Genomic DNA, 144,179 nt, shown 5'->3' with positions numbered 1-144,179 from the left:
AAACTTCAGTCACCCAAGTTGGTATCTGTGTTTGAGTGCGTGTGTGTGTCTGTCTGTCTGTCTGTGTTTGGAGAGACTGTGAACAGAGGCTGTGGATACTCCTTGAATTCTGAACTTCCAGGAGTCAAACTCAGAATGCAAATAGATTTGGATTACAAGCGATACTTTCATTTTCCTATAACCAGTGCCACAGTCAACACCACATGGAGATCTCAGGGTTGAGAATAAGTTAGCAGATCAGGATCCCTGGAGCCAAGGGTTTCTCAAGAGTGGCACTAATGACATTTTGGACCAGATGATTACTTGCTGAGGGGTGCCGTCCTGTGCATTGTGAGATGATTAGTAGCATCCCTGGACTCTACCCAATCTCCAGACATGCTACAGGTCTCCCAGGGATGGGGCAGGGCAGGACAACATCACCCTCAGTTAAGAAACATCGCCGTAGACAAAGGGAACAGAGTGGAGAGAGAGGCAGTGGTAGCCACGAAGACACAATCACAGATAGTGAGTAAATAGGTCTGCAGAGTTTAAATCAAATTTTTCTTTTTTTTTTTATTTTATTTTTAAACTTTACATAATTGTATTAGTTTTGCCAAATATCAAAATCAATCCACCAAATTTTTCTTTGAATTTTCCTTTATGAGATAGTGATAACCAGAAATATCTTCATAATCCTGATCCTGAACTCTTGAAAATCTTAATTATCTATGAGTCAGCTAGCCATGCTTATTTTACAAACTAAATAGATATAAATAATTTATTTATTTTAAAAGAATTTTGAACAACCAGATTTGAAGAGATAACAAGCACTCATCAAATCCTCCTTTCTGACATATTGCAATTAACTAAGATTGTGTCAACTTATAACAAATCTCAACCTTGTTTTTGTGTTCCCTAAGGACTAGACTCTTTCTGGAAGGTATTGCTTTTATTCCTTGATTAGACAAGCCTATATTGAACGATTACACTGTGTTCCTATATGGTACTCAATAGGAAACAGAGTTTTTGAACTTCAGGATACACAGTGAAAAAGACAGTTGTATAAGTATTCTACTTCTGATTAGCTCATAATTTGGGAAGAAATAGCATGGGCTGTGCGTATGTGTGTGCACTGAGTCACTTCAGGCTTGTCTGACTCTTTGTGACTCCATGGACTGTAGCCCACTAGGCTCCTCTGTCCATGGGATTCTCCAGGCAAGAATACTGGAGTGGGTTGCCATTTCCTACCCCAGGGGATCTTTCCAACCCAGGGATCGAACCCATGTCTCCTGCAGCTCCTGCACTGCAGGCAGATTCTTTACAGTTGAGCCACCTGGGAAGCCCACAGAATGGGATGCTGACTCTCTTTCCTGAATCCTAAAGATAACAAAGAAATGACAGGGAAGTTGATGGACCCTAGATACTAATCCAAAATCTATGAAAAACTCCTGACTAGACAGAATGGCTGGCCTGATATGATGTGTGTCTGCCTGTCTGTCTGTCTTTGGGAGTGAGGGATAATGAGAGAATGCAAATCAAAACCACAATGAGGTACCATTTCACGCCAGTCAGAATGGCTGCGATCCAAAAGTCTGCAAGCAATAAATGCTGGAGAGGGTATGGAGAAAAGGGAACTCTCTTACACTGTTGGTGGGAATGCAAACTAGTCCAGCCACTATGGAGAACAGTGTGGAGATTCCTTAAAAAACTGGAAATAGAACTGCCTTATGATCCAGCAATCCCACTGCTGGGCATACACACTGAGGAAACCAGAAGGGAAAGAGACACATGTACCCCAATGTTCATCGCAGCGCTGTTTATAATAGCCAGGACATGGAAGCAACCTAGATGCCCATCAGCAGGTGAATGGATAAGAAAGCTGTGGTACATATACACAATGGAGTATTACTCAGCCATTAAAAAGAATACATTTGAATCAGTTCTAATGAGGTGGATGAAACTGGAGCCTATTATACAGAGTGAAGTAAGCCAGAAAGAAAAACACCAATACAGTATACTAATGCATATATGGAATTTAGAAAGATGGTAATGACAATCCTGTATGCAAGACAGCAAAAGAGACACAGATGTATAGAACAGTCTTTTGGACTCTGTGGGAGAGGGAGAGGGGGATGATTTGGGAGAATGGCATTAAAACATGTATAATATCATATAAGAAACTAATCGCCAGTCCAGGAAGCTCGGGGCTGGTGCACTGGGATGACCCAGAGGGATGGGATGGGGAGGGAGGTGGGAAGGCAGGGGGGAAGAGAGAAATCAAAATCTAGAGCAAAAATGGGTTGTGTGCAAAAAGATTTCTTCCTCTCTGCAGACAGACATTCCCTAACAAAGTAGCTAATACCTTCATGAAAAGAGGCATTTTAAAAAATAGATCATAAAACATTTACAGAATACAAACATTTTAAAAGAACAAAAAAACTGAACAACCTACATTATTTGAGCAATACTAATGAACCAATCAGAATAACAATTCAAAATAAGCATGATAAATATTCCCAAATATATAAAGGAAGATGCTGAGGAAAGCAAACAGGTACAAGAAAATTGACATTCAATTCAGTCACTCAGTTGTGTCCAGCTCTTTGTGACCCCATGGACTGCAGCACACCAGGCTTCCCTGTCCATCATCAACTGCCAGAGCTTACTCAAACTCATGTCCACGAGTCAGTGATGCCATTCAACCATCTCATCCTCTGTTATCCCCTTCTCCTCCTGCCTTCAATCCTGCCCAGCATCAGAGTCTTTCAAATCAATCAGCTCTTCACAACAGGCCAAAGTATTGGAGCTTCAGCTTCAGCATCAGTCCTTCCAATGAATATTAAGGACTGGTTTCCTTGAGGATTGACTTGTTTGATCTCCATGCAGTGCAAGGGACTCTCAAGAGTCTTTTCCAACACCACAGTTTAAAAGCATCAATTCTTCGGCACTCAGCTTTCTTTACAGTCCAATTCTCACATCCATACATGACTATTGGAAAAACTATAGCTTTGACTGGATGGACCTTTGTTGGCAAAGGAATGTCTCTGCTTTTTAATATGCTGTCTAGGTTGGTCATAGCTTTTCTTACCAAAAGCAAGTGTCTTTTAATTTCATGGCTGCAGTCACCACCTGGAGTGATTTTAGAGCCTAAAAAAATAAAGTCTCTCACTGTTTCCATTGTTTCCCCATCTATTTGCCATGAAGTGATGGGACTGTATGCTATGATCTTAGTTTTCTGAATGTTGAGTTTTAAGTCAACTTTTTAATTCTCCTCTTTCACTTTCAAGAGGCTCTTTAGTTCTTCTTCATTTTCTGCCATAAGTGTGGTGTCATCTGCGTATAGGAGGCTATTATTTCTCCCTGCAATCTTGATTCCATATTGTGCTTCAACCAACCCAGCATTTCACATGATATATTTTGCATATAAGTTAAATAAGCAGGGTGACAATATACAGCTTTGACGTACTCCTTTCCCAATTTGGGACCAGTCTGTTGTTCCATGTCCAGTTCTAACTGTTGCTTTTTGACCTACATACAGATTTCTCAAGAGCCAGGTCAGATGGCCTGGTATTCCCATCTCTTTAAGAATTTTCCACAGTTTCTTATGATCCACACAGTCAAACGCTTTGCCGTATTCAATAAAGCAGAAGTAAATGACTTTCTGGAACTCTCTTGCTTTTTTGATGATCTGACAGATGTTGGCAATTTGATCCCAGTTCCTCTGCCTTTTCTAAATCCAGTTTGAACATCTGGACGTTCACAGTTCACATACTTCTGAAGCCTGGCTTGGAGGGTTTTGAGCATTACTTTGCTAACGTGTGAGATTAGTGCAATTGTGCGGTAGTTTGAACATTCTTTGGCATTGTTTGGGATTGGAATGAAAACTGACCTTTCCTAGTTCTGTGGCCACTGCTGAGTTTTCCAAATTTTCTGGCATATTGAGTACAGCACTTTCACAGCATCATCTTTTAGGATTTGAAATAGCTCAACTGGAATCCCATCACCTCCACTAGCTTTGTTCATAAAGATGCCTCCTAAGGCCCACTTGACTTCACATTCCAGGAGGTCTGACTCCATGAGTGATCACACCATCATGATTATCTGGGTCGTGAAGACTTTTTTTGTATAGTTCTTCTGTGTATTCTATCCACCTCTTCTTAGTTTCTTCTGCTTCTGTTAGGTCCCTACCATTTCTGTCCTTTATTGTGCCCATCTTTGCATGAAATGTTCCCTTGGTGTCTCTAATTTTCTTGAAGAGATCTCTAGTCTTTCCCATTCTATTATTTTCCTCTGTTTCTTTGCATTGATCACTGAGGAAGGCTTTATTACCTCTCTTTGCTATTCTTTGGAACTCTGCATTCAAATGGGTATATCTTTCCTTTTCTCCTTTGCTTTTTGCTTCTCTTCTTTTCACAGCTATTTGTTAGGCCTCCTCAGACAACCATTTTGCCTTTTTTCATTTCTTTTTCTTGGGATGGTCTTGATCACCGCCTCCTGTACAATGTCATGAACCTCCGTCCATAGTTCTTCAGGCACTCTGTCTATCAGATCTAATCCCTTGAATCTATTTGTCACTTCCACTGTATAATCGTAAGGGATTTGATTTAGGTCATACTTGAATGGTCTAGTGGTTTTTCCCTACTTTCTTCTAATTAAAGGACATTAGGAAAACCATAATAGTTGAAATTAAAGTTCAACAGATTGGTTGAATCACAGAATGTATACAGACAATGAATTAACTGGGAAACTTGACTATCAGGATGAAGAACTCTACTCAAGGGCATCTAGATCATTTTTAAGAATTAGCTGCAGAAGGATAGAAAAAACAAAGGGGAAAATACTTTAATTACAAATTAGAATTTGATAGAGTGACAAAAAATAGTTTAAAATGTTGTACTAATTACAGTCAGATATAGTAAGATAAAATTATAGCTGGAGATTTTAACACACACCCACTTAAAATCTAATAGAATAGTTGGCAAAAATTTTTAAGAAACAATACTTGTGGCATTTAAAAGTAACCATAGACTATTGTCTTGAAAATATATAGCATTTCAGCCTAGCAAGAATACGGAAGAAAACTCAAAGGGAAAATAATGAAAGAGCTAAATATGTAATATTCACAAGAGAAACCTAAAAAGCTATAAGTAATGAAGAGATGCCACAGCACACCAGTGATCAGAGAAATTGCAATGTATTATCTTTCTTCACATTTCTTTCTAAAGCAATAGATTAAGGATATATACAACAATCTGGATAGACATTAAAGTCTAAACACACAGTGATAATGTAGGAAGATATATTTTAATACACTGTGAAATACATGAATTTAAAAATGTATAAACCAAATGACACTGTATAATCTCCTAAGGAAATAAATTCACCAGAATAACTGTGTTTGGTAGAAATTACCAGTAAGTAAAGAACTAGGATAGAGAATGGAATAATAAAGTGAAATAAAAGGAGAGGACTCAATGATCTGTGGTGACCAAAACGGAAAGAAAATCTAAAAAGGAGAGGATGTGACCATATATACAAAGTATGTGTATGTATAAGCGACTGACTTTGCTGTGCAGCAGAAGCTGACACATAAGCGGACTGTAAGGCAACTGCACTCCAATAACAATTAATTTCAAAGAGTAGAGGGCTGTTACATAGGCCAATGATGATTATACCCCCATGAATGAATGAATATGACTTAATCGACACTATGAACCAGATAAAAATAAATCATACTGTCTTGCAAAGACAAATTAGCACACACACACAAAAAAAAAACTAGTTGTGTGGGAAGCAGTGGTAAATGCTTCCTAGAGGCAAAGACAACTAAACTGAGTCTTTCAAGGAGCTTCACCTCCTGTATGATTACAGGAGGTAAAGAATGCAGGGAGGATGTGATTTCAAGGTTAAGAAACCGCATACTCAAAGACACAGTCAAGCAAGAGATCATTATGTTCAGAGAACAGCAAGTAGTCTGGTGGCTATAGATTGTAAGATTTGGTGGATGAGGGATGAGAGCTGGAGAGATAGGAGATGCATGGGTGGCTTAAGGTAAGTAATAGATCGGGTCCAAATTGTGAAAACCCTCATATGTCCTAGGAAACCATTGGAAACCTACAGCGCTGGGAATAAGGGATAGATTGACCCTTGGTTGCTCATGAAAGCTACATGAAAAATTTCCAAGCTGTCACAAACTAGCCAAGCTGTCAAGATTCCTGAACTAGAGAGTAGTAAAGCAGTTAGCTAAAATGAGGCTCCCGTGAAGAATGCCCCTGTCACTCTGTCTGGGGTGGCATCTGCCGTAACTGGAGACTGGCAAGTCAACAGACCCTTTGATCGTCAAATGATTTATGTCAGCCGTCGAGTGTTGAAGTGGCAGCCACACATCTGTCATCAGGACAATGTTGTATAAAAGCGATTTCAATTGCCTCTGGATTATAAATAAAAGAGCAGCGTGTCACAGAGATAAAGTATGCAATCACTGCTAATTTGCAGATTGTGTTGTGAAGGACAAAGTAAACCCCCAATGGGCCGGGGGTGAGGGTAGGAAGTTAATTCACTGATAGGAGGTGTAGGCAGGAGTGTTTTAATAACAAATGGCAACATTCGCTCCATGACAAGAGCCTTGATTCAGAAAAATGTCAAGCTGATGTATTCGTTTTCTGTCCTGTATTTAATCAACTGTAGAAGGTATTGATGGAAGATTCAGGCTAGAAAAAAAAAAGGACTTATGAATGTCAAATGTTAAAAGAAAGACTCACGTTTTAGGTCATCTCTGCCAATTTGCTATGCATATTAGCCACAATTAATGTCTCCATAACTGCATTTTACTTGCCTCTCTCTGACATTTCCCTCCCCTTCATCGCCTACTGCTTCTTTCCTCATGGAAACCCTTATCTTCCTCTGCCTCACTGCCTCTCTCTCCTGACACTGCAGAATGAATCTTCCCAAAGCAGCCTTCAGATAATTCAAGTCCCTTGCCCAGAAACTCCTCTAGGATAACCACTGGTATTGATGGAAAATTCAGGCTGGAAAAAAAACGGACTTGTCAATGTCAAATGTTAAAAGATTCACATTTGAGGTCATCTCTTCCAATTTTCTATGCATAATATCCACAATTAATGTTGCCATATCTACTTTTTGCTTGCCTACAGAATCCAGTTCCCCCTCCTTTTCTTGAGGTCCGTGATACCCACTCACTGATTTAATTCATTCTATATTTGCTGAACACCTACCATTGTTCTGGACATGTAGGACATATTAGTGAACAAACCTGATCAGTACCCCTGCCCTTCTAGAATTTACATTCTGTGAGAACCACAACCTAACATTTCAAACCAATTTCCCATCAGACTTCTCAGAAAACACAAACTGGGTTACTCATAACCGAATATCATAAACCCCAAACATTTTTCCAACTTTTTACCTTTGCTTAATCTTTTATTATGTATTCAATAAATACTTTTCTATGAAATGTGTCTTTGATGTCCATAAATAATCCTTCTAATTCCTTGAGCTCTCTTTTCCTCAACCTTTACTTCCAATATTCCTTCCTCCTCTTAATCCTCCTACACTGCTGGTAGGAATACAAACTGGTGCAGCCAATGTGGAAAACAGTATGGAGGTTCCTCAAAAAGTTAAGGTTGCCATATGATCCAGCAATCCCAGTCTGGGCATATATCCAGACAAAACTGTAAGTCAAAAAGATGCATGCACCCCAGTGTTCACAGCAGCATTATTTACAACAGCCAAGATGTGGAAGCAACTTAAATATCCATCGACAGATGAATGGATGAGGACAATGTGGTACATATATACAATGGAATATTACTGAGCCATAAAAAAGAATGAAATAATGCCATTTGCAGCAACATGGATGAATGTAGAGATTATCATATCAAGTGAATTAAGAAAGACAAATTTCATATGATATTATTTATATGTGGAATCTAAGATGATACAAATGAATTTATCTGTGAAACATAAACAGTGTCTCAAACATACAGAACAGACCTCTGGTTGCCAAGAGGGGTGGGAAGTTAGGGGAAGGATGGATTGGGAGTTTGGGATTAGCAGATACAAACTATTCTAAATAGAAAGGATAAACAAGGTCCTACTCGATAGCTCAGGGAACTATATTCAATATCCTGTAATAAACCATAAGGGGAAAGAAAAAAATTTTTCTTAAAGTAGTAACAGACAAAGAAAATATGGAGCAAAAAAAAAAAAAAATCCTGTCCTCCTCTCCACCTCAGTTACCATCTCCCATGGTCATTTATTTGACTTCTCAAAACAGTACCCCTCTCAACTCTACATGTTGTGCCCTTGATGGCCACCTTCTAATTTTCCAGCTCTCCTCTCTAGTGATCCAGCTTCAATAACTCTTTGACATCAACACTACTAATACATTCTTTTTTATTGTCAGTCCTCACCATCATGTCCTCACTGAACTCCTCATTCAGATTTAAGAACACATTAACACATTTTTATATCACACCCTCATGTCTCCATCTCCTCACATGTATATTTCTGTCACTTTATCCCCAAGACCCAGAACAGTAACCAAAATAATAGCCACAACTAATCTTTTGAATATTCATAATGTGCTAGGCTGGGTTGTAAATGCTTTCATGTGTGAATATGTATTTAATTTTCACAATGACTTTACGATAGATTCCTTATTTCTCACCTATTTTACCAATGAGAAAACTACCATTTTTCAAGTTTCAAATCTTTTAATGGTTTCCCTAGAGATTATAACAAGAGGCCATGAAAAATTAAGTAAACTGCCCAAGTTCACACATGGTGCATGTGGCAGAACAAGAATTCAAAATTTAAACACAGAAATCCTAGTTCCAGTCCCATTTAGTTAACTACTACACTATCATGAAACATTATAAGTGCTCAATACATATAGAGAATGCGTGAATGAATGGTTCCCCCAGGTCTAAGTCATGCATTCTCTCTGTTTTCTGAAACCCTTTCAATCAGTCATGCCCCACGTTGACTGTTATGTTCTTCAGGGAGACTTACTTAGTAAGCCCTCCCCTCCCCCAATTCATAATGGAAAAAAATTTTAACAGCTGGATCATAAATATTACTTCATTTGAACCTGGAAAAACATCATATGAGGTGGATATTAGGTTTATTTCTAGATAACAACAACAGTAATGGTAGCAGCAAGCATTTTTGCATATCCACCATATTCTAGCATTAAGTTAATCCTAACTTAATTAAGAGCTCTGTATCTACTGACCCATTTAATACTCATAAATTTAAGACTCATAAATGTCTCCTAATATTCTTATTTGATAAGCATTATTAAAGTTGGCTTAAAGCTCAACATTCAGAAAACGAAGATCATGGCATCTGGTCCCACCACTTCATGGGAAATAGATGGGGAAACAGTAGAAACAGTGTCAGACTTTATTTTTCTGGGCTCCAAAATCACTACAGATGGTGACTGCAGCCATGAAATTAAAAGACACTTACTCCTTGGAAGGAAAGTTATGACCAACCTAGATAGCATATTCAAAAGCAGAGACATTACTTTGCCAACAAAGGTTCATCTAGTCAAGGCTATGGTTTTTCCTGTGGTCATGTATGGATGTGAGAGTTGGACTGTGAAGTAGGCTGAACGCCGAAGAATTGATGCTTTTGAACTGTGGTGTTGGAGAAGACTCTTGAGAGTCCCTTAGACTGCAAGGAGATCCAACCAGTCCATTCTGAAGGAGATCAGCCCTGGGATTTCTTTGGAAGGAATGATGCTAAAGCTGAAACTCCAGTACTTTGGCCACCTCATGCGAAGAGTTGACTCATTGGAAAAGACTCTGATGCTGGGAGGGATTGGGGGCAGGAGGAGAAGGGGACGACAGAGGATGAGATGGCTGGATGGCATCACTGACTCGATGGATGTGAGTCTGAGTGAACTCTGGGATTTGGTGATGGACAGGGAGGCCTGGCGTGCTGCAATTCATGGGGTCGCAAAGAGTCAGACACGACTGAGCGACTGATCTGATCTGATCTGATTATTGTTATCCCCATTTTATACACAATAAAACTAACAGTATCTTCAGAACATGTTGATAAAGAAGTCCAAATAAAATTATAGCTGAATGTGTGGTTAGTATAATTCAATCCCAATGCAATAGCAAGCCATATCCATTTGTGGACAGTCTTACCCACTCATAGCATTTGTGTTAGTAAGTAGCAATATCTTTTGTCCACATCACAATCTTCCTTTGACTTCCACATAACTGGAGCAGGGTTGGCACCAAAACCATTATGAGAAAAAAAGTTATCCAAACTCCTTAAATGTAATTTGATTCTGGATCCAGCCCACACCCCAGACTACTGGCTTATATATGACAAGGTCACAACTCAAAGACCAAAAATCATGATCAAAGATTGACCCAGAGAAGGCCCATCCTGCCTCTTGGGGGATGGCACTGACAAATACCTTAGTGACTTTGGGAATGGACCTCAACTCTTCCAATAATTCTTGGCTCCTGTAACTTGGTTTACTAGACAGTGGACATGAAGTCAGAAACCTAGAAGTAAAATTCTGGCTCTATTGTTTGTCCTCAGACAAATTCAACAGCATCATTCTTCTCTTCATCTGAAAAACATGAGACAAATTGTGTCTATCCCATAGAGTTACGGTCAGGACTATTTGAGCTGATACAGCAGCACTCTATAAACTAGGAAACGCTGTCACCATTTAAGAGATTACTTGATACTGACGTCAAAATTCTACTCCACAGAAAAAACCACCTAGCCACTAATCCACCGAAAAATCCAACCAAAAAAAATTCTCAGTGAACCAAATCTGGAACAATGTGGCAACAAAATAAACAATGATGGTACTGGATTATAAGCCAAAAAATAAATATCCATAAGTTGATACTGACATAAATTATTAAATAAAAAATGGGGAGGAGGAACAAACCTACCTTAAAGAAGAATTACCAAAAAATAAATAAATAAAGGGAAAGAGGACAATAAAAATTACCAATGGAATACCACGGCAATCATTGTTACAAGATCCTCTGATGAGGCTTCCCCTGACCATCACCAACTCCCAGCGCTTGCTCAAACTCATGTCCATTAAGCAGGTGATGCCATCCAATCATCTCATCATCTGTTGACCCCTTTTCTTCCCACCTTCAATCTTTCCAGCATCAGGGACTTTTCCAATGAGTCAGTTATTCACATCAGGTGGCCAAAGTATTGGAGTTTCAGATTCAACATCAGTCCTTCCAACAAATACTCAGGTCTGATTTCCTTAAGGATTTACTGGTTGGATCTACTTTCAGTCCAAGGAACTTTCAGGAGTCTTCTCCAGCACCACAGTTCAAAAGCATCAATTCTTTGGTGCTCAGCTTTCTTTACAGTCCAACTCTCACATCCATACATGACTACTGGAAGAAGTATAGTTTTGACTAGACGAACCTTTGTTGGCAAAGTAATGCCTCTGCTTTTTAATATGCTGTCTAGGTTGGTTATAGCTTTTCTTCTCAGGAGCAAGCATCTTTTAATGTCATGGCTGCAGTCACCATCTGCTGTGATTTTGGAGCCAAATAAAATAAATTCTGTCACTGTTTCCACTGTTTCCTCATCTATTTGCCATGAAGTGATGGGACCAGATGCCATGATCTTAGGTTTTTGAATGTTGAATTTTAAGCCAACTTTTTCACTCTCCTCTTTCACTTTTATCTAGAGGCTCTCAAGTTCTTCTTCGCTTTCTGCCATAAGGGTGGTATCATCTGCATATCTGAGATTATCAATATTTCTCCCGGCAATCTTGATTCCAGCTTGTGCTTCATCCAGCCCAGCATTTCTCATGATGTACTCTGCACATAGGTTAAATAAGCAGGGTGACAATATACAACCTTGACATAGTCCTTTCCCAATTTGGAACCAGTCGGTTTTTCCATGTCCAGTTCTAACTGTTGCTTCTTGACCAGCATACAGATTTCTCAGGAGGCAGGTCAGGTGGTCTGGAATTCCCATCTCTTTAAGAATTTTCCACAGTTTGTTGTGATCCACACAATCAAAGGCTTTGGCGTAATCAGTAAACAAATGTTTTTCTGGAACTCTCTTGCTTTTTCAATGATCCAATAGATGTTGGAAATTTGCTCTCCAGTTTCTTTGCCTTTTCTAAGTCCAGCTTGAACATCTGCAACTTCATGGTTCATGTACTGTTGAAGCCTGGCTTGGGGGATTTTGAGCATTACTTTGCTAGCGTGTGAAATTAGTGCAATTGTGCTGTAGTGTGAACATTCTTTGGCATTGCCTTACTTTGGGATTGGCTTAAAAACTGACATTTTCCAGTCCTATGGCCACTGCTGAGTTTTCCAAATTTGTTGGCATATTGAGTGCAGCACTTCCAAAGCATCATCTTTTAGGATTTGAAATAGCTCAAATGGAATTTCATCACCTCCACTAGCTTTGTTCATAGTGATGCTTCCTAAGGCCCAGACTTCACATTCCAGGATGTCTGGCTCTAGGTGAGTGATCACACCATTATGGATATCTGGGTCATGAAGATCTTTTTTCTATAGTTCTGTGTATTCTTGCCACCTCATCTTAATATCTTTTGCTTCTGTTAGGACCATACCATTTTTGTCCTTTATTGTCCTCATCTTTGCATGAAATGTTTCCTTGGTGTCTCTAATTTTCTTGAAGAGATCCCTAGTCTTTCCCATTCTATTATTTTCCTCTATTTCTTTGCACTGATCACAGAGGAAGGCTTTCTTGTCTCTCCTTGTTATTTCTTGGAACTCTGCATTCAAATGGGTATATCTTTCCTTTTCTCCTTTGCCTTTCGCATCTCTTCTCTCAGCTATTTGTAAGGCCTCTTCAGACAACCATTTCGCCTTTTTGCACTTCTTTTTCTTGGGGTGGTCTCAATCACTGCCTTCTGTACAATGTCATGAACCTCAGTCCATAGTTCTTCGGGCACTCTATCAGATCTAATCCCTTGCATTTATTTGTCACTTCCATTGTATAATCATAATCATAATGGATTTGACTTGGGTCACCCCTGAATGGAGTTAAGTCTGAATTTGGCAATAAGGAGTTCATGATCTGAGCCACAGTCAGTTCCCGGTCTTGTATTTGCTGACTGTATAGAGCTTCTCCATCTTTGGCTGCAAAGAATATAATCCATCTCATTTTGGTATTGACCCCCTGGTGACGTCCATGTGTAGACTATCCTCTTGTGTTGTTGGAAGAGGTGTTTGCTATGACCAATGTGTTCTCTTGGTGAAACTCTGTTAGCCTTTGACCTGCTTTGTTTTGTACTCCAAGGCCAAATCTGCCTGTTACCCCAGGTAGCTCTTGACTTCCTACTTTTGCATTCCAGTCCCCTATAATGAAAAGGACATCTTTGGGGGGTGTTCGTTCCAGAAGGTTTTGTAGATCTTCATAGAACCATTCAACTTCAGCTTCTTCAGCATTACTGGTCGGGGCATAGACTTAGATTACTGTGATATTCAATGGTTTGCTTTGGAAATAACAGAGATCCTTCTGCCATTTTTGAGATTGCATCCAAGTACTGCATTTCAGACTCTCTTGTTGACTATGATGGCTACTCCATTTCTTCTAAGGGATTCTTGCCCACAGTAGTAGATATAATGGTCATCTGAGTTAAATTCACCCATTCCAGTCCATTTTAGTTCATTGATTCCTAAAATGTCAATGTTCACTCTTGCCCTTTCCTGTTTAGCCACTTCTAATTTGCCTTGATTAAAGGACTTAACATTCCAGGTTCCTATGCAATATTGCTCTTTATACCATTGGACTTTACTTCCATCACCAGTCACATGCATAACTGGGTATTCACTGCTTTGGCTCCATCTCTTCATTCTTTCTGGAGTTATTTCTCCTCTGATCTCCAGTAGCATATTGGGCACCTACTGACCTGGGAGTTCATCTTTCAATGTCCTATCTTTTTGCCTTTTCATGCTGTTCATGGCATTCTCAAGGCAAGAATACTGAAATGGTTTGCCATTCCCTTCTCCAGTGGACCACGTTTTGTCAGAACTTTCCACCATGACCTGTCCATCTTGGGTGGCCCTATATGGCATGGCTCATAGTTTCATTGAGTTAGATAAGGTTGTGGTCCATGTGATCAGGTTGGTTAGTTTTCTGTAATTATGGTGTTCATTCTGTCTGCCCTCTGATGGAGAAGGATAAGAGGCTTATGGAAGTTTCCTGATGGGAAAGACTGACTGAGGGGGAAACTGGGTCTTGTTCTGATGGGCGAGGCCATGCTCAGTAAATCTTTATTCCCATTTTTCTGTTGATGGGTGGGGCTGTGTTCTCTCCCCTGTTGTTTGACTTGAGGCCAAACTATGGTGGAGGTAATGAAGATAATGGTGACCTCCTTCAAAAGGTTCCGTGCAAACACTGCCACACTCAGTGCCCCCGACCCTGCAGCAGGCCACTGTCAACCCACGCCTCCACTGGAGACTCCTGGATGCTCACAGGCAAGTCTGGGTCAGTCTCTTGTGGGGTCACCGCTCCTTTCTCATAGGTCCTGGTGCACACAAGATTCTTTTGTGCCCTCCAAGGGTCTGTTTCCCTAGTCCTGTTTAAGTTCTGGAGGCCTATGGTGGGGTTAACAGCGACCTCCTCCAAGAGGGCTTATGCCATACCCAGGTCTGCTATAGGCAGACCTGCATCAGGCAATTGCTGACCCGTACCTTTGCAGGAGACACTCACACAGTTCTGGCTCAGTCTCTGTGGGGTCTCTGGGTCCTGGTGCACACAAGGTTTGTTTGAGCCCTCTGAGAATTACTGGCAGGTAAGGGGTTTGATTCTAAATGCAATTTTGCCCCCCCCCCCCACCATCTTGCCGGGGCCTCTCCTTTGCCCTTGGACATGGGGTATCTTTTTTTGGTGGAATCCAACATTCTCCAGTTGACGGTTGTTCAGCAGTGAGTTGTAGTTTTAGAGTTCTCACAGGAGAAGATGAGCACACATCCTTCTACTCCACCATTTTTCAGGTTAGGCTGACACATATGGTTAGTTCTGTGCTTTTGTCAGAGTGTATCAGTCATATAGGCACTTTGAATCAGTGGGCTTTTAACTTTATAGATTTCTTTTGGGTATTTGGAATTTATATAAATGGAATAATATAGTATGAACTCTTTTGTGTTCAGTTTTGTTTATGCCACATTAAGTATGTGAAATTCATGCATGTTTTTGTTGTAGTAATAGTTTATTTATTCTAATTGCTATATAGTATATCATTGAGAAAATATACCACAATTTAAAGTCATTCTACTGTTGATATACATGAGTTATTTCCAGCTTTTGGCTGGTACAAAAATTGCTTTGAACACTCCTAGTCAGGTCTTTTGATGACCATATGCATACATTTTTGTTGGGTAGATATGGAAGAATGATATTTCTATTTCTACCTTCTGAAAATAGATACTAAGAACATTAACCCTCAACTTTCTTTTCTATTATATGCATTTAAAGGCACTACTTCCTCTCAACCCATGGCTTTAGCTGCTGTCTACAAGTTTGGATATGTTTTATTTTTATTATCATTCAGTTCAGAATATCATCTTCTTTTATTATTTCTTCGACCACAGTTTATTTTGAAAAATATTTCTTGATTTCTACTATATTTTCTAGATTTTTTTATTTCTAGCTTTCATTTCTGTAGAGGGAAAACATACTCTATTTAATTTCAATCTTTAAAAATATGTTAATTGTTTTATAGTTCAGTAAAAGGCCAATTTTGTTAAAGTTCTATGGGTAGTAAATATATATATACTTTTCAGTGTGATATATGTCAACTAAGTCATATTTATTCAAATGTACTTCAAATCTTCTCTATCTGAAGAAATCATTTTTGTCTGTCTGCTCTATCAATTACAGAAGAATTTGAATCTCTCTCCATATGACTATTAATTTTTTTTCTTTTAAATTTGCTGGATTTTTCTTTAAATACTCTACACTTATTTCATTGGGTGCTGACTCATACTGTAAAGAATCTGCCTGCAATTCACCTAGAGAAGCCATAGAGAGAGAGAGAGAGAGAGAGAGAGCGAGAGCGAGAGAGAGAGAGAGCGAGCGAGCGAGCGAGCACAAAGGATTTTTAGGGCAGTGGAAATATTCTGTATGATACTATAATGATGGATAGATATGTCATTCTACATTTTTAAGCCCATAGATGTACACCACCAAGAGTGAGCTCCAAGGTAACTTACGGACTTTTAGGTTCATCCTTCATAAAAATAATGTACCATTCTACTGAGTGATGTTGTCTAATGAGGGTGCACGTGTTGGGGGACAGAATCTATGAGGAAAATATCTGTACCTTCCTCTCAGCTTTGCTGTGAACCTAAAACTGCTAAAAATTAATATCTAAAAAAATACATGTATTTGGCTTCTTTAGGTCTTAACAAGCTCCTAGACAAAGCAAACTTTCCTAGGGAAAAGTGGTCCCGAATAGTAAATGATTAGTCCAAATTACCCATTCTGCCATTACTGGGAACTGCAATCATAAATTGCTTTTTATCACCCAATATATTATCTCAAATATATTCTCATATCAATAGCCCAAAGTTAATTGAACTAATGCACCTTCATTGCACACTTACATTGTTTCCTAATTTTTATTATTCTAAACCCTCTAAAATAATAATAATAATTAAAATATATGTGATTAAAAGGATCCATACATTATGCTAAGTGATTTATCTCTATTTTTTCTATTTATTCAAAACAACCTTATCCTACAGATGAAGTACTGAGATTCAGGAGAGGTAAACATACACTAGAAGGTTATAGGGTCAGATTTTTAGTTACCACTGGCTGAGGGACTTGCTGGAGGGAAAGGGAGGGCCCTGACAGCCAGAACACACATTGGTCATACAGTACCTGATTAAGGGGTAATTGCCACACAGAATACAGCAGAAAGAGATCCTCTAAGAAAGGGTCTAAGTCTAAATAAATGAAATTTTAAGATCAGATATCAATCTAGATATAGATGTTGGTATAGATACAGAAGAACCTAAGAAACAGCTAGAGCTAGTAATAAATGGTATCAACTGACACAGATATAAATGTATAGACCAATCTCTTGCAAAAGTTACACCAAATTCTCTGTCCTAGCAGTGTATATAGTGGCGATTTCAACATCTTCTTTCATCAGTTGAATTACCTTCCCTTTTTTTTTCAGTAGGAGTCTTAGTGTTTTCACACATCCTCATATATACAGTACCTTCCTTGAAGAAATAAAAACTGCTTTTTCACATAAATTGGCCTTTATAAGGAAGCCAACTGGCAGGAGTGATGATGGAAATGAAGACGCCTAGGAAATGGATGGATCTCAGCCAGAACATAGAAGTTTGAGATAAATCAAATAGCAGATGGCCTCATTTAATGGCAAATAAAAGCGCATGAGGTTGGGGGAGGGGGAGATTATTCGTCACCAAGGGAGGAGGATAATGAGTTCTATCCTTGAAAACAGGAAAGTGATGGACTGAGTGGGGAGGGGATACCACGTCATCCAAAAATGGAGAAAGGCAGGGCGTCCAGAAGGAAGTAGAGCTAATCCAGTCCCATGTTAAAGATTAGGAATAACATTAGCTCAGTAATTTAACATTCCTTCAACTTTTTAGCAGCTTGAAGGACAAGTGTTTAACCACTACAAAGAAACAGAAAAAAGAGAAAGGCATTGTCCAAAAGACAACGGGAATCGTATCTTCCTCTTCCAAGGGATGAGAAGAGGAAATATATTTATTAAAGTGTGTATTTAAAATGATTAAATTGTATTCCATATAAAGTATCCCTCAATAAACCTCATTTATAAGATAAAAACTTCAGGGCTTCCCTGGTGACTCACTGGTAAAGAATCTGCCTGCCAGTGCAGGAGACACAGGTTCAATCCCTGATCCTGGAAGATTCCACATGCTGTGGAGCAACTGAGTCCAAGCGGCACCACTGTTGAGCCTGTGCTCCAGAGCCCACGAGTGCAACTACTGAGCCCTGAAGCCTGTGGACCTTAGAGCCTCTGCTCCGCAGCAAGCTAAGCCACCACGAGAAGCCGGCACGCTGCAACCAGAGAGTAGCCCCCACTCGGCGCAACTGGAGAAAAGCCCGTGCAGCAACCAAGACCCAGAGCAGCCAAAAATAATCTTACAAAAATTAAAAATTAAAATAAAACTACAAATTTTTTTAAATGTATGCAAAAAAATTAAAACTTCTGTAGCTTCATATCTGATCCAGAGTGAAACCCAAAATTCTTCAATTGTCTTCAAGGTTCTAGAAGATCCTGTACCAGCCCCTGTCTTTTACCCTGTCTGGTAATTCTCTGCTTCAGCACCCCCCACACTGCATTCCTGCCATGCCAGCTGTCTCCCTAGTTCTTGAACACTTCACACACCTCCCCATGAGAGGGTAACAGGCAGGAAGGCCAGGGGTCTCCAAACAGAGGAAATAGGCTGCAAGTGTCAGACATTTTTCTCTCTCTTAAGGGGCAGGAGGAAACAAACTAGCGATATTTTTCTCCTTCTCTATACAAATTTAAAAGGAGGTTTCTCTTAAAATACTGTGTTGCCATAATGACACCTGGTTTCACCTTAAGTTAACTATTCTCAAACCTTGAGTTAACCAATGCATTTTTCTTATGGAAATGTTTGTCTTAAGCTATGTTAATGTACTATGCATTTACCCCAGACTCTGTCTTCAAGTCTGTTCCACCTAATGGCTCAGAACCTACTTGACAAACCAGTATGTTATACTCAGACATTGTTCCCCTAATCTATGTAAACAAAACTATTTGTATGGTAATCTGCCCTTCTACAAGATTCAAGTCAATCGTTTTATGGCCCAGGATGAATCATCTGGTGCCTAGATTATCCCAAAATACATCTTATGGATGAGGGGCCTGGTGCCATTCTGAGTTTTAAGACATTCCTTTCTTTCATTAACAGACTGCTGCTGCTGCTGCTGCTGCTGCTGCTGCTAAGTCACTTCAGTCGTGTCTGACTCTGTGCGACCCCATAGACAGCAGCCCACCAGGCTTCCCCGTCCCTGGGATTCTCCAGGCAAGAACACTGGAGTGCGGTGCCATTGCCTTCTCCGACTGCTAGTGACTATATAACATCCAGCTGAAGACTAGCAGGGGGGGTACTCTTTCTGCCCCCTTCTGATGCCTATGTCAGAAGCTTTCTCTATCTTCTTTATACTCTAATAAAACTTTATTACACAAAAGCTCTGAGCGATCAAGCCTCATCACTGGCCCCGGATTGAATTCTTCTCCTCCGGAGGCCAAGAATCCCAGCACCTTTTCGTTAAGCAACAACCTTTCACCCACTCAGGGCCTCTTCAGCTATTTTCTTCCCTCCAACATCCAAAGACTCACTTTTCCCCTACTGAGGCCTTTACTTACCTGTTACCTGCACAGTGAGGCCTCCCCGGGTTACCATGTAAAATTACCTTCTCCCTATCCTGCTCCCCAGAACACTTCCCGTTTTCTGTACCAATTTCCTCCTTCAATCTTGTTATTCATATACTATTATATTTTTATTATCTTGTTTTGGTCTACATTTCCTTCCAGAATGTAGGTTTTTAACATAGTTTTTTTTTTTTTTTTTTTTTCTGTTTTATTCAACATCCCTGGTGCCTGGAGCAATACCTGGCTCATAGTAGGCAACAAATATGCATTTCCTAAATAAATGAAATTAACATTCTTCTTTATTTTTTTCTCCAGAACTTCCCATCAGTTTCTTAAAAATTCAAGATGCATGAACCACTCCTTAATCTTGAGTCAAGATTCTCTCCACAAGACATCAGAATGCCTTGTCTGGATCCCTGCTAAAGGGTCAGCAGTTACTCAGAGAAGATCTTCCAGAAAGCAGAGCAAAAGGTCCTAAGTGTAAATTCAGAGGTCATTTTCAGTGTCTCCTGTCCTCAACTTTGAGCTTCACTGTTGGCTCAGACAGTAAAGAATCCACCTGCAATGCAGGGGACTTGGGTTCAATGCCTGGATTGGAAAGATCCCCTGGAGAAGGGAATAGCTACACACTCCAGTTTTCTTGCCTGGAGAATCCCATGGACAGAGGAGCCTGATGGGCTACAGTCCATAGGGTTGCAAAGAGTCAGACATGACAGAGTGACTAACACATACACACACACACGTCCTTAACTTTGGATCCTACTGATCGTGTCTCAGCTCTCACACTTGGTACTTGGCCTTTGAATAGGCCTAAAGTAGGTTCACTTTCTCAGCAGCAACCTCCCTCAATCCAATGACTGCCTGCCTGCTGAACCTTTGTACTCCTGCCTCTGGATGCTTCTCCCTATCATCTGACGAGGGCAACATTGACCAGCCCAGAAAAAACACCTGGTGTAAGCCCTTCTTATCCCTCATGTAACATACTGAAGGATCCCTTTATGACAATCCACAGCTCCAAAAGGATGCCACTTTTTGTTAGAATACATATATAGATGTGCTATACATTGATATAGATATGCAAAATGTTGCATAGTACTAAGATATATTAGTGATTTATTACAGCAGGGGCATGTATGTTTGAGAGGGCATAAGACGTGACTACCAATGCATACAGAGGTTTGGGGGGACAGCAACGAAAATGGTCTAAACTTAGGTTGTGGAAATGGCTGAATGACCCTAAATATATTATACTAAAAATCACTTTAAATGGATGAATTTTATGGTAGGTGAATGATATCTCAATAAAAAATGTTAATTTTTTACTCACTGAATAAAAGTGAATGTTAATTCACGTTGTTGTTTGGTCAGTCATGTCTGGCTCTTTGCGATACCATGGACTGTTCCTGTGTCTCCTGCATCTCTTGGATTAGCAGGCAAATTCTTTACCCCTGAGCCACCAGGGAAGCCCCTTGTCTCCTTGAATATCCATCAACTACTATTCTGATCTTTAGCTCCAAAGTACTTCTTCATTCATTCAGAAAATAGTTAGCAAGGGCCTGTTTCCCATCAGATACCGTGCTAGGTACTAGGCATATAAAGAGAACAAAGAAGCATGACTCTCACTACTACTTCTTACAATTTCTTAAGCAATAGATTGGGCATAAAGAGAATGAATGGGTTTCTGAGAGGCAGTATACAGAGGGCTATGTGTAAGCCAACAGTGGTCACTGGTGTAGTTACCATGGTGGTTATCATGGTGGTTACTCAATGAACCCAGAAAAAATGCCGGCTGTTTTTCTTCTCTCTTCAGTTCTTGGCACCTCCATACAGACACCTGGAAGTTGTTTCTGCTGCCAGAGAGCTGACATGGCCCACTGCGTGTCCAGAAAATACCCCCAGGCATAGTCTTTTCTATGGCTGACACATTACCTCCTGGCATCCCCCAACACCTTAGATTTTTCCATGCAAAAGCTCATTATTTAAGAAGAATAATGCTTTCAGAGGATAATTCTTTTAAGTTCAGTTCAGTTCTATTGCTCAGTCGTGTCTGACTCTTTGCAACCCTATGGACCACAGCATGCCAGGCTTTCCTGTCCATCACCAACTCCCAGAGCTTGCTCAAACTCATGTCCATCCGGTCAGTGATGCCATCCAACTGTCTCATCCTCTGTCATCCCCTTCTCCTCCTGCCTTTAATCTTTTCCAGCCTGAGGGTCTTTTCCAATGAGTCAGTTCTTCACATCAGGTGGCCAAAGTATTTGGAGTTTCAAAAATTACCTCAAAAAATCAAGCTCAGGGAATTCTCTGGCGGGCCAGTGGTTAGAACTCCACACTCACCACAGAGGGCACGGGTTGATCCCTGGTTGGGGAAAAAAGATCCCGCAAGCCATACAGCACAGTCACAAAAAAAAAAAAAAAAAAAAATCAAGCTCAAAATATCCTACATTGTTGCACCAACCAAATCCCCACGACTTGGCATGAGCGATTTCCTCCTGGCACTCTGCTTCAAAACAGCATTGACTTCCTGCTTCTGTGCTGAAAATATATGTTCTCAACAGAACGCTCATCAAACAGAATCTTTTGCTTCAAAGAGGATTAAAAGGCCAGGGAATTCAGGAATTGAGTTCTTCCAGAACAAATGCTACACTTCTGAGATTTGAAGCAGTTTTCAAACATGGGCATCAAGGTGCCCTTAAGTGATTTTCTTCCACTCCAGTTTGGGAGGGAAATCAGAATGAAGTCTCGTGTTGCCTCTCCAGCTGTGGTCAGCTGTGTGCCCTTAGTTGCGAACCTTTATAGCTGAGGTTTGAAACATTTTTTGTTTATTTCTTCTGTATTGGCTTCTTCTCAGCTGGAGCAAATTAATGAAGAGAGGCTTGACAAAACCCTCAAGAAATTAAACACAGTTCAACTAAGCCACCCTTGCAGTCTGATTTACCCAAAAAGAGTACATGATTGTTTAGAGATTAAAGTAAGTTAAAAGAGCCAGCTATATCATAGCAGGAAAACACCTGGAACCGAGGTTAAAAGACCTGTGCTTGAGCCTGACCTGGGCAAAGCACTCTGGGCCTTAGGGAAAGGGTGGAGTAATCTGTAACACACTTGCAGATGGAAGCCTTTAACCTGAAGGTACCTTAATAATCAAAAATGCTTTGCTATTATTTCATGCTAATTTTCCAGCATTCCCATTACATACACAGAGCATCAATAAATATTCTCTTTTAAAGTTAAGCTCCTGGATCACAAAGTAAAGATAACCCCCTTTTGTGAGCTCCAAACTTGCCTCAGGCTCCTCTTCTACCCTGGTTAATCCAGCATCTTTCCCCACCCCTACCCACCCACCCCACCACCTCCTCTCTTCCACACCTCCAGTGCCCCTGTTTGTTCTCATGCTGGTCCCCCTGCCAGCAATGCCTCCCGTCTTCCTTGTCACCTATCTTGCCCCCATTGATGCCTTCAAGTCCAAAATAGAGCATGCCCTATCCATGATACCTTTTCTATCCTCTCCAATAGATACCATTCTCTTTTTCTAACTCATTTTGACAAAAATATCACACCCACACACACACACACGCATATCTTCGCAGGTCGCCTTCTGTTTGTGTCAGGTCCTTCAACCTCAGGAGACTAGGCTGCTCCTTGGAAGGCGTGGTGGGCAAGTTTGGGGAGGTCAGCTGGGATGAGATTGAACTCCAGGCCTCTCTAAGGGTCTTGGAAAGATTAGAAGATTTTAAGCAGAAGAGTGGCATGTCAGGGCCTTGTACAGGGAGATCTTCCATGGCTGTCCTCTGTGTTCCCAGACCACCATGATGATGTCTGTTGACCTCAAAAACCCCAATAAATTGTAATTATCTTTATTGTGTTCTACTGGACTCGGTTCCTGGAGGACAAAGACTAGGATTCTCATCCTGTTATCCTCAGTAGTGGTTGTGATTTCAAGACACAGAGCTGACAAGTCATAAACGTTGAACAAATCAACAAATCAGTGATTGTGTGACATTGTACACTCCCAAAATACAGAAAACTGCAAAAGCAGGCAAAGGCAGAAAGTCCCAGATATTCATATCCTGACCAAGATCATTCATGCCCAAGTCAGGACTGGGCCTTCATCCAAGGTAAGAAATCTTGCTGAAACCAGTGACTTGGAAGCACATGAGAGCTGGTATCTGTCAAGCTAAGTTTATGAACTCAGTCATGCCCTTGATTTTGAAGGAGGAGCCATAGTGCTGAAGTGAGCTTGGCCAACTTGTTATGTGGCAGAAAAATCACTGGGCTTATTATCAGAAACCCTCAGTTCACTTATGATCCTGTCTCGTCAGTCAGTCAGTCAGTCAGTCAGTTTAGTCGCTCAGTTATGTCCAACTCTTTGCGACCCCATGAATCACAGCACGCCAGGCCTCCCTGTCCATCACCAACTCCCGGAGTTCACTCAAACTCATGTCCATCAAGTCAGTGATGCCATCAAGCCATCTCATCCTCTGTCGTCCCCTTCTCCTCCTGCCCCCAATCTCTCCCAGCATCAGGGTCTTTTCCAATGAGTCAACTCTTTGCATGAGGTGGCCAAAGTATTGGAGTTTCCACTTCAGCATCAGTCCTTCCAATGAACACCCAGGACTGAATTCCTTTAGGATGGACTGGTTGGATCTCCTTGCAGTCCAAGGGACTCTCAAGAGTCTTCAACATCCAGTTCAAAAGCACCAATTCTTTGGCGCTCAGCTTTCTTCACAGTCCAACTCTCACATCCATACATGACCACTGGAAAAACTATAGCCTTGACTAGACAGACCTTGTTGGCAAAGTAATATCTCTGCTTTTCAATATGCTATCTAGGTTAGTCATAACTTTCCTTCCAAGGAGTGTCTTTTAATTTCATGGCTGCAATCACCATCTGCAGTGATTGTGGAGCCCCCAAAAAATAAAGTCAGCCACTGTTTCCACTGTTTCCCCATCTATTTCCCATGCAGTGATGGGACCAGATGTCATGATCTTACTTTTCTGAATGTTGAGCTTTAAGCCAACTTTTTCACTCTCCTCTTTCACGTTCATCAAGTATTAGCATGTAAATGAAGCTTAGCATTTCTGTGAATAAATTTCATCCTCTTTAAATGGAGAGAGTAATCATTACTGTCTTACACAACTGACATGAAGTTTAAATGAGATATGTATACAAAGTGCCTGGTACAGTGGCTGACTTCAAATGGAAACTATAATTATTACGATTATGTGAGAGTTCCAGTCACAATAAAAACTTTCCATATGTTTGTTTTAAAGGAGTTTGACTCCTCTCAAGCTTAACCCATATTAGAGACTCATCTTGATGATTGGTGCTCAGTGTACACTGTGCAAGACAAACATAGAGGATGGACGATTTCAAAAACTGGATGCTGCTTTCACCCGTGCTGGCCCCAGTTACGGAGCAATGACTACAGCCAGACACACTGCTTTCAATCTTCACCACAATGGGAGAAGGTAGATGATATTATCCCCATGTTACAAATGAGGAAAGTAATGTTCCAAAAAGTTAAGTAATGTGCCCAAAGTCACACAGAAGTGGAAAAACAAAGATCTGAAAGTGTTCTGTTGGCTCCCAAACCCATGTGCTTTCTATTCATGCTGCTTCTTCACTGAGCTTTGTTCTACAGTTCAGAGGGCAAAAAGTATATTTCATATACATCATGTCTTTTGACTTGACCCAATTCCCTATGAAATAACCAAATAAAGAAACTGAGACTCAGGACATTTAAGGTGCCTGTGCAAGGTCACAAAATCAGTAAACAGCTGCCCAAGAACTCAAACTCCTATCTTGCGACTCTTATCTGTTGCACATTAATACAATGGAGTAACTGCTATTTGGCCAGATTGAAGATATAGAAATAATGAGAGAACTGCTTCTTCTTGAACCTAGTGTTATAAATTTACATAAGACTTTCTCCTGGTGGAGCAGTTAAGCTACACTTCTGTGAGAAAAAGATTATAATACATTACATGTAAATTTCTTCCCAACTTCCTCCTACTATCAGAAGAAATTAACCAATATATGCAAAGCCATGCATTTACCAAAGAGTCCACCTGAGACTGAAGGAATTTGCTCCTAGATCATGAAGCCGTAATACTTTTAAAGTGGTTTCTATTTATGCAGAAGATGGGACTTCTCTAAAAACTACAGAGTTTTGGATGAAAATGAAAACGTGTTAAACACGGTGTTAGTGATCCTTGTTATATTAAATGAATTGAAAACAATCTAATATTCAAACACAGCATCTATTCCATTTGGTTGACAAGTTGATCAAGTATTTATTAAGCTGCCTCTTCATCTCTGGGACACAGAGGTGATTAATACACAGCTTCACCCTCAAGGAGCTTCTGATGCAATAAGTGAACCTGAACTATAAACAAATGGATATAATAAATTATGTTTTATTAGCCTCCATTATCATACTAGAAAGATGAACATGGTGCATGGAACAGCCAGTTATATGTGAAGATACAAATAGACTCTGCAAATAAGTGACACTTGGAATGGGATAGGTATTACCAGGGGAACAAGGGAATACGAGTGGCTGTCCTGGAAACTTCAAATCATGTCACAGAACTCGTGTTTAGGGGACAAGAGAAGAGATGTGGTAAGACTTAGAATGCAGACCCAGTAAGAGCCTAAACTACAGCAGGAGCAGTGAAGATGAACAGACGATACCTCACAGATGTCAAGGATGTAGAATCTTAGGCCTGTCTTTATATATGAAGGGTAAAACAGAATGCTTTCTGCTTTGGTGGATGTCAATAGCGGAGATGCAGAATAGAGGAGGAGCATATATATGGGAAAAGATACCAAGTTCTCTCTTTGACAATTTTCTGGAGAGTCTATGTAACATCCACATGGAGATGGGAAATAAGTAGGCACTCAGCTAAATGAGACAGGATCTCAAAAGAAGATGAGATCATGAAGATAAAGTAAGTGTCAATCATATTTGGGTGGATGACAAAAATCACATGAATGAATGGTTTTGTCCAGAGAGGACAGGCAGAGTAAGAAGAGAAAAAGAGCTAAGGACAGAGTGTTAGGTGCCAACATATAAGGTTTGGTTTAATGGTGAGAAAGATGAAAACAAACCCCAGGAGAAAAGGAAAAGGATAAATCATAAAAGGAAAAAGAAACCGACAGATGCAACATCACTAATTATTAGAGAAGTACAAATCAAAATTTCAGTGTGGTATCACCTCACACCAGTCAGCATGGCCATCATAAAAAGTCTACAAATAATAAATGCTGGAGACGATGTGGAGAAAAGGGAACACCCCTACACTCTTAGTGAGAATGTAAACAGGTGCCGTCACTATGGAGAAAAGTATGGAAGTTCCGTAAGAAACTAGATTGCCATATGATCCAGCAATCCCACTCCTGAGCATATATTCAGAGAAGACAAAAACTCTAATTCAAAAAGATACATTCACCCCAATGTTCACAACTGTACAAAAACCAAGACATGGAACAACCTAAATGCTCATTGACAAATGAATGGATAAAGAAGATCTGATACATATATACAATGCAATATTACTCAGCCATAGAAAAGAATGAAATAATTCCATTGGCAGCCATGTAGATGGACTTAGACATTATCATACTAAGTGAATAAGTCAGACAGAAAGACAAATAGCATATGATATCCCCTACATGTGGCGTCTAAAAATATTATACAAATGAACTTATTTACAAAATAGAAGTAAACTCACAAACGAAACAAATTTATGGTTACCAAAGAAGAAAGGAGTGGGGAGGGATAAATTAGGAATTTGAGATTAAAAGATACACACTACGTTATATAAAACAGATAAGCAAGGACCTACTGTATAGCACAGGAAACTATATTCAGTATCTGGTAATAAACTAGCACAGAAAAGAATCTGGAAAAAAATATATACACACTTTGCTGTACACCTGAAACTAACACAACATTGTTTAAAAAAAAACAAAAGAGAAAGTGATTTCTTTTTTTTTTAATCTGCATTCTGAAATTTTATTTTTTTTAATTTTATTTTATTTAACTTTACAATATTGTATTGGTTTTGCCATATATCAAAATGAATCTGCCACAGGTATACATGTGTTCCCCATCCTGAACCTCCCTCCTCCCTCCTCCCTCCCCATACTATCCCTCTGGGTCGTCCCAGTGCACCAGCCCCAAGCATCCAGTATCGTGCATCGAACCTGGACTGGCGACTCGTTTCATATATGATATTATACATATTTCAAAGTAATTTCTTAAAAGTCAATGGAAGACAAAGAATAAGAAGGGAGCAGTCAGCAGGTCCAATGTCACAGCAAGCTCAAGGAAGAAAACAGCGAGCGAGAGAGGGCAAGTCTTCTGCAGAAGAGAATTAAAACTAGCATTTAACAGACAGACAGAAGATAAGGAAGATATACATCACTACAAGAATGAAGGGATGATGAGATGATGAGAATGCAAGAAATAGAAGAGACCCAAATTCATGATGTGTCTTCAGTATTTAATGGGTATGAGCGTTATGAAGAGTCCAAAAATCTCCTCTCCAAAGTTTCTAGCTTGTGTGACACAATTTATCTAAACAAAGAACACAGAAGGAGTGAGTCTGGTAACAAAAAAACCTGAGCTAAGTTTCGGAAGCTTTGTGTTTTAAGTGTCGCTGGTACATCCAGCGCAGATTCTATGGAAATAAAAGGAGAAAAAGGCATTAATTCTGTTGAAAAGAAAGTGAGTGGCTAGAAAGATGCCCCAGTGGCCTAAGGGAACACACAAAGAACTGAAGTCATGAAGAGGAAAATACCAAAAGAAAATGCAAAGGAAAGAGGGAATGCAGAGCCGCAGAGATTACCGTAGTTTAACATTTCAGGAGTTGAAGGGGTACCCACAAAAACTACAATATGACTTTGGTTGTGAAACAGTGGGAATATGGAGAAAATTATTGGAATCCATGAGGTCAGGGTTGGGAAGATCCCCCGGAGAAGGGAACGGCTACCCACTCCAGTATTCTTGCCTGGAGAATTCCATGGACAGAGGAGCCTGGCGGGCTACAGCTCATGGGGTCACAAAGAATCAGACACAACTGAGAGACTTTCACTCACTCATGAGGTAAGTAGTTGGGCCATAGAGAAGGCTGAGCACTGAAGAATTGATGCTTTTGAATTATAGTGGTGGAGAAGACTCTTGAGAGTCTTATGGGCTGCAAGGATCAAAGCAGTCAATCCTAAAGGAAATAAACCCTGAATATGCATTGAAAGGACTGATGCTGAATCTTCAGTACTTTGGCCACGATATGAAGAGCCGGCTCATTGGAAAAGACCCCGATGCTGGAAAAGACTAAAGGAAGAAGCAGAAGGGGGCGACAGAGAATGAGACGGTTGGATAGCATCACTGACTCAATGGACATGAGTTTGAGCAGACTCCAGCAGATGGTTAAGGACCAGGAAAGCCTGACACGCTGCAGTCCATGGGGACACAGTCAGACATGACTGAGCGACTGAACAGCAACAAGTGAGGTCAGGAAGATTTGAGGCTAATACAGTTCATCCACTTGGGTATGAAAATTATCTAAAATGAAAACAGGAGCTGAAAGAGAAATGGAAAAATAATGGCCAGGAGTAAAAAAGTCCTTGATGAATAGGAAGAAGTGACTAAGAGGTCAGGAAACGAGAACCATCCAGAACTACAAGAGTGACATAACGACCAGCATGACCCTTACACACAGAGCTGTTCTATAAAAGGCAACAAACAGAACAAGAGTTTGTGCATCGTAGTGAGAAAAGAGAGGAACGTTGACAACCACCAGAAACTTTCAGGCACATGATGGAAGATAACAGATAGGTCTCCCTAAGGAGGCTGCAGAAAAAAGTGTATCCATGCTGAAAGGCCAGAGTTCCAGAAAGAGTTTGAGAGTGAAGATCCCACGGAAAGAACAGGGAGGTAGACCCAGAAGGGAGTAAGCACTGTACAGAGGAAGATGGCAATATTTTTAGAAAGTAGGCTGAAGATAGAGGCTCTTGTCTTTTACTCACACGTCTCTAGGATAGGATGACAATAGCCTTCAAATGGGCAAGGGATGTTGGGGACTGATGAGGTTGGTGGTCTTCATTTTACACGAAGTACTCTTTGCAGCACTGTTTAGGTCCTCCTGAAAGGAGTCTGTAGTGACAAAGAGTACATGTTCTCTGGTCCCTGCCTCTGAGGAGCCCATGGAGAAGGAAGAAAGACAGCCTCAGAAGGCATACCTACTCTCACAGGGCTGCTCCTGCTATGGAGTCACTGTTGTGTCCAACTCTTTTTGCAACCCTGTGGACTGTAGCCTTCCAGGCTCCTCTGTCTATGGGATTTCCCTGGCAAGGATACTGGAGTGGATTGCCATTCGCTTCTCCAGGGGATCTTCCTGACTCAGGCATCAAACCAGGGTCTCCTGCACTGCAGGTGGATTCATTACCACTGAGCTACCAGGGTAGGATGATGTAATTGCTCTGATAGATTCAAGAATTCTGTCCTCATCTGGTATCTCCTACCATGCTTCAGCACATGGAAATGTTGCCAGTCATAGCTTTCACCGTCCTCCCTTTTTAAAAGATCAAGTTCATGTGTGTGAGCAGTGAGGTAGGTAGCAGGGAAGATGGAGCATCAGGTGACAGTAGCAAGTGACTGGTCATAAAATACAGTTGCTATCACACCGCAGACATTCACCATCCTGGATGTGAAGTCATCGAGAGTGACAGCAGGAAATGGGACAGGGATGCAAATCACGATCAGGTGCCAAAGCCCTTAGGACCTGAAGTGTGAGAAATTCCGGTTCATTTCCCTTCCTTTGAAAGGAGAAATGGCACTTTTTGAGGGTCACTTTCACAGTAGGGGAGAGGAGGTGGCAGCAGCCAAAACAGATTCAAAGGCTCAGTTTCCTTATTGGAAAAATTATAAATTATATATCACAGGGTTGTTTTGAGGATTTGATAATATGTATAAAAATTCTTGCCTTTCTTAACATGATGCCAAACGTGTTGCAGATTCTTGAACCTGATGAGGCAGAACATGTATTTTTATGTAACTCTTCTCTTTCAGTTCAGTTCAGTCACTCAGTTGTGTCCAACTCTTTGTGACCCCATGAACTGCAGCACGCCAGGCCTCCCTGTCCATCACCAACTCCCGGAGTTCACCCAAACTCACGTCCATCGAGTCGGTGGTGCCATCCAGCCATCTCATCCTCTGTCATCCCCTTCTCCTCCTGCCCAAAATCCCTCCCAGCATCAGAGTCTTTTCCAATGAGTCAACTCTTTGCATGAGGTGGCCAAAGTACTGGAGTTTAAGCTTTAGCATCATTCCTTCCAAAGAAATCCCAGGGCTGATCTCCTTCAGAATGGACTGGTTGGATCTCCTTGCAGTCCAAGGAACTCTCAAGAGTCTTCTCCAACACCACAGTTCAAAAGCAACGATTCTTCCGCACTCAACTTTCTTCACAGCCCAACTCTCACATCCATACATAACCACAGGAAAAACCATAGCCTTGAATAGACGGACCTTTGTTGGCAAAGTAATGTCTCTGCTTTTGAATATGCTATCTAGGTTGGTCATAACTTTCCTTCTAAGGAGTAAGCATCTTTTAACTTCATGGCTGCAATCACCATCTGCAGTGATTTTGGAGCCCAGAAAAATAAAGTCTGACACTGTTTCCACTGTTTCCTTATCTATTTCCCATGAAGTGATGGAACTAGATGCCATGATCTTTGTTTTCTTAATGTTGAGCTTTAAGCCAACTTTTTCACTCTCCTCTTTCACTTTCATCAAGAATAGTTCATTTAAGTCCTACAGATGGGGTAGGATCCAAGGACTTGAAATGGTTTTGGTGGAGCTTGATAATCTACAAATCACTGCCCGTTTAGTTGACTTAACCATTCCCAATTTATCCTTATCTCTCTTTCTATTAACTCTAAATCTTTAGTTCTTTCTAGCTAACATTTGTATCATTCATTCCCCAAATTAATACATAAATGCTAACATGTATAACATAATCCATATGTATATATTAAAATATATGTGCCTGTCATGGTAGGAAATTATTTTTCCTTCTGTAACCCCAAACTCATTTTTTTGCTTGTTTTCAATTTCCTTTGTTCATTGGATTTTTAAACCAGTTTACCGATGTGTCATCATCATTCTAGAAAGTAAAAGCTTTAAAAAAAAAAAAAACAACTTTTTCTTACATGAGAATTAAACTTGCATCAGAAGTTTTGTGAAGTTTTTGTGATCTTTGAAGTTTTTTCAAAGGGATCATATAACTGCATAATTCAATGTTTATCACATGGCTGGACCTCAATATTATTATAAATATAATTACTTTTCCTCTTGAGATAGAGGCAGCATAAAGACAGAAGATACAGTATGAGTTTTGACCTCTAAAAAAACATGAGGTAAAATCAGGGCTCTGTCTCATCAACCACATGACCCTAGCCAAGTTATTCAACATCTCTAAGCCTTCTTCATATGGTCATTATGCAAATAAAATGAGACATCTGGAAATAGTCTGGAACAGTGCATGACACATTTAGTTGCTCAATAAAGCTGTTTTTTAAACAACTACACAGATTTCTAATGCATTTTTTTAGAGATTTTTATTCTTCATTTGAACCCTAAAGAAAGCAATTTAATCTTTATGATTAGGAGACACTGGCATTTCTGAGCTGTCACATTTCCAATGTCAAAGAAATTAGAGCCTTCTCAAGGTTTACATTTGTTTGGGGACTTCTGCCATTTCTCAATTCATTTCCCAAAACAAAGGAAACAAAACAAAAAAAATAAACAAATTGGATCTAATTAAACTTAAAAGCTTTGGCACAGCAACACAAGCCATCAACGAAATAAAAAGACAATCTACTGAATGGGAAACGAAATTTGCAAATGACGTGAACAATAAGGAGTTAATATCCAACATATGTAAGCAACTCATACATCTCAACACCAAAAAAGAAAATTTAAAAAGGGCAGAACTGAATAGACTTTTTTCCAAAAAGGAAGTGCAGATGGCCAAAAGGCACATGAAAAGATGCTTAATATCACTAACCATCATGAAAATGAAAATCAGAACCACAATGAGTTATCACCTCACACCTGTTAGAGTGACTGTTGTCAAAAAGAACACAAACAACAAACGTTGGCAAGAATGTGCAGAAAATGGAATGTTGGTGGGAATGTAAGTTGGTGCAGCCACTGTAGAAAACAGTAAGGAAATTTCTCAAAAAACTAAAAATAGAACTATCATGACTCAGCATTTCTACTCCTAGGTATATATACAAAAACACACTAATTTTAAGAGATATATACACCCCAGTGTTCATAGCAGCATTATTTATAAGTGCCAAAGTATGGAAGCAACTCTAAGTGTCCATCAACAGATGAATGAATAAAGATGTGGTACATATACACGATGGAATACCATTCAACTACAAAAACGAAGGAAATTCTGCCTTAGTAAATGGATGAACCAGGCACTACACAAAGTGAAATAAGTCAGAGAAAGATAAATATTATTTAATTTCACTTATATGTGGAATCTAAAAATACAATAAATGTGAATAAAACAAAAAGGATCACAGATAAAGGAACAATACAGTAGTGACCAGCAGGGAGAGGGAAGCAAGGAGCAGCAATGTAGAGGTGGGGTGTGGGGACTGGGGTGGGGTGTGGGGACTGGGGTGGGGAGGGGGGTGCAGGGGGTTACACAATCATATGAAACCATGGGTGTGAAACTTTTGAAAATTATAAAGTACTATAGAAATTAAAAGACGCTTACTCCTTGGAAGGAAAGTTATGACCAACCTAGATAGCATGTTCAAAAGCAGAGACGTTACTTTGCCAACAAAGGTCCATCTAGTCAAGGCTATGGTTTTTCCTGTGGTCATGTATGGATGTGAGAGTTGGACTGTGAAGAAGGCTGAGCGCCGAAGAACTGATGCTTTTGAACTGTGGTGTTGGAGAAGACTCTTGAGAGTCCCTTGGACTGCAAGGAGATCCAACCAGTCCATTCTGAAGGAGATCAGCCCTGGGATTTCTTTGGAAGGAATGATGCTAAAGCTGAAACTCCAGTACTTTGGCCACCTCATGCGAAGAGTTGACTCATTGGAAAAGACTCTGATGCTGGGAGGGATTGGGGGCAGGAGGAGAAGGGGATGACAGAGGATGAGATGGCTGGATGGCATCACTGACTCGATGGACGTGTCTGAGTGAACTCCGGGAGTTGGTGATGGACAGGGAGGCCTAGCATGCTGTGATTCATGGGGTCGCAAAGAGTCAGGCATGATGAGCGACTGAACTGATCTGAACTATAGAATTTTAAGAGCCTTTTTATCAATCCTCCCGCTTGGCCCCTTTTAATCAATACTAATTCCTTACATAAGTATAGTGATTTTCATGTCTACAAAATGCTTTCAAACCATTCACGTTATAATATTCACAAAATATCCACTCAGTTGAATCATTATCATCTTCAGTCTATAGATGAGGAACTGAGGATCAGAAATGAATTCCTCAAAGCTAAACAGCTGCTAAGTGTCAGAGCGGAGATCTGAATCTGGTCTTTCTAGCTCCAAGGCCTATACTCTGATCACACAAGGAGTTAGAGTGACAGAGCCCAAATTAAAATTCTGTCTCCACATTCTAATTTCACAGATTGTTCTACTAGATCATAGCTGCCTCTCACATCAGTTAACAGTATTTTCAGAGGGCAAACTTTCCCTGTGTAACACCACTGAAATTAACAATTAATCTAAGGCATGGGCAATCTAAGGCATGGACTGTATGTAGCCTGGTGGGCCACATACAGTCCATAGTGTCACAAATAATTGGACATGACTGAGCACACATGCACACACACATAAAGTCACAGAAGGTCAAAAATGGAAGAGCCCATAAAAATCATCTAGTTCAATCTTAGGCCAAGAATTCCAACTCAAGAATGTTTGGTGACTTGTTCAAAATCATCCTTATTAATATCAAGTCACAGTCAATCATGGGTCTCTGACTCCTCTCCAACAGCCCTTGCAATCACTCTATACTGAGCTCTCAGAAAAAGACAAGAATGACATCAAATTTCTTTTCTTTACTAAACTACTTGTTTGCTTAGCATTCCTGAGAGAATTCTGTCTTCTATTAATTCAAAATTAGATTGTTAGTAGGGAAACCAGAAACTTCATTTAAATTTGTTGAGTATTCTCTTTAAGAACTGTTCAATATGCAAAGGAGTACTGCTCATTCAAATGTATCACTTTATTCTGTAAGTCCAGATTTAAGTAAATACCCGTTTTAATTAAAAGGAGAAAAATGAGAGCAATTCTCTGTCATTCCTGAGGTTTAAAAGTATGTGCCTGAAGCAAATTTCACTTCAGAAGTGAAATCTAGAGTACTTTGTCTTGATGCTGCAAGTAATGGAAAATTTTCCCAATTATTCTGCCATCACAAATGTGTTAACGAGACACATTTGACACTGTCATGATATATGATTACAATAGAACTATTAATACATCAGAATCTGTTACAACATTCCCAGATCAGCATTTATTTTATTTTTACCTTTCTATCAAAGCAATAGACCATTAACATAAAAATTCATTCTTTTCCACCTGCATCTGTGAAACACTAGTTTATAGAATTGTCCTTTCTTGTAAAGTTATTTTCTTGTGCTTGCAGAAAGCTTCTGGGACCTGACCTATACCATCCCTCTTCCTTTTGGGGAATTTAAACTTTAGAATTGCTTTAACACAAAACTAAAAGTTACAACTTATAAGTGTATTACTTGCCTAGGAGCTAGGATATATGAAGAAAAGTGTCAGCTTTCAATTCAGATACATAGAGGGTTAAGTCCTCACATACAAACTATATGACCTTGAATTAGCCTAATTTCCACACTTTCAGACTGTAAATAATAAAACTTATCTTAGATATAAATTGCAATTATGGAAGGAGATAAGGTTTATAAAGAAATTAATGTAATATTTACTACACATTCATAGCATGTGTGCTGTGATCAGTCGCTTCAGTCATGTCTGACTCTCTGCAAACCCCTGGACTGTAGCCCACCAGGCTCCTCTGTCCATGGGATTCTCCAGGCAAGAATACTGGAGTGGGTTTCCATGCCCTCCTCCGGGGGATCTTCTGGACCCAGGGATGGAACCTGCATCTCCTGTGTCTCCTGCATTGCAAGCAGATTCTTTACCACGGAGCCACCAGGAAAGCCTTCAAGAAATTTGAAATAAACTAATGGTAATGAAAAACTAACATAACAAAGAAAAGGGCCACTAAATTGGAAACATGGCATCCAGACTATGCTGTCAGATTGTATTACCTTTTCCTAAGTTTGAGGTAAATCATCCAAAAGAAGGGAGCAAATAACTGGGGATGTTGTCCCTATTCTTTAACTGCTCACTCAGTAGTGACTTAATGAGCATCTCCTAAGTCTAGACACTGCAAAACCCAGAAACTAGAGGAGTGAGTTCTAAAACACTGTCCTCATGAAGTTAAGTACATAGTAAGTAGAAAAAAATGAGGAACAGCAAAGTAAACATGAAGATATCTAGGTGGGCTTCTGTCAATAAGAGACACTGATAAGGATTTGAATGTGTCTGTTATTTTCAAGGTAAGAATCTTTTCTGCAGGCAGTTTTGCCATACAACTAATTGACAGTAAGACAATTTTGCCATAAAAGATTTACTGATGAAAATAAAAGAGGAACTAAATAGGACATGATGAAGCATGAAAAATAACAGAATTTTAAACTAAAAGATGAGGAATGCTGCTCTTTCTTTTAGTGTAAGTAGTATATATAACAGACAAAATATATCTGGATATTTAAATTTTCCCTCACATTCCCAGTCATTGTATGCTAAGTCACTTCAGTCGTGTCCGACTCTTTGTGATCCAAAGACAGTAGCCTGCCAGGCTCCGCTGTCCTTGAGATTCTCCAGGCAAGGATACTGGAGTGTGTTGCCATGCCCTCCTCCAGGGGATCCAACTCAGGGATTGAACCCACATCTCTTATGTCTCCTGCACTGGGTTCTTTATCGCTAGCACCTATTTCACTAAATCATCTAAGTCCAATTCTGTCCCAAATACCAAAATTCTGTCTACATCATGTTCTCTGCTTGTTTAGTCACTAAGTCCAACTCTTTGTTACCCCATGGACTATAGCCTGCCAGGCTCCTCTGTCCATAGGATTTCCCAGGCAGTAATACTGGAGTAGGTTACCACTTCCTTCTCCAGTGTTCTATGCTAGCAAATACCAAAAAAAATTGTACCATTTTTAAGAAACTTATATTCATTAGGAATCATGTAACCATTTCTTCTGGGGGGAGGTTGGAGAATCAAGAAGGACCTTGATTCTTTTGCCTCCAACTTCTAATACTGCATGATAAATTTGGTAAAGACAGCTTTAAAGAAAAGTTGTTGTATCTAAATTATCTAAAGAATCAATAATTAGGGTTCTCGAAGACTGTTGTGAATTACTAGCTGCCTGTTTCATATTTGCATAACTTGGCACATTTTGAGTTCTGATGTGCCAGAGGGATGATGGTACTGACCAAAGGATTTTGCAAACTGATTTCTTATCATTTTCTAGTAGAGTCTGCAGTCTGGCTTTACACCTTCTTATTTCACACTTTCAGTAAGTTTTCTTATCATCACATTTTCTATCAAGTCGATATATATAGATGAAACCAAACTGTCAACCAGTTGTTTTATCTTCAAAGGCAAAATTGCCTTGAGACCAATTAGTTGTGCAGCAAAACTGCTTACAGCGAAGATTCTATGGTGAGAGAATCTAGAACCAGATTTGGATACAAGTAGTTTATTTGGTATGTGATCACAGGAAACAAGGAGAGAGAGGGGGAAGGGAGAAAAGCCAATAAAGAATGCCTTAAACAATACTGTATTGTAAAGAAATGCAAATCAAAACTACCATGAGGTATCACCTCACACTAGTCAGAATGGCCATCATCCAAGAAAATCTGTAAACAATAAATGCTGGTGATGATGTAAAGAAAAGGGAACCCTCCTACACTGTTGGTGGGAATGTAAACTGATACAATCATTATGAAGAACAGTATAAAGATTCCTGAAAAAAACAAAATGAAGCTACCATATGGCCCAGCAATCCCACTACTGGTCATAAATCCTGAGAAAGCCCTAATTCCAAAAGACACATGTACCCCAAAGTTCATAGCAGCACTGTTAACAATAGCAAGGATATGGAAGCAACCTAAATGTCCATCAACGGATGAATGGATCAAGAAGATGTGGTACCTACATCCAATGGAATATTGCTGCTAAGTCACTTCAGTCGTATCCGACTCTGTGCGACCCCATAGACGGCAGCCCACCAGGCTCCCCCGTCCCTGGGATTTTCCAGGCAAGAACACTGGAGTGGGTTGCCATTTCCTTCTCCAATGCATGAAAGTGAAAAGTGAAAGTGAAGTCACTCAGTCCTGTCCGACTCTTAGTGACCCCATGGACTGCAGCCCACCAGGCTCCTCCATCCATGGGATTTTCCAGGCAGGAGTACTGGAGTCGGGTGCCATTGCCTTCTCCGAATGGAATATTACTCAGCCATAAAAAGAAGCAAAACTGGGTCATTTGTAGTGATGTGGATGGATCTAGAGTCTGTCACACAGACTGAAGTAAGTCAGAAAAACAAATATCATATATTAACATATATATGCATAATCTAGAAAAATGGTACAGATGAACCTATTTCCAGGACAATAATGGAGACATAAATGTAAAACAACAGACATGTGGACAGAGAGCGGGGAGGCGAAGGGGCAGGTGGGATGAATTGGGTGTAGCACTGACATATGTACACTTCCATGTGCAAAATAAATAACTAGTAGGAAGCTGCTGTGTAGCACAGGGAGCTCAGCTCGGTGTTGTGTGGTGACCCAAAGGGATGGGATGGTGGAGGATGGGTGGGAGGCTGACGAGGGAGGGGATATATGTATACTTAAAGCTAATTCACCTTGTTGTATAGCAGAAACTATTTATAACACAATATTGTAAACAAATTACACTGCAATAAAAATACTGTATTGTATACTTGAAATTTGCAAAGAGCAGATCTTAAGCGTTTTCAACATATAACACACACACACACACAAAACGGTATGAGGTGATGAAAGTATTAACAAGCTTGATTGTGATAATCATTTCACAAATCATCACGTCATACATTTTAAATATATACAAGTTTTATTTGTCAGTTATATTTCAGTAAAGTGGGAGGGGTTTGTTCAACCTCTTCCCACCTCCAAATAAATGCCTCCAAATGTGTATCTCCACGTGAGGGACTGGGGAACCTCAGAGAGGCAGTGTAGCACATACCTTGCATTGCTCCACCAAAAGGAGAGACAGCTAGGGTACATATCCACCAAATTCTGCTCCTAGCTGGTTGAGGGTTGCTCCTTCAGACAGTAACTCTAGTACTTTCAGCCCACCCCACCTACAAGCCAAGCAAACTCTTGTGGCCTGAGAAAACCTTCTTGCAGAGATACAAATAGAGGGAACAAGCTCTCTGCATGTACAGGAAACTGTCCACCAAGGCTGCAGAAGACGTCTGGGGTAGACTGAGAGGATGCAAATGGGGTCCAACAGCATTTCCTATAGATGGCCTGCCAGTGAAAACAGAGCAGTCAACTCGTCCTTTCTGAGCAGGAGAAGTTGGATAAAAGATACAAACACAGTAAGGAAGTGAGCCACACAAACATCCAGGTACAGAGCACTCCAAGCAAATGGAAAACAAATTAAAAGACCCTGAGACAAAAGTAAACTTAGCAGGTTCAAGAAAGCTTGGATGGCTGGAATAAAATGAGCAAGAGAAGAGTGCCCAGAGGTGAGGGTAAGCAATGATTCTCCAAGAGCCAGATCACACCTTGGAAGGGAGAGAGAGCTTGCACTTTATTCTAGATGAGATGGAAATCCATGGGAGACACAATAGGCCAAAGTGAGATATAAAGTAACTTACATTTTAAGGGTAAATTCTGGTTTCTACTTGGAAAATGGACTAGAGAGAGGTAAGAGTATAAGGAGGGAGACCTGTTAAGAGGTTAACATACTGCTAAGTCACTTCAGTCATGTCCGACTCTGTGCGACCCCATAGACGGCAGCCCACCAGGCTCCCCCATCCCTGGGATTCTCCAGGCAAGAACACTGGAGTGGGTTGCCATTTCCTTCTCCAATGCATGAAAGTGAAAAGTGAAAGTGAAGTCACTCAGTCGTGTACGACTCTTCGCAACCCCATGGACTGCAGCCTACCAGGCTCCTCCGTCCATAGGATTTTCCAGGCAAGAGTACTGGAGTGGGGTGCCATTTTCACAAAGAAGAGTTTAGAATTAGTGGAAACAGTGAAAAGAGAACAGATCTGAGATACGTGTCATACAGGATAGCCAATAGATCTTTCTAATAAGAGTCAGAGTTCTATGACTGAAAAGTAGTCATAGAATTGAAAGTCAAAATAAGAATTTTTTGGTTGTTGAGAAACTGAAAAACTCCCATATTTGATGGAAGACCTATAGCTGCCTGTATCACACACTGTTGGGAAAAACAAGGAAGAAAAAAAGTCACAATTTTGCATCACAAATGCAAAGGGAGACAGCCATCTCTCCATATTAGTGGCAAAGACAAGAAAGGTTGTCTTAAAACTAAACCACCAGAATGTGAAACTTAAAAAGATGTTTGGAAAGAGTAACAGGGAAACTTTCATTACCATATGTAAAATAGACAGCCAACAGGAATTTGCTGTGTGGCTCAGGAAACTCAAACAGGGGCTCTGTATCAACCTAGAGAGGTGGGATGGGAAGGGAGATGGGAGGGAGGTTCAAAAGGGAGGGGATGTATGTATACCTATGGCTGATTCATGTTGAGGCTTAATATAAAACAACCGAATTCTGTAAAGCAATTGTCCTTCAATAAAAAAATAAAGAGAAAAAAAAAAGTAATGGACAGAAAACAAAACAGACCATGAAGGATTGATTCCCAGTAAGTACCTAGGAAGAAATAGGATGGTAGGAACAAATAGGATGGAAGTAATCTGCCCTGGAAGAGAGGAGCATGTTTCAGTGACAGTATTAGAACTGCTAGTCCATGGCGACAACAAAACGTAGTTTTATTAAAACTTTGCCAGTTTTATTACTGTCTGTGTATCCTTATTATGTACGCCTTTTTTGCCTGTACCAGGGGTGAACTGCTCACACCTATCCTCTGTGGTAGCCACTGCCAGCTCATTCCAGAAAATGGAAGTGTGTAATGCAATGATAATAACAGCTAACCTTTATTAAATGCTAACTAGGTGCCAGAGGCTCTAAGTGTTTTACATTTTTATAAACAATATCTAATACACTATTCAATTAATTCTTATAATAACACTAAGCAGTAGATCCTGTATTCTCATTTCATACATGAGAAATCTACAGTTAGGAGAGCTTAAGAAACTGGACCAAATTCACACAATTGCCAAATGGCAGGGCCAGGGATACAAACCCAGGTCTGAGCAACTCCAAAACACGAGATTTAAACCAACATTTCTCTGAGAATGATACAGCCTGTTTTAACATTCACAGACTGAAAATCGTTTCAGCTTTCCACAAGCGAGCCCAATGACTTGGTTACACTGAATGCTGTTGAGGCAGCAATTGAATCACTGGTCCCGTGCCTGAGACTGCATCACTGTGTTCATGACTAAGCCTGGTCTCAGCCAGCGACCCCATCTCAAGGACAGGATGGTCAGCTTCGCTCATGGTTAATGAGTAAGTCGTGTGAAGTAACACCAACTTTTGCTTCTTTGTGGGGGCAAAAAAAAAAAAAAAAGGACTCTCAAAGAAGACAACAGCTTGTTATTGTCAAATGTTAAAAGGAGCTGAAAATACCCAAGTAAGTAATAGTTTACCAGAAAAGGAAAATTTTGAGTAGCTTAAAGCATGTATTGGGTTGGCCAAAAAGTTCGTTCAGGTTTTTCCATAAGATGTTGCAGAAATACCCAAATGAATCTTTTGGCCAACCCAATACCACACTGCACCTAGCAGTCTTCACATCTAGGGTGGGAATAATTGCAGCCAGCCCTCTGAAATTGAGAGACATAAAGGAAATCGTCAAAGGCTAAGGAACTGTTAAGTAGCTAAAACAATTGCTCAAAGTTCCAGAAACTATCCAGGGCCACTGTATGTTAACAGAGCTACAGCCTGGCAGCAGGCTGCTTTCTACATCTATGAGTAAAACACCTCAGGCAGGGGTTAGCCCCGCAGAGGGCTCTGGGTCTCTCTCACACCTCCTCCACACCGTCAGTCGATTAGCTGAGTGCAGCTGAAGTCTACCAGTGTGGCTCAGTGGTAAAGAATCCACCTGCCTGTGTAGGAGATGCAGGTTAGATCCCTGATACGGGAAGATCCCCTGTAGGAGGAAACAGCAACCCACTCCAGTGTTCTTGCCTGGGAAATCCCACGGACAGAGGAACCCGGCGGGCTATGGTCCAAGGGGTTGCAAGAGTCGGACACGACAGAGTGACAAAGAGCAGCAACAAAAATATACATCACTCACACGCCCGTGCAGCCAGCCAGAGGGGTGCTGAGAGCCTGGTTAAGGTCTCAAGCTGAAGCTGAACCCCCTACCTAAACATTACCAGAGGTTTATATTGGAGAATTGGGTACTCGTACAGCTAATGACAAAGCGGCACTTTGCTTCCCAACCTGCTGGAGTCCCCAGTGTATACAGCCCTCTTGGGAGCCTCACAGAAGCAACTACTAGCAACTCAGGATTTCCAGCATAATGCCATCAACATCCACCCCAAATGATGAAGCCAAAGTGGCAGGCTGTTTTCCAAGTTACTACCAAATGCCATATGTGAGTTAGTGATAATTACTACTTAGGATAACACCAACAGAAACAATGATAATTACACGGTAAGGCAACCGTGTTATCGCTCCCACACCTGGAATACAATACCTGTCATCACAGTGGCAACAAGAGGGATTAGGTTTCCCTCTGCTCCAAAGCTCTCATGGTGAGGTTTTCATCTACTAGATAACAGGGTTCCCTGTCATTTTAATAATACAGCTTGATGGGTTGTAAGCGTTACGAAAGAAGATGCTGGGCATTTTTATATCATCCTTCGATTTTAAAAAGGTTACAGTTGTTTTCTTTTTATTTTCTGAAGAGCAAACATAAGGAAACACAAAAATGATGACACAAGGGGATCCTTTCTGTCTAATCTCAGGCCTTGGGCAGACTGGTAGTGCACTCGGGCTCTGGATTTCAGGAAAAGTGACAGCTGTTCAATGTGTCGGACTCTTTGAGACCCCATGGACTGTAGCCCGTCAGGCTCCTCTGTCCACAGAATTCTCTAGACAAGAATACTGCAGTAGGTTGCCATTCCCTTCTCCAGGAGATCTTCCCCACCCAGGGATTGAACCCAGGTCTCCCACAATGCAGGCAGATTCTTTACCATCTGAGCCACCTTCAGTGAAATCTGCACTCCATCACCTGCCAGCTGAAAGACCCCGACAGAGAGCTAGCGGCCCTTGTCACCTCATGGCCCCAAGTCTTCTTCCTCAGTTATAAAGGAGACACAACAATAACTACTTTCCAAAATTGCTGTGAAGAGTGAGATTACGCTTCATATTGAAAAGCCTGACACAGAGTGGGCACTCACAGAATATCAGGTTACTGTTACAACAGCTTTGCTCTAGATCTTAAGGGAGACCCCCATTTCTCCTTTTCCTTGGCACAATTTTTTCTTGTGTTAGTCACGGAGTCGTGTTCAACTTCCTGTGACCCCACCAGGCTCCTCTGTTCATGGAATTCTCCAGGCAAGAATACTAGGGAGGGTAGTCATTTACTTCTCCAGGGGACCTTCTCAACTCAGGCATTGAACCTGCATTTCTTATGTCTCCTGCATTGGCAGGTAGGTTCTTTTCTTTACCACTAGGACCACCTGGGAAGCCCTAGTATTTTCTTAAATTTGTATCAAATCTAAACACCCAAGAAGGTCCATCTGTGGGTTGAGGAGAAAGAGGACTAGAAGTTTGCTTTGTCTGCTCTTTAAAAAGTCCTTTGATCTGCCTCAGCAGTCATGAAAGGATTCCTCATGGTTCTGCATAGTTCATCTCAGCCCACCAGGAGGAACATGTGTACTGCAACTTGGAACCAAACTTGAGCTAATAATTACAAACACCCCCATTACCAAGCGTTCACTTGCCCCATGCAGCACCCCATAGCCCTGAGCAAGGGATCTGGGATCTCAAGCAACTGACATCCTAAATCACCATCCTACTGTTAACAGATGGCAGGTAGTTAGGTATGAGCAGAGAAAAGGGGGCAGGGAATCAGGCATCTTGTAAATAGCCTGAATCCAGGGGCAAAGAAAAACAGGACTCTCCAGATGGACAGGAAATCACACATTTTGGAAGATTAGTGTCCTGGAGACAGACAAAGAAAGGTGAGGAAAGGTGGAAATCTCCTGCATCCAAAGGCAACCCATTGTCCATTCTGTTCTCATTACAATAAAATTACCCTTGCAGATAAGAAGTTCTCATCATGCACCAAAGCCTTGACACTTCTGATGTAACCTGAAAAAGGACAAGAATCCCTCTTCCTCCCCTCAGAAGATGAATCTGGAATGAAAATCAGGCACTACAACCCCCAAAACTCCTCCAGCTCCAGTGAACATTCCACTGCTTCATTGTATGCCCCTCATAACCAGCATTCCTGGTGGCTCAGACAGCAAAGAATCTACCTGCAATTCCGAAGACCTGGGTTTGATCCGTGGGTTGGGAAGATCCCCTGGAGGAGGGAATGGCTACCCACTACCCACTCCAGTATTCCTGCCTGGAGAATCCCATGGACAGAGGAGCCTGATAGGCTACAGTCCACGGGGTTGCAAAGAGTCAGGTATGACTGAGCAACTAACCCTTTCCTTTCCTTTTCATAACCAGCTTATCAAAGAAACCCAGGGCAGCAGTTCCTCACCTGTTTACCAGCTCTCCCTCTAAAAGCATGTTCTTGCTCCATCTCCCTTTCCTTTCTTAACCTCCTTTCCTCATTTCTGAATTCTTTCCACGATGTGGCAAGAACCTTAAATTCACTGAGAACACTACCAACATAATGCCTTCATTTATACGAAGTTACAAGACTGACAGTTAAACATTAGGATACTCCTTTCATAGGGAGAAGGAATCTGAGACTCAGAAAAGTCCTTACACACCAAAGGCCACATCGTCAAGAAGCTGAGATTCAACCCAGGTCTTCTGTCTACAGTCCCAAGTCCTTCCTTTGCTGCTTGTCCACACGAGATTCACAGCACTGAGGACGATTCATTGACCAAGTCAAAGGGACTAGGTAATCTTCAATAAAAGCAAAGACACCATTCCCTAAAAAAGCCACTCAAATTCATCATGTTTGTTTCTAATGGTCATCAAGCAAAAAAGTTTAAGTACAGCAGATTTAGGGCTCCCCTGGTGGCTCAGTGGTAAAGAATCCACTTGCCAATGCAGGAGACATGGATTTGACTCCTGGTCCAGGAGGATCCCCTGGAAAAGGAAATGGCAACCCACTCCAGTATTCTTGCCTGGAAAAGCCCATGGACAGAGCCTGGTGGGCTATACAATCCATGGGGTTGCAAAAGAGTTGGACACAGCTTGGTGACCATACCTCAACAACAAAGCAGGTTTTTAACACCCTTGAGCTAAAACATAGAAACAGCATTTAGCTCAAATAGTTACATCTATATTGGTTCTAGGAAGTCTATTTATGAGCCAGATCACAGCAGCAGGGCGTGGTGACCGAAGCAGCATAATTGGCCTCCTGTTCCCTTTTCATGGGTTTCCACTTCCCCGTCATCCAGCCTGAGCCCATGTCTCCTCCTCCCCAGAGAAGAGAATGATGAGCATTTCAACAAAGACCTTTCATATTTTTGTTATTTCTCCAGGCATTTTCTGTCGCTTTTATTAATATATATTATGCACCACTAGAATCAGCAACTCCATAGGTCACAGATACTGTCAAGGGAATGCAATGTTTGCTCAAAAGTGGACCAGATTTATCAGGCTAACAGGTGTAGATGGAATTATACAATTCTGGAAATGTCCTTAGGTACAGTCTGAACGGTTTTAAAAAGTGATACCATTTTCATTTCCTAATCCTTTCCTGAGCCTCTCTCCTCCAAAGCCAGCTCCCTGACACCCTGCTGACCCCCTGGTCGAAGGGGCCACCCTCTTTCAGATAGAGAATTTTCCTGCTCCTTTGTCTTATCTGCAGTCAGGCCTCCCACAGTTTTCCTGCCCATAATAAATGCCTAATAAATGTATGTGAAAAAAAATATGGATGTGAATAAACATAGTGGAGGGAAATCAGGTTGGTGAGTGTGTATCTGGCAAATTTGCTAAAATTTGCTAAGACATATGTAGGCAGTTTTTAACAGACCCCTGGGCAAGGCTCAAGAATACAAAACTGAGGAAATGACGAAAAGCTCCCGACATTGATCTGCGGGTTCACAGATGGTAGAAGTTAGAGGGCAGGAATGGTGACAACGAGGTGTAAACAAGCATGACAGTGTAGTAAATGCGATACAGAATGATCTGTACGACGCCACAGGATTACAAAGAAGCACGTTACACTCCCTGGGGAGGCCAAGAGAGCCTTCACAGTGGAAGCGAACTGGGTTCAAAAGACTGCATAATATTTTTAAGGCAAACAAGGAGAGGCAAAGACCCTCTAGGCACATGGTACTCCATATGCAAAGAAGGAGTGGTCCTTAGAAAGAAGAGTTCGCTGTATTTCAGTGAGACTTGAGCGTGAGGCATGAGGGAAAGGGAAAGACAGAAGAGAAATAGGTAGGGAGCGGTTCCTGAGAGAGCTTGTATTGGGCTGGCTAAAAAGTTCATTCGGGTTTTCCACTGGCCGTGATGGGAAAACCCAAACAACCTTTTTGGCCAACCCAATATATCATCTAGAAGTTCGAACATAATGCAGAGTCCTTGAAAGGGTTCAAAGGTGCTCACCAATTGCTAGTGTGTAGAATCTGTGTACACACATTGGGGTGTGGTACCCGATCTCCCTCAGAAGATAAAGTAGTTCCTAGAAGGGCAATGGGTGAAGACACGAGGAAGTGCCATGGATTAGCCTAGTTCATGAAGCTCAGAGGGGAGCCTGTCCTTGGAGGCATGGAATAGGTCTGCAGTCAGACCCCGGAAATGCGCTACAAAGAGGACCAGAGCACTGAGACCCTAGCTGTCATGGAGAGAAGCAGCCTAGGAGAACGGGAACGGAGGACACCAGGGAGCAAGGATCAAAGGAACACATTAGTCTTCACCCTTCAAAAGCCTATCTTCAAGGTCCCTCAGCCAAGGCTTCCAAGAACATGACTCAAAAGAGGGCGCTGCTATTCACCAGCTGGCAACTGCATATAAAACAAGAAAAGGACGTCAGAAACTAGAAGGGACCATTGTAGGTCATGTCCAGGATCTCTGCAGCATAGTTCATATCCAGATCTTAAGAAGTCTGAATTTGTTTTGTAATTCATATCTCAGGTCAAAGGTTACTTCCTCACTGACCCCTCAACATTTAAAACAGCCCCTACTCATCCTCAAGTCCCTTTCTGGGGATTTGCCATCATCTTCATGGTGAGAAATGAAAATATCAAGAAATGAAATATTTCCTGCCATACCAGTAAACAAGGATGTCACAATCATCAGTGATTACAGCCTTCCAACGTGAGCTGGTGAGCCCTGAGGAAGCTCAGGATGTGAAAACACAGGGTACTGGCCCCAGAAGGCTGAGGTTCATATCAAGGGTAAGATTTCAATAAAACCAGACTCTTGCATCTTCCCATACATAGAAAAGCACTAAATTTCTTATCTAACTTGATATATCTGGTTTCCTGGATTAAAAGTAATCTATTGATGTTCCCAACTACCTGCCCTTTGTTGCAAAACTCATATCTATCCTACCTCCTCACCTTGCCTCCTTGGAGCAGTTTCCCAGAGCTATCTGAAGCACTGTCTCCAAGGCTGCAGTCCTTATTCTGCCCAAGTAAAACTTAACTCCCAATTCTCACGCTGTGCAAACTTTTTTCAACACTAGCACTCACCAGTATCTGAAGTTATTTATTTTATTTATGCCTATCTATTTCTGTCTCTCCTCACTAGAATAGTGACCACATCTGTATACTAATCCCAGGACTAAGAAAAGTTTATGGCATGTGAAAAGTACTCAAAGAATATGGAATTAATTAAGAGTTCAGAAGCACCTTCACCATGCAGGGCTACTTCTGATGAAGCAAAATGACAGACAAGCAGTTGATAATGTCAAATTTGCCTTCTATTTGCAGGAAAATTACTTTTACTCAATCTTCTCAAGCTGAAGATAAGACAGCATCTACTTTTACAGCCTCTGCTGATTTTAATACTAAGCAGCAAGTGAAATAAACATCAGAGGAGGAAAACTGCAGCTTTGATTATTTGTTGGAACTGTCAGGGCACTGGACTATCAAAAGATGTTTAGCCAAGTTCATTCATTCACTGGGCTTCCCTGGTGGCTCAGTGGTAAAGAATCCACCTGCCCATGCAGGACACATAGGTTTGATCCCTGAGTCAGGAAGATTCCTTGGAGAAGGAAATAACAACCCACTCCAGCATTATTGCCTAGGAAATCCCATGGAGAGGGGAGCCTGATGGACTTCACAGTTCATGGGGTCACAAAACAGCTGGCTTGGCAACCAAACAACAATAACAACAAATTCATTCACTAACATCAAGAACGATGAGCACCTAGAATATGCTAGCCTCCAGGACATACATAGAACAAAGCATGAGTAAATAAATCCTGTTGGTAGTGGTGCTTAGTTGTTACGTCGTGTCCAACTCTTTTGTGACCCCATGGATTGTGTAGCCTGTCAGGCTCCTCTGTCCATGGGATTTCTTCCCAGGCAAGAATACTGGAGTGGGCTTCCCTGGTGGTCCAGTGGTTAAGAATCCGCTTGCCAATGCAGGGGACATGGGTTCGACCCCTGGTCCTGGAAGACACCATATGCCTGTGCACCACAAGTCCTGAGCCTGCACGCCTAGAGCCCATGCTCTACAGCAAAGAGAAGCCACCATAATGAGAGGCACGTGCACCACAACCAGAGAAAGCCCAGGACAAAGACCCAGCACAGCCAAAAATTAAAAAAAAAAAAAAAAAAAGAGCCCTGGAGTGGGTTGCCATTTCCTTCCCCAGGGACTCTTCCTGACCCAGGGATCGAACTCTTATCTCCTGCACTGGCAGGCAGATTCTTTACCACTGAGCTATCTGGGAGGCTCAAACGACTACTACTCGATAACCAAATGTGACAAATGCCAAGGAGATTCAAAGATGGGAAAGGCAACTTCTAGCCACTGGGAAGAATTGAAAGACAGCATTTTCAAGTTGACATTGAAGGATAAGAAAGATTCCACTAGGTGCAGATTCAGTCATGCTTGCTCTCTTTAGACGAACATTTATTATTAATATCTTTCTATGTGTCAGACACTGGCTAGATCCTGGATAAAAACAGATTTTTTAAAGAACAGTCTTATATTCAATCAGTTCAAAAATTAATGGAGGGAAAAATACCAGAGAAAATTAAAACAGGATAAGATAAAAGCTATAGTAAATAGACATACGGTATATCATGGAAACACAAAAAGAGGGTAATGGGCAGATGATGCTTGATAGAGGGACGTTTTAAGTGAGTCTGAAAGGATGCAGAGCAGTTCGCCTGACAGAGAAGCAATCATGAAGACTGCATCCAGAATCCTAATGTATCCCAATCCCCCTAATGAGGGGGATGCTGTGAGCAATTTAGAACACCTGGAACCAACCTTGTAAGGAGAGTTCTGAAGAGTGAGGCTAGAGGGGCAGGTAGGCCAGATCAAGACCAACCTAGACAGTGTACTAAAAACCAGAAGCAGCACTTGGCTGACAAAGGTTCGTATAGTCAAAGCTATGGTTTCTCCAGTAGTCATGTACGGATGTGAGAGTTGGACCATAAAGGAGTCTGAGCACCAAAGAATTGATGCTTTTGAACTGTGGTGTTGAAGAAGACTCTTGAGAGTCCCTTGGACTGCAAGGAGATCCAACCAGTCCATCATAAAGGAAATCAACCCTGAACATTCATTGGAAGGACGGATGCTGAAGCTGAAGCTTCAAAACTTTGGCCACCTGATGCAAAGAACTGACTCATTGGAAAAGACCCTGATGCTGGGAAAGATTGAGGGCAGAAGGAGAAGGGGAAAACAGAGGATGATTTGGCTGGATGGCATCACTGACTCAATGGACATGAGCTTGAGTAAACTCTGGGAGTTGGCAATGGACAGGGAGGCCTGGTGTGCTGCAGTCCATGGGGTTGCAAAAAAGTCGGACAGGACTGAGTGACTGAACAACAACAAAACAGACTGAGAAGAGAAAACCAGAAATGCAAGAGCACATAATCAAAAAGAGGCCGAGGGTCATTAGGAGGAGGAGGAGAGCCATCCTAGTGGAAGCAGCCTGCCATTTTAGGGGAGTCACATCTGGCAGGAGGGCAGAGACTTTATTATGTAGGACGCCAGGCTACAGAGCACAGGGCTTCTTCACTAAGCAACGTCAGGGAAGCTACTGCAAGTGCGTTCAGCTTTCTTACTGCCCCTGCAGCAGCATGATAACATCAGTTGGCTTTATTCATGGCATTGGATATCTCAGTTATTTTGCTTTCCATTTCACTGAGGAAAAAAAAAAAAACACAGTTATGGTTTTACAGCCATTCATTTTTCAACTGAAATTATCTTCCTGATGTTTTTTTTCCCCCAAAGGTGAAATATGACAAAAGTTTAAACAGTTTTTAGCTCTTTGCATATATAACTGTCTGGTGCTCCTTACCCTCAGCAAGAGTGTGCTTATTTCTCTAAATCTTAATTAGCATTGAGATGTACCATATATGCTTACTTTGTTAAATTAAAAGGTACACTTTAATGATATTTGAACTCATGCTTAGATATTAATGGTAAGAGAATAGATTTTTTCAATGTGATGGTATTCAATATTTTCTAAGTGAAGGCATCTTAGTGCTGAGGGAAGGTTATAGACACGTTATTCCAGGAAGGAGCCGATGAAGACGAGGGACACAGGTTGCCGCGGTGTCCCCAGCCCTGGTTAGTACCTGCTCCCACAGGCATCGATCACTATGTGTCATGTTGATCAATGAATAGACCAGTGAAATGAATCTGTAGTTAGAAATAAATAAATAAAACTTCATTTTTATAAAATAAAACCAGAAACAAAACTTCATTTTCTGTGACTCTGTGCTCTTCAACATATTATTCAACAGGATATTTAGAACAGTGTTTCTCAGACTTAAACGTGCATATGCTTCACCTGAGAGTCCTGTTACAATTCAGATTCTGACTCTGTGGGTCTGAGATCGGGCCTGAAAGAGAAAGCAAAAGTCGCTCAGTCGTGTCCACCTCTTTGCAACCCCATGGATTGTAGTCCACAGAATCCTCCAGGCCAGAATACTGGAGTGGGAAGCCTTTCCCTTCTCCAGGATATCTTCCCAACCCAGGGATTGAACCCAGGTCTCCCACACGGCAGGTGGATTCTTTACCAGCTGAGCCACAAGGGAAGCCCAAGAACACTGAAGTGGGTAGCCTATCCCTTCTCCAGCGTATCTTTCCGATTCAGGAATCAAACCACCTGCATTGCAGGTGGATTCTTTACCAACTGAGCTATCAGGGAAGCCCTGAGGTTGGGACTAGGCTTCTATATTTCCTATAAGCTCCAGATGTCATCAACACTGCTGGTCTGAGGACCCCACTTTGAGGAGGAAGGCTTTAGAAGATCTAGAGAAGTAAATAAACATTATGTAAGCTGTTAGGTTGGGCTTCAGTCTCAGTGGTGACTCAGAAGGTAAAGAATCTGCCTGCAATTCAAGAGACCTGGGTTCAATCCCTGGGTCAGGAAGATCTCCTAGAGAAGGGAATGACTGCCTACTCTAGTATTCTTGCCTGGAGAATCCCATGGACAGAGGAGCCTGGCAGGCTACAGTCCAAGGGTTCACAAAGAGTTGGATATGACAGAAGCAACTTTCACAGGAATTCTACAGGAAACAGGAATTACATAACAGTTGCTGCTACATATTCAGTTAGTAGTTTTTTATCAGTTATGTTTTCCATATATCCAGCTTTCTATCTTTGCAATTTTTCTTTTATTAGATAATGGCTTGAAAAATGTATCTTCCATCCAAAGCTAGCATCATTATTTCACGTCCTTCTAGATTTTTTCTGGCTCTGAAAGAAATATTTAACTCTCTTATCCCCCTGAAAATTCTTAGCATATAAAATAAGGAATGAATTCAAGTTTATATAGTTTTATACTGATAGTCCAGTGCCCAAAAGTAACTTAATAATCATTTCTTTTCTCATTATTGTAATACTTTGGCTAAATCTTGAGGTCCCAGTCATATGAGTCTCTCTTTGATATGTTTAAACATATACTAAAGTAACAAATCTGTTTCTGAATTTTTCAAAATTTCATCTCCCTAACAGTTACTTTTGATACTTGTCATTTTCTAGAAAGGTTTAAAATCTATCTAGCAAAGACCTTGTTACTGCCTTAAAGTTTTTTCTTAAAAAGCTTTTGATACTTTTGCCCACCCTTATGTTAAGATTCACATTTCAAAACAAAATTTTTTTACAAAGTGGAATATCCTTGTGTTTTTGTATTTTGTCACTCAGTCGCGTCCTACTTTTTGTGACCCTCTGGATGGTAGCCTGCCCAGCTCCTCTTTCCATGGGGTTTTACAGGCAAGAATACTGGAGTGGGTAGCCATGTCCTACTCCAGGGGATCTTGCCAATCCAGGGATCGAACTCACATCTCCCGTGTCTCCTACATGGAGGTGGATTCTTTACCTGCTGAGCTACTGCAGAAGCCCCATGGAATACCCTGCAAAGATTCTAAAACTGCATGAGGTATAACACTGAACGAGGAGATATTACCATCTTTACAATAATTAGTTTTATTTGCCAGGAATAGAACATAGTTCTCTTTTTATTCATATCTTCTTTTGCTTTTCCCACTGAGACAACACAGTTTGTTTCTATGAAAAAAAAAACTATTATGTTTTAGGGAAAAATATAGAAAATAAACAAAGAGCAATGTGAAAGTATCTTTTCAGTAGTTTCCAAGCTCTACATTAATAAAAGATAAGGAGGGATGGCACGGACTGTTGCATATTTGTTGTATGTCTATGTCATTGTTATCGATAATTTTGGTTGAATGTTTAGGGGTATCACCAAGACACCTGCAAAAATGACTCGTTTCCTATAGTCTCTTCTTTCAACCACTGAAAACACTTTTGCTGAGTACCAAGTACACGCTGGACACAAGGGAATCACACTATTCTGTGCTACAAACAAAAGATGCATAAACAACAACAAAAATCAGCCCTCTGAATTCTCGAAAACCTGGAGAGGAAAACACAAAAGCAAGCTAACAACACACAGCACAGGATGGTAAGGAGAGTTCCTTTTTAAGTATAGGATATATTTTCTGCAGCAGAGAGATGACCAGCGTCTTGGACCAGCATCTGCAGGAGAAAGACTACCAGCTGTCTTAATACCAGTAACTTCCTATATCAGGCAGTGGCTTCTGAGGCCAACAGCAGTGAGCTGCAGGGGCCACTCTGGAAGGCCACACAGATTCTCCTTCAAGCCTGGGACACTCATCTCCCAGCCGCCAGGAGTGCTGGCTACTGAGGCCTCACTCGGGAGTCCCTCCACTAAAATGAGCTGTCTCTCCCAAGGTTATACCCCCTCTCTGGTTACCTCCCTGCCCAAATGAACAGCGCAGGGTACAAAAGTCACAATGCAACACGTCTCTGCAGGAGCACTGCAGCTCTACAGCGTCCAGCAGGTTTGACCACAGCCTCTATTGTAACAGCCTCCCTGTAATCTCCCCCTCTACTCAGTCTCACTCCCACACCTGGTCCTCCAGGCAGATCTCCATCCCAGAGCCCCTTTGGCAAGACTCTGATCTTTCCTAGTTCTGTATTTGTTGTTGTTCTGCCTTTTATTTATATTTCCTCTTGCTTGCATTGTCTCTCCTCTGGTCTTGGAAGAAGGGCTCTTTGCTATCATTATACTTACATACCTCCAAGAAATGATACAGATGAACTTATTTACAAAATACAAACAGACTCACAGACTTAGAAAATGAAGTTATGAAAGGGGGCACGGGAGAAAGGGATAGGGAGTTTAGGATTGACATGTACACCCACTGTTCTATTTTAAATGAATAACCAAGAAAGACCTACTGTATAGCACAGGAAACTCTGCTCAATGGTGGCAGCCTGGATGGGAGGGGAGTTTAGAGGAGAATGGATTATGTATATGTATAGCTGAGTCCCTTTACTGTCCACCAGAAACTATCACAACATTGTTAATTGGCTACACTCCAATATAAAGTTAAAAGTTTTGAAATAAATAAAATACTACTTGGCATGTGAGTGCATGCTCAGTTGTGTCTGACTTTGCAGGCCCACCAACTGTAGCCCACCAGGCCCCTCTGTCCATGGGATTTCCCAGGCAAGAATACTGGAGTTAGTTGCCATTTCTTCCTCCAGGGGATCTTCCTGACCCAGGGATCGAAACTGTGTCTCCTGCATTGCAGGCGGATTCTTTACCATTGAGCCACCAGGGAAGCACTTGGCGTGTAGGTGTGCTCAGTCTTCCTGAGTAAACAGAAGTGGGTCCCTTCTTTGCTCTTTCCAGTTACACCAAAGGCTGGAGCCCTGCCTCTGAACTTCAGAGGGCAGCTAGGAGCGGCTGCCTGGCAGATTTCCTGGGTCTGACCGTCTACCACTCTGTGCGGACCTTGGGGCGTGGCCTGCTCCCCCTCCAGACAGCCCTCTGCTTGAGGAAATCATTACTTCCTGTTTGATCTCTCTGCTGCTGACAGCTGTCTGAACCTGAAGTTCGTGCCCTTCTCTCCAATTACCTTCTTCTTCCTCCTGCTTGTACTCCACTCCATCACCCAGAGTCAATTTCCTCCCAACTTACACCCACCACCGGGTAAGAGACAAGCCGAGGCAAGATTCAGATCCAAAGACATGGGAGTTCAAAATCAGGTTCCGTCTACTTGAACACGCTGCCATTCAAGACACAAAAACTGCAACTGTTCTTCTAGAACCATTTGTGAGCCACTTTACAGTTTAAAGGGCTATTATCTCACAGCGCGGCCAGTGCTAGTGACATTACCTGCACAGACACGTGCTTTGTTGTCCATGTCACCACGTCTACCCCTCCTGGAAAGAACTCACATTCCGGAAATCTCTCCTAACTACAAATCTACTTCAAGATAGATATAATTAAAATTCAGATATGAAAAGTAGCAATAATCTGACTTTCCTGGTGGTCCAGTGCTTAAGACGTCGCCTTCCAATGTGGAGGGTGTGGGTTCAATTCCTGGTCAGGGAGTTAAGATCTCACATGTCTCACAGCCAAAATAATAATAATAATAATAACATAAAATAGTAGCAAGACTATAACAAACCAAGTAAAGATTTTTCAAATGGTCCTCATCAAATAAAAAATCTTAAAAACAGCAAAAAAAAAAAAAAAAAACCAATCAAGTTGGTAGCATCACACAGACCCCAGAATGCCCGCTGCTAACTAGTCTTCCATCCACACCTTCCCTTTTCTGGACTCAGTTTGCTGAGGAGACAGGCAGCCTCCTGGATTCTCTTCCCAGAGCCCCAGTCTTAAACACCATCTAGATTCTTCCTCCCACCAGTGCCCCAGCTGCACACATGGTTTCTGGGTCTGTTTTTCAGATTCTGTTATTCTCCCTTCCTGTTCTCCTTGTAAAGGGAACAGGGAGTAATTGTAGTCTTTTCCCTGCTGATGCCAGTCTGTTGTTCCTAGCTCATTATCATCATCTTCCTCCGCAGCTGTTTCACCCTCTCCAGACAGTCACCTCTGGCATTCCTTGGCATGGTTTTTCCTAATGAGATTCTCAGCCTCTCCATTCACACCTCTGACATTACAGCCATGTTAGTCTCTATACACGGAGAAGACGATGTCACCCCACTCCAGTACTCCTGCCTGGAAAATCCATGGACGGAGGAGCCTGGTAGGCTGCAGTCCATGGGGTCGCTGAGGGTCAGACATGACTGAGTGACTTCACTTTCACTTTTCACTTTCATGCATTGGAGAAGGAAATGACAACCCACTCCAGTGTTCTTGCCTGGAGAATCCCAGGGACAGGGGAGCCTCTTGGGCTGCCATCTCTGGGGTCGCACAGAGTCGGACACGACTGAAGAAACTTAGCAGCAGCAGTCTCTATACAGGACTCAGAAAAGTCTTCCAAGGTGCCTGGTGCTGCAATTATTACATATTGATTGGCATTTTCAAGAAGAAAACTAAGTCAGTGATTCACCCAAATTCACATCGTCACTAAGGAATGAACAGAAAACAGATCTTTTGGCCCAACCACTGGACCATCCTGACATTTAATAGCAACAGTATCAACATCCAGGTGGCACAGTGATATAGAATTTGCCTGCTGATACAAGAGAAGCGTGTATGATCCCTGAGTCGGAAGATCCCCTAAAGGAGGAAATGGCTACCCACCCCAGTATTCTTGCCTGGGAAATCCCAGGGACAGAGAAGTGTGGCGGGCTACAGTCCATGGGGTCGCAAAGAGTCGGACACGACTGAGCAACTAAGCATGCAAGAACAACAGACATTTAAAAAAAATTGCTTCCTATGTACTAAACACTCATCTAAGCTGCTTTCTCATGCTTCCTCATTCAACCCTCAAAACAATCCTACTTCCATGGAATAGGTAAATTATATTTTATGTATTATCATCCAGTTTTACCAATGAGGACACTGAGGTTCGGACAGGGTAGATGCACTCTGCAGCCTGGTCACATAGTTAGGAAACATTGGAGCTGAGATCTGACCCAGACCTGGGTGATCACTCTATCATGGTTCAAAATGTAGCAGTTACTCTAACAGAAGTCATTCCCAGTTGTTGGTTTCATTCGTGACATTATGCCGACAGGATGGACTGTCCAGGGCCACCATGACTCATATGGTATTTGTCTCCCATCCTCACCTGTCATTTTATAAAACTTCAAATGCTTCATAAAATCACAGCTGCCTCCCTATTCTCACTTGTTTTCTCAAGTAATATTGAAACATTTATTTCAGACAAATTCTCACTTGAAAACTTACGGATATCCATAATCGTGAGTCATCTCCCATTTCTTCCTATTCAGCATGTTAAAAAGAGGAATGGAACTAGTATTTACTAGTTATCATAAGCCCATTTTATCAAAGAAGAAATAAGGTTCAGAAATTTTAACTCACCCAAAATCACACAACAAATGACAAAGATTTCCCATTCAGATCTTCCTGACTCCAAAGCAGAATGAGAAATCAGAGAATTACCTATTAAGCAACAATATAAAATTTCCAGACTGAGTCTTATGCATTTCATCAGGATTTCCACTTCTTATTTATTTTCCCCAAGACCTCACAGGACCTCTTAGACATTTTTATCCATGAAGCAGAGGCATTCTGAATATTAATAATTTTTTAAAACTTAAATACATGTAACTCCTAAGTACCAGAAAGCAGACGTCTGAAGTCATCAAATTTGTTAGACTATTTATTACCTTGTACTTAGAGAATCATGTTTACTGTGTATATTGCTGGGGGGGGAAGTAAAAAGATTTATTTTTTTTTTATTGAAGGATAATTGCTTTACAGAATTTTGTTGCTTTCTGTCAAACCTCAACATGAATCAGCCATAGGTATACATATATCCCCTCCCTTTTGAACCTCCCTCCCATCTCCCTCCCTACTCCACCCCTCTGGGTTGATACAGAGCCCCTGTTTGAGTTTCCTGAGCCATACAGAAAATTCCCCATTGGCTATCTATTTTATATTTGGCAATGTAAGTTTCCATGTTACTGTTTCCATACATCTCACCCTCTCCTCCCCTTTCCCCATGTCCATAAGTCTATTCTCTGTTTCTCCACTGCTGCTCTGTACATAAATTCTTCAGTACCATTTTTCTAGATTCTATATATATGCATTAGAATACAATATTTAACTTTCTCTTTCTGACTTAGGAAGTAAGATTCCAAAGTTAATTTCCCCTTGTAAATAATACATGGTAAAGTCACACACACACACACACACACACACACACACACACACGGCAAAGCCAATAATACACACAAACGCGCGCGAGCACACCACATACACAGGCCTTCCCCTCCGCAGCATCTTTGGCCCGCTGGCGCCACCTGTCGGCTCTGTGCCGCCTGTAGCAGCGCCTGGAGCGGGGAGCTGTGGACGCAGCCACGGTCCCAGCACGCGGCTTGTCTGCTGTGATAACGGCTCTCCGGACCAGAAAAGAATGCAGCTTAATGTCACACCAGATGTCCTTTAAAGGGATTCATTTCAAAAGACTGCTCGTGTTTTTCTTCAGAAAGGATGTCTTGTTCCCAACAGAGTGGCCATAAGGCGGGGAGATCTCTCCATGGAGGACAAGTACGATGAAGATGTGAGGCTACCACAGAAACACAAGCAGAAAAAACAGGAGCCAGAAAAGAAGGCTTTGTCCAAGACACCCTATGAAATGAGTAATAAAGGAAGGAGAAAGCAGGGTTCTGCCATGCAGCCAGCTCGAGTAGTAAATCCTGATGGAAAGAAAACTTGTTATCCAGCAGACATATGGGAGCTGTTTGCACATCGTCAGGGCTCTCAATCTCCTTCCTAGACGGGCTTCAAGAGTCCTGTGAACTCCCTGAAATTTCATGCAAAAGGACTTTTGGGTGCTTTTTTGGTTCTCAGTGGCAGATATATAAAGTTCACTGTGTGCATGCTTCAGTCGTGTCCAACTCTTTGCCACCCTGTGGACTGTAGCCCACCAGGCTCCTCCGTCCATGGGACTCTCATGCAAGAATACTGAAGTGGGTTTCATGCCCTCCTCCAAGGTATCTTCCCAACCCCGGGGTCAAACCCATGTCTCTTATGTCTCCTGTGAGTTCTTTACTACCAGTGCCACCTGGGAAGCCCATTAAATTCACTGGTTTATCCAAATTGCAACATATCAAAAGGTTAAGAACCGCCACTGTTGCCACCGAAGACAAAACCAGGTAGACAAAGTGCCTGGGCCACAGGTGAACCTCCGCTGCTACCTTTTAGCTGTGCGACCTTGAACATGCACACACGGACACACAAATGCTCTGCCTCTCAGTGTCTCCATTTCAGAGAATGCAGCTAATCTGCACCTAGGGAAAGGGAAATGACTCGCCAGAGCTTAGATGTCAGTGGATGTTGGAGCCAGAGATCTAACCACGTGGTCTTCCCAAGCCTAGCAACTGTTTCACTGGTTTTCATTTCCTTCGATGAGAACTCTGTCCTGCCCTTCCTGGTCAGCACCAAAGGAGTGTCTCTCCAGGAAGATCAGATTTGTGGGCTCATAACCTGCACACTTCTGCAGGGTTCCAGGCTCAGAAAGGCCCCTGCACTTGGAGTTTAATGCTCGGTAGTCACCATCTTGAGGTTCTTCTTAACTGTGTCTATGTGTGCTTCTTAAGTGATGTCTGATGAAATGGAACATGCAGAAGGGGAAAGGCCTGGAGCCTGAGATCACACAGCACAGACTCCTGCCTCTTGCCACCTCCCAAGGAGACTTAGGCTTTGTGCCCAGAAGCTTCATTGCCTCCTCACTCCCCAGCCCCGTTCCCTCCTTTCCCGCCCCAGTTGGCTGCTAACAGACCTCCACTCGGAAACAAACCTTCACCCAGGGCAACGATTACCGCATCTCAAGGCTTTGTTCTTTGGTCCCTTTTCTCCATCTCCTTTGAGGAGCCTGGGAACAGAGGAGGGGAGGGTACCAGGAGGGGCTGATCTGGGGGTGGGACAAAGCGATGCCCATTCCAAACCACAGTGAGTTTGGGGGGCACAATTCAAAGAGGGCCTCTCATCCAACCCCAATCCCAGTACCAGGCACTACATTTTCATTTTGCATTGAGCCCCACAAATCATGTTGCAGCCGTGTCCTTAAAGGAAAATATATGTATATTTTAATATTGAAGAATAAGTGCTAAGAGGCTGCTATTACTTGACCTCATACTTTAAACTTCTTCCTGCTGAATCCTCTATCTGCTGGCATTAGCACTCTGGCTTCACATTTATACATCATCAATTATTTGGGGATGAAAGTACAAACAAATAAATTCAACTGTAGCAGAAAAGAGACTTATATATAACACTACATTAAGATGTCCTATCGTATGGAACCATATGGGATTTCTATTTTAAAAACTGAGGGGAGAGAAATGGGCCAGTTGGGATAATGCTAATACTTCTTTCTCGTCCTTGCCTTCTCTTTCCCACCACAGTTCTGCTCTGATAGTTAGCACTGACAGGAAGGCCTGCTGGGGATTAGTTCATTTTACAGACTAAAGAGCAAAAAGTCTTTCTTTCTTTTCCCATTTTTTTCTGGAGGAAATTGGCTGCAAGTTGTATTTTCTGGTCTCAGCCAGAATGCTCAGTGCATGGTACTTAAGAAATAACATGCATCCATTCACATCACAGGGAAAAGTCAAAGATGCACCTACTTTATTCTTTCTTCTTTTTTCCCAATTCACATCTCAAAGGACTTGTTCAAGCAAAATTAGCAGCACGGGAAGGTGTTTCGATGGCCTGGTTCTCCCAGTTCCAAGTCATGCATTTCTACCTCAGATCTTTATCTACATTACTACCCAAGTGACCACTTTAAAGACAAATATAGTCACCTCACTCGTGTGCCTATAAACCCAGTGGGACTCCCGTGCTTCAAGAATCTGCTACCACTAACAGAACCTTCCTGCCTCAGCCTTTGGGGAGTCCTGGAACAACTTACTAGGAGGTAAGCAGAATATAGATTTTATTAATTGAACAAATTCCATAGGAGCTAGACAAGGTCACAGTCCAAACCTATCTCAAAGAGAAAGGCTTTCACAAAACAAACAATATGCTAATTCTGTGCCTCTCTGGAATCCATCCAACAAAAGGATCAAAAGTAGAGGTCTCTGACCCTATCTCTTCAATATTAGAGACATTAAACAGCTTGGCTTTATTTTTCAAAGAGAAGGTAAACAAGTATCTACTGGGTTGGCTGAAAAAGTTTGAGTTTTTCCCATAACATCCCATGGAAAACCCCGAATGAACTTTTTGGCCAAGCCAGTACTTCAGTGGGCCCTGGTCCCTTGGTGGGAATACTAGAGATAACTAACACAGGCTAAGTAAAGCAATGATTAGCTGGAACAGCAGAAGGGCAAAAAGAGGCATCTGTGCACAAGTCTGGCAGGCTAGCCCTCCAGCCTGTAGGAGGACCAAGAGAGGAGGACAGCAAACAGATCAGCAGTGATGACAGCCAGCTAGGGACAGCCTGAAGGAACTCTCTTTAGTGGCTCCATTACAGCGCTCCTCATACTTTATTACACTAACACGTTCCACTGTCCGTCACCCTACTAGACTGTGGGTTCCTTCAGGGCAGACTGCTTACTTCTTTCTGCCCCGATGCTCATGAGAAGTGTGGGCTCTATTCCCAGCTGTCGGTGGGGGTGGAAAGAGCTTCCTTGGTGGTTCAGACAGGAAAGAATCTGCCTGCAATGCAGGAGACCCCAGTTCCGTCCCTGGGTCAGGAAGATCCCCTGGAGGAGGACATGGCAACCCACTCCAGTATTCTTGCTTGGAGAATCCCCATGGACAGAGGAGCCTGGTGGGCTACAGTCCATGGGGTCACACAGAGTTGGACACAACTGGAGCGACTTAGCATGCACGCATGCAAATGAACCTTAGACGCTTCAACCAATTCTGCAGCCCTACCCAAGTATACATCCTCCACCATCAGAAGCCGTGTCCCTCCCTGATAGATGAGCTGGTGTATTTCATCGGCAACCAGTCTCCAACAGCCTGATTCCACCTGAGGCAGGCTATTCCGAAGAACAGGATGAATGGGGCATCAGCGAGGCACTCCTTCCCCATGATTTCTGCCCAAAATACCAATATAGACCAACTGTCCAATTTTCTATGATCCACACCACAACTGGGGAACATTCCACCGCCCATCTGTCACTTTTTTTCTGTCAGATTTCTTGCAAGGCAAAGGAAACTGATTGTGTTTTTAACATATAAATTAAACTGATACTGGTAATAAAAACACCTGACTGAGGTGTGCAGCTTCATAAAGGCAGCCTGTTTGGGATAACTGTGTCTGCAAGAGATGGAGTGGCCATCATCCATCAGGCATGGCAGGCCCTGCTGCCTGCCTACTCCCAGCCTGGGGCTGATCTCAGCGACCTTTGGAGTGTCTACCGTTCTCTCTGTCCTACACATCTGCTTCCTCTAGAGTATGGATGTCATGGGGATGCCAAACCTTGTCGAGGGCCCAGCCTCCGTCTGGCAGTGAATTACAGTGGAGAGAGCACCTGCTCTGGGGCCAGGCACAGCTGGGCATAGATCCCCACTGTCAAAGAAAAATACACACGAAAGCTGCACATTTTAAGTTTTACTTGGGGTCTTATTGAGATCTATAGATGGATGGCTCTAAGCAACTGCTCTGAAGAAGTAAGCGGTGGAGCCATGGTATATATGAAATTTTTGGCTAGGAGATACATGCAGTCAAGTGTGTGTGTGTGTGTGTGTGTGTGTGTGTGTGTGTGTGTGTGTGTGTGTGTGTGTGTGTGTGTGTGTGTGTGTGTGTGTGTGTGTGTGTGTGTGTGTGTGTGTGTGTGTGTGTGTGTGTGTGTGTGTGTGTGTGTGTGTGTGTGTGTGTGTGTGTGTGTGTTTTAGTCACTCAGTCGTGTCCAACTCTCTCTGTGACCCCATAGACTGCAGCCTGCCAGGCTCCTCTGTCTATGGAATTCTCCAGACAAGAATACTGGAGTGGGTTGCCATTTCCCTCTCCAATGTGAATTTTAGTAGTAGTAGTTTAGTTGTAAGTCGTGTCCAACTCTTGCGACCCCACAGACTGTAGCCTGTCAGGTTCTTCTGTCCATGGGATTCTCCAGGCAAGAAGACTGGAGTGGGTTGCCATTTCCTTCTCTAGCAGTCAAGCATACATCTGGGTAAAAGATTATTGCTAAGCATAAAGAACAGCTATCTCAGGTTAACAATTTTAGTTCTTTTCCATGTATGGGAAGATGCAAGAATCTGGGACCACTGACATTCTTCCCAAGATATGTATCTAACTATCTAGGGGACCATCTATCCAAAGCACAGGGTGCCTCATTCTGAATTCCTCTCAGGGTAAAGTGTAGGTGGGCGACTGCAGTGGGTTGCAACTAAACCCTTGTAGAACTAGATGATGAATGATATTTATTATTTATTTTTGTTGTTGCTCACAACAACAAAATAGTAAGATGCAGTTAGACAGGTCACTGGTCTTCTCTAAGCCTTGGCTTCCTCAGTATGTGATTCAAGCTTTGCAGTACCTACCTTTGAAGAATTGTATGGGATTAGAAATAAGGTGTACAAAGCCTGTGGCTTGCTGTTGGCCATCCGTAAGTGGTAGCATAGTAGGCTGTAAGAAGTCATGTGCGTCAACTTCCACTTAAAACTACATCTGTATCGTCGTTGTTGCTGTTATTTTTAATCATTTTAGTATATCCTTTAGTAGTAAAGAGACTCTTCCAGAATAAGATTAGCAGGACTAGAATATAAGGGGAATAGCCACTTGATGGCATAAACTAAAGAATCATCACTCAGATATTATTCAAGCAGCCTTTCTCCTACGTTAGCTAGGTTCCTTTCATTCATTCCAATCGCCTTATCTACAAATGGAAATAAGGCAAATGGGAATCTTAACAGTAGAACCAGACCTCACCTAGAGGAGAACCTTGCTAAAAGCCTGAAGGTTCAGTCAAAAGTCAACAACCAAGCAACCAAGCTCTCCTGCCACTCCCTCAACAACCACTGATGCCAGGCCTCTGCCGCCACTGACTCAGCACTCCCCTGGGCCTCTCCTTTTGATCCCCTTATCCTAACTGACACCATGTTGCCCGTCTGCCTTTCTCAAGGTTTCTGCTCGCACAGAGCTTCTACTCGTTCTCGGCTCTGGCTGCTCATGCCTCCAGCCATTTCACGAAGCCTGTTTATACACCTCATGATGCCCTCTTGATGTTCTCCCCTCCGCAGACAACTGCTGGTTATACATCTCATGTTCACGCTCCCCAGTGGAGAGCAACTTTACAGTTCCGTTCATCACTGTCAAAGATAATCACCATCACCCAAGTGGGGAATAGCTTGTATCGGGCTACCTCAAATCAGATACCTACCAGCTTAGTGGACACAGGAAAGTATCTGAATTGAGGCTGGCAGGACCTCTGAATCAAATTCTACGTATGCACAGGAACCCCTAGGGCTGCTTCCATCCACAGCAGGCTGCGGACTTGGCAGGCAGTCAGCACAACAGATTTCTCTCCAAAACATCTCTTTCCTCAGGCATTTTTATTTCAGATAGAGGGCCTGTTACATGAAACAAAGAATTGATTACTGCACCAGAGATGCTACTAATTATACCGGATGGCTCGTTTCAGAAATTTCAGAGTAATCAGAACAACAAAACAGCATTCCTAAACCATGTCCTTTGGAACAGGGAGCTTTTGAATCATAGAAGATTTTGTATTTATTTGCAAATGCAACCAAGTTAATACAAAATCCATTTTCAGAGGTGGGATAGAAGGTTCCTAATATTATCAAGATAACTGGGAAATGTTCAAAACACTGTCATAGCACCAGGGTGTGATACCTGACTTACTCTGATTCTCCATCCTAAACCGGCAGCTCCTCCATTTAGTAAGTACTTATGGATCAGAGACCAACAAAAAAGCAACTGCTTGCTGTTTCAATACCTATGGATGATGAGGGACAGTCTCAAAATAGCTTTGTGAATGCCAGGTGGTGAGCCTTGCACAAACTGTTAAAACAATGGCATTTCATGCCTGAAGTTCACACTTCTGTGAAGTTCCACTGCTCTATTTCCTGGCAACACATGCTTAACTCATTCCCCTGAAGCACAAAAGACTCACAATTCAGCAAAGCCAACTCTCATTGCTTGTAATCTGGATGAATTTGTTTTGTTCTGTCAAGAAAAAGGTGTGATGGAGGGAAGAAGAAGTTGGCCAAACCGGGAGCGTCTTTTTATTAATGTTTGGGAGCATCACATTGCACTTAACGGTAGTTCCAGGCAATTTGCATGACTTATTAAATGATGAAAAGCAAAGTAACATTGTTTTAAGAAAGGTCAGAGGACTCAAGAGAGATATATAGCAGCAGGAACAATCTCGCCTGTGAAATGCTGCTGAGGGCCATTACCCAGATGTCACTCTTGCAAAAGAATTAGTCCAACGATTTCATGTCTTACACCGGCTGGACAGGCCATATCTGAGCAGCCCCAGGGTGGTGCTTTTGTTATACAGAAGTGGTTGAATACAGAGCATGAAGAGGCTTAGCAGGTACCTTCATGGTATCCCAGGAACACAATCATTTTGCTTAGAAGAATAAATTGAAATGATCTATTTAAGGGGCTGTCACTCCAGTTAGAAGAAGGGAACCCTTCTCTATTGTCTCAATACCTAGTACAGAGTAGATAGTCAATGAAATCTTGTTGAATTACATGGGGTAGGGTTCACCCAGCTCAGACATCTCTTAGGAGGGGTTACCAATAATAATTTGAAACAAAAGAGTTAACTAAGCATGACTTACTGTGGTGAGTATACAGTTTCTCATAAAAGCATCAGTTCAGTTCAGTTCAGTCTCTCAGTCGTGTCCAACTCTTTGCGACCCCATGAATTGCAGTACAACAGGCCTCCCTGTCCATCACCAACTCACTCAAACTCACGTCCATCGAGTCAGTGACGCCATCCAGCCATCTCATCCTCTGTCGTCCCCTTTTCCTCCTGCCCCCAATCCCTCCCAGCATCAGAGTCTATTCCAATGAGTCAACTCTTCGCATGAGGTGGCCAAAGTACTGGAGTTTCAGCTTTAGCATCATTCCATTCCTTGCAAAGATCTCCTTTAGAATGGACCGGTTGGAGACATATATATGTGTGTGTATATGTATGTATGTATGTATATATGTATATATATATATGATTATATATATATATACGATTATATATACACGATTTTACATATCACAGAGGCATGCTAAGTGGCTTCAGCCATGTCTGACTCTTTGTGACCCTATGGACTTCTGCCCGCCAGGCTCCTCTGTCCATGGGATTCTCCAGGCAAGAATACTGGAGTGGGTTGCCATGCCCTCCTCCAAGGGATCTTCCCGGTCCAGGAATCAAAACCAAATCTCTTACGTCTCCTGCATTGACAGGTGGGTTCTTTACCACTAGTGCCACCTGGGAAGCTGTTATGTATCACATATGTACATATATACCACATATGTATTTACATGTATTTATATATACATATGGTTCCCCTGGTGGCTCTGTGGTAAAGAATCTGCCTGCTAATGCAGGAGACACAGGTTCAATCCCTATGTCAGGAAAAATCCCTAGAGAAGTAAATAGCAACCCACTCCAGTATCCTTGTCTGGGAAATTCCATGGATAGAGGAGCCTGGCGGGCTACAGTCCATGGGGTCACAAAGAGTCAGACGTGATTTAGCGACTACACAACAACAGCAACACAGACTATAAAGTGGGCTCTCCTGTCACCAGGATGATTGAGTCTATTTGAGGCTCAGTCCAAACTGTCTCTCTGCTCATTTACTGTTGATTTCCTTACTATAGACTGTCCTATACTTGAATTGCCCCCAAACTGGCTTGAAATCTCCATCTTCAGCATTCCTAAGGATTGTTCCACTGTCACTAAGGTGACACTTTTCAACCTAACTTCTTAGCTCAAGAAGCTAAGAAGCTGGGTCTTTAACCAGGTCCTCCCAAAAGTACATCACGCAAAATGCCAGGCTGGATGACTCAGAAGCTGGATTCAAGGTTGCCAGGAGAAATATCAACAACCTCAGATATGCAGATAATGCCACTCTAATGGCAGAAAGCAAAGAGAAACTAAACATCCTCTGAATGAGGGTGGAAGAAGACAGTGAATTAACCTGGTTTGAATAACTCGACATTCAAAAAACAAAGGTCATGACATCCAGTTCCATCACCCTGTGGCAAACAGATGGGGGAAAAGGTCCAGATTTTATTTTCTTGGGCTCTAAAGTCACTTTGGACAGTGACTGCAGCCACGAAATTAAAAGACGCTTGCTCCTTGAAAGAAAAGCTATGACAAACCTAGACAGCGTATTAAAAAGCAGAGACATCAGGGCTTCCCTGGTGGCCCAGTGGTAAAGAATCGGCCTGTCAATGCAGGAGACACAGGTTCGATCCCTGGGTTAGGAAGATCCCACATGCTGTGGAGCAACTAAGCCTGTGTACCACAACTACTGAGCCTGAGCTCAGGGCCTGAGAGCTGCAACTGCTGAAGCCCACTGCTCCACGAGAGAGCAGCCACCACTTGCCACAAGCAGAGAAAAGCCTGCACAGCAACAAAGACCCAGCAGTCAAAAGTTAATTAAAAAGTAAAATCATAAATAATTCTTTTACAAGAAGAGATATCACTTTGCTGACAAAAGTCCATAGAGTCAAAGCTATGGTTTTTCCAGTATCAGGTATGGATATGAGAGTTGAACCATAAAGAAGGCTGAGCATCAAAGAATTGATGTTTTCAAATTGTTGCTGGAGAAGACTCTTGAGAGTCTTTTGGACAGCAAGGAGATCAAACCAATCAATCCTAAAGGAAATCAACCCTGAATATTCATTGGAAGGACTGATGCTGAAACTGAAGCTCCAATATTTTGGCCACATGATACGAAGAACTGACTCATTGGAAAAGACCTTGATGCTGGGAAACATTGAAGGCAGGAGAAGGGAGCAAGAGAGGATGAGATGGTTGAAGAGCATCATTGAGTCAGTGGACATGAGTTTAAGCAAACTCCGGGAGACAGTGAAGGACAGAGAAGCCTGCTGTGCTGAAGTCTATGGGGTCAAAAAGAGTTGGACATGACTTAGCAACGAACAAGTCCACTCTAAGAGGTTGTGTAAAGAGTTAGAAAGAACAGGGCCTTGGAAAATACATAGTAAAGGACTTGTGTTCCTAGTTACTTAATTTCTTTACATTTCTATTTCTTCTTCTCTAAAATAAGCATAATAATAGTGGCTATCTAGTACAGGTATTGTAGAGATTAAATTAGATGATATGTAAAGTACTGAATGGGGCTTTCCCATGGCTCAGTGCTAAAAGAATCTGCTTGCAATGCAGAAGATGTGGCAGGAGCCACAAGTTCGATCCCTGGGTCTGGAAGATCTCCTGGAGAAGGGAATGCCAACCCACACCAGTATCTTGCCTGGAGAATCCCATGGACAAAGGAGCCTGGTGCACTACAGTCCATGGGCCTCAAAAAAATCAGACACAACTTAGCCACTAAAACAAAAACAAAGCACTGAATAGAGTTTAGAGTATAGAGTAAACCATTTAAAAAAGAAAGTGAAACTGAGAGTCGCTCAGTCATGCCCAGCTCTTTGCAACCCCATGGATTATACCGTCCATGGAATTCTCCAGTCCAGAATACTGGAGTGGGTAGCCTCGCCCTTCTCCAGGGGATCTTCCCAACCCAGAGACTGAACCCAGGTCTCCCACATTGCAGGTGGATTCTTTACTAGTTCAGCCACAAAGGAAACCCAAACCATTTAAAAGCAGTAGTTATCTTTAATTACCATTTTTTCACATGATTTTCTTCTCTGAACATTCTGAATTATACATCATGGTGCTAAATCCCTTTCTGTTCTTCTGAGAGGGTGAGGTGAGCAACATAGCTACTTTTTCATTAGCAAGCAAATTAAAAACAGAGCCTCTTCCAGGCAGAGACCACCTGGTATTCCTTCTCTAATATTATGAAACACAGTTCCCATTCCTAATTGTGTAACTGCTTCAGACTCCGTGTGGTAGGGGTTACACTTAGAGGGCTCAGCAAACAGGATTGTTAATTGTTCATATGATCATGTAACTTGTAGATGAGAAGGAAAGGTCTTGAACTCTGACCCTTAAGGACAGTGAGCCTGATTCTCTTATTGTTTAGTCCTAAACTGTATGACAGAGGACGAGATGGCTGGATGGCATCACCGACTCAATGGACAACTCCGGCAGTTGGTGATGGACAGCGAGACCTGGCGTGCTGCAGTTCATGGGGTCACAAAGAGTCGGACACAACTGAGCAACTGAACTGAAACTGTACTGAACTGAGCTGAAAGTGAACTGAACTTTTTGCCACCTCATGGACTGCAGCCCGCCAGGCTCCTCTGTCCATGGGATTCTCCAGTCAAGAATGCTAGAATGGGTTGCCATTTCCTTCTCCAGGGGATCTTCCTGACCCAGGGATCAAACCCATGTCTCTTGTGTTACAGGCAGGTACTAAACCACTGAGCCACCCAGGAACCCCCTGATTCTCTTTGAGTCAGTCTAAATCATAAATCTCAAGGACAGATATCCTCAGGCATTTCCTCAGGCAGATATTAAAGGAGTGCCCATTCTATGTAAAACACTGTACTGGGTCCTTCTCTGATGCCCCAGGTTGGGTCACCTGTCCTCCTCATGTCCCACAGAAACCAGGATACGGCTGCACGGACCTATCACATATGCTGCATCAGAACTGCCTGCCTACTTGTCTGACCCTCCTTCTGTAACAGCTCTTTTAATCCATCTCTACTTCATCAACTCTCAAGTTAAACATTCACCTCCACAGCCTGCTGAGAGAGGACCAAGACCACTTCCGACTGTTTGCATTGTGTTCACATAATTTTTGCTCCCACCATCTAGGCTGTGACTTTGCCAAGAGCCAGCGATGCTTGTTCCCAAATCTTGTTCTGTTTATTATAGTTGATATTGTAATACGTAATTTAATTAGCTGACATAAGCCCCTTAAATATGGGTTCAAAAAGCAAGCTGTTATACCAATAATACTAAATAGAATGTTTGGAAAGGGCTCAATGAAGTTGAGTCATCTTTGAAATGCTATTAGGTTAGCTATGAGAGAAAGGTTCTTAAAAATGAGGAGGAAAAAAATGTACAAATTTTTTTAAAGACTGCTCATCTGGTTTGCTTGGCAAGCATATAAATTTTATCTGTACTTTAAACAAACAGAATCGGGGGGGGAAGGAGGGGTTGGATGAATTGGGAGATTGGGATTGACATATATACACTGCCACTGGTAAAAGAGACAGCGAGTGGGAAAGAGCTGTTTCCCGCTGAATAGCGAGCTCACCTGGGGGCTCTGTGGTTGATCTAGATGGGTTGGGGGCAGGGGGAAAAGGTTGGGAATATATGTGTGTATATAGCTGATTTACTTTGTTGTACATCACTGTAAAGCAACTATACCTCAATTAAAAAAAAAAAGAAATCGAATCTGGAAATTGTAAGCAATGCAATGTGGGTGGGATCTGTACATGTAACATGACAAGGACCTCCTATCAGTGGACTCAAAGAAAAAAGTGACCCTACACTAAAAGATCGGTGATTAAATATGCCCTTGACTGCTGTAAGTGAAAATAAAATGTTTTAGTTGTGTATGTATTATTTTAATGGTACTTTAAGCCATTGTTTCAATTAACTGAACAATAACTTCTGTGAATCTCATGGTCTCATACTACCTTGGTTATACAGTATATCCCAAGCCTAACATAGGAACTAAACCATGGAGGGCAGGGGTAAGCAAGTGAGCGAGAGAGAAAAGAGGAAGGGACAGAGGAAGGAAAGGGAGGAAGGGAAGGAGATAAAGGAGTGGCTTTGAGTGATTTAAGTGAAAAATTGGTTTTCAGGCTGCCAAAGTGACAGGTCAAGAAGAAGCAACACCTTGCAATCTCATCACAATGTGAAAGGGCTTAGTTTGCCCCCTACTCTTCCTGCCACCCCCACAAAAAAAAAAAAAAAAAGTTAAGTCAAAATCACTGCAGATGGTGACTGCAGCTATGAAATTAAAAGACACTCACTCCTTGGAAGGAAAGTTATGACCAACCTAGACAGCATACTAAAAAGCAGAGACATTACTTTGCCAACAAAGGTCCGTCTAGTCAAGGCTATGGTTTTTCCAGTGGTTGTGTATAGATGTGCGAGTTGGACTAGAAAGAAAGCTGAGCGCCAAAGAATTCATGCTTTTGAACTGTGGTGTTGGAGAAGACTCTTGTGAGTCCCTTGGACTGCAAGCAGATTCAACCGGTCCATTCTAAAGGAGATCAGTCCTGAATGTTTATTGGAAGGACTGATGGTGAAGCTGAAACTCCAATACTTTGGCCACCTGATGAGAAGAGCTGACTCATTTGAAAAGCCCCTGATGCTGGGAAAGATCGAAGGCGGGAGGAGAAGGGGACGACAGAGATGGTTGGATAGCATCACCAACTCAATGGACATGAGTTTGGGTAAACTCTGGGAGTTGGTGATGGACAGGGAGGCCTGGTGTGCTGCAGTCCATGGGGTCGCAAAGAGTCGGACACGACTGAGCAACTGAACTGAACTCAAACCAAACTCTCAAGAAGTTTGAAAAGATTCTCTCCGACTATGCTTCTCCTGCATTTACTGTTTATGCTCTTCTTCCAAACTCTTGCCAATGAGCCCGCTGTGTAAGCAGAAGAGTAGATTTTACACATCTCCCCAGGCACAAGAAGTTGAGAGCAGAGTCTACAACTAGCATAGGAGGATATAATCCTGACCTGACAACACCCAGCTCCAGATGTGTCTAGGTTAGGAAGTTCCTCTTTATGCAGAATTGTTGGGATGACTGTCCCCAAAGAGAACAGGAAACTATGAGAAAAAAACCTGATTAAGCCTTACTGCACTCCAAGCCCTGTACCTGTCCTTTGCTTACTGAATCCTACAGCGATCCTTTGAGGGAGGCACTGTCACTCTACTTCACAGAAGAGAAAAAGGACCCCTTGAAGTCAAGTCATTTGCTCAGGATGGCACAGCTGGTGAGAGTGAAAGTGAAGTCGCTCAGTTGTGTCCGGCTCTTTGCGACCCCGTGGACTGTAGCCCACCAGGCTCCTCCTCCCATGGGATTCTCCAGGCAAGAATAATGGAGTGGGTTGCCATTTCCTTCTCCAGGGGATCTTCCCGACCCAGGGAAGGAACCCAGGTGGCACAGCTGGTAAAAGGAAGTAAATACCTGCACCTTCCCTGATCCCGCCTTGCTCCCCAGCCTCACCCCTGCTATGCTTGGGCCAGCAGGAACTGGTTTGCATTAAGTGCTGTGCCCAGAAGAAAGTCTAGAGGTTTAGTTTTGTCTAGTCATGACTCGGAGCAGAAATCTAAGGAAAGAAACTGTAAAGGACACCCAGGGTCTCTATCCTCATTGCAGTGCAAGCAGCGTCACCATCTGGCACTCCAAATTATGTGAGGCATGAAGGAGCACTCGAGTACAGTGGAGGGCCCTTACACACATTTGGGTAATTAGGGCTGGGACTCTTCTAACCACTCAGTGACCAAAGCAGAAGCTTCTGCTCACACATTTTTGTTTTGTTTTTAAATCTACATGAAAATGATTTCCTGGGGTAAGAGTTCCACCTGGAGGATGATAGAAAATCTGGACCACCTTCCACAAAACTACACAGGAGATAAGCTATACAAAGGCTGAATGCAGAACAAATGCTCAAGAAACTGTGCTAAGTATGAACTTTATGCCATGAAAATACTGAATCTTGAATAATAACTCTTTGAGAGAGATACTACTATTATTCCCATTTTGTTGATAAGGCAAGTAAGGTTTCCCACACAGCCATTCATTTTTCTGAATTCACTCTGCTACTAAACACTGAAGAGGGAACTGAAACTCAAGAACCCATGAACAAATGTTGGACTTCTAAGGGACATTATATACTGCATATCCAAGCAATCAAAACACTAAAAGATTGACTCCCAGGCTCAGAAGTCAAAATGTTATCCTTTCCCTCTAGCCCCAGTCCCAACAAACTCTGCAGCCTGGATGTTTCCTTCACCCCTTTCGTGCACCTATGCTCTCCCTAGAAACTACTAAATTCCTCTCACAAGCCATCTGACTTAAGCCCATTCCCACTCAAGTGTAAATAAAGCTTAATCAATAAGGCTTAAGCTTTAATCATTCATTCATTTAAATTGATTATTTAAGCTTAACAAATCAAACTTAAGCAAAAATTCATTATTTCTTTACCTAGGCAATTAATTATTCACACCTAATTTAAGACAAACAAGGCTTCATATATCAGCCCTTGATAGAAGGCCCCCAGCAGGTCTGGGCTGGCCCTGGGTTCCCCTCCTCTCTGTCTCTGTGGTCTACTTTTCTCCTTTCCTCTAGACTACCACCGCCCATCCCATCCCTCAGGGGTCTTCTCCCCCAAGCCCAGCGCCAAGGTCGGACACCATGTCCCTAGCAAGCCCAGTGTTTGTAACTTCTGAGAGAAATTCACATACCCTTTGTGATTTAAGAATTTCCTTATGCGGTGTACAGGATAAATAAGCAGAAGGTATTATAACAAGGTAATGTGGCAGTTTTTATTATCTAAGATAGCCACAATATCTCCCAGCCCACAGACTCTTAAAATGTGACCAGGGCACTCTCTCCACTAAGCAGCAAAGTCTTGCGTCTACTTCTTCGAATATGAGTAGATCTCTGTGACTGCCTGACAAAAAAGAATGGTAGAGATGATGCTGTGTGACTTCCAATTAAAAGAAATGCCATAAGTTTTCTTCTTGCTTAGGACAATTGCTTTCAGAACTCAGACACCATGCTGTCCATAATCCCAGACCAACCCATGGGGAATGGCCATACTGAAAAAGTCACAGGTAGGTATTCTGGTCAACAGGTCAGCCAGACTGTTCTTCTGTCCTCTACATTCTCACCGTCCATTAATGACTGTATCAGCGGACACTGTAATATTATTGCCTTCTCATCTCCCAGCAGGACTGAACTGATTGAAAGTAATCAGATTTAGACCCTAGTTCAATGTATATATAGTAGCATTGTTGAAATGCTTTATTTATTCAATAACTAAGTGAAATAGTAATTCTTCATTGTTGGTCAAAGAAGGCTACCTAACAAAGGCAAAATTTGAGCTCGGTACAGAAAAATGGGTTTCACTGGAATATTCTAAGGAGGGAATTCTGTTTGAATAAAAGCAGGGACAGCAAAGTAATGGACACATAGGAGGGACAGAAAGGTATGTGAAGTAGGAACGCAGATCATATGGGAAGAAATAGTGAGAGAGTGTGGTAAGGTAGAGTGTGATGAGTCATGCAGTGATATAAATCAGAGTCTTTGGAATATCACCTTCATTGGGTGGCCACTGGGAGACACTGAAAAATTCTAAGAAAGGGAATATTGGTATGTTTTCCCTAAGCCATGCTTCCAAAGTTTAAATCACTTGTTTACTACATAAGCATTGATCTAATTGATCATGTCTTACATAAATGTTTAGACACGCTGTTTCCATACTTCATAGTCAGTAACATTAGGATGCCTAGTCAAAATCATGTTCCTGAGTTGAATAAGTGCTAATCCTTCCCTTTCTCTGAGAACCTGGAGGTGTGTTTAGAGATAACTGGCACCTTTAGAGATAACTTCATGTCCCAGTGCAACGGAGCTCCAGATGGAATCACCAGCCAGGCCTCCCTGTATCTCCCCGAGCAAAAGTAATGTGATGAAAGAATCATTACCCAGAGAGAAGCAGTATTAGCTCCAGCCACACCTCAGACAGTTGATGTTTGACAAGTGCAGGCTGGAGTCATCTTCCCTTATTTCTGGCTCTAAAGGAAAACCTTGACTCATAATATGACTTCTAAATGATATGCCAGGATTATCACTAAAAACAGATGCTTCTTGTAGATCAATTCATGTGTATTCCAACATGTAGAGTAAATCTACTCTAAGCTAGCCATTTTATGTACACTTCTTCATTTAACTCTTTCTTATGAAAAATGGGTCAGTTACAACACCAGTTTTAGAGATGATGAAGCCTAAGTTCAAGGCCAGTAAACAATTAGGCCAAAGTCACATAGTCAGCAAAAACTAGTTTCAAACACTAGCTGGCTATGTTTTTTCCTCCCTCATTAACCAATTCTGTCTCAATGTGACAGGAATCAGACTCATATTGGGAGTACAAAGGCAAATAAGACGCCATCCTTCCTAACAAGGACCGTACAAACTACGAAGGAGACAACAGGTAAGCAGAGAAGCAATAATTAAGAGCCAAATGGAAATATCAATAAACATTTTACAAAATGAGTGATTACTTCTAGTCACAAAAGATCCAGGAAGGCCTTAAAAGGAGAAAAATTCAACATGGATTCTCATGAGTGAATAGGATTTTGATTGATGGGGCACTAGAGAAGATCACTAATAACCATGCGTGGAGTTTTGAACTGGAACTGAGCTGTCAAACAGACCTGAGTCCAGAGAAATCTCAGCATCAATTCTAGACATTGGAGTTGTCAGATAAATATCCAAAGAAACATTTATTGTGCATAAACTGTAAAACAATGTTTTGGAAGTAAAACTAGGAAAAACAATAGCACTAATGGTAAATTTAAAATCAAACAAAATTAGCAAACCCAATGCATCAATTCATAAAGAGGGTTAGAAAAGAAAAACCCAGATAGCATGACTAATTTTCCTTTGTTCTAGGAATGCAAAAAGTCCCTTAACATAATCCACCAAACCTAAATATATACAGAACACTTTGAACTGCGGTGTTGGAAAAGACTTTTGAGAGTCCCTTGGACAGCGAGGAGATCAAACCAGTCAGTCTTAAAGGAAATCAGTCCTGAATATTCATTGGAAGGACTGATGCTGAAGCTGAAGCTCCAATATTTTGGCCACCTTATGTGAAGAACTGACTTATTGGAAAAGACCCAGATGCTGAAAAAGATTGAAGGCAAGAGGAAAAGGGAATGACAGAGGATGAGATGGATGGATGGCATCACGGACATGATGGACATGAGTTTGAGCAAGCTCCGGGAGATGGTGATGAACAGGGAAGCCTGGCGTGCTGCAGTCCATGGGGTCACAAAGAATCAGACACGACCCAGCAACTGAACTGAACTGATACACAGAACACAATTTTAATTAATATTCCTTTTGATTAAAACTCTCAGCAAATTAGGAATTGAATCAGTTCCGTTCAGTTGTTCAGTCGAGTAAAACTCTTTGTGACCCCATGAACCATAGCACACCAGGCCTCCATGTCCATCACCAATTCCCAGAGTCCACCCAAATCCATGTCCATTGAGTCGATGATACCATCCAAACATCTCATCCTCTGTTTTCCCCTTCTCCTCCTGCCCTCAATCTTTCCCAGCATCAGGGGCTTTTCAAATGAGTCAACTCTTTGCATCAGGTAGCCAAAGTATTGGAGTTTCAGCTTCAGCATCAGTCCTACCAATGAACATTCAGGACTGATCTCCTTTAGGATGGACTGATTGGATATCCTTGCAGTCCAAGGGACTCTCAAGAGTCTTCTCCAACACCACAGTTCAAAAGCATCAATTCTTTGGCACTCAGCTTTCTTTATAGTCCAACTCTCACAGCCATACATGACCACAGGAAAAACCATAGTCTTGACTAGACGGACCTTTGTTGATAAAGTAATGTCTCTGCTTTTCAATACGCTGTCTAGGTTGGTCATAACTTTCCTTCCAAGGAGTAAGCGTCTTTTAATTTCATGGCTGCAATCACAATCTGCAGTGATTTTGGAGCCCAGAAAAATAAAGTCATCCACTGTTTCCCATCTATTTGCCATGAAGCGATGGGACCTGAAAGATGATGCTGTGAAAGTGCTGTGTATGCCAGCAAATTTGGAAAACTCAGCAGTGGCCACAGGACTGGAAAAGGTCAGGTTACATTCCAATCCCAAAGAAAGGCAATGCCAAAAATGCTCAAACTACCACACAATTGCACTCATCTCACACGCTAGTAAAGTAATGCTCAAAATTCTCCAAGCCAGGCTTCAGCAATACATGAACCGTGAACTTCCAGATGGTCAAGCTGGTTTTAGAAAAGGCAGAGAAACCAGAGATCAAATTGCCAACATCTGTTGGACCAGGGAAAAAGCAAGAGAGTTCCAGAAAAACATCTATTTCTGCTTTACTGACTATGCCAAAGCCTTTGACTGTGTGGATCACAAACTGTGGAAAATTCTGAAAGAGATGGGAATACCAGACGACATGACCTGCCTCTTGAGAAACCTGTATGCAGGTCAGGAAGCAACAGTTAGAACTGGACATGGAACAACAGACTGGTTCCAAACAGAAAAAGGAGTACGTCAAGGCTATATATTGTCACCCTGCTTATTTAACTTATATGCAGAGTACATCATGAGAAACTCTGGGCTGGAGGAAGCACAAGCTGGAATCAAGATTGCTGGGAGAAATATCAATAACCTCAGATATGCAGATGACACCACCCTTATGGCAGAAAGTGAAGAAGAACTAAAGAGCCTCTTGATGAAAGTGAAAGAGGAGAGTGAAGAAGTTGGCTTAAAGTTCAACATTCAGAAAACTAAGATCATGGCATCCGGTCCCATCACTTCATGGCAAATAGATGGAAACTGATAAAAGATAACTACCAAAACAAACAAAAATAAGTGGCACTGCAGCAAACATATTCAAAGGCAAAATGTTAAATGCATCCACCTCTAAAATCAAAACGACATTTTGGTGTGCAACAGAAACAACATTGAAAGCCAACTATACGCCAATAAAAATTTTGTTAAAAAGCTGTATACAAAATGACAAAGAGGAACTGAAACAATGCCATCAGAAAATCGCAATTATTGTGAAGAAATAAAATAAAATCAAGAAGATAACAAAGATGCCTGTTATCAATGTTAATCGTTGGTATTTCAGTTAAGGAACTATCCAGAATAATGATGAAAGAAAGAGAAAGAAAGAAGGAAAACAGATATATAAGCATTGCAATGAAATGTAAGAAACAAAACTATCACACTGCGTAAGAAATTAAGGGGGAGCTCTTACATCCTACCACAAGAGCAGAGCCCTAAGGGAAGAGAAAGGCCCCTTTCAAAGTCCTGGCAAGAATTCAGCCCTGGATTCTATTTACTGTAACTCTCCCAACTTCCTTTCTCTCTGAAGAATTCTACTCTCCTTTTCGGCTACAGACTTGCACATGGCTCTTCATGGTTGCAGACCCCAAATCACAAATCCTGCTGATTGCAGATAAACCCTTTGGTTGTTGTCATTGTTGCTGAAGAAGTAACTGGCAGTCTGTTACTTCTAGATTTGAGATTATCTACTTAGAAAACTCAAAAGAAACTTCAGACACATTAGCAGCATGATTATTCTATTAATTTGAGAAGAACAGAAATTTGGCTCAATTTTTTAAATTTGACTCAATATTATAAAGTTGGTTTTCTCCAAAATTACCAAATTTTAATCGAATCTCAACAAGTTTTTCATATGACTTTACAAGCTAATTTTAAAATACTGGGTTGACCAAAAAGTTCATTTGGGTTTTTCTGTAAGACGTGACAGAAAAACTGGAACAAAGATTTTGGCCAACCCAATATATCTGGAAGAACAAAAGCTAAGAAACATTATCCTAGTGTGCTATATGAAAACAGAGTTGCATTATTACTGATCAGTAGGGAAAATGTAGGCAAAACTCTCTTACAACAAAACTGATCAGTAGGAAAAATGTAGGCAAAACTCTCTTACAACAAAAGCCATGAACTACAAAATCTTACACAACAGTATTAATAAATTTGATTACATCATATTTAATACATCTTACTCAAAAGAAGCTATAAAGGAAATTTGAAAATAAACTATGAACTGGCATAAAATATTTGTTCTAAAAAATTATCCAGAATATTAGGTTGAACAATATAATACTGTCATTTTTAGAGGTGAAGAAATGGTCACACATTAGCAATCCATTTGTTTAAATCTAACATAAAGAATTCCTCTGAGTCATTCAAAGAAGCTAAGCCAGAAGTGACAACAGCATCATGGCTTCATAAGGTGCCCCTCACTTTCTGTCCACTCACCCTCCCAACAAGTACCAGCATCTTTCTAGAAACAAAAGTGTCCATGAGGGAGGTGAGGCATTTAGTACCCTACACCCACAAACCCAGAGAAGTCTCACCCACCTGTGCATTGGGTAATAAGCCGAAAGACCTCGGCACCAGCTGTGAACCCTGAAAGGAACCAGCTGAGCCCCTCTCCACTAAAGTCCAGACCCTCGGAGAACCCTGCATGAGACAATCACCCACCGTGGGGCAGAGAGCCTTTGTGGAAGTCCAGGTTTCCAGAGAAGAAACAGCAAAACAAACAAACAAAAAAAACCCACTCCAGGAAGCAGTGGAGTAGGTAATGTAATAGGGAAAAGAAAACTTCTAACTCCACAATAGATCTGTTTATTTCACTTTCACCATTGTATTCTATTGCTTTTGCTTTCAGTTAAGAATTTTGCCTGTAGCCTGAAATATACAAGATAGCTCAGTTCCCAAGGCTCTGACCTTTAAGAATGTAACATTCTTCCATTCATATGGAGATTAAAAGTTGCAAAACAGAGTAACATTTGTCTTACTGGAGGTTTATGGGAGCATCCTGAGCTGATCTACCTGGACAGCTACAAACAAAGGATTCTGACACCAATTAAGTTTACAACCACCAACCTCACCCTGCCCTTTCTTTGCCTTTGAAAATGCTTTGCTGAAACCTTTAGATTAATTTGGGGTGTTTTGGGGCTCTGGTCTCTTGCTCTCCTCGCATGGCCCTGCAAAGACAACTTTCTCTGCGCCAAGCTCTGAAATTTCGGTTTGTTTGGCCTCATTGTACCTCAGCACATGAACCTGCTAAATTTAGTAACAGTAAAAGAAACAGTCTGACTTGACCTACATCACCTCTCCCTGAAGTCAGCAGAACTTAGGACTAAGACATCTTCCTTGGCCCCTGATTTCTCCCCAGGTGGGAAAGAGAGCCCTTGAGTAGCACCTGGCTTCCCCAGATCTGCAGATGCCACCAACCCACTGTGGACCCCAGAATCCAGGGAAGCTCAAATCTCTTACATGAAATGGCAGTTACGCTTGGCTATCCGCATGAGAGGGTTCTGCATCCGTGGTTCCACCAACAGTAGATTCAAATTCAATCCAAGGTTGGTTGAATCCCCAAATGAAATACAAGCTGATACTGAAAACTGACTGCATTAAGTCAGGAGCACCAGGTCTTGGGATGCGGGTTGCCAGGTGAAGCCTGGGAAAGTACTCAGGACTCTCATAGGGCATTAAAAGGACACTAAGCTTACTAAGTGTATGGAGGACTCCACCCAGAAGCCTGCCCCCAAAATGCTATGAGAGCCACCTGCAATCCCCCGGCAGATCCACCCACACTCCCAGCCCCCCTCATGCCTCGACCACACACACCCCAACTCTGCAGCGGATACCTGTGTGCCTTCCTGAAGGTCACGGCGCGGGAGAGTTCTAGGAATGACCAGCAGAGATCACTCGCAGAAAGCAGGCCCTCATCTGTGGGCAAACTTGACACCACAGAGCTGCGCTGTAGTTCCACCTATGGAAAACAAAAGAGGCTGTCAGTGCTGGCCTGTTGCAGGGTGGAGAGAAGGTATGCAAGCCTAAAACATTCTGCCGCAAGCTTAAAACATTCAAGCCTGGAGCAGATGTAGCCACAGCAAGTCTAAGAAACCCCCAGAATCTTTAGCAGGGCAGATGGAAGATACTTCCTACCCTCAAGTCAGTAAAAAAAAAAAAAAAACTGAAGAAGGTAACTACTAATTCAACTCTGAAGACAGTGGTGGAAAAGCCAAAGGACTATGAGACATCGAAGTAATGTGACAACAAAGGATCACAATAATCATTCAGTAATGGAACCCAAAGACAAGGAGAACAGCAACTTACTCAAAAAAGAATTCAAAGTAGCTATTTTAAGGAAACTCAATGAGTTGCAAGAAAACACAGACAGGCAGTTCAGTGAAATTTGGTATGTATGTGGTACGTATAGACAATGGAGTATTATTCAGCCATGAAAAAGAAGGAATCCTTGCCATTTATGATAAATCTATGGACCTTGAGGGCAATATGCTAAGTGGAATAAGACAGAAAAAGACTAATAGTGTATGTTATCACTTGTGTGTGGAACCCTAGAAAGCGAGTAGAGTGGTAGATACCACAAGATGGGGCGTGGGGGAAATAAGAAGGTACTGACCAAGGGTACAAACTTTCAGCTATAAGATGAAAATGTTCTGGGAATCTGAAGTATGGCATGGTAATTATAGTATCATATTTATATATTTATACTTGAAATTTTCTCAGTAGATCTCACCACAAAAACCTGTGCAATGTGTTGGGGGTGTTAGCTAGGTGGTAATGATTTTGAAATACATATCAATACACTGTACACCTTAAACTTACACAGTGTTATGTATCACTTATATCTAAATAAGATTGAAAAATGAAAAAGCTAAGCAGACTTACAGGAAAATGACTAATAGACAAAACCAGCATTTTACAAGAGTGTAAGCAATCAGCCAATCGATAACTGAACAGACAATAAACTCTAGAATCAGGAAAATGAAAATTAAACCTAGAACTATATGCAATCTCATATCCATTAGATTGGCAGAAATTATAAAATCTGACAATGCCAAGAAACGCAGGGTGGTCCAAGCCCTGCAGAAGTAATAGGACAAAGAGTATTTTCATTTGGTGCTGGTTTTCCATCTTGGAATTAGCCACCATTATTTTCCCTTGCCCACTTAATCCCATCACTCTCCAGGACAAAAGCAAGAAGAGAGGGAACACCTGGGCATTACACTGAAGAACTGAATTCTTGTAACCTTCACATTTTTTTCAGAGATAACACGAACAATAAAAATAAAATTGTTGGACTCTAGACAGGCAGTCTATATGGTAGGGCAGTGTCATGTACCAGAATCACCTGGAGAAATACACTGATCACGTGGTTCCATCCTCAGAATTGCTGATACAGGTGTTGGTGATAGGGCCCAATAATCTGCATTTCTAACAAGCCCCTGGGTGATGCCGATGCTGCAGTCTGTCACGATGACGAGTGTTCTGGGGACCACACTTTGAGAACTCTGGCACTGGAGAATGAACTTTGATGTATTATAGGCTAAGAAGGGAATGATTCAATGGAAAGAAAGTAAGCCTTTGTTTGGGGCCCACTGTGTGCCAGGCAATGCGTTTTTAAGAAAGTTGCTTTAATAGTCACAGGAGGGCGTCCCTGGTGGCTCAGTGGTAAAGAATCTGCCTGCCAATGCAGGAGACGTGTGTTCAATCCCAGATCTGGAAATATCCCACATGCCTCGGGGCAACTAAGCCTGTGCACCACAACTATTAAGCCTGTGCTCCAGGGCCCGGGAGCTGCAACCACTGAGCCCATGCCCCTAGAGCCCATGCTCTGCAACAAGAAAAGCCACTGCAGTGAGAAGCCCACACACCCCAATTAGAGAGTAGCTCCCAACTGCCACAACTAGAGAAATCCACGTGCATCAACAAAGACTCTGTGTAACCAAAAATAAATAAACAAATCTCCTTTTAAAAATATCACAGGAAATCCATGAAGGTGTTGTTAATCTCATTTCACAGATAAGGAAATAAGCCTCTCAAAAGTTAAGTAATTTTTCCAGCATCCCACAGGTAATATATGACAGAAAGGTGATTAAAATGTAGGTCTGTCTGACTACAACTCTGATTTTCTTTGCCCCATACTCCATGATGTTCAATGAGACAAAACATGCTCTACTATCAGTTGTTGTAGTTGATTAGGTGCTAAATTGTGTCTGACCCTGACTGTAGTCTGACAGGCTCCTCTATCCATGGAATTTCCCAGGCAAGAACACTGGAGCAGGTTGCCATTTCCTACTGCAGGGGATCTTCCCAACCCAGGGATCGAACCCACATCTCTTGTGTTTCCTGCATTGGCAGGCAGATTCTTTACCACTGCAGCACCTGGGAAGCCCAGCTAACTCTAACTGTGAAGGGGCATACCAGGGAAACAAAAACTCTAGCCCAGCCCTAAGGGCGATCCTAATGCCAATGTGAAGAGGGAGAAAGAACATTTTAGATATTTTCTTATATTTTTTCAGTTTTATAGAGATCTCTGAACATACGATTATGCTGATTTAAGCTATAAGCATAATTAATACAATTCATTTCAGTTTATGTTAATTTCTTGTTAGCAAATACTTATGTTATTTATGTAAAGTCTCGATGGATTGAAACAGAGGTTATTGAGAAGACATCCCTCATTGAAATGGACCCAATATCTTTATCCAGTCCTTCTCAAAATAAACTCAACTCTTAACTCTTAATGTCTCATGTTTCCATGAATATAAGCACTATGGAATACAATAAGGAGTGACTTTTTTTTTTTCTTTTTTGTTTTGCAGCTAGAGGGATCTTAGCCCCCCAACCAGGGATTGAACCTGGGTTGGGCAGTGAAAGCATCAAGTATTAACCACTGGACAGCCAGGGAATTCCCAGGAGTGACTACTTATGCCAGATTCTTCAGATACTTCTTAAAGACTCTTCTTAAAGTAGAAAGCCCTCCTCAGGGATTTTTGAAGTTGGAACTGCCAGCCAGAACTCTTTAGGGTGCCACGGTTTCTGAATAGGATTATACTACACCTTGCGTACATAACTAGCATTTCAGAAGAGGTAAGACATTAAACAATGCAATTACTATTTAAACTTTACATTTAACATCACTTACATCTCTGCAACTCTACAAAAACCTAAAAGGATCAAATAGCTCACTTGAATTTGTAGCACTTGGTAGCATGAAAAACATTACCTCTGTTATCTCTTTAAAGCAGGAAAAAAGAAAATCTTCCTATGTGAATATAACCCAGACTTACAAGGAAACATAATACAGCGAACTGCTATTCAAATTGCTCTCATGGTCCAGGTACCGATGCAAAGGTAATCAGCTAATTACACTGTATATAGATGTTCTGATCAATTCCAGTGTGTCTTTTGAGGGGAGAGGGGGGCACAGTTTCCATACTAATAAGCAATGCTCAACACATTAGCTGGGTGTCCCATAATTCAACTCAATTCTGACACTATCCATTCAGAAATAGCATCAGGTTACACAGGCTGAGGGCTACCTCCCACCCACCCCTGACCAACACACGTACACACTCACACTTCGGGTATCAATAGCAAGTCCAGGCTAATACCTGTGTTTTTTGACCAACTGGCTATAGATCAGAGGTTCACACAATCTCAATTTAGTTGCTAGAGTAGCTCACAGAACTCAAGAAATTCATTTGCCTACTAGTTTACTAGATCACGGAGAAGGCAATGGCACCCCACTCCAGTACTCTTGCCTGGAAAATCCCATGGACGGAGGAGCTTGGTAGGCTGCAGTCCATGGGGTCACTAAGAGTCACACACAACTGAGCGACTTCACTTTCACTTTTCACTTTCATGCATTGGAGAAGGAAATGGCAACCCACTCCAGTGTTCTTGCCTGGAGAATCCCGGGGATGGGGGAGCCTGGTGGGCTGCCGTCTATGGGGTCGCACAGAGTTGGACACAAGCGACTTAGCAGCAGTAGCAGTTACTAGATCAACAAGTTATAAAAAGTTTTAATTCAGAAATAGCCAAATGAAAGAGATGCATAGGATAAGGTATGGAGAAAGGTACAGAGCTTTCACGCCCTCTCTAAGTGCCATGTTCCCCAAATTCCCATGCATTCTCTCACCTAGAAGTTCTCCAAACCCTGTCCTTTGGAATTTTTATGGAGGATTCATTGTATAAGCCTGATGATTAAATCATTAATCATTGGATCATCAAAAAAATCTACAAACAGTAAATGCTGGAAAGGGTGTGGGAAAAAGGGAACCCTACTAAACTGTTGGTTGGATTGTTAACTGGTAGAGCCACTATGGAGAACAGTATGTGGGTTCCTTAAAAGACTAAAAATAGAACTATCATTTGCTGTTGAAATTGTTGTTCAGTTGCTAAGTCATGTCCAACTCTGTGACCCCAAGGACTATAGCACACCAGGATCCTCTGTCCTCTACTATCTCCCAGAGTTTGCTTAATGTTCACTGAATTGGTGATGCTATCTAACCATCTCATCCCCTTTCTCCTTTTGCCTTCAATCTTTCCCAACATCAAGGTCTCTTCCAATGAGTGAGCTCTTCACATCCAAAGTATTGGAGCTTCAGCAGCAGTCATTCCAAAGAATATTCAGGACTGATTTCCTTTAGGATGGACTGATATGACCTCCTTGTAGTCCAAGGGACTCTCAAGAGTCTTCTCCAGCACCACACTCCGAAAGCATCAATTCTTTGGCACTTAGCCTTCATTACAGTCCAGCTCTCACGTCCATACATGACAACTGGGAAATCCATAGCTTTGACTAGATGGACCTTTCTTGGTCAAGTGCTGTTTCTGCTTTTTAATAATATCAGTTCAGTTGCTCAGTCGTGTCCGACTCTTTGGGACGCCATGAATCGCAGCACGCCAGGCCTCCCTGTCCATCACCAACTCCCAGAGTTCACTCAGACTCACGTCCATCGAGTCAGTGATGCCATCCAGCCATCTCATCCTCTGTCATCCCCTTCTCCTCCTGCCCCCAATCCTTCCCAGCATCAGAGACTTTTCCAATGAGTCAACTCTTCGCATGAGGTGGCCAAAGTACTGGAGTTTCAGTTTCGGCATCATTGCCTCCAAAGAAATCTCAGGACTGATCTCCTTCAGAATGGACTGGTTGGATCTCTTGCAGTCCAAGGGACTCTCAAAAATCTTCTCCAACACCAGAGTTCAAAAGCATCAATTCTTTGGCACTCAGCCTTCTTCACAGTCCAACTCTCACATCCATAGATGACTATTGGAAAAACTATAGCCTTGACTAGACAGACCTTTGTTGGCAAAGTAATGTCTCTGCTTTTGAATATGCTATCTAGGTTGGTCATAACTTTCCTTCCTAGGAGTAAGTGTCTTTTAATTTCATGGCTGCAATCACCATCTGCAGTGATTTTGGAGCCCCAAAAAATAAAGTCTGACACTGTTTCCACTGTTTCCCTATCTATTTCCCATGAAGTGATGGGACCAGATGCCATGATCTTTGTTTTCTGAATGTTAAGCTTTAAGCCAACTTTTTCACTCTCCTCTTTCACTTTCATCAAGAGGCTTTTGAGTTCCTCTTCACTTTCTGCCATAAGGGTGGTGTCATCTGCATATCTGAGGTTCTTGATATTTCTCCTGGCAATCTTGATTCCAGCTTGTGCTTCTTCCAGCCCAGCATTTCTCATGATGTACTCTGCATATAAGTTAAATAAGCATACTGACAATATACAGCCTTGACATACTCCTTTTCCTATTTGGAACCAGTCTGTTGTTCCATGTCCAGTTCTAACTGTTGCCTTCCTGACCTGCATACAGGCTTCTCAAGAGGCAGGTCAGGTGGTCTGGTATTCCCATCTCTTTCAAAATTTTCCACAGTTTCTTGTGATCCACACGGTCAAAGGCTTTGGCATAGTCAATAAAGCAGAAATAGATGTTTTTCGGGAACTCTCTTGCTTTTTTCCATGATCCAGCGGATGTTGGCAATTTGATCTCTGGTTCCTCTGCCTTTTCTAAAACCAACTTGACCATCTGGAAGTTCACGGTTCATGTATTGCTGAAGCCTGGCTTGGAGAATTTTGAGCCTTACTTTACTAGCGTGTGAGATGAGTGCAATTGTGTGGTAGTTTGAGCATTCTTTGGCATTGCCTTTCTTTGGGATTGGAATGAAAACTAACCTTTTCCAGTCCTGTGGCCACTGCTGAGTTTTCCAAATTTGCTGGCATATTGAGTGCAGCACTTTCACAGAATCATTTTTGAGGATTTGAAATAGCTCAACTGGAATTCCATCACCTCCACTAGCTTTGTTCGTAGTGATGCTTTCTAAGGCCCACTTGACTTCACATTCCAGCATGTCTGGCTCTAGGTGAGTGATCACACCATCATGATTATCTTGGTCATGAAGATCTTTGTTGTACAGTTCATATGATCTAGCAATTCCATTCCTGGGCATATATCCAGAGAAAACAATAATTCAAAAGAATACACGCACTCCAATGTTTATTGCAGCAACATTTACAATAACCAGGACATGGTTATTACATGTCTATCAACAGAGGAATGGATAAAGAAGATGTGGTACCTATATGCAATGGAATATTACTCAGCCATATAAAATGAAATAATGCCATTTGCAGCAACAAATATATAAGCAACTGCTTATATGTAGAATCTTAAAAAGGTGCAAATGAGTCTATCTACAAAACAGAAATAGAATTACAGATGTAGAAAACAACTTCTGCTTACCAAGGGCAAGTGGGGGCATAGGAAAATTGGGAGATTGGGCTTGATATATACACACTGCTACATATAAAATAGATAACTGGTAAGGACCTACTATAGAGCACAGGGAACTCTACTCAGTACTCTATAATGGTCTATATGGGACAAGAATCTAAAAAAGAGTGGATATGTATATATGTAACCGATTCACTTTGCTGTACACCTGAAACTAACACAACATTGTAAATCAACTATACTCCAACAAAAATATTTTAAAAAATTATTGGCCATTTAATCACGTAGTTGGTTTTCCTGGCAAGAAGTCCCCCATCCTCAGATGACTGAGAGGCAGCCAGAAAGTCACTTCATTAACATAACAAAAATATCTTTATCACTGTGCACACTTAAGAAGTTCCAAGGGTTTTTGGAGCTCTGTGCCAGAAACAGGAGGAAGACCAAGTATTTCTTGTTATGAATCACAGTATCACACACTGTCATAACATGCTAGGATATAATATGCTGTCCACTGCAAACTACACAATTTTATTAGATTTGAGTTGAGAAGAATCACACAAATATTCACCTATTTAGACTTAACAATAATTGATATTCATCCAAATTTTTTCTTCTGTGGCCTAATCAAGTTTGGAAGCTAAGTTTTGGATATACTTTGCATATACTACACCCATGATAATGGCCTTTTCAAATCTCAGGGACTAATAGTGTTATTTGTAGGCATAAAAAAGAATATTGATGTTTAATTTGCATAGCCCTCATAACTTTACTCTTTTTTTGAAAATGAAGGAGGGATCCTGAAAGTTCGTCAGTTTCTCTTGAAAGTCAACCAAAAGTTAAGAGAAAGCTGCTTGCCACCAAAACCATACTCCTTCAAATACATAAATTGGTCACCCCAACTTCTCTAAGATTCTTATGAGCTATTCTGAGAAATTTTGGAGTTCCTTTTTGCTTTCATTGCATTGCCTGACGTGTAAATTATTCTTCCAGAGACAAAGTATTTTATTTTAATGCTGCATCATAATGCAGTATTTTTGAAGGCATTTAAACCAATAATTAGGATCCAAATTTAAGCTGAAAATGCAAACTCCCTGTAATGATACTGATATGAAACTTTCAACTAAATTATCAAGTGATTAAATAGCCTCCATGTGTAGACAAGTTCATATATCTCAGTCAACATAACAATTCAATAACTAACTCTTCTGTTTGGCCACTGACAGAATATATTAATTTTGAGACACATCTCAACCACAGAAATATTAATATACAGGGGAAAGTAGCTCATTGTCAAGGGAATATTCATAAAAATAAGGAAGGGCTGCCACTTATTGAGCACTACTTGAAAGATATTTTGTAACCCTGTAATAGAGGTATTAAACCTTTATTACAGGTGATAAAACTGAGGTCAAGAAAGGTTATAAAATTTTCCCAAGATCCGCAATAACAGATCCAGTGTGACCAAAAAGTCTATAAATCTCTTTGTCCTACAACCATGTTTCCCTAATCTGAGGCTACAGGTGAGAATCACCAGTGAGTGTGGGTTTTGTCCAAGTGGACAGACCTACTAATCCTTCCTAAGAAACTGGCAGATCGTCAGAAGATCAGGCTTTAGGATCCACCAGATTGTCCCATGCTGGTAATAATTTGCCTGTGCCTTCTCATATGGTTGCTATAATCCACAGGAGTCTTGTTCTGCCAACTATGAAAGATTGGTTGTCTAAAACACAGGGTAATGAAAAAAATTTTTTTAAGAAAATCAAAAAATAAAACAGGGTAATCAAGAAAAATGTTCACACAATCTTAAATGTAGTGTGGGTCTACCTAACTTCACAATAACTGTGATCCATGCAAATATAACATTCAGGTGATCTTTCAGAACTGAGCATTTAATCACAGCTAAGCATCATATCCCTTGAGCAGTGTTTTCAAAACACACAACCAAATAAACAGAAAATAAAAGAACAGATAAAAAGAAAGGCTAAGTTATTTGTTCAAGTTCAGAAAATTAGGAAGTGGATGATTCAAAACCAGATCTGTCTTACAAGACAGGCTGGCTTATATAGTATGCCAGCTAAAGTCAACCATTTTTATGAATGTGGATATAAAAATCCCAAATAAAATTGTGGCAAAGGGAATTCAGAATCCATCACAACCAAGTAGAATCTATATCAGGAATTTAATGATGGTTTAAAAATCAAGAAATCCATTAATGTGATTAATGTATTACCTGATTAAAAAAGATATGCCAGTGTAAGAGAAGCTGAAGTTTTAATAAAATTTAATACCATTCACAAACCAACAACCTAAATGTTCAACAGAAGGAAAAAAGCTTACAAATTATGATCTATCCATTCAATAACTACAAGCAATCATTAATAACTCCTTTTTGGAAGCTATCTTTTCTGATAGAAAATATTCTATCTTAGAATTTCTATTTTCTAAAATAGAAAATGTTTAAGATATTTTCATTGGAAATTTTCATTGGAAAAGCCAGTGAATGAAATTGCACATAAGATGACAATTATACAAGGGGACAGCCTACCAAAAAAAAAAAAAAATTTTAACACACAAGCCAAAATGCTAAAGGGATATGATCACATGCAAGCATTTTGGGTGTTTTTCTTCTTTTCAAGGTTTCAGTTCTAAAATATAATCTAATGTAAATAAAAATCATAACCATAAAAAAATGTGTTGAAGCCACTTTCATCTTTCTTCTGACTACTAGCATTTATTTTCTTCCTCATCCTCAGGGCAATCTGGTATATCATGTTTTCCAAGAATTGAAAATATTTCATTCTGTACATTGCCTGTTTCATCACTCATCAGGGACTGCGTGCAATACAGGCACTATTTATGTTTATTGGGTTTTTACTAGTGGTCACATGGAGAACAGCACTTTATCTACTGGCATATGTAATCCATTCCAGAAACAAAACTGCATTCTGAATGTAGGATTTGCCAACTCTCCTTTGGATGGCAGAACAAGCTTCTTTAAACTAGTTTTGTTTTCACATTCCAAAACTGAAAACTCTCCTGACCTCAGGATGTGTAAGAATAAAAAGTGATGTATTATTTGTTTTCCCATTTGTCAACTGCCTGTCTTTCCTCCTGCAGAAACTTACATGACACTTATTTTTAGTTTTTTTGAGAAACCTCTATACTCTTTTCACAGTGGCTGTACCAATGTACATTCCCACCACTAAAAGTATCTGGGTGTGTCCTTTCCTCCACATCCCTGCCAACATTTGTTATCGTGGTCTTTCTGATGTGTTTTGATTTGTGTTTTTGATTTGTACTTCCCTAGATCACTGACCCAGAGCCAGACATCCTGGAATGTGAAGTCAAGTGGGCCTTAAAAAGCATCACTACGAACAAAGCTAATGGAGGTGATGGAATTCCAGTTGAGCTATTTCAAATTGTGAAAGATGATGCTGTGAAAGTGCTGCACTCAATATGCCAGCAAATTTGGAAAACTCAGCAGTGGCCACAGGACTGGAAAAGGTCAGCTTTCATTCCAATCCCAAAGAAAGGCAATGCCAAAAATGCTCAAACTACCACACAATTGCACTCATCTCACACGCTAGTAAAGTAATGCTCAAAATTCTCCAAGCCAGGCTTCAGCAATACATGAACCACGAACTTCCAGATGTTCAAGTTGGTTTTAGAAAAGGCAAAAGAACCAGAGATCAAATTGCAACATCCGCTGGATCATGGAAAAAGCAAGAGAGTTCCAGAAAAACATCTATTTCTGCTTTATTGACTATGCCAAAGCCTTTGACCGAGTGAATCACAAGAAACTGTGGAAAATTCTGAAAGAGATGGGAATACCAGACCACCTGACCTGCCTCTTGAGAAACCTATATGCAAGTCAGGAAGCAACAGTTAGAACTGGACATGGAACAACAGACTCATTCCAAATAGGAAAAGGAGTATGTCAAGGCTGTATATTGTCACTCTGCTTATTTAACTTATATGCAGAGTACATCATGAGAAATGCTGGGCTGGAGGAAGCACAAGCTGGAATGAAGATTTCCGGGAGAAATATCAATAACCTCAGGTATGCAGATGACACCACCCTTATGGCAGAAAGTGAAGAGGAACTCAAAAGCCTCTTGATGAAAGTGAAAGAAGAAAGTGAAAAAGTTGGCTTAAAGCTCAACATTGAGAAAACAAAGATCATGGCATTTGGTCCCATCACTTCATGGGAAATAGATGGGGAAACAGTGGAAACAGTGTCAGACTTTATTTTTTTGGGCTCCAAAATCACTGCAGATGGTGACTGCAGCCATGAAATTAAAAGACGCTTACTCATTTCCACTAAAGTCAGGAACAAGACAAGGGTGCCCACTTTCACCATTACTATTCAACATAGTTTTGGAAGTTTTGGCCACAGCAACCAGAGCAGAAAAAGAAATAAAAGGAATCCAAATTGGAAAAGAAGAAGTAAAACTCTCACTGTTTGCAGATGACATGATCCTCTACATAGAAAACCATAAAGACTCCACCAGAAAATTACTAGAACTAATCAATGATTATAGTAAAGTTGCAGGATATAATATCAACACACAGAAATCCCTTGCATTCCTATACACTAATAATGAGAAAATAGAAAGAGAAATTAAGGAAACAATTCCATTCACCATTGCAATGAAAAGAATAAAATACTTAGGAATATATCTACCTAAAGAAACTAAAGACCTATATATAGAAAACTATAAAACACTGGTGAAAGAAATCAAAGAGGATACTAATAGATGGAGAAATATACCATGTTCATGGATTGGAAGAATCAATATAGTGAAAATGAGTATACTACCCAAAGCAATTTATAGATTCAATGGAATCCCTATCAAGCTACCAACGGTATTCTTCACAGAGCTAGAACAAATAATTTCACAGTTTGTATGGAAATACAAAAAAACCTCAAATAGCCAAAGCAATCTTAAGAAAGAAGAATGGAATTGGAGGAATCAATCTGCCTGACTTCAGGCTCTACTACAAAGCTACAGTCATCAAGACAGTATGGTACTGGCACAAAGACAGAAATATAGATCAATGGAACAAAATAGAAAGCCCAGAGATAAATCCACGCACATATGGACACCTTATCTTTGACAAAGGAGGCAAGAATATACAATGGATTAAAGACAATCTCTTTAAGAAGTGGTACTGGGAAAACTGGTCAACCACCTGTAAAAGAATGAAACTAGAGCACTTTCTAACACCATACACAAAAATAAATTCAAAATGGATTAAAGATCTAAACATAAGACCAGAAACTATAAAACTCCTAGAGGAGAACATAGGCAAAACACTCTCTGACATACATCACAGCCGGATCCTCTATGACTCACCTCCCAGAATATTGGAAATAAAAGCAAAAATAAACAAATGGGACCTAATTAAACTTAAAAGCTTCTGCACATCAAAGGAAGCTCTAAGCAAGGTGAAAAGACAGCCTTCAGAATGGGAGAAAATAATGGCAAATGAAGCAACCGACAAACAACTAATCTCAAAAATATACAAGCAACTCCTACAGCTCAACTCCAGAAAAATAAATGACCCAATCAAAAAGTGGGCCAAAGAACTAAATAGACATTTCTCCAAAGAAGACATACAGATGGCTAACAAACACATGAAAAGATGCTCAACATCACTCATTATCAGAGAAATGCAAATCAAAACCACTATGAGGTACCATTTCACACCAGTCAGAATGGCTGCGATCCAAAAGTCTACAAGCAATAAATGCTGGAGAGGATGTGGATAAAGGGAACCCTCTTACACTGTTGGTGGGAATGCAAACTAGTACAGCCACTATGGAGAACAGTGTGGAGATTCCTTAAAAAAAACTGGAAATAGAACTGCCTTATGATCCAGCAATCCCACTGCTGGGCATACACACTGAGGAAACCAGAAGGGAAAGAGACACGTGTACCCCAATGTTCATCACAGCACTGTTTATACTAGCCAGGACATGGAAGCAACCTAGATGTCCATCAGCAGATGAATGGATAAGAAAGCAGTGGTACATATATACACAATGGAGTATTACTCAGTCATTAAAAAGAATACATTTGAATCAGTTCTAATGAGGTGGATGAAACTGGAGCCTATTATACACAGTGAAGTAAGCCAGAAAGAAAAACACCAATACAGTATACTAATGCATATATATGGAATTTAGAAAGATGCTAACGATAACCCTGTATACGAGACAGCAAAAGAGACACTGATGTATAGAACAGTCTTTTGGGCTCTGTGGGAGAGGGAGAGGGTAGGATGATTTGGGAGAATGGCATTGAAATATGTATAATATCATGTATGAAACGAGTCACCAGTCCAGGTTCGATGCATGATACTGGATGCTTGGGGCTGGTGCACTGGGATGACCCAGAGGGATGGTATGAGGAGGGAGGAGGGAGGAGGGTTCAGGATGGGGAACACATGTATACCTGTGGCAGATTCATTTTGATATATGGCAAAACCAAAACAATATTGTAAAGTTAAATAAAATAAAATTTTTAAAAATAAATAAATAAAAGATGCTTACTCATTGGAAGAAAAGTCATGACCAACCTAGATAGCATATTCAAAAGCAGAGACATTACTTTGCCAACAAAGGTCCGTCTAGTCAAGGCTATGGTTTTTCCAGTGGTCAGGAATGGATGTGAGAGTTGGACTGTGAAGAAAGCTGAGCACTGAAGAATTGATGCTTTTGAAGAAGCATTTTGTTGGAGAAGACTCTTGAGAGTCCCTTGGACTGCAAGGAGATCCAACCAGTCCATTCTAAAGGAAATCAGCCCTGAGTGTTCTTTGGAAGAACTGATGCTGAAGCTGAAACTCCAGTACTTTGGCCACTTCATGCAAAGAGTTGACTCATTGGAAAAGACTCTGATGCTGGGAGGGATTGGGGGCAGGAGGAAGAGGGGACGACAGAGGATGAGATGGCTGGATGGCATCACCGACTCAATGGACGTGAGTTTGAGTGAACTCCAGGAGATGGTGGTGGACAGGGAGGCCTGGCCTGCTGTGATTCATGGGGTTGCAAAGAGTCAGACACGACTGAGCGACTGAACTGAACTGAAGGTTAGTGATGCTAAGCATCTTTCCTTATGCACAATTTTTTAAGTTATAATAAATTTACTTTAAACCTGAAGCCCATAGATTATATAGCCATACCATCATCCCAAAGAAATCGACTGACATCTTTGTTCTGGCTGACAGGCAATCCAAAGGCCACCTGCAGCCAACAGTTTGTCAACTGCTTTATTCCAGCCTTCTCCTATCTTGCCTTACCTAGTTATTCTCCTTTCCTCTGAATTTTTTTTCCTCATCTCCATAGACCCAAGAAGCCAATCCTCAGAGGTAGCATCATATTTGGAAAGTGTGGGCGATTCTCTAATCAGAGAGACAGAGGAGAGGCTGGAGCACTTACTAGCTGTGTGACTGTAAGTTGTGTCACCTCTCACGACATCATCAAGGGGAACAAGGTCTGCTCATAAGATTGCTGTAAGCATTGGAGAGGATCATCGACATGAAGCTTGCCCAGAGTGAGGGCGCAATTCATACATGCCAAATAGTAAGGTATTACTTACTGCATAGCAGGAGAAGTAAAATGAAAGAACTGGAAGAGTGTGATAGAAAAATTATTTGCCCCTTTGTCTGAATTTGGGTTGTAAGCCCTTCTCAGATACTAACTAACCATGTCACTTTGGGGCAAAGCATTGTCCTCTATTGATGCCAACAGGCCCTGTGAGGCTCCCAGCTACAGATGCCCTTTTTATCTCCCTTTCTTGAAGGCAAGACTCCAGCCTCCACGATCTTCTCTGAGTCCCAAAGGGCGGATTCAAAGTTGCTAATTAGGGGAGGAGCAGTCAGAAAGAATTGATGTTTTCGAACTGCTGTGCTAGAGAAGACTCTTGAGAGTCCCTTAGACTGCAAGGAGATCAGACCAGTCCATCCTAAAGGAAATCAACCCTGAATAGTCATTGGAAGGACTGATGCTGAAGCTGAAGCTCCAATTCTTTGGCCACCTGATACAAAGAGCCGACTTATTGGAAAAGATCCTGATGCTGGGAAAGACTGAGAGCAGGAGGAGAAGGATGAGATGGTTGGATGGCATCACTAACTCAACAGACATGACTTTGAGCAGGCTCCAGGAGATAGTGAAGGACAGGGAAGCCTGGTGTGCTGTAGTCCACGGGGTCACAAACAGCCAGACGATTGAGAGACTGAACAACAAAGCCAGGGAACCACCTGTTCAGTTCAGTTGCTCAGTCAGACTTCTGGTGAAACCACCTGAGGCAAGATTAAAGAGACTAGAGAAGTTCATCAAGATTAGGAGACCACCTGGGACCCTGCACGATCCCAATCTCATCAGCCACCCCACCCTTTTGAAACCTTGAAGAAGAAAGAAGAATGCTAGGCTGTTACTGCCTTCATCCTTACCACACACCCCAGCCTGACTATATCACCTCTCCCTATTCCCCAGGGGCATCCCAGGTGGCACTAGTGGGAAAGAACCTGCCAGTGCAGGGGATATATGAGACACAGTTTCAGTCCTTGAGTTGGGAAGACACCCTGGAGGAGGAGACCCACTCCAGTATCCTTGCCTGGAAAAGCCCAGGGGCAGAGGAGACTGGTGGGCTACAGCCCATGGAGTCAAGAAGAGTCATACACGGCTGAAGTGACTTAGCACACAGGCATTCCCCAGGGAAGAGGGCACAGTTCTTGAGGCACCAGACTGTCGTGTTCCCCATTTACCTGGCAAAATAATAAAGCCACTCTTTCCTTCTTCCCTATAACTGTCTCCATACTTCTGTTTGGCATCAGTGCACAGAGAGCTGAGATTTTGGCATCACTATGGGCACCAGTTTCTTTGCCTGTAAAGGTGCTGAATCAGATTCCATGATCTCTTAGACCAGTGGTCCCCTACTTTTTTGGCACCAGGGACTGGTTTCGTGGAAGACAATTCTTCCACGGATTGGGGTGGGGTGGGTGATGGTTTCCGGATGATTCAAGCGCATTACATCTATTGCACACTTCATTTGTATTATCATTCCATCAGCTCCACCTCAGATCAGCAGGCATTAGATCCCAGAGGTTGGAGACCCCTGGCTTAGACTCCTTTCTGCTGTAATGCTCCGTGTTCTTTTGTTGTCTTTCTTTTTTTAATTACACCGAGTGCACAGCTTTCAAACCCTACTCATTTTCTTGAGAGAAATCCTCGTCTCTTTTCTTTTCACCTGATATTTTTTCGGCAGCTGTCACTTCCCACACAGAGCTACAGAAAGGGCTTGTCATAGCCCCGAGCAAGCATGGCTGTTTGGCAGCCAAGGTGCAAAGCTGAGTGAACAGGGCAAATTCTCCAACCTTCCCACTTCCAACAGGGCAGCCATGCATAGCATTTGATCAGACAAAGCTTCCTCCAGCCCTTCAGCCTGCAACTCCTTCTGTGTTCAACCAGGCACTCACATTCTTGTTACAAGCTCCCCACGAGCCAGCAGCAAGTTGGAAACAAAGGGTCTGAGTGCTCTGTGCACGTGGGAGTCTTTGCCACCCTGCCATGCCCACTGACCTGCCATAGTTCATCAACAGCGATATGCGTGCCTGGTCAGGGCTCGCTGGGGAAGCTGCGGCAGACATTTTATCTGGGAACAAGGGAAGGGAGATCCCTGCTCACTGAAGCAAAGGCTATTCCCGCAAATGGCTTAAAAGGGTCCTTCCTCAAGCAGAGGAGCAGCCAGAGAGAACCCCATGTAAGGGCAGGCAGTGGGGTCACATAACGGACAAGAAGAATTCTAAAGGAGTAATTCAGTTGCATTGGAGAGCTGGATCCCAACATCAGTTTGAATCAATAAATCTGGGTTATTCTCCTATGACACAGAATAAAAAGTCACGCCTCTATCTGCTACTAGCAGAAGGCCTCACAATGCCCTTAGTAGTAATTGCTACCATTTACTGAATAACTATGATTCCATAATCATGTGTGGTGGCTGATACAACCTTCCTTTTCCAGATGAGGAAAATGAGCTTCCTTGTGAGTGAATCACATTCCCTAAGCTGGCCCAGATGAAGTTCCCTCCTCCCAAGATGAGAATTATGTGCAAGTCAGTGGTGAAAGAGGGGCACCCAGGAGAAACCAGGAACTAAGCTGGGAGTAGGGGTAGGGAGGATAGGCCAGAGGAAAGAGACAAACAAGGGTGGGATTTCAGACAAAATTCCGATCCAACAGGGAAAGGATGCAGAGTTGATTTTGTCTCAGAGTCACACCCCTCACAGCAAGGGAGCTGGACTGACATACTAGTCATCGGTTAAGGGCCTCCAGGGGGCTGTACCTTTCCAGCACTTGGCAATCCTCTGAAGATCACAGATGCAGGCCATTAGCAGCAAAAGCCTACCAAAGTGAGGAGAGGGGCGGGGAAATGACAGAAAGAACTCTGCTGTGGGGGCCTGGGTGACACTGAGTGTACCCTGCATAAGGAAACCAAGGAGAGCTCAGACCCAGTTCTGTCTTCATCCTCAGCCCCTTCATCACAGCTTCTTTTGTTCTTGACAGCTACTTGGAGAAAAAGACAGGTCAGCACAGATAGGAAAACAATGCTCAGCTTAAGTAACCAACCCAAAGTCATCTAGCTGGAAGGGACCAGCTAGCCCACAACCTGATTCTGACTCCAGATCCTCATTCTCTTATCACCACACTGGGCTGCTTTCCCGAGCAGAACAAAGAAATAGCCCAGCAGTGTCACAGGACGGGTACTTGAAGCCATTCTTGACACCAAGCATTTCCCCCCACCACCTCGGAGTGCTTATAAATCCACAATCAGGAAGGGATTCCTTTGAGCAAGCACTGCCTCTCCACGGGGTCTCTGTTGAAATGCCAGGAACTGCAGACAGTTCCTGAACATCCAGGTCATCCCCAAGAAGCAGCAGACAGGGGCGAGATCAGTGCTGGAGGTTCTCCACCCCTGCAGAGACAACATTTGTGTACAGAACACCAGTGGTTCCCTTAGGCCCTCCCAGTAGCCACACTCAATAGTTGGGTGAGGAGCTGTATCCTCATTTTGCAGTTGAGAAAATCGAGTCTGACAAAGGTGACTTCTCCAAGTTACAGAGTACAGAATAGGAGAGGCAGAAGGGGAAGCCCTCCATGTCTTACCATCTTGAATACTGTCTTATCCATGAAATTCCTGAGTACAGTGTGGTATCTCTGGGCTTTTCCTGTGCAGAATTCTGTGTGTCTCTCCTATCTCTTGATCACAGCACCTACTTCTCTTTAAGGGACAACATTCCCCTCACATACAGTCTTGGAGGGAGTGGGAAATTGGTGGGAGAGGCACTTCACCTACCAAAGCACTGGGTTCCTGATCCCAGCTGTCCAACCGAGTACCCTATTCACACTCATCTGCTCACAAGAGGGCACGTGATCCAAGTAGGAACAATCAATGATTTGGAGAACAGTGATATGGATGCTAGGAGATGGCTACAATTATTGCTGAGATTGTAAATGCTAAAAGCCATGCAGATTTCAAGATTCCAAAACTATCTTTACAACTAAAAAAATAAAAATTACCTGTAAATAAATCCAGTGCAGAATAAAATAGAGATGAAAGAGTAAGTGATGGGAGGAGAAAAATAAGATGAGATGACAAGAAAGAGGAAAGGAAGGGAGAAAGAGGAGTATTGGAATCCCCTGATTTAGCCAAGGCTAAAGGGAACAGTAACCACCTCAGACGTTTTAGTTACATGGAACACTGAAAGCTCTTATCTTCAGAAGTATTACATTCAGCTTCTGTCACTTCCAGCCAAAAGGATTCTTACAAATATCACACTAAAAAATGTTTGGGTATATATCAATATATTCATATTATTGATATACAGTAGTAGATTTCAATCAATATAAAGAAATTTTTTTATTTATTTTTACTTTACAATATTGTATTGGTTTTACCATACATCAACATGCATCTGCCAAAAAGAAGCTTTTATTAAATCCATCCAGAAGAAAAATAACAAAGCAGGAGGCATTACCCTCCCATACTTCAGACAGCACTATGAGGCTACAGTAATCAAAATAGCATGCTACTGGCACAAAAACAGACATACAGATCAGTGCAACAGAGTAGAGACCCCAGAAGAAACCCACACACCTATAGACAAATTAATCTTTGACAAAGGAAGCAAGAATATACCATAAGAATATAAGACAGTCTCTTCAAAAAGTGGTGTTGGGAATGGTGGACAGAAGCATGTAAATCAGTGAAGCTACAACACACCGTCATACCATGCACAAAATTAAATTAAAATGGCTTAAAGACGTACTATAAGACACCATAAAACTCCTAGAAGAGAATGCAAGCAAAACATTCTTTGAGAACATAGACAAAACATAAATTGTACCACTGTCTTATGAGGTCAGTCTCCCAAGACAATAGAAATAAAAGCATAAGTAAACAGATGGGAACTAATCAAGCCTTTAAGCTTTACACAGCAACCATAGAGTGAAAAGACAATCTACAGACTAGGAGGACACATGTGCAAATGATGCAACAAAGGTTTAATCTCCAAAATACACTAACAATTCATACAGCTCAATAACAGAAAAACAAACAACCCAATCAAAAATGGGCAGAGGACCGAAACAGACATTTCTCAAAAGACCACTGAGCCACCTAGGTAGCCCAGAGACGACATACAGAAGGATGACAGGCACATGGAATGATGCTCATCATTGACAATTATTAGAGAAAAGCAAATCAAAACGACAATGAGGTACCACCTCACACAAGTCAGAATGGCCATCATTAAAAAGTCTACAGATAATAAATGTTGGAGAGGGTGTGGAGAAAAGAGAAGCCTCCTACTGTTGGTGGGAATGTGAATTGGTGCAGCCACTATGGAGATTCATCAGTATGGAACCTCCAAACAATATGGAGATTCATCAAAACACTAAAAGAGAGTTGCCATATGATCCAGCAATCCCACTCCTGGGCACATATTCCAGAAAAACTATAATTTCAAAAGGTACATGCACCCTTATGCTCATAGCAGCACTATTTACAATAGCCAAGACATGGAAATGACCTAAACGTCCATTGACAGATGAATGGATATGGATGTGGTATATATACCACATCCATACAATGGAATGCTGCTGCTGCTGCTGCTGAGTCACTTCGGTCTTGTCCGACTCTATGACCCCATAGATGGCAGCCTACCAGGCTCCTCCATCCCTGGGATTCTCCAGGCAAGAACACCTGAGTGGGATACTAGTCAGCCATGCAAAAGAATGAAATAATTTCATTTGCAGCAACTTGGATGGACCTAGAGGCTATCATGCTAAGCAAAGTAAGGCAGAAGAAAGACAAATACTATATGGTATCACTTATATGTGGAATATAAAATATGATACAAATGGAACTTACCTATGAAACAGAAACAGACTCACAAAGAGAACAAACTTGCGGTTACTGAAGGGGAGGAGACGTGGGAGAAAGACGGACTGGGAGTTTGGGATTAGTACATGCAGAATATGAAAAAGCACACACACACATATATAAACACATAACTGAGTCACTTTGCTGTATAGCAGAAATTAAGCACAGCACTGTATGAGTCACTTTGCTGTATAGCAGAAATTAAGCACAGCACTGTAAATCAACTATACTTCAATAAAATTTAAAAATAAAAAAAGACTAGGAAAAAAAGAATCATTTATCCATATAGTGAGTAACAGACTGAGAAGCTGCTGACACCGCAATAGTAAACAGTTTTAGATGTGGCCTCCGAAGCTGCAGTTCCATCTTCAGCTCCACAGACAGACAGCAAACTTTATCTAAGAGCCAATTCAATCACTCAGGACCCCTGCACACTGACTCTCAGAGAGGCTAGAAGATTTGTCCAGTCTCCTTACCTGTGAAACAGGACATCTGCCTGTCTCTCTCATACACCAGAATTATTAGGAAATTATTAGGAAAAAGAATTATTAGGAAAAAGATAGAACTAAAGAATACTGTATAGATATGAGGGATTTATTAACTGAGGTTACAGACCCTGCTGAACTACTGACTCTTTGCTAAATTATGTGTGTGTGTGTGTGTGTGTGCGTGTGTACACATGTGCATAGGTACATGTTGTCTGGTATAAATACAATCATATCTCAATGACCCCTCTCTTTATCTTTGGAGTAAGTACTTTTGAGGAGTTGGTTGGTTTTCATGGATGCTTTTTGGGTGACTTCCCCCACCAGCATCACAGCAAAAAAAAGAAAATGGACTTTGACAGGCTCTGAGTTAAAGCTGTCTGGATTGCTCAATACAAAGTTCAAATTCTATATGGACTCTTTCATCCTTGAATGCAAATGCTCCTGACAGTCCATCCTAGTGGCTTTCAGAGGTTCTGCAAAATGCATGCAAGACTCAGCCTCTTCAAAATCCAGTTTACTAAAATCAGTGCCCTGGGTGTCCCCTTCTCTCCCTCAACTCTGTATCTCATCAGTCCATCAGCCTTGTTGATCCACTTCATTCCTCCTGACCCAACAGCACTGCCGGCTCCGGAACTCAGCCTTCCTCCTGCCAGGGCCCCAAGCCCAGAATGACTTGTTTCTAAGACAACTACCTGACTATTGATGCTCCCCATCTAAAATCTTGTGAATAAGTTTCTATTACTTACTAAATCAATTATTAATATCTTAATTAGACTCATAATTTCTCCACCTCTATCTCTTCAGCTTTTCTCTTGCTTTTCCTCATATGCACCTTCTGTTCTAGCCATATAAAAATTTAACTTCAAATTTTCCAAACTGCCAAGCTCTCTCATATTTCTAGGCTTTAGCATTTGCTGTTTCCTCTCCCCAGAACTCCTCACACCCTTCCCAGCCATGCCTTGTCTGGAAATTTTCAAATTATTCAAAAAGAATTAAGCATCAGCTTCCTTGTGAAGCTATTTCTGGGCATGCCGGCCTTTGGAGCCTTTTGGAGGCTCAAATCTGTACATTATTATCATCATTAAAAAGTGAAAGGGTTAGTCACTAAGCCATGTCTGATTCATGCCCCCATGGGCTGTAGCCTGTCAGGCTCCTCTGTCCATGGGATTTCCCAGGCAAGAATGCTGGAGTGGGTTGTCATTCCCTTCTCCAGGAGATCTTCCCAACCCAGGGATCAAACCCAGGTCTCCTGCATTGTAGGCAGATTCTTTATTTGTTTATAGAGCACTTATCATGTTCCAGCTACAATGCTAAGCACTTTACGTCAGCTAATCTCATTTAGTTTTCTCAACAACACTATGAAATGTATGTTGTTTTTATTCCCATTCTACAGATAGGGGAAATAAAACATGGGACTATTATTACCCGAAACTACAGAGGTAATTAGTGGTAAAACCAAGACTGGAATCCAGGCTGTCAGACATCAGAACTCATGTGCATAATTTCCATTATACCACACTACACTATTGGCATATTTGTATGGTAGCATTTATTCTAGTACACTTTATTAACATGACTGTTTTGCTTTGAAAAAGCCTTGAGCTGACTGTGAATCCTTAAGATCAAGATGTGTCTTCATTTAGTCAATCTCTTGGTCATGAAGGCGATACCTGAAAGTGACAAATACAATACCACGTGGTAATGTATGATGAGGGGGATGAGAACGGGATGCTATTGGGACACAGAAAAGCAGGGCCAAGAAGAAAGGGAAGGCTTCTTAAGGAGATGGAATGGTGCAGACAAAGTCATGGAGTCTGAGAAACCGCGGAAGATTTCAATCCTTTCCTGAATTTGCCCTGCAGTTGGCTAGTGGTTCAGTGAAGGTCAGGAATCCAGTGTGCTGCAGTCCATGGGATCTCAAAGAGTCAGACACAACTTAGTGACTGAACAACCTCCTGCACCGGTAATCTAGCCCTCAGGGTCTTCTGAGCAGCCCCTGGGAGAGGAAAGAGCAGCCCCAGGATCTGGGGAATAGGAACCACACCCTCTGGTGGAAGAGAAGAACACTCACTCGATGGAGTGCACAGTAGAGGAAGCAGTTGGCCCTTAGCACAGCCCAGACTGTGTCTTCCAGTCTGTCTTTATCAGTCATTTAACCTTAAAGATGTCACTTAACTTTCCTGAATCTGTCTCCCCAACTAATTGGGACAGTCTTGCATGCTCTGTCTTTGGAAACTAAATTTGAACCTAAGCCAGGAAGGAGATCTGATCCTGATACACAGGACAGCACCCAGTAGGACTGGCATAGTGAGAATTTCATTCATTCGTTTGTCTGTTGATTCAAAATATGTATTGAGCTTTTTTCATTTTCAGGAGTTGTGCTTGGTCATGGGGCATAAATCGGCGACAGACAATGACCCATTGTTTGTCTTGAAACATAATGGGAAGACAGGCATTTAAAGAACAATTAACATTAAAGTACGTTGAGTGTTTTTGTAGAGATTATAGGGTACCTTAGAGTATTCAGCAGGTAGACTTGACCCTTTCCCAGGGAGTCAGAGAAGGCTTCCTTGATTAAGGAGATGTGGTCTGCATAAGCTGAAACCTGAAGGATGAATAGAACCAGCCAAGTGAAGGGAGGAATGGGAGAAACATTTCAGATACACGGAAAAGCATATAAAAGCCCAAATCCAGAGAAGACGTAGAACAGCATAGATTTCAAGGACACAACCCAGTATGCTGCTGCTGCTGCTGCCGCTTCTGCTGCTAAGTCACTTCAGTCGTGTCCAACTCTGTGTGACCCCAGAGATGGCAGCCCACCAGGCTCCCCCGTCCCTGGGATTCTCCAGGCAAGAACACTGGAGTGGGGTGCCATTTCCTTCTCCAGTGCATGAAAGTGAAAAGTGAAAGGGAAGTCGCTCAGTCGTGTCCAGTATAACTGGAGCATAAAGTATGAGAAGCAGAGTAGCATAGACAACACTCAAGAGGGGAGTAGTGGTGAGATTTAGAAGGCCTTAAACCACGTTGAGAAACTGAGGTTTTAACATTAGAATAATGGGGAGCCATTGATAGATATTAATTAGAAAAGAGACATGATACATTTTGAGTATAGCTATATACGCACACACACACACAGACACACACACACATATATATATGATATTTATACTATATCTTAGGGCCCCTTTCATAGAATAATATCCAGGTCTTTTGAGATTGATCCCAAGAGACGAGTTCCAAGAGTAAAGGGAAAGCTGGAAAATGCCTCTTCTCTGAACCTGCCAAATCACTCTTACCTTCTCAATATTCCTCTAATGGCAAATACCACACCCTGCTGGCCCCACAAGGCACTGTTTCCCACATAATGGTCCAGCCCAGCTGGAACTAGGAAGGATATTTAAGCAACATTTAATTGAAATGGACAATAATAAAAGACATATGGTATTTACAAAGTGTAACACAGAACATGGACATCTGGCTCAAAAGCTCATCCTCTGTCGTGGAACCCCTAGGGGTCGTCACAAACTCCCTGTTCTTACCTTATTTCTCCCCACACTCTCCAGGCCTGATTTCGAGGTAAATTATACACACATGACTCAAAGCCCACGTCTCTGCCCCCTGCCTGCTCCCTAAACTACAGACTTGTATATTCAGCTCACATTGTTGAATCCTTGTTACCTCCTCAGTCTCCTACCTGACACCTTCAACCAGCTATCTAAGGAGCACCCTAAAATCAATAAAGTTAAATAGAAACGCTGATTCTACCTCCTCCCTAAAAAATGTTCCCCCTAGTCTTCCTCACCCCTTGAAAGACATGCTATGATCGGATTTTGTCCTCGTTTATCATCTATTCCTCGCCCCCGCAACTAGGTATAAGTCCATGAGAGCAGGGGTCTGGCTTATTGTATCCTTACTCCGCATCCACAACTGTAGCTGGCACACAGCAAGACGCTCATAAATAGCTATAGAATGAATGCACGAATCATCAGATTAGGCCTTGGCATAGCATACTTCACCTACCAGCCCCTGGCAGCTTCCAAGTGACAGACTTTTTGCCATCACTTTACTATTTTTTTTAAAAGCTGACTTCACCCTCACAGTGACCTGACTATTCAGCTGGTTTGACCAGATGTGCCTACAGGTAGTCATCAGGGACTCAGGATTTCTTTTATTCCAGGGATTAAGGTCATTCACGTTAAGAAAAGGCTTATTTTTCATTCCATCTATTTAGACAAGGAACTAAGATGCCACCCCTGCACCCCTGGAACCCTGATTCAATTTAGAGAGACAGACACACACCTAGATGGCCCTCATAGGAAACAGTGGGTTATATGCTCTGACTGAGGTACAAACATATATAGGATTTAAGGGTAATTTTAATTGCACCTTGGGAAGAAATGGGAATCTAAAGGAACGTGGAATTGAGCTAGTGTCAGGTAGTGGTAAGGACAGGGAGGAATTCCAAATTAAAGCATGTTTATGAAGGATTCTCAGAAGCTTTCAAGGACAGTTAGTAAAGGTCTCTACCTTGAGCTCTGAGTACACAAGGTGAGGAAAAGTCAAGATGGTACATAAATTAGGTGAGCATATATTATGAACAAAGAATTTGTTATTATGTTATTATATGTTATTATGTATATATGTTATTATATATATAACATATATGTTATTAATATTCATAATATTATTATTATGAATTAATTCTCAGGGCACATGAGAATTAATAAATCACAAGAGTATCAACTTTGCCATCAGAAAATCTGGATTCTAATTCTGGCCCTATCACTTCCTATTTTTGTGACCTTGTGAATACAAATCAACCTCTCTAAACTATACCCAAAAATGAAATGGTAGTAATACCCATCTACTGAAGACCATTGCAAGAATGAAATGAGATAATAAATATAAAGTTTCTGGAACATAAGATCTTCATTTTTAACTTTAGGTATTTTTACTATTATCATTGTCTCAAAAACTTGCTTTCTCCTGGCTTTAAATTTGTTTCATATGCTTAGAAGAATCGAAAAGTTAAACTCTGTGATCTGTTTAATAAACTGCTTTTATTGAAGGTATAAAATGAAACTGAATACAGATTCATGTAGAAAATACTATATTTAGTGTGCAAGGAAGAAGAGGGAAGTGCATTGAAAGGTAAGAGTGGTGAAAAGCTAATAGCAACCCAAATCTTCTGAGCACTTATGATGCCTTGAAATATATGCCAAGCACAGGTAATTCCTGGTTCTTCATTGCCCCACGTTCCCTACATCAAGAATGAAGTGCAATTAAGCTTAAATCACAGATATTCTTCCATAATGTAAAGGGAATATCCCTTCCACTGATAATAGCCAGGAAAAGAGGAAACCAGAAACTTAGAGGTGTTTTTCCTCAAGCCCAAAGCAAAAGGAAAAGGTTATTCCTTCCAGTATAGGAAGAGAGTGGAATTTCTATTTAAGAGGAAGAAGGAGGCAGATACCATGTCAAAAAGCCAAAATCTCAGGGCAGAACATATGAGTGGTGCTCTGCTCTCCATTGGGAATTTGAGGACAGTGGTGAGAGGCAACACGCAACACTTCAACATGGAGTAAAAATGGTCACAGAATCATTTTAGGTGGACGAGAGCCTGAATCAGCATTTCTAAAGCTGCCTCAGCTTCGGTGTTGTATAGAATCCAGGATTTTCCCTCAGGATCATGGGCTATGCTGTGGCAACAGCACAGCAACCCTATAGATGAGGGCTACAGAACAGGCTGCCTTCAGAGTTCCCAGCCACATTCTCAGCACCAGTGTAAGGGGTGCAGCTAGAAAGGCGGCAGGGGGCCCACCCGCTGGAGGGCAGCCAGTCGTAAACTTCGGCCTCTATGCCAACGTCCAGGTGGAAGGAATAACAAAAAGCAAAACCAAAACCGTTTCAATAAAGTGGCCTGTGTGTGGGGAGCCAGGCCCCCCCTACCTGCTGCAACAGGTGCATCAATCCCAGTCTCTCAGACTTAGAGAACAGCCTGGACAAGAGCAGAGGAGGCTGGGTTTAAAAGAGGAGCATTTTCCAAGGAGACCCAATCACCCACAAGCTGGGTTTTTGGGGGGGTTTTTTGTGTTAGTATCCAGAGCAGACTTCAAATACATGTTCATTTTTTTCTGAGAAATATGAAAACAATTTTGAACAGCTGCAGTAAGGCAAAAATCAACATACAATAAATTGGACATATACAAAATATTCAAGTTGCTAAGTTTTGACAAATGCATACATCTGTGAAATCACTCTCACTTATAAGGGCCAACTTGCCCATTAGCCATACACATACAAAAAGGTTTCAGCTTATTCTTTTTTTTTTTTTTACTATATGCAAAATAGATAACTAATAAAGACCTATTGTATAGCCCAGGGAACCCTACTCAAAATGCTGTAGTTGCCTATATGGGAAAAGAATCTAGAAAAGAGTAAATATATGTATACATGTAACTGATTCACTTTGCTGTATACCTGAAACTAGTACATTATAATAAATCAATAAAAAGTAAAAATTAAAAAAATAAAAGAGATTATTTAAACTGGAGACAATTGAGATAATAGTAACTGGAAATTCTGAGCAGTCTCCCCCACAACCCTTCTTTCCAGCTTCCTAATAGCACAGGGCTTTTGAGGAAGATGAAATTAGTTATAAAAAAAATTAAGTCCTTCCTATGATTAATAGAATAAAATTATGACCCTAAAACACATGCAATATTGCATCTATTCTTGCAACAGTTTTATAAGACAGACACTAGCATCACCTTATTTTACAGACAAGTAAACTAAAGCTTAATGAGGTTAAGTAAATAACCCAAAGTCAAGGGCCTGGGGGAGAGAGATCAACAGGATGGAAACAGACACAGGGCTCACCTCCCCTCACAAACATATCAAAAGGATGACTGAATACAGAGCAACTCTCCCTGAAATCAACCTTGGAACTAGCAAGACAGGTCTTCTACAATGAAAGCTTTGAAGAAAGAGCCCCACAGAGTCCAGTAAAGGAGAAGTGATCTAGTTAGAGCTGCACCTCTAGCAGGGGGACACATGAGAAGAGGGGGATAACACAGGCTCAGGGGTCCTCCCTGGGCAGTGAGGGGTTCTAGTCACACATTAGGCACCCCAGCCCTGACATCTAGCTCCAAAAAAGATGAGCCCCCTTAGCCAATTTGAAAACCAGTGAGGCTTACTGGAGGGCTGAAAGATGGCTCTTCAAGAGAGCAAGCACACCCTTGATTACTCCCAGTCATCAGTGCACACTTGGAGGCAGCAAAACTAGCTCCAAGGTGAAGACCACCATCAGAGTGTGCACACTTTGAGAGGAGCAGAGACACCGACCCTTCCTCTCCAACTCAGCCTCTAACCAAGGCAGGCACACCAGGGAGAAGTAAAATCAGCAAAGAAATGCAGATCCAAACTCTCAGGCCTTAGCCATGTCCAAAACCAAGGTGGAAACTGCCATCACACTCCAGAGATACCCATTCTCGCCGGGTTCCTACTCCAGCCTATTGAACCCTAGCCCTGCCCCTGATACTGACAGACAGTGAGTGTAGAAGCCTGGTTCACACCTGACTCTGGCTATAGCCCTTCCAATTACAGTGCTACCTCCCACCAAGGCAGCTGTCCCAGGGGAAGACTCGGGCTGTGCTCACTTCAGATTCAGGTCTCCCACCAAAAGCCACTGGGCACAAAGACTGCATAGGGATGCTCCCACACAAGGACAGCCCTTCAAGACCAGAGAAGTAACTGTTTCACCTAACGAAGATCAAGATATACAAACAATAATAAGAGAATACTACACAGTTATATCCCAACAAACTGAACAAACCAGAAGAAATGGGTGAAACATAATCTTCAAAGACTGAACCAGAAAGAAATGGAAAATCTGAACAGACCAGTTACAAGTATTAAAATTGAGTCAGTAACCAAAAAACTCCCAACAAAAGTCTAGGATCTGATAGTTCCTTGGTGGAAATTCTACCAAACACATAAAAAAGAGTTAATATCTATCCTTCTCAAACTCTTCCCCAAAAAATGAAGAAAAGGAAACACTTTCAATTCTCTGAGGTTACCATTAGCCTGATGCCAAAAACCATACAAAAACACTACAAAAAAGGAAAATTACCAGTCAATATCCCTGATAAATATAGTTACAAAAATCCTCAAAAATATTAGCAAAATATATTCAACAATATACAAGAAGGATCTTACACCATGATCAAATGAGGTTTAATCCAGGGATGCAAGGACTGCTGAATATTAACAAATTAATGTGACACAACATATGAATAAAATGAAGGATGAAAAATCACATGATCATCTCGGTAAATGCAGAGAAAGTATTTGACAAAATTCAATACCCATTCATGATGTAAACTCAGAGTTGGCACAGAGGGAACATATCTCAACATAATAAAGGCTATCTGTGACAAACCCACAGCTAACATCATACTCTATGGTGAAAAACTGAAAGATTTTCCTCTACAATCAAGACAGGGATGCCCACTCTTTCTGTTTATATTTAACACAGTCTTGGAAGTCGTAGCCACAGCAATCAGACAAGAAAAGGAAGCAGAAGTCACCCAGATTGGAAGAGAAAAAGTAAAGCTGCCGCTACTTTCAAAGGACAGGATATTATATATTAAAAAGCCTAAAGTTTCCATACACAAAAACCATTAGAACTAATACAAGAATTAAGCTGTAGGATATAAGATTAACAAACAGGAATCTTGCTTTTCTATACAGACATAATGATTAATCAGAAAGAACGCAAGAAAACAATTCCACTTACAATTGCATCAAAAATAATAAAATACACACACAAACTTCATCAAGGAAGTGAAAGGGATTGAAGAGGATATGAATAAATGGAATGATGCACGATACTGGATGCTTGGGGCTGGTGCACTGGGACGACCCAGAGGGAGGGTATGGGGAGGGAGGAGGGAGGAGGGTTCAGGATGGAGAACACAGGTATACCTGTGGCAGATTCATTTCGATATTTGGCAAAACTAATACAATATTGTAAAGTTTAAAAATAAAATTAAATTAAAAAAAATAAGTATACCAAAAAAAAAGAATAAATGGAATGACATCCCGCATTCATGGATTAAAAGAATCAATAATGTACAACATCCTTACTTCTCAAAGCAATCTACAGATTCAAGGCAATATCTATCAAAATGCCTTTGAATTTTTTACAGAACTAAAACTAAAGTTTATATGGAATCACAAAAACCCCCCCGTTGGGAAGTGCAGCGCAAAATAGCCTTGAAGGAGAAGGTCCTTGGGAAAATGGCAGAGGGCCAGAAGCACCCAGGCTTTGAGATAGCTGAAAAACATCTCCTGCTTTTAGCCGTGCTCGGCACCAAGATTTAATAATATTAAAGATGTTGCTTGAGAAAATGGGTCATGGGATAAACACCTGAGTCATTTAGAATGCGCTGTCCTTGAAATATCTTTTACTGATTATGTCTTAACCCCGTACGCGCTCTGCTGGCCATATACTCTAAGCTCTTTGTTCCTGCTTCTATAAAAAGGCTCGACTGCAGAAATAAATTTGTCAGTCCTTGCAAAAGACTGTCCCAGTGTTGTTCTTTCAGGTTCATCGTTTCCAAGTCCCAGGGAGAAAATCCCCACACCCCCAAATAGCCAAAGCAATCTTGAGAAAGAAGAACAAAGCTGGAGGTATCATGCTCCCTGACTTCAGACGATACTACTAAGCAGAATAATCAAGACAGGGTGGTACTGACACAAAAACAGACACAGAAGTCAAAGAAACAGAACAGGGAGCCCATAAATAAAACCACACATTTAAGACCAATCTACAAGAAAGGAAACCAAAACACACCATGGGGAAAAGGCAGTCTCTTCAATAAATGGTGTTGGGGAAACTGGATAGCTACATATGAAATGATAAAGTTAGAACACTTCTAACACCATATACAAAAATGAACGCAAAGTGGATTAAAGACCTAAATATAAAACCAGAAACCTTAAAATTCCCAGGAAAAAACATAGGCAGTACACTCTTTGACTTATGTCTTAGCAATATTTTTTTGGATCCGTCTCCTCAGGCAAAGGCAACAAAAGCAAAACAGTGTTTGCACAGCGAGGGAGGCTATCAACAAAACTAAAGCCAACCTTCCAAATCAGAAGATATTTTCAAAAGATATCACTGATAAGGCATTAATATCCAAAATATAAGAGCTCGTAGAATTCAACATCAAAACACAATCTGATTTAAAATAGGAAGACCTGAATAGACATTTTTCCAAAGAAGTTATACAGATGGCCACAGTCACATGAAAAGATGCTCAACATCACTAATTATCAGGGAAATGCAAATCAAAACCACAAAGAAATCACCTCCCACCAGTCAGAACTGGTATTATCAAAAAGATAACAAGTAATAAACATCAATGAGAATGTGGAGAAAAGGCAACTGTTGAAAACAGTATGTAGGTTCCTCAAAAAACTAAAAATAGAACTAACATATGATCCAGCAATTCCACTCCTGGATATACATGCAAAGAAAATGAAAACACTAATGTAATAACATCCATGCACCCCAATGTTCATAGAAGCATTATTTACATTGGCCTAGATACAGAAGCAGCCTAAGTGTTCACCAACAGATTAATGGATTAAGAAGAGTGATGTGTGGATAAAGAAGAGTGGTATGTATACCCAATACACCCAATATATATACATACATACATACAATGGAAATATTACTCAGCTGTTAAAAAGGAATAAAATTTTGTCAACAACATGGATGGACCTAGAGAATATTATACTTAGTAAAGTAAGGCAGACAGAGAACAAATATTATATGTTTTCACTTATATGTGGAATCTTAAAAAAAATGAATATAGCAAAACAAAAACAGACTCATAGATAGAACAAATAAGCAGTTACCTGTGGGAGGAGAGGCAAGACAGTAGAAGGGGATTAAGAGGTACAAACCAAGAGGTATAAAATAAATAGAATCCAAGGATATAATGTACAGCACAGAGAACTATGTCTAATATTTTATAATAACTAAAACAAATTAAAATCTATAAAAATATCAAATCACCATGTTGTATACCTGAAACTACTGTAACATTGCAAATCAGTTACTCTTTTTTTTTTTAATTATTTTTGATGGATACGCAAAAAAAAAAAATTTGAACAGCCTGGAATCAATCCCATATCTGGCTGATGCCAAAGTCTCCTTTTTAATCACTATGCCAAAAGGAAAGTTAAAGTCCAGTTCTGGAATTTTTGAATATTAGTCTCTGAACTCTGAGCTTCACTTTATAGAAGTGGTGCAAAATAAAAAGTTTTGCAAGAGAGAAGCAGATTATTATACTTGAGATTTACATGAATCCTTCTCATGGTGATGCAAGAGGTTGAATGGCAGAGACTATTGCATGAAACCCAGATGAGAGGTTTACAAAAATTAGAATGAGAATTAAATTCCAGGTCTATTTGATGTAAAAGCCAGTGAATTTTCCTCTGGGCTAGCCTGCCTCACCAAGATAACCTCCCAAGTTGGAGACAGAGGGAATTCAAGTTCAAGTATGGTGTTACCATCTATTTAGTGATGGTAGTTGTGTCAGTAAGAAAGAAAATATAATATTAAAATTTGTTTTGGATATGTCCCTTCCCTGAATAGTAATCTCCTTGAAAATAAATAGGATTCCATAAATTCCAAGAACCCATTTTCAAACCTCTTGATACTTGAAAAAAGAATCATCATTATTTCCATATATGTCTCAATATTTTCTCAGCAGGACTCTTTGTTGGTATTGCCTCAATCACTCTAAACTTTAACATAGTTCATGAATTTACTGGAAGTTCCTGTAAAATTATCATCACTTTGGAAATGTAGAAAAATATATTTAACAGATAGATGACCTACGTAAGTCCTAGGAAATGATCCTTTGACTTTTTAATAAAGTCAACACACCTACAATTAGAATTATAAACAGGAATGTAAAGACAGTAATAAGTTAATCATTTGGTTCAATTCAATCCAATTAAATAAACTGTTATTGAAACTATTATTACAGTGCCCCTACCAGGGCAGTCTGCTAGGTAATAGGATTACAAAAAGGCTTGACATAAAGTTGCTCTTTCCTAGGACTCAGAAGTCTCTCTTGCAGAAACAGTATGGCCTTTACAGTCACAATGTCTTGGCTTTGAACTCTGGCTCTGCCTTGCAGTGGTTCATATCCTGGCGTAAATCACTCAAACTCACCAAGTTCCCACTTATTCCCCCTTAAAGCAAAGTAATAAGCTGTATCTAACTTTCACAGTTGCTGTTAAGAATTACTAACAAAGTAGGAAATCCCCAAAAACATGAGCTATTAGCTTTAGTACATACAACTAGTTTTTAAATGACTGTAACAAACAACACTGTAATAGAAATTTATAGTATAGAGAAACAGAGTGATGAAGCTGAGAGTTTGAGTTTTTTTTTTTTTTTTTTTACTTTTTAATTGAAGGATAATTGCTTTACAGAATTTTGTGGTTTTCTGTCATACATCAACAAGACTCAGCCATAGGTACATCCATGTCCCCTCCCTCCTGAACCTCCCTTCCATCTCTCTCCCCATTTTTAAGAGAGAGATATGGATAGAAGTGAAGCTTTCTTCAGTTATTCAATAAATGTTAGATAGCAGATAGCCCAACTGAAAAAGGAAACCAGACATTTACCAACTCAAGCACATTCTGATGTGTTACATTATTTAATCCTAACCACAATCCCATCAGATCAGATCAGATCAGTCATTCAGTCATGTCCGACTCTTTGCGACCCCATGAATCGCAGCACGCCAGGCCTCCCTGTCCATCACCAACTCCCAGAGTTCACTGGGACTCACGTCCATCGAGTCAGTGATGCCATCCAGCCATCTTATCCTCTATCATCCCCTTCTCCTTCTGCCCCCAATCCCTCCCAGCATCAGAATCTTTTCCAATGAGTCAACTCTTTGCATGAGGTGGCCAAAGTACTGAGTTTCAGCTTTAGCATCATTCCTTCCAAAGAAATCCCAGGGCTGATCTCCTTCAGAATGGACTGGTTGGATCTCCTTGCAGTCCAAGGGACTCTCAAAAGTCTTATCCAACACCACAGTTCAAAAGCATCAATTCTTTGTGCTCAGCCTTCTTCACAGTCCAACTCTCACATCCATACATGACCACAGGAAAAACCATAGCCTTGACTAGACGAACCTTTGTTGGCAAAGTAATGTCTCTGCTTTTGAATATGCTATCTAGGTTGGTCATAACTTTCCTTCCAAGGAGTAAGCGTCTTTTAATTTCATGGCTGCAGTCACCATCTGTAGTGATTTTGGAGCCCAGAAAACAGTCTGACCCTGTTTCCACTGTTTCCCCATCTATTTCCCATGAAGTGGTGGGACCAGATGCCATGATCTTCGTTTTCTGAATGTTGAGCTTTAAGCCAACTTTTTCACTCTCCACTTTCACTTTCATCAAGAGGCTTTTCAGTTCCTCTTCACTTTCTGCCCTAAGGGTGGTGTCATCTGCATATCTGAGGTTATTGATATTTCTCCCGGCAATCTTGATTCCAGTTTGTGTTTCTTCCATAAGGATGTATTATTTTGTTAATTTTACAGATAAAGAAGCAAGACTCAGATTATGTCTAAGATTGCACAGCTAGCAAGTAGAACTAGAATGCAAGCTTCTATGTGCCCTATGTCTTGCATGCTTGTACCACTCCCAGCCTATCTGGAGATGCCTAAACAAAGGACTGTAGCACTCCATGAATGTTTGCTCATCTGGGTGGAGTTGAAGGAGTAAGCTGGATATAAAAGGAGCACAGGGAGATGCCTCTCTAGAGGGGCTGCTGAACTCAACAGGATTTTGAGATCTTTGGGATAAGGAAGGCAAGGAGTTACCAGGTGCAGAGATAGTCATGAATGGAACCAATCCGTCTCCAAGTTCTTTTTGGAATGTTGGTAAAATGATGTTTCTGTATACCCTCTTTCCAAAAGGCAAAAAAGAGTGTAAGATTTATTAGTACAAGTCTAGTTTCTTCAGATGTTTCTCAGTGGTCACCATCTAGGTTTTTCCCCCATGCCAATTTACCTCTGAACATGCTCCTTCAAGAATACGTTGTATCCTTAAAATCACAAATCACAGAGATGAATGCAATGACCCAAGTTGTGGTCAGTTTTTAAATGGGTTGAAAAGCACCATAACCTCCTTCACTGCGAATACTATCAAAATTAACGTGGCCCAAGACAGTATAGTTATTTTGTCGTGTTTTTAGCAACCATGGACCATTTAGTGACCATTGTAGTCTATACAAGTTTCATCTAAGAAATGCATATTTTTAATTGACAAAAAAAAAAGCCATCCTGGTGTTTATCAAAGTCTTTAGAAGGTACTCAACAAGAAGACTTCCTGTTTTAGACTGTGACTAGGTATAAAGAGGTTTCAGAATCAGAGCACCATTTCCTAAGTAGAGATGACACCTAAAATGTGTCACTTTCAGGAGTCAAGAGGAGCTAAGCAACCACCTGAAGCACAAGTCCATCCTTGGTGGCAGCTCTTTTCTTCCCCATTTGCTTTCTGTCTGCATCACAAACTGCATACAGCTTTTAGGGGCAGGTTCTCTAGGAAAGAAAATTGATGAACGTGGAAAGGTTGGCCAAAAAAGAAATCCCTGTATTCAAGATAACTTTTTTTCTAATAAAAATAAATGAATAAATTACTCCATGGTTCTTCATCAATGGTTTCACATTTCTGGACTGAGGCTTTCTGAGAAGTTTTTGTCAAGGTTTGTGAGAAGGCTTTGATGTATGAGAAAGATGTCACCCATATCGACTGAGGCTTCTTCGTAGGATACTGCCTTAGTAACAGAGAGAACAGGGTGCCCCTTGGCCCCATCCGGGGTTTCTGCAGAAACACACTATGAACTAGAGTATTACATAGAACATAAGCATCATGATCTGTAAGACCAAAACCAGATAAAAGAACCTAAATGCTTGTGCAAGAGAATTAATTTAAAGTTTTATTAGTAGGCAGAAATATGAATAAGTTGGAGAAGACTCTTGAGAGTCTCTTGGACTGCAAGGAGATCAAACCAGTCCATCCTAAAGGAAATCAATCCTGAATATTCATTGAAAGGACTAATGCTGAAGCTGAAGTTCCAATACTTTGGCCACCTGATGCAAAGAGCTGACTCATTTGAAAAGACTCTGATGCTGGGAAAGATTGAAAGCAAAAGGAGAAGGGGACGACAGAGGACAAGATGGTTGGATGGCATCACCCAAAGGACATGAGTTTGAGCTAGCTCTGGGAGATGGTGAAGGGATAGGGAAGCCTGGCGTGCTGCAGTTCATGGGGTTGTAAAGAGTCGGACACAACTGAGCGACTGAACAATATGAATAGAGGGAAGAATATAATTCTTAAAGTAATTTAATAGTTATATTAAATGAAAAAGAACCAAAAAGCAGCTTTTCCATTTAAATTCAGAATTAAAATAAATATTAAAAATATTCTTTAACTAGACTAATCGTGCGGAGAAGGCAATGGCACCCCACTCCAGTACTCTTGCCTGGAAAATCCCATGGACAGAGGACCCTGGTAGGCCGAAGTCCATGGGGTCGCTAAGAGTCGGACACGACGGAGCGACTTCACTTTCTTTCACTTTCATACATTGGAGAAGGAAATGGCAACCCACTCCAGTGTTCTTGCCTGGAGAATCCCAGGGACTCAGGAGCCTGGTGGGCTGCCGTCTATGGGGTCGCACAGAGTCGGACATGACTGAAGCGACTTAGCAGCAGCAGCAGCAGACTAATCGTGTGCTGATTTCTCTTCTGATCCTGTTTTTAAGAATTAAACATTTACTGAGAACCTATTCATCGCCAGGTTAATAACTAAGTATTGGGAATCCAAAGGAAAATGGGACAGTTTCCTGACCTCTTGTAATGATAGCTCTCATTTCAGAGTGGTATAAAATGACAACACAGCACATTGGCCAGTAGGTTTGTCTTGTCCCAGAGTCTCTTTGCATGAAAAATCTGTGTAGTTGTCTTCGAGCTTCTCTGCTTTTCCTTTTATGTAATATTTTCCTGTTCTCAACTATCACCTTACCACAGACTCCCAGAGCTTGTAATTGCTAACATGAGGAAATCTGACCACTCATGAGCAGATATCAAATTTGCAATCACAACTCCCAGACCCTAATCATGGATTTACATACTAATAAGCTGTGTGAGTCTGGGCAAGTCATTTCTTTTCTCTAGACCTTCATTTCCTCACTTATAAAATAGAGAAAGCATCTGAAGAGTCTTCAGGGCCCTTCAAGGTCCAATATTCCATGGTAGGCTCTCCACCTACCAGGAGCTTTTGAAGAAAAAAAAAAAGTCGTGCTTAACCAAAAAGCAGCATGGAGTGATGGAATTTCAGATACTGTGCTGCTCCCTGGGGAGACAGAGAGGCTCAAGGCTGAGGGTATCAGGTTCACCTGTTCCCAATCAGTGCAACCGGCATGTGACGAGGGTATGCTATGGCCAGGTGAAGAAAATAGCTCCTGACTTCCAGGAGCTTTGGTTTTGATGGCAGAAGTAGACTTGCAAAGACAATGATCATGTAGAAAGTTGAGTGCCACAAGAGGAGGTGGCACAAGACAATGGGTACAAGCCAGAGTACCTAAAACCACCTAGAGTTTCAGGAATGGCCTCTCAAAGGCCATGACAAACAAGCTGAAGCAAGAAGGACAAGGGAAAAGGTCTTACAGAAGGAAAAGGGTGGGTGGGATTATCTTCCAGACTCAGAAAGGCTTAGAAGTTCAAATGAGCGGGATGCCTTCAGAAACTTCGAGGTGCTCAGTGACGCTAAAGCACAAGGTCCACATTGCAAAGAAGTAGTGCCTAAGTTTGGAGAAGGCAATGGCACCCCACTCCAGTACTCTTGCCTGGAAAATCCCATGGACAGAGGAGCCTGGAAGTCTGTAGTCCATGGGGTCACTGAGGGACAGACACGACTGAGCGACTTCACTTTCACTTTTCACTTTCATGCACTGGAGAAGGAAATGGCAACCCACTCCAGTGTTCTTGCCTGGAGAATCCCAGGGACGGGGGAGCCTGGTGGACTGCCGTCTATGGGGTCACACAGAGTCGGACACGACTGAAGCGACTTAGCAGCAGCAGTGCCTAAGTTGAATATGGAAAAGAGGGCAGGAGCCAGAACCCGGGGGCCTTGGGTTTCATGCTAAGGAGTTTAGCCATTATCCTGTGGATCTCAAGGGAGACAAAAAGGTTTAAGTGGACATGGATGATCCATAAAAAACTCCTCCTTCAACCACATCTTGGACCAGCTTGTCTGCCTCAGAGAAACCTCCAATTTGGGATCTGTCTGCCTACCTTTTCCAGTTTGTTCTTGAAAATCTCCTAAACTGCACCTTCTACACCCATACCGCTAATATTCCCTGCTCTGCAGACCCCAGGAGAATTCATGCCTTACAGGCTAAACATTTTTGCACTGGCTGCTTCCCAAGCAAGACAGCCAAAAGCGGAGCACAAGCCCCAAACAAACTCGGCAGCTCCTGCATTATTCAGGGCGCTATTAAAATGAGACTCACAACTCACAAGGCAAATTAATTTTAATTTTTAAACAGGCAACATTTTAAACTGTTCATTTCCTTGAAATGTATCCATCCTGGCATTTTTATCATCAGAAGAGTAAGTAAAGCTCACAGCAAAAAGAAAAAAGAACTGGCATGTGTGAGACTGGGACTCCCTAATAGCCAAGAAGGAGCCCTACAGAAAGAGCTGGTCACATCTGTTCTCAAAGAGCGTGGGTCTTGATAATCCAGCATCGGGCTTTCCTGGTGGCTCAATGGTAAAGAATCCACCTGCCAGTTTGGGAGACAGGTTCACCCCTGACCTGGGAAGATCCCACATGCCATGGAGCAACTAAGCCCATGCATCACAACTATTGAGCCTGTGCTCTAGAGCCCAGGAACCGCAACTACTGAAGCCAACTCACTTTAGAGCCCATGCTGTGCAATGAGAAGCCACACACCCCAACAAGAAGGTAGCTTCCACTCGCCACAGCCAGAGAAAAGCCCATGCAGCAACAAAGACCCAGAGCAGCCAAAAACAAATAAATTTACATATATATATATATACACACACACCTATATATAAAGAAAATCCAGCATCAGTCTAAGAAATTCAGTTCTAGAAAATTCACTTTCCTCTTGCTTTTGTCAGAATAATGTGTAGTCAGTAGACTGCAAAATCAACACCCTCAGCCCGAGGGCTGTAACTCAGCAGCTGATTTCCACGCTGAAGCAAAAGGAGAGCCGAGTCAATGGCTTATGGAATTAAGACCTAAGCGCATGCTTCTGAACTGTAATCTTCTCTCTAGAACAAGGACTGTGTGTTGCCATCCTTTGTTAGGCTCTCAGCACCTAACACACAGTTGTGCAGTTAAGTTTTACTCCACTGAACTGAAAATTCACATGGGAAAACCTTGTCAAACACAGGATGTCTTTCATGTTTTTCCTTTTCTTAGGAGCTACCTCTATTCTTAGACTAGGCATTTAAGTGTCCTCAAGATGCAGTGGCCCTGGGAACAAAATTTAGTACCATCACTGCTACCTAAACTTTGCCTTGAAAATGACCAAATTGTCCTTCAGACACCCAGGAAGATCAGGGTGGCTGCCACAATTAAACTGAAAGGAGGAGGCTATGTTAGGAGGACAAGACTGGTCCCCAGGCTTTATCCTTTCCAACTCAGGGCTTTTATCATCATACTCCATGGCCTGAAATTCGGAGGCTTCTCAGACACTCAACCAACTTCCTCCTCTACTCTCTCCTTTCCTGACTGCTGGGAATCATAGAATTAAATGTGAAGCAGAAAAAGAAAGAAAAAAAAAAAAGCGTTGCAAACCATCTAGTTCTACATGGATTTAATCTCAACCCACCATCCAAAAGTGCACCCTGAGAGGAATTCAGGATGAAAAACAGGATGAGGCACTCTGTGTTTGGATAAATAAACCCCCAGATAGTAAGATACACATCTCAGGAACAACGATTTCAATGACTCCACGCTCGTGCATCTTCTCACATATAGAAAAGCACTAAACTCATTACCTTGAGATATCTGTCCTTTGTGCTTAGCAGTAATCTTTCACCAAGAAGTACTCTTCACTACATATATTCCACAGCTAAAAACATTACATATATACAGGTTCCCCTCTACCTCTTCAGAGCAGTTCCTCAGAGCCAGGTCTGGCCTGTAGTCCTAAGTGAGACTCTGAATAAAACTTAAACTCACAACTCTCCGGTTGTGTGTCTTTTTTTTTTTCAAGGCAAAAGAAACTAAGTGAATGTTTTGAGACTTCTTCACTACAGGCCCACCAACCTGACAAGCAATTTATACACAATCTAATATTATTTAATCTTTTCAATAAGTCTTTGAGGAAAAATTAATTGGCATATAATTGACATATAACATTGTGTTCGTTTTAGGTAGAAATACTAGCATGATATGTTTATGTTGTGAAATAATCACAAAAAGTTTGATTACTGCTAAATCACTTCAGTCATGTCCGACTCTGTGAGACCCCATAAATGCAGCCCACCAAGCTCTGCCATCCCTGGGATTCTCTAGGCAAGAACACTGGAGTGGATTGCCATTTACTTCTCCAAAAGTTTGATTACTATCTGTTAATATTCATCAACACACATAGTAAGGTTTTTTTTTCTTGTGGTAAGAACTTGGACTGCAAGGAGATCCAACCAGTCCATTCTGAAGGAGATCAGCCCTGGGATTTCTTTGGAGGGAATGATGCTAAAGCTGAAACTCCAGTACTTTGGCCACCTCATGCGAAGAGTTGACTCATTGGAAAAGACTCTGATGCTGGGAGGGATTGGGGGCAGGAGGAGAAGGGGACAACAGAGGATGAGATGGCTGGATGGCATCACTGACTCGATGGACATGAGTCTCAGTGAACTCCGGGAGTTGGTGATGGACAGGGAGGCCTGCCACGCTGCGATTCATGGGGTCGCAAAGAGTCGGACACGACTGAGCGACTGATCTGAAGAACTTTTAAGATCTACTTTCTGAAGAGATATCATATGATACCCCTTATATGTGGAATCTGAAAAGAAATGGTACAAATGAACTTATTTACAAACTGGAAACAAACTCACAGACTTGGAGAAGGAACTTATGGCTTATCAGGGGGAAGAATGTGAGGAATGGATAGTTTGGGAGTTTAGGATGGACATGCACACACTGCTATATTTAAAATGGATAACCAACAAGGATCTACTGTAGAGCACAGTGAACTCTGCTCAGTGTTATGTGGAGCCTGGATGGGAGGGGGCTTGGGAAAGAATGGATATTTGTATACATGTGGCTGAGTCATTCTGTCCTGCACCTGAAACTTACATAATATTGTTAATTGGTTACACTCTAATACAAACAAGCTTTATTAAAAAAACACTTTCTGAATAATTTTCAAATATATAATACAGAATTGTTAACAATAGTCAACATGCTGCACATTACATCCCCAAGACTCATCTTCTAACTGGAAGTTTGTAGCTTCTGACAATCTCTATCCATTTTGACTATGCCTGACGCCTCACTTTAGGCAATCACCATTTTTTTTTTATCTATGAGTTCAGTTTGGGGGTTCTTTTTTTTTTTTGGATTCTACATAAAAGTGAGATCATATGGTATTTGTCTTTCTCTGACTCATTTCACTTAGCATCATGCCAGGAAGAATTTTTTTATACCTATCTTGTATCCAAAAAAATCTGAGGTTCAACAGGATTAATTAGTAAACCTAAGATTCCACAGAAAACCAGTGGTGAAACTAAGATTTTAATCCATGTCCATCTGATTCCAAAGTTCTTGTTCTTTCTACTATACTGAGGCTTTAGGAGGGGTGGCATCAACTATGAACAAGTGGGGAGTCCTTTTCACAGCCCCAACTCAGGCTCACAGCCTACATAAGATTTCTTGACACCAGTATTCTCTCAACCCTATGAAGACAGGATTTTTCATTCCCTGCCCATCTGGGTCTCATCACAGTTTCTCAGACTCGCCAATGCCCCATCCATAGCACCACAGGACTGTCACTAGTATTTTGGGAAAGGCTCCAGTGTCCAGAAATGCAGTTCTGACCTACTCTGGGTGACCTACTCTATTCTACCTACTCTCAGCTATGCTCTCTGACACTGTCTTAACTAAAGCCTCATCAGCTCTTGTACTTGACAGCTTTTCCTCTTGGCTGCTTGGGCTCTGTCTCCTGTCTTTCCCTCTTCCCAGACACACTCCACACTGATTTCAAAGGTGTGGCTCCAAAATAGAAAATATAAACAGGTTATTCACCTGCTTAAAAACTCAGACCTACTTTCAGTTCAGTTGCTCAGTCCTGTCTGACTCTTTGCAACCCCATGGACTGCAGCATGCCAGGGCTCCTGTCCATCACTTGATCATGTGCAAATCTTAAGCATGGAATATAAGATCCTCCATGTTCTGGCTTCTTCCTTCCTTACTACTCTCCCTCCCTTAATGTTTATATTCTTAAATATGTTTCTTAATCCTTATGTTTCAGCCATATTAAAATACTTCCAGTTCCCATTCTGCAGCCTACCTGTCAGTCACACATAGATTGCAACACACACATACCCCAACACCCCTCCCCAACTAGTCATTCCTCAAAACCTAGATTAAGTGTGGTTCTTTCATGAAGCTTCCCATGGTGATTACAGTTTATCACTCATCATTGGGCATCCACTGCTCTTTGTACAGCCTTAAATTGTAAAACTATTCCATGTCAATCTGACATTTCAGCACTATTTTCTTTGTTAGACATGTTCCTTAAGAAAAGCTATGTCTTATTTATCTTTGGTCTATTTAAACTGGGATTCAAACACTAAAACATTTGAAGAATCAATGTATTGACTAAATGAAGAGCTTAATAATTAATATAACAAGGAATGGTACCAGAATAATCCTTAGTTTTCTTAACAATTTTGTGTCATTGATTTTCTGTATAATTGTGTTGTTCCCCATCTAAATGATTTTCTGTATTTAAAAACAAAACGAAACAAGAACACGCCTACCAGCTAACACTCAGTTTCTACTGACTCTTTTGTGACCACATGGACTGTAGCCCACCAGTGTCCTCTGTCCATGGGATTCTCCAGGCAAGAATACTGGAGTGGGTTGCCATTCCCTTCTCCAGGGGATCTTCCTGACCCAGGGATCAAACCCATGGCTCCCGTATTGGCAGGTGGATTCTTTACCCCTGGGCCACCAGGGAAGCCCTTAGTGGACACTAAGTCTTAAACTTGCTCATTATAAAATAGAGGATTGGATTAGATCCTGAATCACAAAGTCAAACGTCTGCTGTTAACCTAAATGAGTGAACTCAGCAGGGTGTCAGATCAAAAGAAGCTTGGTTGCATCTATGCCTATCATAATCCGTCATGATTTCTACCTAGTTGCATTGTCCATTTAAACCAAAGACACCAAAACAACAACCATCAACCTTGTATAGCCATCAGGCACCTGATACAGAAGCTCTTGTTACCCTTAGGACCACAATATGAATTAAGACTATGATACTGTGGCTGCCATTTCTATGACCTTCATTCTTTCTTCATTTATTCATGGGATAGGTAAGTGTCGCACTTCCAGAACTTCCTCAGCTTCTAACTGGAAGTTTCTCCTCTTTGACCAACATTGCCCCATTTCACCCAGCCCAAAGGCCTAGAGTTCATTCTATTCTGTTTCTACAAATTTGGCTTTTTCAGATTCTACAAGTGATATCATACAGTGTTTGACTTTCTCTGTCTGACTTATTTCACTTAGTATAATCCACTCAAGGGAACTCTGCATTCAGAAAAGAAAAGATGTACCCATTTGAATGTAGAGTTTCCAAGAATAGCAAGGAGAGACGAGAAAGCCTTCCTCAGGGATCAGTGCAAAGAAACAGAGGAAAACAACAGAATGGGAAAGACTAGAGACCTCTTCAAGAAAATTAGAGATACCAAGGGAACATTTCATGCAAAGATGGGCTCAATAAAGAACAGAAATGGTATGGACCTAACAGAAGGAGAAGATACTAAGACGACATGGCAAGAATACACAGAAGAACTGTACAAAAGAGATCTTCATGATCCAGATAACCACGATGGTGTGATCACTCACCTAGGCCAGACATCCTGGAATCCCAAGCCAAGTGAGCCTTAGGAAGCATCACTATAAACAAAGCTACTGGAGGTGATAGAATTCCAGTTGAGCTACTTCAAATCCTAAAAGATGATGCTGTGGAAGTGCTGCAATAAATATGCCAGCAAATTTGGAAAACTCAGCAGTGGCCACAGGACTGGAAAAGATCAGTGTTTATTCTAATCCCAAAGAAAGGCAATGCCAAAGAATGCTCAAACTACCACACAATTGCACTCATCTCACACACTAGTAAAGTAATGCTCAAAATTCTCCAAGCCAGGCTTCAACAGTACATGAACCATGAACTTTCATATGTTCAATCTGGATTTAGAAAAGGCAGAGGAACCAGAGATCAAATTGCCAACATCTGCTGGATCATCAAAAAAGCAAGAGAGTTCCAGAAAAACATCTACTTCTGCTTTATTGACTATGCCAAAGCCTTTGACTGTGGGGATCACAACAAACTGTGGAAAATTCTTTAAGAGATGGGAATACCAGACCACCTGACCTGCCTCCTGAGAAACCTATATGCAGGTCAGGAAGCAACAGTTAGAACTGGACATGGAACAACAGACTTGTTCCAAATCAGGAAAGGAGTACGTCAAGGCTATATATTGTCAGTCTGCTTATTTAACTTATATGCAGAGTACATCATGAGAAATCCTGGACTGGATGAAGCACAAACTGGAAGACTGCTGGGAGAAGTATCCATAACCTCAGATATGCAGATGACACCACACTTATGGCAGAAAGCAAAGAACTAAAGAGCCTCTTGATGAAAGTGAAAGAACAGAGTGAAAAAGTTGGCCTGAAACTCAACATTCAGAAAACTAAGATCATGGCATCTGGTCCCATCACTTCATGGCAAATGGAGGGGGACACAATGGAAACAGTGACTTTATTTTGGGGGGCTCCAAAATCACTGCAGATGGTGACTGCAGCCATGAAATTAAAAGACGCTTGCTCCTTGGAAGAAAAGCTATGACCAACCTAGACAGCATATTAAAAAGCAGAGACATTACTTTGCCAACAAAGGTCCATCTAGTCAAAGCTATGTTTTTTTCCAATAGTCATATATGGATGTGAGAGTTGGATTATAAAGAAAGCTGAGTATTACTCAGCCATTAAAAAGAAAACATTTGAATCAGTTCTAATGAGGTGGATGAAACTGGAGCCTATTATACAGAGTGAAGTAAGCCAGAAGGAAAAACACCAATACAGTATACTAACGCATATATATGGAATTTAGAAAGATGGTAACAATAACCCTGTGTACGAGACAGCAAAAGAGACACTGATGTATAGAACAGTCTTATGGACTCTGTGGGAGAGGGAGAGGGTGGGAAGATTTGGGAGAATGGCGTTGAAACATGTAAAATATCATGTATGAAACGAGATGCCAGTCCAGGATCGATGCACAATACTGGATGCTTGGGGCTAGAGCACTGGGACGACCCAGAGGGATGGTATGGGGAGGGAGGAGGGAGGAGGGTTCAGGATGGGGAACACATGTATACCTGTGGCGGATTCATTTTGATATTTGGCAAAACTAATACAATTATGTAAAGTTTAAAAATAAAATAAAATTAAAAAAAAAAAGAAAGCTGAGCGCTGAAGAATTGATGCTTTTGAACTATGGTGTTGGAGAAGACTCTTGAGACTCCCTTGAACTGCAAGGAGATCCAACCAGTCCATCCTAAAGGAAATCAGTCCTGAATATTCATTGGAAGGACTGCTGCTGCAGCTGAAGCTCCAGTACTTTGGCCACCTGATGGGGAGAACTGACTCATTGGAAAGGACCCTGATGCTGGGAAATATTGAAGGGGGGAGGAGAAGGAGACGACAGAGGATGAGATGGTTGGATGGCATCACCAACTCAATGGACATGAGTTTGAGTAAACTCTGGGAGTTGGTGATGGACCGGGAGGCCTGGCATGCTGCAGTCCACAAGGTTGCAGAGTGGAACACGACTGAGCAACTGAAGTGAACTGCGTTCAGAGGCTTATATCTTTCCTTTTCTCTTTTGCCTCCTTTATCTGAAAGGGGGTCAGAGAAGAATAAATTAGGAGTTTAGGATTAGCAGATACAAACTACTATATATAAAATAGAAAAACAATAAGGTATTACTGTATAGCACAAGAAACTATATTCAATAGTTTATAGGAAACCGTAGTGGTATAGCGTCTGCCTACAATGCAGGAGACCCAGGTTCAATCCCTGGGTCGGGAAGATATCCTGGAGAAGGAAATGGCAACCCACTCCAGTATTATTGCCTGGAAAATCACATGGACAGAGGAGCCTGGTAGGCTACAGTCCATGGGGTCGCAAAGAGTCAGACACAACTGAGCAGCTTCAGTTTCATAGTGGAAAAGAATATGAAAAGTAAAGTGTATATATATCTGAAATATTTTGCTGTGCAACAGAAACAGAATATTGTAAATCAACTCTACTTCAATAAATTTTTTTAAAGCTGAAACAGAGAGGTTAACTGGCCTAAAGTCAAACAGCTAGTAAATGGAAAAGGTAGCATTTGATTTCAAGTCTATTTAACTTGAAACGTATGGCATGGTGTCTGTTGTCTGTTGCTCTTAAGTGCTAGGGGTTTATGCAGAAAAAAGAGAACTGGTTAACAAAGCAGAAGACAACTTCCCTGAAAGACATTGTCTGCATTTTAAAGCCCGTATCTGGTAGAAATGAAAACACCTGAAACTGAGACTTCATTACCCAGTGAGGAGCTTTGCCTGGATCATTGCCTGTCGAGCAGTGAACCTTGAAGCCTCAGGGGCTCCTTGGGTGGGGGAAGTCCAAGTCACTGTACTCCCCCATATTAATCAGCTTTGTTGCTCTGACAAACAGCGCTCAATCTCCCAACAACAAAGGCTTATACCTCACTCACCTTGCATGTGGTCTGGACTATGACATTGCCGGAAACTGTATCACCTCTAAAATTATAAATTCAATCTCCTACTCACCAACTATAAACTCCTACCACTTTCCCAGCCTATTTGGCCTAGCACCTCCACATCAGTTATTCTTCAGCCTCATTTGAGATCCCCAGTCCACTGACCCCTCCACTTAATATATATGTATAGCTTTGTTCATTATTTGTTCATCTATTTTTGGCTGTACTGGCTCTTCGTTGCTGTGTGGGCTTTCTATAGCTGCAGTAAGCCTGGGCTGCTCATTGCAGCGGCTTCTCTCATTGCAGAGCAAGGGCCCTAGAGCACAGGCTCAATGGCTGTAGTGAACAGGCTTGGTTGCTGCACAGCGTGTGGGATCTTCCTGACCCAGGGATCGAACCCTTGTCTTCTGCATTGGCAGGCACATTCTTTACATTCTTTACCACGGAGACACCAGGGAAGCCCTGACCCCTCCATTTTTTATCTAATCACCAGCCTTCTATCACACAGACCCCAGGCTAGAACCATGGCCCATGGTTATTATTATGAAGGTCATATTAGCATCCCTAACTCCTTTGTCCATATCTACCTCAATCATCTTCACACCAACCCCGAATGAGCCTGACCTTCTGCCTTCTCACTCACTACCTCATTCACATAGCTGAGTTTGCTGAAAGGTATCACTTAATCAGGAAAATTGCTTTCAGCCTACATTCACTCATGATCAACAAGCCCAAACTCAACACTGCCCGGCAAAGAAATTAAAAGTCACTCAGTCATCTCCAACTCTGCAATCCCATGGACTATAGCCCACCAGGCTCCTCTGCCCATGGGATTCTCCAGGCAAGAATACTGGAGTGGATTGCCACTCCCTTCTCCAGGGGATCTTCCCAACCCAGGGATCGAACCCAGGTCTCCCATGTTGCAGGCGGATTCTTTACCACCTGAGCCACCAGGGAAGCCCAAGAGTACTGGAGTGGGTGGCCTATCCTTTACCCATATTGCTTGTATTTTACATGGGAAGAAAAAGAGAAGCCACCTGACAGGAGCTGCCACACTTTTAATCTTCCAAAATACCTAATCTGCAGCCTTTCCTCCTTCCCTGTTTTAAACATGAAATGTTCCTTCTACTAACAACAGTCTCTCTCTCTATCCTTTACATATGCTCTGAATTTCACTCTCTCGTGGCCCCAGTTATCCTTTTCTCCCTTGTATCTTTTGTCTCACTTCTTGTTTATTTTGACATCATAAAAATTATCACATCCCCCATACTAAAAAAAAAAAAATTCTCTTAGCTTCCAAATCCCCTCTACTGTCCCATTTTTCTGCACAGCAAAACTCAAAAACATTAAAACATGATATATGCCACATTTAAATGAGAGTCACGAACAAAGCAACTTTAGCCATGCCTAATTTATGTCAGATGCTCAATAAATGATAGTATTGGTAATAAAACACTAACAAAAATAATAATTGCAACTGACACTGAAGTGTTCTCAAGTGGGAGCACAGTCCTTAGCACTGTAAGCGGATTATCTGTTTGCTCTTACAATAACCCAGTGAAATAGGTATTAACTTTTTCCCACTTTTATAGATTATGTATCTGAAGCTTAAAAAGGTTCACTGACCCAAGGTCATAAAGTTTAGTAGAAAAGATGACTAGAGTTTCCCTCCAAATCCATCTGACTCCGTGACCAAAAATGACCACCCTCTACATCACCCTCCTCTCTGTTTCTCCAGCACTCTCCACATACCTCTGTCTCCTAAGGTCAGAGATAATATTTTCCCCAAGAACAGAGGAGTAACCGTCAGGACATACCTTTGTGAAGCTGGACCCTGCTGGCATCCCATCCAGACTGCTGGAGGGAGGCATCCATCCATGAGCAAATCCACTAGGAAAATGCCAAGGAAAGCGTTTTGTATAGTGGAACACCAGGTTTAACTCATAAGCAATAATGGGGGAAACACCTGTGCATAGTTAGGATGCTAAAAAGAGTTTCTAATACGAAGAATCTGAAGTCTAGGGAGGAAGCAAGCTCTGTGAGTCTATGTTGGGGAGACACGGCATAGGAGAGAACAGATAATACCAAACATGCACTAAAGCTGGATCCACATTTTTGGGTGGTGATGAAGTCTTAGTTACAATGGGAATGGTGGACCCCAAAGTTATTAAAGGATTTTAGACTGTGAGCTATCTGTACCCAGCTAATTATGACCTTGGTTCAGGGTTTTAAACGGCTCACTTGAGTTCATTTAGGTAAAGCACCCAGCACACCCCTGATACACTGTAGATCAGCAATGCTGGCTGCTACTGTTATTGTTCAGGATCTTCACATGGTGTTTTTGAATAAATGCTAGCTTCTCTTTTTATAGTAAATTTTTAAAATTGCATATTAGTAAAGTTCCCCATGCACCAGAGATGAGTAAAAATAGCTAATACTTTTTAAGCACACACTTTGCCAGGGTGTAAAGTTAACTCATTTAACCTTTTCAATAATTCCTTAAAGAAGATGCTATCATCATTTCCATTTTACAGAGAAGCTAAGTAGCTTGTATAAGGTCACAAATTGAGTAGCTGTTAAAGGTAAAATTGAACTTATTTCCTTGAGTACCATCCCATAATGATCAATATAGGAATGAGACAACCCATTTGTCTGATGCATATAATACTGGACTAGAAACATGAAATATATATATACGTGTGTGTGTGTGTGTGTAGCAAAATATCTAATGTCAATTCCCAACAAAGAGAATCCTTGGAAACCTGTGTTAAATCCAGCTCAACGCAGAGGGAAGGAACTATGACGAAGAAGCAGAAAGTATTCAGTGGGTGAGGTGCTAATCCTCTCTACATATTAGACCTGGAAGAGTTGGAATGTTCTCAAAGATGTTCTCAATCAATAGGGAAATGTCAAGACCAGAGGGAAAAGCTGATTGAGAATGGATGCATCAGAAGTGCTTACGATTAGATTACAATAAACCAAGTGGGAAACGCTGGAGGTTAGGACACACTGATTGCAAAATTAGTAGCAATATGAAATGTATAACCTTGAATGCCTCAAAGGTCAAAACAAAAATCTGAGGAAAGTATGGGAGACAAGTAAAACCAGAAAAAGATGGAGGAAAAATACATTGTAAAGGTGGGGGGAGGGTTGCCTAACCAACTATGGACCAAGCACTTAGTTTTGGTATCCAGCCTTTAGGATACATATAAAATTTCCATTTCACATGAGAACACTGACGTTTAGAAAAGCAAAGTGAGTTTCCAAAGGTTATCCAAGTATAATGCAAATTTGGAGCACAACTACTGAAAATCAGAATTGAGCTATCCAGACTTACAAATGCATGATCTTTTCATTCCCAGGGATTGCCTCTGAAGCGAGAACTGTAACTGTATGGAAAGCATGTCCAAGAGGTTTAACTTGGAGAAGTAAATGCTGTGCAACCTTAAGCCTTTTCTTTCCTACCATCCAAATGGGATTTCTCATGCTTCAGAATCTCCATTGTATTTTGAGAGCACCAGTTATGGGTCACTCAGATAGTCACAGCTTTGTATGAGTTACTTGTAGATCCTGTGTCTTTTTACCATTTTTGTGGTTTTCATGGCACCAAGTACAAGGTGAGCTGGTGAGTGGTAGAGTATGAACAAACACCAAAAGAAACACACATTTCCTTATTTATTTAGCAAAGGAAGCCAAAGGGAGGCAGCAGAGTGGAGCAGTTAGAGCTTGTCTCATCACAACTTTTCTAACAGGGGCTCATGATCACCAGTTATATTAATCATGTAAAGTAACATCTTTCTGTAACCGATAAGCTTAATTTTAGGCTGTGCCACATCATTTTATATTTGAAGTTCATATCACTATTCTGGAAGAATGAAAGCCCTTTAAGGGGATATTTATGGACATTGGGAAGTCACGATTCTCTAGCTATCCCTAACAACTCCAAACTTTTAGGGTCTGTTCCTTGGAATATCTCATTCCTAGCACCAAATTAGTTTTCAGCTAGGGTCCTTTGGGTTGAAATCAATGGAAAGCCCAACTCTGAATAACTTAAGCAATAAGGAAAATTTATCATCCCATAGAAACATTAGTGTAAATCCTAAATAAGGTGGCTCCTGCAGTGGTCAACTCAGTTACTGAACATTATCGTGGACCTCGGTTCTTTCATCCTCAACGTGTAAGCTTTATTCTCAAAGAAACTCCTCTAATGACTGAAAAATGCTTCTCTGTTTCCAGTTTCCCAAATAAGCACAATTACATCATTCTTGTCTGTTATTAAAAGGAGGAAAGTCCTTCCCAGAAGCCCTTCATCAGACACCCTGTTTCACCTGAGTGGCTTTGCTGGGCTCACATGCAATTTGAAAAATGTAAACTCAATGAGAGATGATGTTTGTCTTGTTTACATCTGTATTCTCAGAACTCAGAACCATATTTGATACCTGGATTATTTAAACAACCTATAGAAACCTATTTCATTTTAGAATATAGTAATAACAATAATAAAGTCATAGCAGTCTATAGCATAGACTATGGACTATAGAGCCAAATGAGCTGGGATTTTTTTTCTCTCTTTTTGGATGAACAAAAATGGATTAATCATATTCCTACATTGATGACACATTCTTATTGCTCCATGTATAGCTTGTTTATTCACTTAATTTCTAATAATGTCATAGAACCTGATGAACTCACTTCTCAAAACAAAAGTTAGGGTCTTGACACTAGCCTACCTCTAACTTTGACCATTCACATTCCATATCTGCCGCACTCAAGACAATTGTCATAATTCATTGTGTCACACTACTCCTTTGGTTTTCTTTTTTTAAGTTTATTACAACTGCATGTATTTTAAAAAATATTTTATTTAGTTGTTTTCAAATTCATAGGTAATTTAAATGTACCAGCTTATAAGTAATTTTGAGATTCACTTTTTTACTTAATATTATATTTGTTAATATTACCCATCTTTTTGCATGTCACTGTAGTCCATCCACTTTGATTGCTCTATAATAGTCCATTCAAGGAATAGACCCCCATAGATTCTCCTATTTTCCTTCTGATGATTATTTGAGCCATTTGATTTTTGCTATTGTGAAAAAAGTTGCTATAAACATTCTTGCAGAACTCCTGTTATACACATGCAAGAGTTTCCCTTGAGTATTTATGTGTCAGCGTGGATTTGCTGGATCATAAGGCACATGAATATTTAAATCAAGTAGATAAAACCAAACTGTTTCCCAACGTGGTTGACCCAATTTACATATATAATAGCAACATCTAAGAGAGCTTGTTTCTCCATATTCTCCAGTATGTGGGATTACTGTTTCCCTGATTTCATTTTTTCTATTAAGTTATTTGTGCTTTCTTTACTGATTTGTAGAATGCTGCACACACACACACACCATATTCTTGCCGCTGCTGCTGCTGCTGCTAGGTCACTCCAGTCGTGTCCGACTCTGTGCAACCCCATAGACAGCAGCCCGCCAGGCTCCCCCGTCCCTGGGATTCTCCAGGCAAGAACACTGGGGTGGGTTGCCATTTCCTTCTCCAATGCATGAAAGTGAAAACTGAAAGTGAAGTCGCTCAGTCGTGTCCGACTCTTCACGACCCCAGGGACTGTAGCCTACCAGGCTCCTCCATTCATGGGATTTTCCAGGCAAGAGTACTGGAGTGGGGTGCCATTGCCTTCTCTGTCATATTCTTGATACAATCCCTTTTTTGTCTATCTCTTATATCTGATACAAGAAATATAATCTATCTGTGCCTTTGTTTTTCACTCTATAAAAAAAGGGAAATATGTTACCTGCCTGATTAATTTTATGGGCTGACTTGACTGAGCTAAGTGATACCGAAAAGCTAGTAAACATTATTCCTGGGCGTGCCTGTGAGGGGCTTCTGGAAGAGACGAGCATTAGAATCAATGCACTATGTAAGAAAGTCACCCTGACCAATGTGGGTCGGCAGTGATTCAATCCACTGAGGGCCTGAATCGGTCCCTGCTTGAGCCAAAACATCCATCTTCTCCCACCCTCAGACATTAGTACTCCTGGTTCTCAGGCTTTCAGATTCAGACTGGGACTTGTACCATTGGTTCTCCTGATACCTCAGGCCTTCAGGTTTAGACTAAAATTACACTGGCTTTCCTAGGCCTCCAGCTTATGGATAACAGATCAAGGGACTACTCATCCTCCATAACCACATGAGCCAACTCCTCATAATAAATCTCTTTCTATATATTTCTATCTCTTTCTCTATGTCTATCTATCTATCTATCATATGGGTTTTGTTTCTCCCTCGAGAACCCTGAGTAATACACTACCTAGTAAGACTGTATTGAGAAATGTATTATTTAATATATTTGGATTAATTCAAATATTATCTGTTACATAGTAAATACAATTAAAGTATTAGCTTTTATTATTATATGGAACTTGCTATGTACCAGGCATTATAATAGCTTATCTAATTTAATCTCATAAAATCCTATGAGGTATCAATGTTATTATTCCCACTTTACAAATAAGCAAGTTGAAGCTTAGAAAGGTTAAATAATTTGACCAAGCTTATACAGCTAAGATATAGTAGGGCTAGATTGTATACCCAAACTGTCTGAAACAGAGTTTCTGTTCTTAACCCGTCTACCATACTGATGCTTTTTACATCATGAAACTGAAAAACTCTTACAAAAATCTTCAACAAGGCAAGACAATGGAAAATAATGCTTTGACTGCTATGTTCATTACATATTTGGAAAACGTAGTTTCTACCTTGCAAAATAATTAGTAGAACTCAGAATGATCAATATAATATATATGTATGCATAATAACTAGCATATAATAGGTGGTTAATAAAGGGTAGCTATGATTATGGAGAAGGCAATGGCACCCCACTCCAGTACTCTTGCCTGGAAAATCCCACGGACGGAGCCTGATGGGCTGCAGTCCACGGGGTTGCTAAGAGTTGGACAGGACTGAGCGACTTCACTTTCACTTTTCACTTTCATGCATTGGAGAAGGAAATGGCAACCCACTCCAGTGTTCTTGCCTGGAGAATCCCAGGGATGGCGGAGCCTGGTGGGCTGCCATCTATGGGGTCGCACAGAGTCAGACACGACTGAAGCGACTTAGCAGCAGCAGCAACAGCTATGATTATTATCTCATAATATCTCACAAATATCGTGTGACAGATCTTTCTCCTCGTTTTATAAATAGGAAAAGTAAAGATCTAAACTAAAAGGGTAAGTTGCCCAAGGTTATACATTGCAGAGTGGTTATAGACCATATACCTGTCTAATTGTAAAGACTGTGTATATCTGAAATATGCTATATCAGACTTCTAAAAAGGCTGAATTTCTCTAATCCAAATGACAAGCACTATATACCATAAATGGGAAAATGTGAAGACGGACATTGTTATTATTAAAAACTGTCCAGCATGAAAAGATACTCAACATTACTACTTATTAGAGAGATGCAAATCAAAACTACAATGAGATATCACCTCACACCAGTCAGAATGACTATCATCAAAAAGTCTACAAATAAATGCTGAGAGGGTGTGGAAAAGAGGAAACCATTCTACACTGTTGGTGGGAATGTAAATTGGTGCAGCCACTATGGAGAACAGTATGGGGGTTTCTTAAAAAAAACTAAAAATAGAGTTACTATACAATCCAGCAATCCCACCCCTGGGCATATATCCAGAAAAGATGAAAACTCTAATTTGAAAAGATACATGCATCTCAGTGTTCATAGAAGCACTATTTTCAATAACTAAGACATTGAAGGAAAAGCTATGACAAATCTAGACAGTGTATTAAAAAGCAGAGACATCACTTTGCTGACAAAGGTCTGTATAGTCAAAGCTATGGTTTTTCCAGTAGTCATGTATGGATGTGAGAGTTGGACCATAAAGAAGGCTGAGCACCAAAGAATTGATGCTTTCGAACTGTGGTGCTGGAGAAGACTCTTGAGAGTCCCTTGGACAACAAGGAGATCAAATCAGTCAATCCTAAAGGATATCAACCCTGAATATTCACTGGAAAGACTGATGCTGAAGCTCTAAGTCCAGTACTTTGGATACCTGATGCAAAGAGACAACTCACTGGAAAAAAACCCAATGCTGGGAAAGATTGAGGGCAAGAGGAGAAGGGGGCAACAGAGGATGAGATAGTTGAATACCATCAGTGACTCAGTGGACATGAGTTTGAGCAAACTCTGGGAGATACTGGAGGACAGGGAAGCCTGGCGTGCTGCTGTTCATGGTGTCGCAAAGAGTTGGACACAACTGAGCAACTGAACAACAAAGACATGGAATCCACCTAAACACCTGTTGACAAATGAATGGATAAAGAAGATGTGGTGCGTATATATAATGGGATATTACTCAGCCATAAGAAAACAATGAAATAATACCACTTGCAGCAATATGGATGGTCTTTCATACTAAGTGAAGTCAGTCAGTGAAAAATAAATATCCTATGATATCACTTATATGTGGAACCTTTAAAAATGATACAAATGAACTTACAGAAGAGAATAGACTCACATAGAAAATAAACTTAAGGTTACCAAAAGGGAAAGGGAAAGAGCATAAATTAAGAGTTTAGAATTAACAGATACACACTACTATATATAAAATAAACAACATAGATCTACGGTATAGCACTGCTGCTGCTGCTGCTAAGTCACTTCAGTCGTGTCCGACTCTGTGCGACCCCATAGACAGAAGCCCACCAGGCTCCTCTGTCCTGGGATTCTCCAGGCAAGAACACTGGGGTGGGTTGCCATTTCCTTCTCCAGTGCATGAAAGTGAAAAGTGAAAGTGAAGTCGCTCAGTCGTGTCCGACTCTTAGCGACCCCATGGACTGCAGCCTACCAGGCTCCTCCGTCCATGGGATTTTCCAGGCAAGAGTTCTGGAGTGGGGTGCCATTGCCTTCTCCGACTGTATAGCACAGGGAACTATATTTGATATCTGGTAATAACCTCTAATGGAAAAGAATACATACATATGTGAAAATCAATATATATATATATATGTATATATATATAGCTGAGACATTTTGCTGTACAGCAAAATTAAACACAACATTGCAAATTAACTATAAGAAAATGTCTTAAAAAGAATACACATACACATACATGAACAACTGAATCACATTGCTATACACCTGAAACTAACACAACATTATCAATCAACTACACTTCAATTTAAAAAAAAAAACAAAATGGTCTACCAATAATAGAAAAGGATTAGTTAAAATTTCAGGCAAATCAATCTGCTTAAACATTTAACTATAAATTTTTACTCTTGAGAATCAGATCACTGTTTCATGATGCAAAGAAGAAAGACATTAACATATATTCAGGGCACATCAATAAATACATATACACTATAGTGACTATGATAAATATCAAGAATGGGAAACGTTAGAATATCAAATCCCATTGTATAACATTAATTTTCTAATGATCTACTTCATCCTCTTTACCTCTACCTACTTAAAAAATATGATAATCATCTCCAAATACATGAAAGTCTTTATGACAAATGATGAATTAGATTTGTTCCATGTGGCTAAGACACTAGTGGTCTAGAATGTATAATGAGAATAATTTTCTTAACAATAATAATAAGCTAATATTTATTAAGCTTTTATTATCTAGCCAGCACTGTATTAAGTACTTTATGTGATTCCTGGGTCACAAGATTCCCTGGAGGAGGGCATAGCAAACCACTCCAGTATTCTTGCCTGGAGAATTCCAGGGACAGAGGAGCAGAGTCAGACACAACTGAAGTGACTTAGACACACACATATAAGTCATGTCATTTTAAAAGTTAAGGATTAGATGAAAAGCAAAATTGTTTCAGGAAGGTAGGTGTAAGTATGAGGTAGAAAACTGAACTGAATAATTTTTTAGATTCTCTAGCCACACAATTCTGTAACTCTGTATTTCCCTTGTTCCAAAAAATATCAGCAGTTCCTAAAGCAATTAAAACAGAAGTAGCTTCAGCTACCTGATTTTTCTCTTTCCCAGTGTCTTTATTCCCTCTCCTACTCAATATGCTGATTTGAATAAGCTTCGATGCCACTCAAAACTGAGGCATGAAATGCAAGCGTTCCCACCGAGCTCTTTACAATTGGTGCTGAAATCTCAAACCATGATGTAGCATGAACCCATCTCCCAAGTATATCATATGCTCTACCTACCATTTCATCAGGGAAAGAAGATCATCTATTTTTCTGCTTGAAATGATTTAATTTCCTACCTTCAGCTGGATAATTTATCCATTTCAATAACAAAAGATATAATTTCACTTCTGTTTATTCTGTCTACCAAATACTGAGACATTCCATCCACTAATTACTGAAAGGAGTAAGACAAGTACCAACTGAAGATACAGTCATTCTTTTTCTTTTTTAATTGTGGTAAGAACATTTAACATGAGATCCACCTGTGTAACAAAATTTTGAGTGTTCAATACATTATTGTATACACAATACATTATTGTAGACAACCTACCTGTTGTACGGGTAGATCTTTAGAACTTATTCATCTTGCATAACTGAAAGTTTGTACTATTTAAACGATAAGTCCCCATTGCTCCCTCCCTCCAGCCCCTGGCAACCATCATTCTACTTTCTGCTTCTGTGAGTTTGACGATTTTAGAAACCTTGTAGAAATTGGAAACACGCACTGTTGTCCATCTCTGCACATGCGCGCATGCATGCCCAGTTGCGTCCAACTCTTTGAGACCCCCTTCTACGACTGCTTATTTCATTTAGTATAATGCACTACAGGTTCGCCCTTGTCATCACATACTGCAAGACTTCCTTCTTTTTTTACATGTTATATCATTAGAAAAAATTCATGCCTGATTTTGTGAACTTTTTCAAAATTGTAATATATTGTAAATCTTTTTCTCATCCTAAATATATATTGGTTTCCATGCCTCAGTAAAAGACCTTCAGTACCTGATTCTTTCATAAAAATCTATTGAATTATTCAATTCTATACTTTGGGAAGATTTTTATAACTAAAATGGTTTTAAAAGAAATCACTCATGGCCATTTTCACATTACGCAGCTTCTGGCAAGGTTACTTCCACAGAGAAGGTGGATTCCATAGTCACCAGATTCCACTTATCCTGCATAGTTGAATGGAAAATGTCAAATAATTATTACAAGCTTGGATAGTAAGCATTACAATCCAATTCGTGTTTTATGAGACAGGAGTAGGTCATCCAAACAGTAGAAAACCAAGACAATACCTTGTGCAACAATGAAAAAGCTTTAAACTTTCAGTGGTGCCACTGTTCCCTAAAGTGGCATTGCATCAGATTGGTCCACGGAGCTTTGAAAATAACATATACGAAAGGGTCACATTTGGACTTTCTAATTCAGGAGGCTTAGAGAAAGCCCAGAAACCAGAACTGATCAGTCTGACGTGTGCCTCTCCAGTGGAGAAGCACTGATTTGCCTGGTAAAGTCCAAAGTTTGAAGTATGGTCACTAGAGTCATGATGACTGGCTCCTGCTCAGAACCGTCTCCAAACTACCTCAACACTTAAGCCTAAGAACTAGTGAGCTACTTGGGGTTTCTTGGAAACACTGTGCCTTTGCTCATAATGTTCTTTTTCCTGGAATAAACTTTTCCCCTTGTATAACTGGAGCATTCTATTCCTATTTCAAGACAAAGCCCCCAAATCATCCACTTTCTCACACTTCCCTAGCGACCCCCAAGAAAAATTAATCACATTCTATTCTAAGCCTCCAGCCTAGTTTGTATATATATTTATAACATATAATATATTATATACATATATACATAATAAAATATAATATTGGAGAAGGAAATGGCTGCCCACTCCAGTATTCTTGTCTGGGAAATTCTGTGGACAGAGGAGGCTGGCAAGCTAGAGTCATGGGGTCGGAAAAGAGTTGGATATGACTGAGCAGCAACAAATAATATAATAGATACATTGTTATTGTTGTTTAATTACTAAGTTGTGTTCAAGTCTTTTGCCATCCCATGGACTCTAGCCTGCCAGGCTTCTCTGTCCATGGGATTCTCCAGGCAAGAATACTGGAGTGGGTGGCCATTCTTTTCTTCAGTGGATCTTCCTGACCCAGGGATCAAAACCAGGTTTCCTGCATTGCAGGCAGATTCTTTACCATCTGAGCCACCAGGGAAGTCCTCTTTTGGGCTCAAGTCATTACAATTGCTGACTTCTCTGTCTTCCCCAGAAGGCTAAGAAATATTGTAAGAAAGAGACTCAGGCACCTGAGTGTATGTGTGTGTGTGTGCGTGTGTGTGTGTGTGTATGTGTGTTTAGTCACTAAGTCGTGTCTGACTCTTTGCAACCCCATGGACTGTGGCACACCCATGGACTGCGACACTTCCCTGTCCCTCACTATCTCCCAGAGTTTGCTCAGATTCATGACCATTGAGTTGGTGGTGCTATCCAACCATCTCAATCCTCTGCCACCCTCTTCTCCTTTTGCCTTAATGTTTCCCAGCATCAGGGTATTTTCCGATGAGTCAGCTCTTCCCATCAGGCAGCTAAAGTATTGGAGCTTCAGCTTCAGCATCAATCCTTTGGAAGAATACTCAGGGTTGATTTCCTTTAGGATTGACTGGTTTGATCTCCCTGCACCTTTATTTTAGGTGACTCTGACAGTCTATCAGTTGTATCTAGAATGTAACTCAAAACTTACCTCACATCAATTTGTTTAAAATGTATTTATTTTGAAAGATGTAAATATAGTTTTTCTTAAACTAATATCATGTGGAAAACACTGTCATGAGATGCTTATACTACAATAAGAGGAGTTTGAGAATTAGGCGCTAGGAACCATTTCATCAAGAAGATATCTTCTGAGGGACTTGAGCAGAATGAAAGATCTTTTATAATCTGCTCATGGAGATCCAAACACAGGAACCACCACAGGAGATCCAAAGATGCCTGAGATATGACTCTTGCCCTCAAGGATTTGGCAAGCTAAATTAAATAACTCAAAAACTAAGAGAGAAAAATCATCAGTGTTAATCAGTACTCTTCAGACATAAATGTGTGACCAGAAGCCATCTTTGTACTGTGTCAAAGAAACTTAAACTTATGTTTTCTCTTTATTTCTTCTTTTTGTGATTGTGAATCCTGCTTGACTAAAAGGATGTTTTGTCAGATTGTTTAACTCATTCGTTAATTCATTAATTCAACAATATTTCCTGATCATGTCCCACACCAGGCACTTTGCTAATAATACCAGAAAACAAGACAAATACTTTTCCTTAGAGTCATTTTTAATGAAAACAGATAAATAACACACACATAGTCAACCTAAAAACAAAGCAAACTGAACTCTGCGTGGGGGTCATGAAAGACTTCTCAAGGAAGACATTTAACTTGAGTCTTCACAGAGGAGTTGGAGTTTGCCAGAAATATCATTATTGAGGCAATGATAGAATTGGATATGGAATTTGTTTTTGCTGTGCATTCTAACTAATAAAAGCCTCCAGCTGTGCACACACAACTAACAATCCGTAAAGGTGACAGCGTTCCTAGAGAGGGGTGTTGGGTGTTCTGCCATTTTCCTGTCTAGAATCCCTTAGATTATTTCCCTAGGCACTTGCATTTTTTAAAAAAAGTTTTCCCAGTATAGATCCTCTGGAGTGCTAGGGGCCAAATTAGTCATTTTTTTTTATATTTTATACCTGTTGACTAAAGGATTTTCAACAAACTTTTGTATGAGTTTGTGTGTGAAAAACACCTGAGGAATTATTTTTTAATGCCATAAAAACTTTGACTTGGAAATAAATATATTGTCTCCAGAATTTGCAAGCATGGGCATTTCGGTCCTTTCCTTTAAAAAGTGAGGCTCCATGGAGAAGAAAAACTCTCACAGTATTTTCAAAAAGTAGACGATATTTCAGTGAACAGTCAGTGAAAGTATTTCAAATTCCTAGCTGAAAAAAATGAAAAGGAAGACATTCAACATACCAATTTTTCAATATTTTCTTCTTAAGCTTGATTTTTCTAACCATAAATGTATAGAGTCGCATGGTGGAAAACCGGAACATACAGAACAAAATGATAATGATCCGGCTTGCTGTCATTTGCTGCACAACTTCTCTGTGCCCAGTCCTGTCCTTCACATACATTACATCACATCATCCTCACCACAACTCTGTGAATCAAGTATTCGAATTGTCTTTGTTTTACAATAAAGAGGCTGAAGGCAGTCCCAGAGATACCAGGAGGGGTAGCACCAGATCACAAACTTGAGATGTCTGATTTCAAAGCCCTCCTGCTTAAGATCTTCCATCAGGCCACCAACACCTCATCTAGGCGCACGTTTTCCTTAAACATTCCATTACGTATTTACATCGGGCACTGCATCAGGTGCTAGAGGCAGCCAGGTAAGTACAGTCTCTGCCATCACAGAATCGATGTTCTAGTGGAAATGGTAGACATTGCACAAGTAATTAGGGATGTGAGTATAAAAAAGGAAACGTGAGGGGTGGTTTGGGAGTGTATAATACAGGAACCAAATCTAGTCATCTGAATCCCAGAACATATCCCCAAGTCACCTATCGATACACTTGCTTACATAGTTCAGTCATACTGTTTCTGAATTTTCAGTGTTACTTTGTTAATCTAACATTATATCCCAAGCATTTCCTGAGTAATTAAATGTTATTTGTTTTACCTCCTTATATAATTTTTAAACACAGGAATGCATCCATTAACCATTTTCTATTACTGTATATTCTGTCAGTTTTTTATTTTTCTTTGTTATAAAAATAATATAATAATATCATTTGCATAAAGTTTTTACTGTATGTCAGATAGTTTTCTTGGAAAAAAGAACCTCCAAAATTGGAAGGCTGCAGATACCTAGAGTATTAGAAGATTTCAAAAATACATTTGCTACATCAGCGAATGTATAAATTAAAGGTCAAAAAATTATCACTGTTGCAATTTGAAAGAGATATGTGGTTATTCTGAAGGAGAAAAATGTGCTTCTAAATAGTTCTTGTTATAACTCAAGTCCAAATTGTTAATATTGACTGTAAAAAATGAAAAGCAGTGGACACTATCATCAATTACACGTTCTGTAATTTTGTACAGAATCACATTCCTTCATTAGCATAAACCAGAACCTCCTCCTTGATCATCACTGCCCAGCATCAAGACTGACTGCCACAAAATCACCAAAAAGAAAGGCCAGCTGTGAATTTCACACATACTCCCTGTTACCTCATCAAGTGAGGAGAGCTCTGGGGATCAGCTATGCGGCCTCGGACACATTTCTTAACTCCTTAGGTTCCAATTTCCACATCTAAAAAGCTGGGAATAGTATCTCCAGCTTCACGTCTTAAGAGTATTAAAAGGGACAGCATCACGTGCTGCACACGTGTGCAGCAGGTACCGTCAGGTCCTTTGCACACTACATGCAATATCCAGCAGTGGTGCCTCAAGCATCAGATCATATATCAAGAAAGGAAAATGTGGTCGGTAGGAAACAGAGGATGAGGGAACGACGGCTGAAGAGACAGAGTTTCTACTACTTAGAACAGATGTCTACACCCCCATGTTCATAGCAGCATTGTGTCCATAAGCTGATGAATGCTACATATATAAATATTTTTCAACCATCAACAAGGAAATCCTGCCACTTGTGACAACGTGGATGAACCTTGTGGCATTATGCAAAGTGAAATAGGTCAGAGAAAGACAAATACTGTATGATCTCACTTATAAATGCCATCTAAGAGAACAAACTCATAGAAAAGGAGATTCGTTTTGTGGTTGCCAGAGGCAGGGAGTGAGAGTAGGGGAGTAAGATAAGTATGGTCAAAAGTCATACACTTCCAGGTGTAAGATAAACAAGTACTGGGGATTATTTTGCTCAATGGCTACACTTAACACTCCTGAATAGTATATTTAGAAGTTGCTAAGACATGTGCACCCGTGGCTGATTCATGTCGATGTTTGGCAAAAACCACTACAATATTGTAAAGTAATTAGCCTCCAATTAAAATAAATTATTTTTTTTAAAGTTGCTAATAAAGTAGATCCTAAGAGTGTTCATCACAAAGAAAAAAAATTTTCCTCTTTTTCTTTTTTTGTATCTTTATGACATAATGAATATTAAGCTTATTGTGATAATTATGTCAAGATATATGTAAGTCACATCATTATGCTGTACACCGTACACTTGTACAGTATATGTCAATTATACCTCAATAAAACTGAAAAAAAAAGATGTGGAGTTTCTTCTTGAGGTGATAAAAATGTTCTAAAATTGACAATGGTGATGATTACACATATCTGTGAATTCATTAAAAGCCACTGAATTTTTTTAATTAAGTAACTTTAATTGAAGGATAATTTCTTTACAGTATTGTGGTGGCCTTTGGCATACCTCAACATGAATCACCCACAGGTGCACACATGTCCCCCCATCCTGAACCCCCCTCCCACCTCCCTCTGGGTTGCCCAGAGCACCAGCTTTGAGTTTCCCTGCTTCATGCATTGGACACTGATCATCTATTTTACATATAAGCCATTGAATTTTATACTCTAAATGGGTGAATGGTATGAGACATAAATTATACCTCACTAAAGCTGTGAGAAAAAGAGAAAAATAAGTTATTAATGGCAATTTCACCTTAGTTCACATTCTGGTTAATGTGAGATTATATTTTGATTCATTTGATAAATGTTTACTAGGCACCTGATTCAAACGTGCCAAGAATGATACTAGATGGCAGAGACAGAGCGGCATGTAAGCCAAACAAAGCCCAACCCTATAGGAGCTAACAACAGGCCAAAACCATAGGCATATATAATAAATATCAGGCATGGTAAGTGCTATAAAAAAATAGAGAAAAGGATCGAAAGCTATTTTAGATAAGGTGATGAGGGTAACAGCTCTGATGAGCGGAATACCTGAGGAGTTACCCAGGAACAGAAAGAAAACTGAATAAAATAAAAGAGCATCGGGAGCAGCAGAAATGGTGAACATAATAGACCTTGGTGGGGGGTGGGGGGGTTGGGAGGGGGAATGAGTGTGGTAAAGTCAAGAAATAGAGAAAATACTGGTGGACCTGGAGCAGACTGAGTTCCTGCCTCTAAGTTTGTGCTTTTGTTAGCCTTGATACCTGCTTGGACCTGTTTTACAAAATGGCACAATCTCACCAGAAATAATTTGGTGTTATATAGTACCACATTGGAGAAGGCAATGGCAACCCACTCCAGTACTCTTGCCTGGAAA

The 144,179-nt window shown here is 41.1% G+C and overlaps 1 long non-coding RNA gene across 1 annotated transcript; it reads right to left on the bottom strand.

Annotated features, from left to right (window-relative positions):
* Positions 1-50,808: 50,808 nt before the first annotated feature.
* Positions 50,809-128,767, bottom strand: LOC138986246 (uncharacterized). Its single transcript, XR_011463107.1, has 3 exons — positions 128,715-128,767; positions 79,933-80,057; positions 50,809-50,860 (listed from the first exon to the last, which is right to left on the bottom strand). It is a non-coding gene; the product is annotated as an uncharacterized lncRNA (long non-coding RNA).
* Between the last annotated feature and the right edge of the window lie 15,412 nt (positions 128,768-144,179).

The sequence above is a fragment of the Bos mutus genome, chromosome 29 (assembly GCF_027580195.1).
Source record: "Bos mutus isolate GX-2022 chromosome 29, NWIPB_WYAK_1.1, whole genome shotgun sequence".
Taxonomy (NCBI): domain Eukaryota; kingdom Metazoa; phylum Chordata; class Mammalia; order Artiodactyla; family Bovidae; genus Bos; species Bos mutus.
This window is presented reverse-complemented; position numbering and strand designations above follow the sequence as displayed.